The 144,179-nt window shown below is 36.6% G+C and overlaps 1 protein-coding gene and 1 pseudogene across 2 annotated transcripts; one reads left to right on the plus strand and one right to left on the minus strand.

Moving 5' to 3' along the window:
• The first annotated feature begins 22,794 nt into the window (after positions 1-22,794).
• DTWD1 (DTW domain containing 1) lies at positions 22,795-40,352 on the plus strand. The gene is made up of 6 exons (XM_082322365.1): positions 22,795-22,876; positions 25,679-25,960; positions 27,041-27,184; positions 28,465-28,732; positions 34,254-34,498; positions 39,131-40,352. The coding sequence occupies exons 2-5, from the start codon at positions 25,685-25,687 to the stop codon at positions 34,481-34,483; spliced, it is 918 nt and encodes a 305-aa protein (XP_082178491.1). The 5' UTR covers positions 22,795-22,876; positions 25,679-25,684; the 3' UTR covers positions 34,484-34,498; positions 39,131-40,352.
• A 5,923-nt stretch (positions 40,353-46,275) lies between these two features.
• On the minus strand, positions 46,276-96,789 carry LOC309595288 (NAD(P) transhydrogenase, mitochondrial-like; annotated as a pseudogene). The gene is made up of 9 exons: positions 96,782-96,789; positions 74,256-74,445; positions 68,049-68,136; positions 66,901-66,989; positions 64,576-64,761; positions 53,108-53,246; positions 50,464-50,662; positions 49,329-49,563; positions 46,276-46,385 (listed from the first exon to the last, which is right to left on the minus strand). The product of its transcript is annotated as an NAD(P) transhydrogenase, mitochondrial-like (transcript).
• Positions 96,790-144,179: the final 47,390 nt, after the last annotated feature.

Consider the following 144,179-nt stretch of genomic DNA (forward strand, 5'->3'; position numbering starts at 1 on the left):
TTTTAATTCTAAAAGAATAACAAAATGGTCTGGCTGAGATGCATGAATTTTTTTCTGTGACCAGACACAAAGACTAGCACACAACCCTCTTGCCAACATACATTGGATGGCAGACAAAAATGACAGCCTGCAGCAAATCGCACAACGGACATCTCAAAAGAAACAATGCAAAAATGTAAAAAATCTTTGCCACATACTCTTACTAATTGAATTTAATAGCATGCTCAGAGTTACACCAGGTAAAAGAAGGTTACAGTTCCAGCAGGTACTGGAATTAATCCTCAGATGGTAGAACCTATACTTACGATACAGAAGTATGTAAGAGCCTATATGAGTAGTTTGAAACCTCAGCCAAAATCAGTGTGAGCTGATGAAGAAAAGACATCTCAATTTTCAAGCTATTGAAGTGTTCAACTAAGCCCTGCATGACTAATGCATTATATCATTTGATTCTGTTCAGTTTGCCTACAAGTTTTCTCGGTATTGTGATAATTGTGCTTAGATAAAGATCACCAAAAAATCCGCTAAAACAGCTGCCAGACGACTGGGATGGAGTCAAGTTAATTACTAATGGTCTTAAATGCTCTACATTTCATTACAAGTGTCTAGAGTCAACCATGTTTTCCTACATGAGACACTTTCTTTATAACAGCACTCTCAGAAAACGGCAACAATTCTCTTTAACAAATATTTCTTTTTTAAAAAAATACTTGTTTAACAAATACTATAATTTGAAAATAATTTATGATTTTTGACTCGCTCATATCAAACATCAAAGTGTAGATATAAATGGGTCAATGCAGAAAAAATTGTCAATACAGCTATATCAGTAAACTTTCACTGTGCTTTTGCTAGTTTATCTGTTGTTCACTGAATACAATAGACTGTACTACCCAAGAAACTATTTTGCTGATAACTGTCTGCACTACTTTCTGTGAATATATAAACACTGAAACAAAGTTCACGCTCATGATCAACATTAACATACTAGCAAAAGTTTCTAGATCTAAACTAGGTTAGTTGAAGCTTTGAAATAAAAACTAAAAGAAAAAAATCTCATTAAGATTGTTTGTGCTTAAAAGCTTTACTGAAGTTTGAATTAAAATGTGAATATGCACATTAATATATGAATATATATGCCAAAAAAGCTTAAACTTAAATCCAGATACAGACAAGCTCTTCTAAAGATCTTTTGATTACATAATTCAAAAACATAGCAATCCAGTCAAACAATTCCTGAACCCCAAAAGTAATTAGCCCCTACTGCTACATGCTTTATCTAATGGATCACTATATTACCATCATTATCAGGTAAGCCAAGGCTGCTTTATGTTTTACAGCTGTCATATCTGAAATGCATCCTACGAGTGAATGGTTCACAAAAAGCCACCTGAGTGCAAATGACACAATCCTTCAGTAGCACAGTCATATGGCCTTACACGTAATACTTTCCTTATGTTGACTTAGCAGAGGAGGGGCTGTATGGTTTGTTACGCTTTCTCTTTCATTTCTTCTGGCATTTTAATAGTCAAACAGACTTAAAGGTTAGAACATATACTGGGTTGTTCTATTCCAGTACATAATGGAAAAGGTGAACAGAAAAGCAAGGTCAGATCAACCCAGTTGAGCAATTTTCAAAGTATCTTTAACTTAGAAAATCTCTTCCAAAATAAAATGTTTCTTTTCATCTGTCTCAAAAATATCAGCGTAATGCTAAAAACAGAGAATAATAATCAGAAAATTTATAGTGATGATCTACAGTAGCAAATTATTAAAAGAGAAGGATAAAAAAAGAGAATCTATTAGATTTTAACAGGTATTATTCAAATAGATGTCAGAAATCCTCACAAAAGCCTTTTATACCAATTACATCACAATCCCATCTTAACATCAACCATGCAATATACCATGTGGGAGGAAAACAGGTTCGTATGAAAAGAAACAGATAGACCTGTCTGGATATGGCTCATTACTAACCTTTATAATACTAAAGGTTCAAGAAAATCCAAACAAAGTGGGCTATAAAAGCCACTCTCAATTGTAATTTCTTTGTTTTTCCTTCAGATGCATTGGCTTTCATCTAGCTTTTTTCTTTGTTTACCACAGATACTACAAAGTGTAAACAGACTGTGGTTTAGAACAGAAATATAAGCTCCCGTGGTTTAAATAGCCCTTCTATTTAGCCACCTTCAATAACCATTCACATTTCCCAGAAACTGCTCCATTACGCAGGCTCTTTAAATTTAACTAACAAGGTTCTACTTACTTACTTATCTTTTGTATTAGTGCTGATAAATACTCTGTGACACAAAAATGAGATAATCTCATCTGGGGAATCTCAGAGAAGACTCCAGAATCTCCATTCTTGGAGGTTTTCAAGACCTGACTGGAAAAAGCCCTAAGCAAATTAGTCTAAAATCAGTGCGGGCCCTACTTTGAGGAGGAGATTGGGCAAGACACCTGCAGCACCCTTCCAACCCGAATGAGTCTATGATTCCATATGAAAGTTATTGTGTTTAAAACAGCCATTTGGAGTGCAGTTCAATCTCTTTGAACAACTACACAAAACACATTTTCCATGTTAGGGGGATAATTACACGTTTGCCTCACAGTTTATCTATATGATGTATGTCATTAAAGGTATGTAAAATGGTGTAAATACATTCCATAACACAATAAAAAATAACAATTGGACAATTTGCATGACCTTTAAAAGACATGATATGGTACAATATGGTCTCACTTTTAGTTCCATTGCAAGTACTTTAAAACACCACTGTGCTTAGCATTTGTAATAATCAGATTACTAAAGGATTAATCACTTGAGTAATTATTAGAATACACTTGTCTGTGTTTTAAATCACTTTTTGAAGAAAAGATGTATACTCTTTTTTTAATGAGCTGAAGCAAAATGTAAGTTAACGTTAAATCAATAAAGTAATAAGAGAACAACAGTATTTCACTGCACTCAACAACAAGTATCTGAGTTGTCTAAATACTTCATAAGCTTATGCAATTGAACTCCTCAATACTAACTTTTTGAAAAACATAATAACATTTAACATATGTAGAAAATGAAAGTGACAGGCTAGGTGATTTTCCCCAGGTTAGGGAAACAGTCATCATCAGAGCTGAGATCCATACTTAGAACTAATACTTTTTTTAACTAACATTTAATAACAAAAAAAAAAAAAAAGGAATTCAACTGTTTACATCACTGGATGGGTTTTAAAAGGTAATAGTTATTTAAATCACAAGTTTACTTAAAACAGGGGAGAAGGTGAATTTATTAGTAGAAAAAAAAATAACTTCTCTGTGCTGTTAGTAGAATAATTGTGAAGATTAGGGCTGTCTTTAAAGCAGAAACTCAGATGGGAAAATATTCAAGGAGTTGCATGAGGTTGTTAACACGACATTTATATTAACTTTAATGATATTCACACAGCAAAATTTCTAAAAAAGCTTTTTAACACCATACATTTAAATTCAGTCTTACATAAAATACAATTGCAGAATTTAATTATAAAAAAATGAAAAAAAATCATATATTATTAAAACTATGAAGTGTCAAAACTTGAGCTCTGTAAATAACTTCACAATACCTGGCTGAGGAAAGCTAGCTTGTAAATCTCGAGCATTCCAGACGCTGAAATTCTATAACTGGTTACATTCCAGAACTGAAATGGAGTTTTTCTTCAATTCTGTTTGGAAGGCAGATCCTAGCTCACGAAGATTGCTTGTTTCATTAAGAAAACTCTTTTACTTAGAGGCCTCGCACTTGAAAAGATTGACTCTTAACACAGAGGGGAAAAAGAAGAACTCATTTCAGAGGAAATTATTTCCTCATGAGAATAAACTATTTTCCTTCAGTGCTAACCAGAAAAGCAGAGGAATTCAAATGAAGGTGCATAAACTTGTCACATAATGGTTACAGTGTTTTCAGACTGAAGTCCAATATCAAATAAGAATCCTTACTTTTAAGGTCATTTCTAAAACAGTGTTTTAGCAAAGATGGTTAAAGATCTGAACACTGAGCAGTCTTTGGTGAAGTACAGATCTCAAAGGATACCAGGTACCTAAAAGGTGGATATTGTACCTAGTGAGAACTTGAAGGTGTCAGGTTAAATAGGGTGCCAGAGTTCAATGGATCTCAATAGGAAGCAGATATCTAGTGTGCTCAGCTACGTTATGAAAGTAGCTATTTGCCCTGCGTAGTACCCAGATAGCTTTGTGAAACTCATTACAAGTTTACTTTGCACATATCAACAGCTTCCCCATCTTTGAGGAGTTAGGCTGGTCAGTTTTAAGGGCTCAGTCCTCTGCAGACTAAGCTCTTTCTGAAGCTAATAGTCTGTGAAATTAGGAAGCATTTGTGTCACTTGGATGTTCAGAATTTTGTAAGACTAAAACACAAAAAAATCTTTTTCTAGCTTTGCAAAGTAAACACTGAAAACAACTGATTCTACAGACCAGTCTTCATTGGCTTGCACCTCTGTTTTCTGACCATGTGCCAAAAATGGACTGACATATCTATGGTGTGATGTTAACTGAACAACTCGTGCAGATCCTTACGTAATGTCTTATTTATATATTTCTGGGTTTATACAGCAGCAGAGGCACTACTTCTAGCCTATATCCCTCTTCCCGAAAGGAAGAACCCAAACCGAAGGTATTTCTTTGTTCCACCTTTATTTAAAAGAATCTCTGTCTCACTTTATTCACAGAATCACAGAATGGTTGAGGTTGGAAGGGACCTCTGGAGGTCATCTGGTCCAAGTCCCTTGCTCAAGCAGGGCCACCTGGAGCCAGTTGCCCAAGACCATGTCCAGATGTTTTTTTAATATCTCCAAGGAGAGAGACTCCACAACCCCTCTGCGCAACCTGGGGCAGTGCTCAGTCACCCTCACAGTAAAAAAGTGTTTCCTGATGTTCAGATGGAACCTCCTGTCTTTCAGTTTGTGCCCATTGCCTCTGGTCTTGTCACTGGGTGCCATTGAAAAGAGCTTGGCTCAGTCCTCTTTGCACCCTCCCTTCAGGTATTTATATACATTGATAAGATCCCCCCTGAGCCTTCTCTTCTCCAGGCTGAACAGTCCCAGCTCTCTTAGCCTTTCCTCATGGGAGAGATGCACCAGTCCCTTAATCATCTTTGTGGCCCTTCATTGGACTCTGTCCCGTATGTCTATGTCTCTCTTGTACTAAAGAGCCCAGAATTGAACACAGCACTCCAGGTGCGTCATCACCAGTGCTGAGCAGAGGGGAAGAATCACCTCCCCATTCTTCCAACTAATTCAGCAATATCTTTATTATCGCTAGAAATGTTTTTATAATAATAATAATGCTATGTGGTATAATTTTAATCAGAATTCAGGACCGGCTCCCTTTACAGTTACAACTGGCTGTCTAAGCATAAACACAATTTACTATTACCTTGGACAGCACCAGTTGTGATGGACAAGAATCAAGTCATTGGCTAGTGACTGCTGAGTTTTCATGGTTCATCTACTGGCCTTTGAAACCTGGTTCTGCTTCAGATGTCTTTCTTACATAACTTTAAGCAAGCCACTTTCAACGTCCTATTCGATAAGTAAGAAAAAGAAGTTTGAGTCTGGTACATGCTGCTAAAACATTAAACATACACTCACACTAGCTTTAAATTATCAGACTAATCACAACAGGGCACAGGTCAGCAGGGGAGATGTAACTGTTTCTACCCACACTCATAGTGACTTCTGTTGCTACACAGGACACCATACTGTCATAGTTAGATTGTTACCTCTGTTCAAGCTAGCTAACAAGGTTAGCTTGTTTATGTCTACATGAGTCGCTGCGATATTATTGCACAGTACAGGAACACCGAATGACACCTTTAGAGGAAAGGGAACACTCGGAAACCATGGACACTCAATTCTTGTGTGAGACACAGCATGTTAATATGACCGGTAACATGCCTATACACCCTATGCCTATTGATTTCACCAGAAACTAGGCACCAAAGTGGATCAGGACAAGCAAGTGACTTCTCAGTGGTGATAAAAGAGAACAAGTGATTATTGAACAAAACTGTGAGCATCCTCCAAGCCTAAAGCAATAAGGTAGATCACAGAATAGGATATTAACAGGAAGAGCTAAAATAGTAAGGCTTCTCCCTTTTATTTTCTTGTCACAGAAAAAAACAAGTCATTATATCTTGGACAGAAACATCAAGATAACATTAGCTTCAGTGAATTCAGAAATTACTGTCATTAAAGCAGATTCAGTTAGGTTAGAAGTGTTATTATAATCAACAGCTAAGGTGATTTACTGAACCCGCTTCACAAATAATCACTTCCTACTTGGTTTCATATTCTTGTTTTCGTATACTAGTAAAACACTGCAATGACCAAGATCCAAAAGGAAATATGATTTTACCAGAACAAAACCCTTGGAATTTATAAAAATCATGCAAATGTTTCCACTGGTTTTAGGTTTTGTAAAAGCATCTTATTTTTTAAACCCAAATGTTCCTCTCTTCAAAAACATAGACACATTTCTGTTTCTAAAAACTGTACTGCAAACTGAGCAACACACAAAAAAATGGATTCTGTAAACAAGAATTTCCTTTCAAGACTGTAACTTGATAAGAGTAACACTGACTTTCAACTTCAAAGAAACCACATTTCTTTTTTTTTAATTGTACTTGAAAAGGAATACTAAAGTAAGAAAAGGAAAATTATTCAGGAAAGCTAACAGGCAATACATAATGACAGTAAGATAGCTCACTTTATTAAGCCACAGATGTGCAGAGCCAATCCATACAAAGATTCTACAAAGCTGTATTCATTTGTAGAGACCAAATCCTTCAGCTAGGTCTCAAGAGCAACTCTCCTCTTTGCTTAGATAGCCTGTTCCACTGGGAAAAACCCACACAGTTCTCTTATATCTACGTTACAAGAGAAAGCTTTGTGGGAATCATGGCACATGCCAGAACACTTCCCTTCCTCTGACATGTCTGCGGTACTGCACTAATTCGGGATTTCCTGAGTACAGCATGTTCCAAACCTCCTCTCGTTAACATTAACAGATACAAGAGACAACCCTCTATCTTTTCCTAAGCATTTAACATAACCGTAGAGAAAATGTGTCAGAGTGATATCATTGAAAACGGTAGGGGCTGGGAGTGGGAAGAGCGTTATCAACAGAGCGGGGTGAGTAGCCTTGAAAATTTGCACAGACATATCTTTTCCCATTCAGGTAGATTCCATCACTAAAGAATTTCTAAAATCATTCTTCAGCTTATCTTTAAGACTGGCAATGAATATCCCTATTTTATATAGCCAATTATAAACTAGAAAATTGAAAATCAAAGAATCACAGACTTTCCTGCCTTAATTTATACTTATGATGCAAATTTATGAGTTTTCTCCCAGACATTTTCCTCTGAATTATTTTGCAACAAAAATAAGGTTTTCCTACCTTGGTGACTGGGGAATGATCTAAATCCAGAAAAAGCATATGAGCCCATGGAAAAAAGGATGGGGAAAAAAAAAAGGCAAGGATGGGAAAAGTTGTTTGGTTACAGTTGGGGCAGAAGGAAGATAAAAAGGAGAAGACTGGTGGCATAAAATGATGGCTGTAGTTGCTAAAAGGAGAAGAGTAATTTCAGGCAATGGGAAGAGAGAAGAAGCTGGCTAGCTTGAAGAAACAAAACGTTGGATAACATTCAGAAAGGGAGCAAGCTAGAAGCAGCATCAGCACAAAAAGCTTGAGAAAAGAAGTCAAAATAGCGGCAATGACAAAGAACAGCAGGCTAGTATGAAAGACTAACAGTCAAAGATCTGATCCACCAGGACAGGGAAGACAAAGTGGTAGAAGTTAGAGGGTAGAATGCAAGACATACTGAAAATGGGAGCCAGGTGCCAGAGAAAGGAGTAGCTGTCATTAATATTAGAGAAACTGACAAACCGAAACCATCAGATTTTACTAGATGGAGTATCAGCAGCTTCTTTAAATACCTTGTAATATTGTTTGCATCTTAATTAAATGAAAGTATCAGTATATTGGGAGGATATATGTTTAGAGTTGATCAAAATCCACAATTCATTTTTAATTGCTATAACATTCTGATTTTGTGCAAAACAAACCGAAAATATTACTAATATTTTATGTTGACAAATAGATTTTGTAATGTACTGTAAGTTTCATTCCAAAATGCATAAAGTGACATGCATTATGTGTTTAAAAATATTTACAAGACTTACTGGCTGCTGTAGAACTGGCAGATGCACTAGCTTGTATGCCAGCAGTAGCATCTTTACTGTGGCAGCCTTAAAGCTTTCGAGATTCCATTTCTTCCATACACATTTCCCTGGTTTTAGACCTGAAAATCAAAAATTTAATTTAGAAAAATGTTTATGCTAATTTTGAAAATCACCCTATGAATCTTCCCAAATGAAATTAGAATTGCTTTCTTTCCTGTTTCCAATGTGCAAACTTTTATGCCCATGGTCAACTTCAGGCTTGGGATCCAAGCCTGTTAACTGAAATAATTATATTCATATACTTAAAGTCAACCAGGACAGTTTTTGCTATTTCCCGTCTGCTTCTGCTTGGTTTTGCACATGAGTGAATATCCTTACTTTGTGGTTGTTCCAATTCTGGTAATTTAATACATTTGCATATGTTTTCTTGAGGTTGTGAATTATTCTGGCAGCAATACATAATTTACTTTATTCAGTGGTTTTCAACATTCATTCCAGTAGAATTTTGCACAGCTCCCACACCATAAGTTTCACGCAGATACAGAATCTATGCCATAGCAGTGGTCTCCTTGTTTCTTGGGATTTTTTTCTGGTCTGACTAAATTTCAGTTAATTCTATCCATTATCTATTTATAGTGGTTACACATTACGGAGTATACTGTGGGTTTACCCAGCTCTTCCAAGTTAAAGGCCCATTTGGAGTTTGGTGCATATATAACTTTGAAGTATGTAAACCTTCTCTAAATTAAATTTTTCAGGGTGATCTTTTTCTACACACAATTTTCTCTGTCTGTAACTAAAAAGAAAATTCTGTCCAACAAACAGTGACTGACACAGAGAAAGGTTTTAAGAAAATATTTCTGTATTTTATATCTACTTCAAGAACACACTTCTATTGTATTTGTCCATCGGCTGCAACATACAGGATAATGAAACCCACATTGTCATGAAATCTAAATAAATGAGCACTAAAGATAGAAATCTGCTCTAAATCTAAGTTTTGGAATGGATATTAAATGACATATACAATCTAAAAATCATAAACTGTTACTGTTAAAACATGCAGATATTTAATGGTAATATGATACCACTTCCAATAGAAACTTCTAGGACAGGTACAGTCTGAATCTTTTAAGAATATTTCTACAAAGTGACCGTTTTTATAGAGATACCTTCAAGGCCACCTACAAATAGTTACTGGGGAAGATCTCCTAGTCTTCTGTTTCAACAACAACAAAAAAAATTCCTCACTATGTTCAGCAGCTTTTCCAGGAATTAGTACAGTTTTGCTTAGGGCTTGAATTTTTAGGCTTTCTTCCTGGCTGCATTTACGTGCTTACCATAGATTCTTCCAGAATACTTCTCCTATACAGTATCACAAAGAAACCAGTGAAATTAAATCTGCATTCATCAGTTCAATTATAAGTTATGTCTCTGGGTATGATTATATCCTTGCTGGCTAATTCTGCAATAGTTAAGCACTTTTACAGCTAAAAGAGCTACTACAGAACAGAGTCACTGCAATAAGGCGATGATTGGACTGGATTAGAGCCTATACATAATCTTAAAAATACAATACTTTCTTTTCAGTATTATCCTGATACCAACTCCAAAGAGATCATCAGTTCCCATTCACTCAAACTTTGAGGCATATAAGCTTTTAAACACCGAGTGACATCAGAGCTTAATTTAATGGGGAAAAATATATAATTAAATCCAACTGAAAAATGCCAATCTAGCTTCATCCTCAGTCATCTTACAGAGGAACAGTTCCAAAACTGGATCTAACATGTGTCATGATAGAAAGACAGAAACGCAGGCAGGCTGTCAGAAATGTCTCATATTTGCAGTAAGACTTTATCATTACTGAACACTGGGAGGTCCAGTCCAGCTAATCTTGCTACACAAATAAATAATTAGAATGCAGTATGCCTCCACTGTGTCAGCTGTGGGATACTGAACAGGTTTGTCAGGACAGATCTAGACAGCACAGTTTAACAATTAAAACAGGCTACATTGTTTGACATGCTTTTGCCAAAAAACTTCTGAAATGTCAGATCCAGTTTTATTTTTCCTTAAAGAGAAATAATGCCATGGATAGTCAGCTCAGATTCTTTGTCTCCTTTCCAGGCCAGTGTTTTAAACTATCCATATTTATATACCAACAATCAGAATTAAGATGTTGTCATCATCATCATTACTATTATCGAGCAGAGAAAGCCAGCTTTGACAATAGTATTCCTAGTACTGAATTTTCTATGTATGTATATCATTACTAAAGGAAAAAGCAATGGATTCTCATTGAAATGCAGACATGGTGGTGTAGACAAAACAGGCATCAGGGAGAAGGAAAAAACCTATCAGTACCTGATATCCACTGAAAAATTAAGTCTACCAATCCATCCTTAAAATCATCATCAAAACAATTAATAGATTCAGGAAATGCTTCATAGAAAGTGATATAAATGACTTGTGACAAACAATCAGGATATACCTGCCAAAACAAGATTAACACTGTATCTAAAAAGACTACAAAAGAGATTTATTATTACAATTTTTTTTAGTTAATGTAAAAATATTCAAGTGAACTGTAGTAATTGCAAAGCCATTCTGCTAAAAAAAATAGTACAACCTTTTATTATTTGTGTGAAACATTAGGCAACTGTATCAACAACAGGGAAATTAACTTCTCAAAAATTTGCTTAATCACAGTATAAGTCAAAGTTCCCAGTTAAGCCTGAACTGGAAGATATGGATTTCAACAAATTACATACTTTGAACAAGTCACTTAGGGTTAAAATTGGGATGCAGAATAAGGTATTCTTTGTTAATATTTAACTAATCATTATATTTAATGAAAACCAAGACATTTTTAAAAAATCACATCTTTTATATTATCATTAGATTTTACTATTCACACATTATACAAGCCAAAAAAATTCACTTCTGATTGCCCATGATCATTTCTAGCTTTTTCTCACCATTTCTGATTGTTCTCTCTCTGGTACTTAAATGCATGTGTCTGGTACTTAAATGCATGTGCTTCCAGCTCTCTTTTGGAGCCAAATGCTGCCAACCTGGAGACATGTGAATCAGTTTATCTGACATGTTAATACTTTTATGAGCTGAAATACAGCATCTACCCATATATCACTGAAACTGCTAATTGTACTGTTACCTGAAAAAAACCATCATCGTTAGCATCCCTGGGAACAAGAAGAAAATGTGCCACAAAATCTGCAATTTTGTCAAACAAGTGGTCTTGATCTTCTTGGTTAGGCTTCAAAGGGGAAAAAAATCAGGAAAAAGTTACCAATTGGCATAAATTCAGATATAGTTGTGTGCTAATATACTGATGCATGACATTATTAAAACTCATGTTTATCTATCTTATGATGTGAGGCATTGACAACACAAAGGAATACCACCAAAACACATATTCTTAAATGAGTTCCACCTCTTACTCCAATATGTTATTCTTCTAAATGTATTAACACATTTTTTTTTAGTATATTGCAGTAGTTTCTGATTCAGAATAGCACTTAAGAACACACATTATTTGAAGCATATGTTATATCTATCAGCCAATAATTAAGATGGAATCTAAGTGCTGTACTGAACAAAAGCCAGTGTACATAATCAGTCTCCTGCCACATGAATATTTTCCTTCTCTTCTTAATAAAGAACATAGCGATCACCTGAGGTAACAGAATCCATACACTTTTGATTTATGTTCTTAACCTAAATATTCCAAACTCATACCTTTTATAAATCCTAGCACCATTATACAAAGTAACCAAAGTAAATTAAACAGTCAATTTGATCTAAAGGTTTATTTTAAGCTCCATGGTATAAATCATAGAATCATAGAATCATAGAATCGTTAAGGTTGGAAAAGACCCTTAAGATCATTGAGTCCAACCGTTAACCCAGCACTGCCAAGTCCACCACTAAACCATGTCCCTAAGCACCACGTCTGCCCTTTTAAATACCTCCAGGGATGGAGACTCAACCACTTCCCTGGGCAGCCTGTGCCAGTGCCTGACTACCCTTTCGGTGAAGAAGTTTTTCCTAATATCCAACCTAAACTTCCCCTGGTGCAGCTTGAGGCCATTTCCTCTCGTCCTATCACTTGTTACTAGGGGGAAGAGAACCGACCTCCACCTCGCTACAGCCTCCTTTCAGGTACCTGTAGAGAGCAATAAGGTCTCCCCTCAGCCTCCTCTTCTCCAGGCTAAACAACCCCAGCTCCCTCAGCCGCTCCTCACCAGACTTGTGCTCTAGACCCTTCACCAGCTTCGTTGCCCTTCTTTGGACACGCTCCAGCACCTCCATGTCCGTCTTGGAGTGAGGGGCCCAAAACTGAACACAGTACTCGAGGTGCGGCCTCACCAATGCCGAGTACAGGGGCACTATCACCTCCCTGGTCCTGCTGGCCACACTATTCCTGATACAAGCCAGGATGCCATTGGCCCTCTTGGCCACCTGGGCACACTGCTGGCTCATGTTCAGGTGGCTGTCAACCAACACCCCCAGGTCCTTTTCTGCGGGGCAGCTCTCCAGCCACTCCTCCCCCAGCCTGTAGCGTTGCATGGGGTTGTTGTGCCCCAAGTGCAGGACCCGGCACTGAGCCTTGTTGAACCTCATACAGTTGGCCCCGGCCCAACGATCCAGCCTGTCCAGGTCCCTCTGTAGGGCCTTCCTACCCTCCAGCAGATCGACACTTCCACCCAGCTTGGTGTCATCTGCAAACTTACTGAGGGTGCACTCGATCCCCTCATCCAGATCATCAATGAAGATATTGAACAGGACGGCCCCCAACACTGAGCCCTGGGGAACACCACTCGTGACCGGCCGCCAACTGGATTTGACTCCATTCCCCACCACTCTCTGGGCTTGGCCGTCCAGCCAGTTTTTAACCCAGCGCAGAGTGCACTTATCCAAGCCGTGAGCAGCCAGCTTCTCCAGGAGAATGCTGTGGGAGACAGTGTCAAAGGCCTTACTGAAGTCCAAGTAGACAACAGCCACAGCCTTCCCCTCATCCACTAAGCGGGTCACCTTGTCACAGAAGAAGACCAGGTTAGTGAAGCAGGACCTGCCCTTCATAAACCCATGCTGGCTGAGCCTGATCCCCCGGTTGTCCCACATGTGCTGCGTAATGGCACTCAAGATGATCTGCTCCATGACCTTCCCCGGCACCGAGGTCAGGCTGACAGGCCTGTAGTTCCCCGGATCCTCCTTCCGACCCTTCTTGTAGAGGGGCGTCACATTTGCTAACTTCCAGTCATCTGGGACCTCCCTGGTTGACCAGGACTGCTGATAAATGATGGTGATGATGATAAATGACAAACCTGCTAACTAAATTAGTTCTTCATATGTTCAACTACTGCTCTTCAAAGTCATGTGAAAAGTTAGTCTTGGGCCTACACTTGATGCAGTTGAGCTTAATCAAAACACTTGCATTTTTGTACTTGCAGAATGTACAGCTTATTTGTTTGATAATAACAGATCTAAGAATGCTTCAAATTATCTTACACCTTAAACTTTCAGAGAAATCACCACCAAAAAGAATCCTGAAACACTGCAATAGATGATTTTGAGAGAAACAAACTTCTCCAAACTTTGAGAACATTTTTCTGTCAAAACAACAATAAAATATTCATTACACTGAATGCAGACATTTAAAAATTTCTAAAACCACAAAACAAACCAAAACTAGACAAAGGTAAAAAGTACAAGGATTTTCATTTGGAACACAGTCCACAAGCAAATAGGAACTTCTTTCAGTTTGCAGAAATACTGAAGGGAAAAAAACTTGCAGGGGAAATGCTTAGCTTTTACCGAGAAGAACAAAAGCAGCTTCTTTGGGTACCTCAACATCAGGTTGTCAAAATACGAGGACTGATCTGGATTTGCCAGATACCTGCAACTCTCTCAACTTTTCACTGTTTTTTTTTAAATTTTCAGTAAACATAAGACTAAAAGTCTAAACATCTAAAGTTTAAAACACAAAAATGAAGGTATACAAAATTAGTAAGAGAGCAAGTCACACTTGCTGCATTAAATTTATTACATAATTTAAAAGTATGTAAGAACAGAAATATTGTAAATAACTGCAACAACAAAGCAGATGAAGACACTGGGTTACCTTATTTCCTTTTACATTAGGAGGCAAGCATTGACTCTGAACTGTGCCAGAACTGTGTGCAGAAGTGCTAACAGGGTTTCCATACTCCTTGAGTCTTGCTTATCTGGGTACATTTGCATATATTTAAGCACAAACAAACAAAATTTTAAAATCAGTCCTCCAAAGGTTTTTTTTTAAAACACAGATGTGGCATTTCAGAAAGCTACATCAGGTTCTGGCAGCATATTACAAATGCCTCTAACAGGAAGAGCTGTAGATTATAAACTCACCTAAGATTTTTATCCAGTGCAAGCAGTAAGGTCTACAGCCATTCTTTGAGTGCCAAGACATTAGGTTTTATGCCAAAAAATTATGATATTTTATACTTTGTAGGACTAGTGATTACTTCTGTATATTGATATTTCACTGTCAACTTCAACAAGCATGCTTCTGTTTGTATTTAAACACTTTTTCTTAAAAATGTTACATTCATGCACACATATGTTTTGCAGCAAGTACTATCAACAGGACTATTTGACATAGACTTTGTCAAGGCTGCTCAACAATGTGATTAAACCTATCCTTCACCCTGTACAACTTGTTTTTATCAGCTTGACAGTATTTGGACTTGGACAAATGAGAGAATTAACAGTTTCCTTCATTTATAAATCTGAAGCAGTCAAAATTAATTCAGAAAAATGCAGTGTGTAAGTGACATAACATTTAGAATATTCTTCAGTCTGATCAGTTAGTAACTATTTTAACATAGATTGTGAAATTCAGTCCAGGTAATACTACTTAATGTAGGTTAATTTGCAAAAAAGTAATAAAAATAATTTTTATTTTAATAATAACAACTTAATGTCCAAAATGGATCAAAAGTCAGGATTTCAGAGTATCTGATACCAGTAACAAATTAATGATTGTTTTATGTTGGTGATAACTATGATCACAAGACTATTAGGAATCTGTTCCTCTTGTTTATATATATTTCTGTACCAATGCAATCCTACTGATGCTACAGGATAAAGGAAGTAATTTTGGATAGCTACGTATCAAATTTTTAAAATGTTTCTATAGTGAGAATTCAAATTTGTTCATAAAATAAATTATTTTTTCCTTATGGTCTAATTTATACTCTAAGTATGTATGCTTATCTAATCTGTATCTTATTACATTAAGCATTTACATTTTAAAAATAAATACTAATGAAAGCTTACACATTTCCACTTCAAGTGGAAGTTATAAAAAAAACCTAACATACTGTATCTTGGCCTTTCACAGTGCCGTGAATTCTGACCCTGCCCCAAACTGACTTCCTCAAGGAGAAAGCTACCCTGACCTACCAGTCAACTATCTGGCCACAGGAACAGGGATCACTGCCCAAAGCAGATCACAAAGAAAGCAAAGACATAGCTCTAAATCAGCCCTGTTTTTTCAACTGTTACTTAAAATACTCAATTTGCAAGGAAAGATTATGACTTCTCATTTGTCTGCTACTAAAGTAACTAAAGTATTAAGAGCCATACCTTATTCTCACTGAAGAGAGTAAAAAATGAAAACAGAAAGATTAGGGTTGCAATAATACCCTACATTGTCATTTACAATTTTTGTGGCTAATTCAATCAAGGGGCAGGTGCAAAAGCTTTATCTTTACATATAATTAGTACCCCACATCAGTCATGTAAAAGATGGGTGCATGCACACTGGGGGAATTAGCACATCAAATCTTGCCTTAGCTGACAAAAAAAGAGCTGTGAACTAGCATTAACAGTGCGCACTGAAGCCCTTATAGTGACCAGCTGCTTTTTGCTGCTGTTGGTCATATGAAAGAGATAAGGAATGTCTTCACTTTTTACACCTTCAGGTGGGAGGCATGAGTATGTACTTCGGTATGTTGTGAGGCCCTGTCTGACACTGCTGCTACAAGATCAGTTTCACAACCTTGAGGTTCATGCCCACCAGCTGTGGAGTACAAGTGAATGATCACCCAGAGAAGAAATTAATCTGAAATTCATTTGCATAATAGCATTCAAGTGTTTTATATACTTGCTGCAAACTCCTACTTTACTGATCCTACAATTCCTGAAGCAAATCAGATGTTACAATCACCTCCCTGCATAAATCACACCCTGAGCATTGTCAGGTCTGTGTACTCAATGATACATTAAAAAAAAAAAAAAAACATGTAATTTAAGATTATGTGTAACATATATGCCAAAGGGGACTGCAATAAAATTACATATTCTACATTCTAATTCTGGGTTTACCTCACTTTAGAAATTCTTTTCAAGTTTAATACCAGTTTAACATTATTTATTTCAGTACTTTAATTATTGGTCAACTCTGGGACATGACAGGGCAGCAAAAAGAATCCTTCAACAATAATGGCTCCTAATAATAAATGACCACTAGATTTGTCAATTTTGTAGCTTCAAGAAATTCTAATAGTGATACTAAAAGGAGTATGAAAATGGAACACAAAGGTGAATGCGTCCAAATATTTTCAATACTCTATCAGCAGCTTCTGTTCAGGATACTGAAAGAAAGAGTATGTACTTGGAAACGCTGAGTTTTTACAACTAAGTCCCAAAGTTTTAGAGCTTCCAAATGTCTTGGTAATTCTGAAAGTTGTTTTACCTTGAAACCAGGGTAGTTATAGCTCTAAAAAGAAAAGAAAAACATTTAGTAATTAAAGCTAATTATTATGTTCCCTTTGTGTTAAACAGCTGCTCCAATGAGAAAATACTGTTTCAAACATATAACTAATTTTTTTCTAAAGTAAAATTTAAAAAAATATTCTACAATAGAGGTGTTCACTTGCTGGTAACCCCATTTTCTAAAAATACTTCGTTAGCAGTTGCTTTCTTGTATTACCCTTAAGTCTGTCAAACTACCTGAAATGACCACTTCAATCCTTGATGAGGTTTGTTTCTTGTGAGTTTCTTCTTTCTCAAAAATTTCTTTTCTATCAGAAAATTACTAAACCCATGCTGAATTTCTGATATGTCTCAGAAGAATCTAACAAAGGAGCTTCTGTTTTTACATATCTCAGTATCTTCTTCAATAGAAACTTTAATTGAGCTTCAATAAGCCAAATTACAAATATGATATGGCCTTATGTAAAAAATTTTGAATCACTTAACATATTAACTCAATGTGCTATTAATAATTTAGGACCCAGTTCTGTCAGTATTCACATTACTATTTCAAATAAAGAACCTGTTCATGCCTGGTTATGCCTGAAGTCTAAACAACATCCAAGAAATACCAGGATCAAGACATTCCAAACTACCAGAGACACATTTGTTCTCCTTCAAGTCCCTCATCTAGCACACGGTAAAGGCCCAGACACTAGTGTCCAAAGATTTAACCATAATATTCCAAATGAATAAAACTAATCGTCATATTTACACTGTATTTGGAATTTCCATTGTCAAATATATTTAAATTCATGTAGTCTCAGAAAAATTGACAGGCTCTTGAATGGGTGAATATCAAAACTTTTCTTTCTCTTGGTTTGGTATCAGAGGTATTTCTTTGACTTCCAATTCAAAGCATATTCATAAGACAGAATGCGGTGTACTTTTTCACATGTAGCGTAAAAAAGCTCACTCTACATTTCTACCCTTTGACTCCTCAACAGTGTATCTGGCAACCTGAAAAATGTTTAAATACTTAATTCATAATTAATGTTATTTCACACAATAATGTAAACAATATTTTCAGCTAAGACAATTCATACTATGAACTGTGAATATACTTCAGATAAGGAGCAACAGTCTAAAATTGAGACTTTAGGTAACTACAAAATATATTTGGAGATATAAAGAAAAAAAAGTACTTTATCAAGTTGGTTTTTTCCCCCTCCCCCCCAACAAACATAGAGAGATAGGTGTAATCCCACTTCTGGATCCAGGGAAAAAACTTGAAAACTTGGTCTTTCTTGTCTAATCCCTAAAAAGAATTAAAAATATTGAATATACCTTTGCTTTCACCATCTCACTTCTCTGAGTCATAACTTCCTCTGCACAATTTGCTCAGTAGCACTGTCTTAAAAATACTAGCAAGGTTTAGCTAGAAATAGAGCCTGGATTGATGATTTTATTGATTAAAAGCTCTAATCTGGAAAAGACTTTTTATATAACTAGAACTACACCTAAATGTGTATGTGCACAAAACTTGGCACACTGTATGGTCCTACTGCCTCACTGGAATGATTGGAAGGCTTAAAAATCACCATTTTGGTCTTTCTATATGTCTCATCTTTCCTTTATAGCACGAAGATCTGTGGAGAACAACATGTTTTTGCCTGCACTTTGTTTAGGCCTGAAACAAAATGTTCCTAAAACCCAGGCAGAATTGGGACTTAGCTTATTAGATTTTTTTAAATTATAAACTTGACACTTCACACTTGCAAACTGAGGAAAAGCTGTAAACACTTATCTGGGCCAACGTCTGTTGGTTACTCTGTTCGCGGGCAGTAAGATGTTCCTCTAGATATGCTGGTCCACATTGTAATGAAAATATTTTTACAGCATGTGTCTCTAGTTCAGTGATACATGTGCTTATTCTCTTCTCCAAATCTGAAAGTGGACTGATGTTCAGTGGAACACATTCATACGCATATTTACATATAGCATTGAAGGGATAATCTTTTTGTAACTTATCCACCAAAGAATAAGTGCCATCGAGAGAGATACAACTTGGCCACTCTTTCTGCAATCAGTACATAGCAAAAACAGTTATTTTTGAAAATTATACAAATGAAAAGATCAAATTAGGTAATCTGTGAACTTTATTTTGCATAAAGAATTGTAATACCAGTATAAATGCTTTTTACATATACCTTCCAAGAAGCTCTAATTTTGGCAGCATTGTTAACATAGACTGCGATTTTCTCCTCTCCCATGTTCTGCATTCAGAGATGATTACACCATCTCAAAAAGACAGAAAAACAGGAATAGGCCAGGGAGGCCGATTATAGCATACACAGAGTAATTAAAAAGACTATATAATTTTTTAGTTAGAAAGGGAGATAACTCAAGAAAAAAAGGGTTATTATGTTTCTAAAGAGACAAATAAAATCATGTACAATTTAAGTTCTCGGAAAGGACAGTAATGCCTTCCATCTGTTGAGAACAGCCTTGGAAGCATAGAAAGAAACTCCGTTCCTTGATCTAGCAAAGAAATTAAACTAGCAGCTTAAATATTTGAGCAAATTATTGAAAACAACAGCAGTCATTTGAAGTTAATCATCAAATTGGTCACTTTCCTGAAAGAACTTAGTAAGTGTTAATACAGAGTAATCAATGTGTTTTTAAACCCTCTAGTCTAGCTGAAAGACAATGACGTGTCCTATCTTAATAGCGGGACAGCAAGACAAATTATTTCTTAAAAAAAAAAAAAAAATCAAAAGAAATGCAAACTATTAAGACACATAAGTTCATTTTAGGGTAAAAAGCGAAAAGGTGAGTAAAACCAATTAGAAAATCAAAACATATTAATATTTTGCTTTGACATTACCCCAGATTAAAATGTTTCCATTTTTATGTCAGATTGCTCCTCTTAAAAATATACCTTTTAAAGAAAAAACTAAATTTTATAATGAAATGTTCTGCCCATCAAAATACTTTTAAACATTTTTTGTTTCTTTGTTCCTGTGAGAGGAAAAAGTCCTGGTTCAAAGCAAAAGAGCAATTTTTCTCATAGCTCTATAGTTAAAGGCTTTGAGCAAATCAATACTTGCAAATAATGTAGGCAGGTCAAAAGGAATGTTCTATTTCCTCCAAAAAGAGTGTAATTTCAATGAATCATTGGTAACCACATTATATTGAACTCCTTAACAAAATATAAAAGGCATATTCAAAGATTTCCTTAGCAGTCTTATCAGTACAAGAAATGAAACCTCATTAAAAAGCAAAACTAGCTATTCCCCTTTGCATACTCATCAGAACTTTTCACCTCGGCGTTCAGGACCCCTGTTATGTTAGCAATGCTGTGGACTGATCAAATATTTTAAACAAAGCTTGATTCAGTGTCATCACTCGAGCATGCTTCCAACAATAGAAAAGTGCTGTTCAGCAGACAAAAATTTTCCTCCATGGTTTAGCTTTGAGAAAAAGGGAAGTTAACAACCGAGAGGCTGTTCTCTTAAAGGTTTGCCATTTCTACCAACATCTTAGTTTCCACTGCCTGAGGGTCTTGGAAATACAATCTATGCTCAAACTCCATTCTCAATATTTACATTCACATGGCTTTGCTCAGGACCCAACTCCTGCATGTTCACTTCACCATACACATGGGTAGTTAAAATGTAGTCAGGCTCACCAAATCTTGAGACCGTAAGAATTCTTCAAAAGTAAAAGGCTTTTGCATTTTCTGCTGACGTACAGTAAGAATTGTTCTCACCAGAATGCCTTAAAAAACCCTAAGATAACATATATTAGCAAATATTTAAACTTTAGATAACTAAAACTGACAGTCAAAGCTATCGCTATAGCATATATAGAGCATGTTCATTGTAATTTCTTCCAACAAACAGAAGAATACTACATGTTCTTAGATGTCAAAAAACATGCTAAAAATGTGAAAGATATGTAAGAACACTTAATCACAAAGGCAGAACTTCCATTTTCTTCTCAGTATCTCAATACAAAATATTTATACTATTATTATTTATGTACTTCTAAAATACATACTGAAGAATAAGTGAATGTCCAATTACCTGGTAAATCTGCTCTGTTCTTACATATTCAGTTTTTCTTTAGAAGTTGGAAGAAATGTGAGGGTTGCAGATTAGCAGAATACTTACTGAAATCAATCAACTGTTATCTTCTGAGTTCAGTATAATTAAAACCTCATATTTTATGCTGTTACACCTGAGCAGAAACCAAGTGTGAGAAAGACCAGTTTGAAAAAAATTATCTTTTTAGTAAATTGTGAACCCCAAACAAAAATTATATAGCAACCATTCCTAAAAATGGTTTTGTTAATATCACAGCTTTTGTGCAAATAACTGTACAGAATAAAAGTATACAAAGGAGTAATTCAGATTTCAGAGCCTGCTTTTAAGTGATGAGCAGGCTGTTTGTTCCCAAACAACAAGTTCTGGATTAAGCACCCAAAGAAATCATTCAAACAAAGTAAGAGATGGTACACTTAGTAAAACCTGCTATAATTAAGTTTGGCAAGAAAGAATTTTAGAAACTATTGTAAAAGTCTTCTTTGTGTCCAATAAACATTTTGTTATTTCGATGTAATTAACTACTGCACATCAAGACATATTGTCAGAGCATAAGGAGATAAAAAAATATGGATGGCGAGATGTAGCCCTTTTTTCTTACTACTGCAATGTATTACATACTGCTAGCATGAAAAACGGATCAAGTCAGAGCAAAACAAATAACAACAGAATCCTGGTAGAAATCCTCTGCCACTGAATGTAATACCACTGAAATCAGTGAGGTTTTTGGGGTGTAACTGAGATCAAAGTTTGGCATAAAATCTGCCTACAGTGTCAACTTTTTCCCCTAAGGCTATTGCAACTAATATATCACAGACTTTATTTCACCAAATCAAGAGAAATATTCTCTACACCAAAATTACTGTTTTAGTTTAGTCACTTCAACCTAAAAATGCAGTTACTGAGCACTGAATATTGGGTAAATGCTACTGTAGAGCAGCATCCTCAGCCAAGCCAAGGAATTCACAGAAAAGATCCCATGTCCTATTTAAAGAGAGATGCAAAACAAGAAAGGAATACGGCAACACAATTCTTCCAGCTCTTGGTGTCAACAGTAAGTATGCAGTAAGTATACTACTAGGTGGGGGAAAAAAATACAGGTAAAAAACCGAAGTGATCTAGCTTTCCTGGAGTTAGCGAGGGAGTGAAACACAACCTGCAGCCGCCCATCACAACGGCTCGCAGGCGCTGCTGCCGAGCGGACAGGCCCCGCGGGGCCGTACTGCCTCCCACGGGCAAAGGCCTCGGCGAGGGGACGGGAGAGGAGCTCTCACACGGCCGGGGACACCTGGAACGAACCCCAGCTGGGCAGGGCGGGACGTGGTTTCTGTTCAGGCTTTTGTGACACAAAACGTGGAAAAGCCGGTTCGGGGCGGGAGGCCCTCAAATAAACACAAAATCCAATGTTAGAGACGACCCGTTAGGAGCCGTCCTCCTCTACCGGGGGGGGACCCCGAGCCGCAGCCAGCCAGCTGGCCGCGGAGGGGTGCGGAGAGGAGGACACCCCGCCGCGGAGAAGAGCCCTCAGGCCTGTCAGTCAGTCAGTCAGTCAGTCTGTCTGTGGCGTGGGGCTGTCACGCGGCCCTGCCCTAGCAACCGTTCCCCGCCGAAAAGCACTCTCCTGCGCACACTCTTCCGGCCCCCTCCTCCCCGCGGCGGCCGAGCCCGACACTTTCGTTCCGGGGCTTGTGAGGGCCGCAGAGGAGCGGGGCGGCCCTCTGCGCCGAGCGCCGGCCCGCGGAGGGGCTGGAGCCGAGGGAGCGGGTGAGGAGCGGCGCGGTGCGGTGCGATGCGGAGCTCCCCGCCCCACCGCGACGGCGTCGAGGCCACCGGGGGCGGGGGGGGGGGGGGGAAGGAGAGAGGAGGGAGCGCGGCGCGGAGGCAGCGCGTCTCTGGCAGCCCCGCGGCCCGTGAGGGGGTGGCGGGGCCTGGGGGCCGCGCGGGGGGCGGCCTGGCAGCTCTCCGCGGTGGGGACGGCCCCAGACCGCCGCCGTGGCCGCCGGCTAGGCCGGCCCGCGACAGGAGGCGGCTTTCCGCCCTCGGGGTCCCGGTGTCCCTGCGGTGACGGGGGCCATCCAGCCATGCCCAGGCAGGAGCACTGCTCTGTTATTTCCCGTGCGACATCACAGCGGCAAACGTCCGTGCCCTCAGAGCGCCTGCCGCCCGCTTCGCGCCGCCCTGGGCCCCGCTGGCCACAGAACGTCGCGGGGAACGGCCAGGCCGCGCACTCGCTGCGCCGCGGTCGGGGCTCTGCGCTGCGCCCTCGGCAGCCGCCCCGCTGCGAGCCGAGCCCCGGCGCCGCCCCTGCCCCTGCCCCTGCCCCTGCCGCATCGCCCCGCAGCCGCCTCAGCTTCCCGGCACCGCCGCAGCTTCCCGCGACCCCGTCGTCCCGACTGGGGTTTTCAGCTGTCCTAGAATTGCAGTTGGAGCGTGGCGGGTACCCTCCAGCGGCAGTGATTTATCTGGGTTTTGGAGATCGGGTGTAGACAGAGTTGTTATTTACAGTCTTAAAATTTTCTGTCTGAGTCCAGATTTGGATCTTACAAGTTGCGTAAACTTAAAGAGGGAGAGAGACTCTTTATAAGGGCAGATAGAGATAGGACAAAGGGGGAACAGTTTCAAACTGAAAGAGGAGAGATTTAGATTAGGTGTTAGGAAAAAATGCTTTACTGAGAGGGTGGTGAGGCACTGGAACAGGTTGCCCAGAGAGGCTGTGGACACCCCATCCCTGGCAGTGTTCGAGGCCAGGTTGGACGGGGCCCTGAGCAACCTGGTCTAGTGGGTGGCGTCCCTGCCCCTGGCAGGGGGGCTGGAGTTAAGGTCTGTGAGGTCCCTTCCAGCCCAAGCCATTCTATAATTCTATGAAACTCTATTGCTGTCTTTTTTTGAAAAGTATACTGTATGGATACTGCTGTAACTTCATGGACAGTTATTATTTTGAGACCACAAAGGTTTTCCTGTTGCTTTAGAGCAGCATATCTCCTGTCAGTATCAATAATGAAAGTGCTTCGGGGTGTCAGTTGAGCACCACAGTGCCATAAGACATTATACTGAACAGAATCAGTGTGCAGGCTGGGAATGCATGTCAAATCACAGGGCCTCTCGCCCTCTTTGAGGAAACTTGATCATAGCAGGGGTTAGTCTGGGATGTAGGGTATCTTTGCTTTATCTCAGAGATGTTTAAAAGCAAACTGCACTATAAAATTTGTATGCATATTAGATTTTGTGTTTATTTGAATGGACATCTCTGACCTCTCAAAAGTTAGAGCTTGGCGGCGGCGGAGGGAAAGGTATCATAGCATGCGCGGATATTTAAATTTACCAGAAAATAACAACTAATTTTTCTGGGATTGATTTTAAATTTTTATTGGAAAGTTAGCAGAGTGTTTTGGTTTTGTTATTTTTCAATTAAATTACACTTGGTTTTATTTAAACACTTAATTTTGGATCACATCTCAGGAATTATTGTTTGTTTGTTTTTGTTAACCATGACTGTTTTATTACATCATTTCACAAGTGTGATCCCTGACATGAAAAAGTAAACCTAAATTAGCTGAACATAAATAAATAAATGAATGAATCCTTTTAAGTGATGCAGCACAGAGTGCAAAAGGCAGTTTATAACTACTGCAGGCTGTGCAGGCTCCTGACCGTGGGCTGCTTTGAAGAGCAGAGAGGACCCTGAGTGATCTAGTCAGAAGGGTTTCACTAAAACTGTGACTATGGACCTCTGCACCCAGCAATACTAATTCTGTCTGGAGCGGGTATGGGCATACAGTTATGTTTCTACTACATTACTTAGAGTACACAGTGAAAACTTTATGCCAGCTGCAGAGGGTGAGACACCACCTGTCCTTAAGAAAGCCTGAAAAAAATCCATCAATGTTACTAGATAAAAACAAACTTGCAGAATGAGTCTAGACTGGGTCAGCACTTACTATCTGGTATATGGAGCACTAAAGCCACATTTTAGCTATTGAGACTAATTTTTCAGCCTCAAGCCTTGCTCGTGGAAGATTTCTTTTATCTCACAAAGTTCTGTCAACAGGGATTTCATTCAGGTAGTTTCGTTTGCCCATACACAATAAATTTCAGGATAGAGATCTCAATTTCTACAATTAACTTTTCTCTTATGGATTTCTGTCCTGTAGACATTTAATTCATTGTCGGTAGTTATGCTGAAGACTAATGGGACTAAATAGTGTCTACCAGTGTTTTTCACAAGCTTTTAGACTGTGATCCTACCAATAGAAAAAACAACAATTCTGCATGAGTTCAGTGGGATAACTTATCTTAGTAAAATTACGAATGTGCATATATGTGCATTAAGGATACAGATATCAGGCTCTTTCTAGCTATTTGTCTCATGCTTTCCTGAAATCTGTTTGGAATTCTTGGTGCTATAACAACTGAATCAGATGATTTTATTATTCTTTCTGTTATAGGAAATACCTTCTTTGATGTGTATTTTTTTTCTAAATAGGGTCATACGGAGTCATTTCAAATAAATGAGTTCATAGTATATTGGATTTTTATTTAACAGCTACAACATATTGTCTGTTTCAGCTAACCATGTCTTTAAATTCATCTACACTTTTCAATGAAGAAAACCCTCCAGGACCAAAAAGAAATACTGAATGTTTGGGAAGTCTAGAATTGCAGACTCCATCATCGTTTCAAGATAACCCACTTCAACAATTGCAGTTAGCATCTCAGGAAGTACTTGAAAAAGCAAAAAAGAGTGGGAGATCAAAATGCCCCCAATGCAGTAGTTCAAGGATGTTTTATTGTTATACATGCTTTGTTCCTGTTGAAACTGTCCCTACCAAAGAAATTCCAACTGTGAAGGTTAATATTTCTTATGCTTTTTTTTATAATATTCTTGTGCCGTTTGGTTACTGGGGACAGAGAACAGACTGTCTGTGACTGTTTCTTTTCCGATTCATTCTTTGTGGACATTCACCTTTAACACAGCTATAAGTATGAATAAACTACAGTTAGATAAAATTATTGTTCTTATTTGAGGAATTACATGTACAAACACTGACAATGTTCCAGTCTTCACATAAACATTTATGCATCTACTAGATGAGAAGATAAGCTGAAGTCACTTAGCTTCTCATGCAAATGACGATGTTTTAAGTTAGTTCTTAAAAGTTTCTTTACAGTGCTCTTACCTTCATTCTTCAGTTTCTAAGAACTCTGGCCAGAACAGAATATGGCCAGAATAAAAAATATGATTTGTCCATAATTGAGAGTGAATTTTACATAAAATGTGAGCTAAAAGGCATTCCTAAATGTCATGGTTGTATAATTCAGGTAACCACTCTTAAAATATAAATAAAGAATAATAAGTGTAACACCCTTTAGCTAAAATACTCGGAAAAACCATCAAAGAGGACTGAGACACATTTTTGCAAAATCACCTAGGAACCAAAATGCATTTTGAAGACACTCCGTACTTTGAAAGCATCATGAAAATACTTTAGAAGTACTTTGGAAATTTGACCTAGTGGATTTGAGTGTATTTTCATCAAAATGGCCACTCTTGCAATAAGGTAGATATATAATACAGATAACTATTCATATTTAGGACCGTTATATTGCTCGAATTCCGACCACGTCTTATTTACCTTATTGATACTGTTTATAGAGGTTTTACCACTCTACTACTACAGCATTCCAAATTGCATTCATTGCATACTTAGGTATTTGCATGAACTGAGAGAATGTAACAGGTGCTTCTTGTCACTTGTCTCTAGTTTAGTTCTAAACCAATTAAAACAAAAACATTGTCAAAAATTGTCAAATATGTCTTAATTAGATGCCTGTAGGGATTTCTCCTGGATTTTGCATGAATTTTTTTACCTCTGTATATGATCATAAATATTGCTTATTTCTTTTTTTTTTTTTTCTTTCTTACTGTAGTTACCTTTGAAGATTGACATTATTAAACACCCAAACGAAACAGATGGCAAAAGCACTGCTGTGCATGCTAAGCTCCTGGCACCCGATGATGTTACAATTTATAAATACCCTTGCATTCCAGAATACGCAGAAAAAAGACATGAAGTAAGAAATTCTATGTAGATAGCAGGGCTTTATGCTGGGGAGGTGCAGAGGTATTTTCTGTACTTCCTCCTGCGGTGGTACTGCACTCTGCTGGGAGGGAGCGGGAGGACAGTGCTATTCTATCAATCCAGTCCACTCCATGTTGAGCTCTCTCAAAGCTTGGGCCTACAAATGTACAGTGGTTGTGGACTGTCCACCAAAGCTTGGAAAAACTGTAGCGCTATCTAGCTACTTTGAATTTCCTATGTTCACCACCTTACGTAATGGATAATTTGATTCATTGTGTACCGTAAGTATTTTGCTGAAACACATGCAAGTATTCAACTTACAGCAAGTTAAACAGGAGTTAGGTGTTGTGCTCATCATATTCAGCAACTGCAGTGTTTAAACGTCTTTAAAATTTTTGACATTGACTATTACAGAGAAAACCTACTGAAATGGAACTATTGTCTGTCACAGTCATCACAGAACCTGAAAAAAGTGAGCTATGAACTTGGATTTATATGCTCATTTAAATGGTGTGATTAATCTGAAATTGAATATTTACACATTTGACGTCACAATTAACACTTTCATTATTGTTTGACTACGTGAAGAAGATGATAATATATATATCAGAGATGTTATTTTTTTTCAAGGAATGAGCCATCAAGGAAAGCATAGGTGGCAAAGAGGGAGGAAGCTGAAAAAAAGCAGAAAGAGGAATGGGGAAGGCAGGCAAAAGTGGGAAGAGATTGCAGTGACTTTGTATTGTCCAGGCTTTCCAAGTCACAGATTCTGAATACTGCAATAAGCTACTGAAAAAATACTAAGTCGGGCCATCACTGGTCTTCTTCCATGTAAGATATTTGTGAGACCTGCAATAGACACAAGGGCAGAAGAGATATTGTTTCTTCTGATCTAAAATTTGTGAATGAAATTAGAAACTATTATTTATGGGCTTCATGCCCCATATACTGCAATGACAAGTGAAATTTGAACTTCCTCAGGGCTGGCACCATTGTCTTGGCTGAAAAAACCCCTTTTTTTTTACACAAGTATTGGAGTTGGTAGTAGAGGCATGGAGGTGACATTTAATTAAAGATCTCTATTAAGTATCTTTATTCATTATTTTAACATAATCTTTCATCCTTTCAGACAATACTTTTTAAGAGATACTCTTTCATCTTCCCCTGACTTAAACGTTTGTGAGTGGGTATAGAAAATTTCTGTTCTTTAATGAAACAATTCCTGGTGGTTTATTAGATTTTGTTGACACTTGATTTCTTTTCTTCATTCAGATAGCACTTATATTTCCTGGTCCCAATTCAGTTTCACTAAAAGATATTGCTTTCCACCTCCAAAAATACACTAAGAAAGGTGTTTATGACGATGACTGTTGTGGAGAGCCATTTCTTAAGCAAGCAAAAATAGAACCTAAAGAAGAAAAAAACCTAAATGAATGCATCTCAAGCAACAGGAGTGAAGGCACTGGACTGAAGAAAATAATATTTATTGACAGTACCTGGAATCAAACTAACAAAATAATAACTGATGAACGACTTCAAGGTAAAAAGAAAAGTTGATATTGAGATGTTATTGCTATAGAAATGACTAAGGGAACTATATGTCTATATAACAGACCTGAGCATGATGTAAGTATATACCTAATCCTATATCTGAGTATACGTGGAAGATTCAACAGCCTCCTTCAGTGCTGTAGAAGACTTCCTGAGCCAAAGACTCCATTACTTTTCACATCATATAGTTTGTTTTGCAAAATTTTAAGGCTAGTATTAAGAAAGCATTTGCATTTATTTCTCCCACTTCTCTATTAGAACAAATTTTCTCAGTCTCACAGAATGAAAGCTGTCATCTTAGACAACAGAAAACCAGTAGTTTGAATGACCTCTGAAGGAAGCCAGAAAGATTTCCTTTGCAGGTGGCTATCTGCTCTTTCGGGAGACCCAGGGGAGAATTTTTCTACACACTAGTGGCAAACAGGCCCCTAGAAGGTGAAAGAGGGATCTAGGATATAGCGCAAGTATGTCATGGCTTGGTTTCTTTTTCTAGTAAAGTTCTTTTTGTTTCATGGTCATTTCAATGACCTCACTGCTTTCCAGACAAAAAGGGAGTGCCTGCTTGCCCTCCACACCCTCCCGTCTCTGAAAGCAAAAACTTGTAATTCTGCAAAGGTTTTTCGTCTTAGGTTCGTTACAAGAAGTTTATAGTTAAGCATTTTAAATAGAACCACAAAAGAGAAGACAATTTAGAAATAGCATTCCATTTCCTTTGAGATAAATAGGAGTTTGAAAATACTTTCATTGGTGAAAAAGGTGCACTTAGCTGGGAGGCAGGCTATCAAGTTTATACATGATATATATAACTGCTTACCAGTGCGTCCTTTGCAGTGGACCCTACAAGGAATTTCACAGACTTCTTACAAGATTAATGCAAAATTAATGTTGCCTTGCTGTCTAGTCAGTTTATTAAAGAATCCCACATGTTAGTATAATGTATTGGCTAATTAAAATCCTGTTACTAAGTATTTAGTTTAACACAAAACATACTCTATCAAATAAATTGAAGCATTACTGTAAAGATTAGAGTAATTGCACGTTGCAAGTTACTGTAAAGCATTTGGAACTTATTTTAAAAGCATGAGTTTAAGAAAAGTAACAGGCAGCCAGGGGAAGTGAAGATTTCCATGGAAGCTTATGCATTCTATCAATCAGTGAAAAATTCATGACTGTTGTTACTTTGGAGCTCTTAAAGAATGGTTTCCAGTTACCTCATGTGAATGCTGATCTGGTGGACTCTTCCCTGCTTTCTAGAACTTCATCTCTCTTCCAGCTGTATTCCAGTCCTCTTTCTCTGAGCACCTTTCAGGATTGCTGTAAGGTGTGACTAGTATCATGCAAGTCAATCTCTCTTATCCACATCCAGGGGAGAATTTTACCCTCCATACAGCAGGTACAACAGTGTGCGCAACATGTGCATTCATTGCTTTCCTTAGTGCCTGTCATAAAGGACACAAGTTGCATTAATACTCCTTTTAGAGATTGCAGTTTTGCCTTCCAAGATGAATAGGGCAGAGTTTCTTTAGGCATAAACTCATGAAGTTTATGTTGTACACTGCCCTGTTTTCGGCTGGAATAGAGTTAAATTTTCTTCCTAGTAGCTGGTATAGTGCTGCATTTTGGATTTAGGATGAGAATAATGCTGATAACACACTGATGTTTTAGTTGTGGCTGAGCAGTGCTTACACTAAGGCAAGGACTTTCCAGCTTCTCATGCTGACCTGCCAGCAAGGAGGCTGGAGGTGCACAGGAAGCCAGGAGGGGGCACTGCCAGGACAGCTGACCCAAACTGGCCAGACGCCTATTCCATACCATATGACATCATGCTGAACAAAAAAACTGGGGAGGTTGGCTGAGGCTGCTGCTTGGGACCTGACTGGGCATCAGTCAGTGGGTGGTGAACAATTGTGCATCACTTGTTTTGTATATTCTTTTATCATTATTGTTATTATTATTTTCCCTTCCTTTTCTGTCCTATTAAATTGTCTTTATCTCGACCCACAAGTTTTACCTTTTTTCTGATTCTCTCCCACATCCCACGGGAGGGAGCGAGCGAACGGTTGTGTGGTGTATAGCTGCTTGCCAGGTTAAACCACAACATACCCACATGAAAAAGAGAACTATTGTTGTCATTTTTCAGTTCAACTACAAATGAAGTCATCCAACAAAATATTCCTCATATATTAAAGTTCAAAAAGGAGTGTTCATAATTCCAAATAAAAAGTAATTGCCATACTTATTCAGAAAGATGAAGTTACAAGAAATACTGGGTGGAAACTTTAACAAAGCCAAGAAAATGTAAAGAAAACCCTTATGTTTTGTAAGGCTGCATTTATGTCGAGAGTAAATCTATCTAATTGTACTGCAAGCGAAAGCAAATGAGTACATCAATCTTAAAACAAACAGCCTACAAAACTTGGACAAAAAATACTTCTGTATCTTGGAAAAGTGGTGTAATAGATCTTTAGAAAGCAAAACTAAACCAGTTGTGCTAACAGCAGGAAATATTTGAAAGTTGGTAATGGCTAAGATTGATTACTTCATTAAAAGTGATCACCAGATCAGAAAGGAAAGAGTTGCATCTAATGTTAACGATTACTTTCTCATATGAGTGAAACAGCTTATTGGCAACATCAACATGGTTGTTAAAGAAACAGATTACTTTGGTATTTTTTCCTGTAAGTTTGATCCACTTTGTATTAGTCAAATGTCTTATTTTATTAGCTTATACATGCTCTTGTACAAGGCTGAATCATACATCTGCTTCAGCAGTTTGGGGTTTTTTTTTTGTTTGGTTGGGGTTTTTTTAAGTTTCTGTGCTTGCTTTCATTTCCGCAAGAAAATGGTAGCCTTTACATATGCACAGCTAGGATATTTGAGAGCAGTAAGTTGATGTTCTGTGATGCAAACTCTCCTCATCCTCTTTTTCTGACAAACCTCTTGTCCTCTTCTCACATTTTCACCTTTCTCCTTCCCTCAAAATCACACACAGGGGTGTGATGCAAAGAAAAAGTGGGAGTTCTGTCATGAGTTTCCACATTCTTTCTAAAATACGATATGCTGACATGATGCAGGGGGCCATAGCAGAGGCAAGGTGAATCCAAGGTATGTACACCCCTTCTTCCTCAGCCTAGATCCTTAAGTTACTCATAAACCTTGGGAATCTAAAAGATAAGGAAAGGAACAGAATTCCTGCCTGAAATAGCATTTTCAAGCTGTTACCTCTTTAGGAAATCAACAGTATAATTAAAATAACAATAGACACATTAATAAGAGCTTAAACTCTTACTAGCTACCATAGGCACAAACCATAATTATTCATTACTTAAAGTTTTCAGCACTAGTATTTCTTGAACTAGTGAATCTCCCAGTTTGTGTAGTACTGTAGGGATGAAGAGGTGATGGAGGGCTCAGAGTAAGCAACAGGCTTGTGTGTAAACTTTACAACTTATATCTTGTTGATAAGAACTTAGAATCTCTCTTAGATGTAACATCAGTGATCAAACATGATTAATATAGGATCCTACAGATTTGAGCATTCAATTGTTATAGTGGAGGGAGCACAGGAACTATGCTGTGATAATAGGATATAGCATATCAGGAAAAAATGGAGGCTTAAGGAAAGGTGGGAGATTTCTCTGGAAGGTGTTGTCTACTGTAAGACACATATACAGGAGAATAACTTTTGTAAGGGATATTTGGTTACATGACCTAAGTAGATTTAAAGGTAGCTGTATTTCCATTTCTCTTGATCTCAGATTCATAGAAACATTTATTTCTAATGAGCTCAAAGTATGTGGATGCTAAAAAAGCAAACCCACCATGTTGATTTCCTTAGTATTGTAAGCTTTCATATGAACAATCAGTATTTGTAATAAAACATTGCCTTTGGCTGCACAGATACAAATACAGTACAGATGATAGAAACATGCTCAGTAAACTGTAACCCTTAACCCCCTCTCATTTTTTTTATTACAAAACTCCTAAAATTCTACATTTGAAATTAACTGATCTTGCATTTGTGGTAAGCTCAGTAGTGTCAGTGGTCTTGCCTTCAATGAACTTTTGTTTGTATTCAAACCACAAATAGCTGGGAGTTTACATTGGAGGAATCACCCCCTAAATTTAGTTCACTGCTGTTAAGGTGGAAACATCGATGAATCTGATGAAAGTTTTCACTTTGGTTAGGGCTGAGAATTCAAGTATTGAAACCTTGAGGGAAAGTAGCTTAATGCAGTTTCCTATTACTATTTTGAATACACATGTATAGGATTATTAGAGGTAATAATTAGACTACATTATTTTGAATTAGTTCCAAAATGCCAACAACAAGATTTAAATTCAGTGATGGAATCTCCTGTTGTTCATTTTTTTTTAAAAATGCCGTAGGGGAGATTTCTTTTACTATGCGAGATATCATACGTTACTAACTGGCAAAGCAAACAACTAAATCCATCTTGCAATTACACTAGAAAGAATTGAACGTAGTTTGAAGGTAAAAAGTATAGAACTACAACGGCTGGGCTATAGGCCAGTTGGCGCTCCTCAATTTGGACCTTACAGAAACTCCTCTGTCCATAATTTCCAAGCAGTTCTTAAACCATATTGCTGTTTATACTATTACTTGTACTAAACTATTCCATGACACACAGTTAGTATCTGATTTTAACATTTAGAAGAAGGTAATTTTACAACCTGATCCTGGTATTGACAAGTATACACTATTCTTTATAATCCAACTGTCCATCCTATTTACAAAGTGCTTACACATTAAGGTGTTTTTGAGTAGTTTGTGCATCTTAAGGAACATAAAAATCAAGGTACACGTTTAAAATTCACCTGAATAATAAAACAATTACAGAGACTATAGTAGATAAAAGATTTTCATGCGCCATACAGAGACCAAATTTCTTTCTTTCATCACAAGTGGGACCGCTTTTACTTTCTAATAAAATTAATGACCAGATGCTGTCATACTTACTTCTGAGTAATCCCGGTGAGATTTCAGTTACTTAATAAGCATAAATGAAAAGTGTCTGGCTCTTAGCAAATACTCCTCAGTTCAGTACAAGTAACAGTCTGAGGGATTCTGTTTTACACTTGAAGGTATTAGCTTTGCAAAAGATGAAGTTTGATTAATCATTTTATGAACACTGATGAGTCTTTGTAGGTGTGGGTTTCACTCTTCCCATCTGAAGAGACCCTGCAGTTTACCGAGGGCTGCGAGGCTGTATGAATGAAGGGATAACCTGTTAGTTTTAATTGCAAATATGAGGATTGTAACCTAGAACTTACAGCACTTTTTCATCAAATTTCAGAGTGGTCCACAAAGGAGTATAAAATTATTGCCTCCATTTTACAGATGAAGAATGGAGTTACAGGAAGAGAAGTTATTTGTGTGCAGGCATCTAGCAGGCTAGCAGCAAAGTCAGAAAACAACACTAATGATGTGTTTGGCATCCCATCCACCAATCCACATTGTCTAATCTATCAACTTTTTTTCTTGACAGGGTTGCTGCAAATTGAGTTGAAGACAAGGAAAACTTGCTTTTGGCGTCATCAGAAGGGAAAGCCAGATACATACCTTTCCACAATAGAAGCAATTTATTATTTCCTTGTGGACTATCATCAGGAGATTTTGAAAGAGAACTACAAAGGACAATATGATAATCTGCTTTTTTTCTTTTCATTTATGTACACATTGATTAAAAATGCTAAGTGTTGTGCAGGAAAAGAGTAAGATGTCTGTCTATAGGTAAGTAACACTACATTTTATTTTGTTTCTTTCGTAACAATAAACCACACAAATATAACTATTTTTGTCTAACTGAAATCTGGAAATAGACTGTATTCTTAATGGCTACAATGTTTGTCCAAAAGTAAGCTGCAGACCTCATATCCTGCACATTTGAGGTTGTAGAACTACTCAGATGAGCAGTCCAGTTAGAATTACTTACTTGAAAAGTTATGTTTTGCTAAATATTGCTGTGTTTGAACCTATAGACCTGATATGCTCATCACAGTGAGATGATTTCCTAAGGTGGGGATAGGACAACTTGGCCCCTCTTGCCATAAGGAATGCTCTCTCTAACTGTAAAAAGGAATTAGCATGATAGCTTTTTATTATTAATACTTTGTTTCAGGTGTTTTCTTTGTGTTTTACCCAGTAATACTGATTTCACTTTCATGACATCAAAAACTTACTGAAATTACTAGGATGGTATTTAATTTGGGGGGGTGGAGGTGCCAATACAAAATGAAGGACCACATTAAGTGAATAGAATATAAATTACGTACTTTAAAGATTAATTCTGGAAAATTGTCCTAGTAACAGAAAAGAACGGTCTTTAAACATCTTTATACAGTGCATGATTTCTATAGTACCATTCACATACTGTTATATTAAGATTATTCTCAACTTCTTGGATAATGCTAGACTTCTTCAAATAAATTAATTTAGTTGAGTGTTTATTATTATTATACAATATCATTATTATTTTGGGGAACACTAACATTACAAATGTCACTATGGCATATCATAGTAAAATTTTGTAGATGCCACGTGCTTATATTCTAAGCAGCAGAAGGGGCTCATTGCACTGTAGGAGTTGTCTGAAAATGTCGATCTTTTTGCAGGACCTAAGACAAAGTAATTTGCAGAGACAAGAAGTAGGGAAGATGGTGGTTCCGACCACAACATTTCTGACAAGACTTCCTTAAATTAGGCAGACAATGAATCTGTTGTGTTTTTTCTTTTTCAGTAACAGTGCAAATTTGAACAGCATAAATAAGACTTTGTCTATGCTGATGAAATTTTTGCTGGTATGTGTAGCACTGCTGGCAGAGTCATCACATGTGAATGTAATTATACAAGTGTCTTTGCCAAGCTATACCATACAGCTAATGCTGGCAGAGATAATAGACCTAGGCTATATCTTTACAAGCAGAGCTGTACAAATATATTTTTATCATACTAGGATGTTCTGCCAGAAAAATTCATGTTGGTAAAAATTATAGTCTTAAGGTGGAAAAAATGGTTCATTAGAGGTATGATATAAGATGAATAAATATTTCTCAATACTCTCAGAAGTGTGTTACTTAAGAAAAAACTAAAGCTTGTTGAAGTGATACAGATTGAAAAATACAATAGATTCTTTTTTAAACAAAAATTCTGAAGTTTTTGTTGTATATTTTCCTCAACAAATCTCAAATTATCACCTGTAGCATACTCTCCAGGAGGGCACCCTCACACCCTGTGAACACAGAAACAGTGCCTTGAAAAATACTTCAAGAAAATCTTTTTATGCTTACACAGCAGTCTATACAAGCTCAAACAACTGATTTGTACTATGTCTTTTAATGCTTCAAGCTATCAAAATCAAAGTTAATATTGTTTAAAACACAAGGTACAAATATACTCTCTCTGCAAGTCATACTTATCTTCAGATTTGTGTGCTTATCTGCACAAGTGAACGCATATAAAAATGCATTTCAGTGGACAATCAAAACATATGTCCATTTGCAAAAAGAAATGCTAGTTAAGTTACATGAGTGCATATGAAGTGTGCATGAACTATAACAGCACCATGAGAAACACAGGCTTAAAGTCACAATGAGAAAGATTGTTTTTAAATATACATATATAACGGCACAGCTGTTAAGTATATTGTGAGCTCAAGTGCCAGGCAACGAGAAAAATCAGCAGTCATGTCTCAGTGCTATTGAAACAACACATTTCTTATTCATTTGGTTCTTATTGCTATTGAGAGGTTATTTTGGCTTTTTACAATGATTAATGCTATTTCCTTTGGTATGAATTTTGATAGTCTTCTGACATTTCCATCTGTTCTTGTATTTCTTAAACAAAGATTGCTGTAATATTTTAAAAAAAAAAAAATCACACAAGTGTAATAGCTTGAGAAGGAAACTTTCACCCACTTTAAACAAACAAAAATAAAATGAACCCACTGACCTAATGTTTTACAAGAACCAGAGAGAAAAGTCAGGGGGGAGGGGGGAAGGGGAGTTACTTCCAAGACACATTTCCCTGAAAACATGTTTTTTTATTTAAGAAGCAGAGGTCAGATAAAAGCTTATATAAGCTGTTCTTTGTTACTTTTGGAAAATAGTTTCATAAGGTTAAAAATGGTTTCCAAATTTAAGTTTTGTGTACCTCACTTTATTTGAACAATGGGAATTAAGAATCTATTCCAAAAGTAAATTAATTTTAATTCTCAGGTGAAATCAATGTACAGAAAAGATTTTAAATCTGGAACACTGTGTCCAGGAATTGGGTTCAGATTCTTTTTCTTCCAGTGCAACCTCAGTGTAATGCAAGAGTCATTCTTATACCAAGTGACAGAGGCACATCTAATATCCATAATTAATCGTGGTCTGTTGGTATTCCTGTGATAACCTTTTATGAGGGCAGGAGGGAGGTTATTGTCACTTCTGCTGCAAATCTGTTTTATCTGAACAGCAGATGTAGTTCCCGCTTCTCTCCCATCTCCTGCTGTCCCCTCTGTAAAAAGATTTAAATCCTCTATTTAATTTCAGTACTGGTATAAGAAGCCAAACCAAGTCATCCACCTCACACTGAAAATGTCTCAATACCGCTGATACACTTTTCCAGCCTTGACACTAAAGAATAGTTTTGTTCCACCAAATGAAAGCGATCAAGTGGTTAATCCTTTCAAGTGCAATTAGCAGCACTGACCTCCCTGTTCTTTAAAATGAGGGTCATGGGGAGGTAAAGACCAGTTCTGGGCCTTTTCTTTCATATCAGAATACCCCTTCACTGACTATCTCTTCTGTTTCCAAAAACATCAGAGAGCACAGGGGAAAACAGGCTTCTACTTCCATTAGCAGTAACTTAAACAGCCATAAGTTAAAGGGGGAGGAAAAGGAAGACCATCTCTATCTATCTCCTTTCACAACAGAAGACATCTGGCCTCCTGTGGGGAGGCCCCAGATAACAAAGAACCTGTCACTACAAACCTCCGAGATGTGTTCAGAGAACCATTTTACCTGCAGTCTGGCTCATTCATTTCCTGCCACTGAAGCCATCTGCTTTTGCTTATTGTGGGTATTTTTGTTCTTTGTTTGGCCAGGAGCGTGAAGTGGCTTCACTTTAACATGCCTGAATGCTTGGTCAGAGGGAGGATTTAATCCTTTTCTCAAAATTAATAAGAGAGGGAGCTGCAAAAAAACAGTTCCTTTCCTGGAAGGTAGTGCAAAAGTCATCCAAGCCTAGGTTGAATAGAGGGTCACGTCAGTGCATGGGGTAAAGACACACTGAAATTGAAAAGAGATTGCAACTTGGAATCTACAGCAGAACCTTCCAAAGCACTTGTAATCTCACCTGATTTAAATCCTTTGCTACCGCTTCTTGCAATTTTTTTTTTCCAGTTTGAGTCCATCTGGTTTTCCACATAAGCTTCTTCAGCCCCAATTGCAGAGTAATGTAGTGATCTGTTCTTGCTTTTCTCTTGCACTGAGTTTCAGTATTTTGACTGAATGCTTTAAAAATCAGTGTGTCTTCATAAATGATGGTCTCAGCGTACTTATATAAAATGTAATGTGAAGTGAAAATCCATTCCACCTACCCCTGTCTTTGAAAATACCAAAATAAAGAGGGGGGGAAAACTTCCTATTAGTTTCGCATCACTTACTATAATGCAGTTACAACACTCCCAGGTACCACCAACTTGTGTCTCAAACTTCCAAAAAGCTGCGCATCAGCTGAATTCATCAAACTTGTTTTGCGACACAAAACTTAACAGTAACTGCAGCAATTTTAGAACAGGAAAATTTTCCCACTAAGATGAAAAGATCGTGTGGCAGTAAGATGCTGATCTATTGATACCAGAATATGAGGTCACCCATTGAGGTACTGAACAACTCAACATAATTCCTGAACTGTTATCACTGGTCTTGAGAGATGTTGTTTTAGTAAAATTCCAATGCTGTCATTAGTAAGAATGTTAATTTTGTTTCTGGTGACACTTAGTAATACCAACATTCGAAGTAAGTGTTTATATGAAAAATGTACAACATTCTTCCTGTTTGCTTGTTGGGAAAGATAACACATTGCTGCCATTTTATGGATTCTGAAGAGAAATCAGATGCTGTAGAATTTTGAAAGTAGTGTATCGCATTAAACTTTAAAAACACTTGTAGTGATGTGGTTTCTTTACCACTACCTGCCAGAAAAAAAAAATTTCAAATAGTTCTTGAGTCCCACTGCAAGGGGTGGGAACTACTTCTCTAATGCAAAACATACTTTGTATTTTCACCTCACTGAAAATGGAAATTTTTGTCTAACTTTAGCAATACTGGTGCTGTTATCACATTCAAATCAACTATGATTTTCCTGCTGGCTTTTCAGACCACTGGTGTTGCAATAGGATGTTTGGAAACATGCCACAGAAGAGTAAACAGAAGAGAATGCTCCATATCAGTATACCCAAGATTGAGTCCTACTCAACATATGATCCTGTGCACTTCGCTTCCCTTACCTGTAAAGTTAATTTCTGCCTCGGAGTAACAAGTCTCTACATACGAAGCTGCACCCATAGGCCAGTTGAACTCAGCATGAAATCTAAAGGCTGAGTATTATTACTTCAAAGGTTCTGATTGTAAAATTTCTGCTTGTCCAAAAACAGGGATAGAAGAGCTATACAGAATTATGTGTACATGTGCAAATATGAATAAATATATACCTCCCTCCTAGCGATAAATGCATTAGGACACAAGCCAAAGATTTTCTCCTATGCTGTTTCTGTCTTACGGAACATAAAGACAAAGAAAAATCAAAGTGTGGTATCAGAGTTTATAAAAATAAACTATTATATGTACAGAGCAAGTGTATACTTTAGATACAGACGTATAGCTGAGCCTGTTAATGTACACAGATGAGTAGTTTGACTAGGAATTAATTTGTTAAGTTTGGATGCACTATCCAGCGCAAGTGGCATATTATGCCTCCAAAAAATACACTGGAAAAACAAATAATATTTCATACCTTTTCACTGTTCTGAGTGTAGTGTAGTTCCCTACTCGTCTCTTAAAGTATCATGTTTTCTTTGCAGCTCCAAGCAGCGCTGAAATATTAGATGTGTAAAAAAAAAAAGTTAAGCACATCCATCCAGGCTTAACAGGGCATGCCAAAGGGGGCCAAAGGGGTAAATGGGTTATTCCAAAACAATTAAAAGAGTAAAACTGCAAAGAAAAATTTAGAGAGCGTTGAACTACACAGAAATTCTGACTCACCTGCACAGAGGAAATGCCGTGGATCACGCTCCGCCATTTGCGTAGCAAAGAGGAGAAAGGAGGAAGAGCGCACCCACCCTGGTACTGAGGAAAATGTGTGTGCCTCAAGTAATTGCGTGCATGAACACCTACAGTGAACATGCACATATATGACCCTTGAGGGAAAATTCATGTAATGCAACGTGATGCTTGCTTTACTGTCTTTTGATTACTTACTGGAGAATAAAATAATCAAACCACATTTAGTATTTCTCTGATGTTTTGGGGTTTTATTAATAATACGCAATTAGTTTATAAAGTCCTCGGTCTATGCTAGTATTTACTCTATTCCAATGTAATTTTATTACAAACAACAGCATGTAAACCTATTAATGTAATTGCAAATTTTTATATTATAAAAATTCTGTCCTACCAAACTGAGATAAGACCTGGCCTTTACTCTGTGGGAATACATTTTTGTGCATATGATCTGGAATAACATGTAACTTTAATAAAACAAGTTTTCTCTGAGGTAAATAACATGGACTTCATTTTTTGCAACATTTTGTGTCTCAGTATCATCTTCAACAGACATGCTATCAACAGTGATTGGATATAATCTCTAGTCATATTAGTGTCTGTATCTATTAATGTCTACACGTCCTGGTTTTAAACATACTTTAGGACTCTTGAGGTTTCATCATAATGAGATAGGCTGGTTTCCATATGGAAAACCTAACTTCTACTCAGTTAAAATTAAATTATAAAAAAACATTCCTAGGATGCGCTCCATTTTGAAGTGTCTTGTATAATCAGTGAGTTTTTTTTAAACCATACTTGAATGCCACCTTCATGGCCTAAAGGTCTGCTTTAGTACAATTTCTGAAACTATTTGCTTTGGAGACAGATGCTAATGAATTGAACAGACTCTTTTTAAGTCTAAAAAAACCCCCTATCCTTAGCATCTTTTCTACAGAAAAACAATACTTTGGGGTCCAGCAAAAAAGTTTGCTCAAGCTGAAACTATAGACTTACCTTCAAATGTTGCTGCTAACGCTAAATAAAAATTCTGCATTTCAAGAACATCATAAGTGCTTTATTTCTTTTACAAATTATTTTTGGGGCTTCAGTTCCATGACTAAATTGTGTGCCAAATGCAGCATGAATTCCAGCTGACCTGAACCTGCATTTTCTAGTGATCAGTCTGTGCAACTGAAACATTCTGTCTAGCTTGCTTTCTCTGTTCACAGGCTTCCTTTGGGCCAAATCAATGCTGCAGCATCAATTTTTTTCATATTTACAGCAGACAAGGAAGCAACTTGATACAGCTTCAATTTTCAGAAACGTAAAGCACCTCAGTCTACTTGAAGTACTTGGTTCACGCTACTTCCTCTTTCAACCTCACACATGTCTAAGTGTGGTTAGAATATTGGTGTCAATCTACACACCTATGTCAGTTAAGAGTACAAAAATGATTGTAATATTTTCTATCATGACTGTGTTGGCAAAAAATACAACATAGAAACTTCTACATTGCCAAAAGCTTCCTCTTTTCCCTGATAAGGCTTTATCTGGGGAACTGGTTTTAAAATCAATGCCTGAAGCAGCTGACAGGGAATTTGCCAACCAAACTGTACTGCCAAACTCTTAAATGCAGAATAATCTCTAACATAGGCATATCCTAACTGATTTTGCTCATTTTATAAGGAGAATCCATTGAAAAATATAATGGGGTAAGAAACAAGACATCTTGAATCTTTTGAAGTCCATGAAAACTAACACAGTAGATTCAAGCAAGGTAGCATACAATACTGTAGCTGTTCCAACATATGGATGGTCCTATGGAAATGGTCCTATGGAACTGTCATTGGTTTTTATTACCTTTTTTTTTTGCTTTCCAGAGTTCCAGTACTGGAATGCCAGTGATCATAGAATTGGGATCTTCCTGTGCTGCTGAGTTTGCTCTGTCATTTGTGCCAATGACCAGAGCCAAGTCTATCTGAGACAAAAAGGAAATATTACAAAATGTGTTATTATGAAAGGAAAAGCCACTGCTTCAAGTTATCAAGACAACACCAAAGCACATTAATCAAGCATACAATAAATGATGACAGTTTGTTGTTTCATCTGAATGAAAAAATTAGGTCCATCTGTTGGTGTTCAAACCTAGAATTGAATCTTGGCAGTTACATGTGCTAATGAAAACTATTTTTAAAAGTTTTGTGCATTCTCTGTGTAAGATATCATGAAAATAAATACTAAGATTTAAGAGGCAGTCTTACACAAGGCCCTTGTGAGGTTGCTAAATAGGGCGCATATGTGGAATCTGAGGATGACGTCCATTATGTTATACTGCGTAGTTTATTTCAACACTACTCACTTATGGTCCAAATCTACAGTCTCTTTTCTGTTCAGTTCTTCAGTTCCATGGCTCTGCATGCAAGAAGCACTCCATTTACACACAATCCATTGTAGGTCCAGAAATTAATATTTTAGTAGTCCAAGAGACTCCACAGCTTGGGTTAAGACGATAGAACACAGCTCTAAAAATTGCTAATAATTCCTAAAACCTCTAGCCACAGTGTTCATGAATGGTGTATTTCTAGAGTAACTCTACTGATAAGAAAATGGGGCTTAGTTTAGAGCTGTAACACCAGCAGTATCAACTAGATCACCCTTATCCTCATACTCATTGAATCCTTCAAGGAACTCTTAATGGGTTTGTGAAATGTGACATCTGCAAAAGCAGTGATTCCTCCACCAAACATACTTACCAGGTGCCCACCAATTCTTTTTTTTTTTTTTTTAAAGTTGTTCACAGTTTGCCCAGTAAAGTCAAGCTTAATGGTCTGTACATCTGTTCAGTCTCCTAGAGTCCTTATTAAAATCAGCATCACATTCCAGCTTCCATTCCTCTTAACCTTTTTAGCCATAGGGCTGGCTATGCCTCCCAGAAGCCTGGCAACCAGAGACAGCAAGGATGTTCTGGATGTACCATTTTTATATCTTCTGCAACAGCCCTCCAAGTGACTGAGATGCACGAGCCAAAGGAATTTAGCGTACTGTTACATGGAGAACAGCCTCCAGGTGTAAGACAACCATAGGTCTACTTTGAGCAAAGATGGGAATAAAAGCAGTCTAATACAGAAATGTCTGTTTTCCCTGCTCTAAGTTCCTAAAATGCATGCAAATATATGTCAACAAACTTAACAACATCAGATACAAGAATGGAAGTAGATTAGCCTCATTTACAGCAATAAAGCTACACCTATTTCAGACGTTTGTGAAAAGTAGATACATCATCTTGCCTTTCCGGACTGAGTTTATAGGATGGACAGAGTCAGAAACATTTTAAGATTGTCAGCTGAAAAGATTTGATGTGGACTCTTCTCAGAGGCAGTAAATTCAAGATTCTATGGTACTAAATTTAGCTCGTAAACCTTCCTTTATAAGCTATCACCTGCATATTTGCTTGGAACAAAATCATATAGTTTGACTCCCATCCATTAAGCTGGATCCAGTGATGCAAAGCAGCTCTAAAACAGATAAAGCAGTGAAGAATTCTTATGTGAAGGAAATATGGCCAGTGCAAGGTGACACAAAGGTCTGAAAAGGTGCTGCTGAAATTACCAGATCTCCACCTGTCATCAGTGGCCTATGTAGTCTCTAGTTTAATAGTTGGCAGCCTCAGAAGGAGGGGGAAGGCCTAGAGGCAGTATAGAGCCATTTTTGCATTTCTTCCTGATGCTACAGATCATATGCATCTCCAGAGAAATGATTGCAGCTGTTATGGCCTTCCTTACTTATGCAGTGTGGAGTACATTAGGAAAGATTTGCCATCCTCACAAACTCAGGACTTATACAGAAAAAAAATCCAAAAGAGACAATTAAGTGAGTGAAAATTAAACCCACAAATCATTAACACCCTGAACACTGATTTTTTGTGTGTGTGTGTGTTTTTAACACTGCAGCATTCTATTTGGAATTCACTATTTTATTGCAAATAAAGCCTCTGACCCTTTTAAAAATAATTTCTTTAATCTTCAGCGGAAGAGTATATAAAGATCTTGGCTATTAACAAATTTCTAGGGCTTTGAGTGTTTTCTGTTGGGTTTTTTAATGTGACTATACAAAAACAACAGCACTTAACATTACTCTCTACAGCAGCCTGCTTTGCTGGGGGAGGCACTTTGGCAGTTCTCTTCCTTTTTTTCCATATCCCTCTCCTTTCAGAGGCCCCTCATCATGATGACCCATCCATTTGGCTAAGGGCTACATGCAGCTGCATCCGAAAGAAGCCAACTTTATTCTTGGGTCAGCTGGAGAAGCTGGCGTGATTACAACTATAGGTATGTACAGTGCTTCTAATGCCTGTAACTTAGGGGAAAGAAGACCTAGGCCTCACCTCAGGTTTCAGCGGAGGTGCAAAACATATCAGACAGCTACACAGCAAGTGCTCAATAGCTTCAGGCAATCCGGTGCCTAAAATATTTTATTTAAGCATTTTCTCCTACATATTTGGAACTATAGTCTTTTGTTCACATGCATTCATAAAATACTGTAACTTTTTGCAATTTGTTATAATTAAAGAAGAATGATTAACTGGCACATTTCAACTCAGTGGCTACGCTGTCCTGTAGATGAGACGTAGGAAAACTGAATGTTTCCCGATCTCTGTTAATATTTTCCATGTGTAGTTATCCTACAGAAATGAAACTATCCTTGAATATCATGACACAAACTTTTTTGTTATTGTTGCAAATTGAAAATGAATGTTGGCCAAAGCTTGCCATTCTTTGAGAAGTCTCAGACTGAATAGCTGATTACCCTGCATAAATCTTGGCAGTGATTTTTTTATTTTATGAGAATTAACACAAAGAGGGAGGCCCAATGAAGTAACTTCAGTAACTTAATCTCATATTTCTTTGCTATAAACCAGTACCATTCAAAGGTTAAAAAAAAATATCCATTTAAAGTTTGTCCCCAAATTCTTTGTATTTCCACTATGTCCAGCTCTATGCTAGAGGCCTTCATTATTTTGTAAGATGAGAAAAACTCCCAGAGTTCACAGATGTAAAGTGAGGCATTGCTCATTAAGGTCTAATCATAAAGAACAGGTCTGACTTCCATCGTAGCTGGAACATACATCAACAGTAAAACCTCAGAAGTCCAGGATATGACAAATGGCATAAACCTAATGAAATTAAGATTAGCGTAGTCTTAGATCTAGGGCCTCGATGAACCCTTTTACCCTATGCTGTATCATTACAAAAGGATGAGGACTATAGTACTACCAAGATGTATGTGTATTATCAAGTGTGATACTTCTAGTTAACCAACATTTTTCATTAGAACTATAACATTTAATTCACTACATCAGGAAGCATTCAGCTTTCACTAATGTCACCTACATCCAGGACACTGTATTAAATGGGTTTACTGGTGACAAGCAGGCACCAAGTCCCAAAAATGTTATACTTTTTGAATACATCTGAACAAAATGTTTCACTGCAAACATAGGAAAGAAGAAATACAGCCTTGTAGTTTGTGACCAAACATTTGTTATAACTCCCTTCTTAGCTTTTATTGTATTTTTAATATCTACAATGCAAATTTTCAAGTCTCTTGCATATTTGTACATCACTAAAATAACAGTTAATACTTAGCACTAGTCTGTAACAGACAAGAAAGCAAAACCTGTGCCCTGAAACACTTAAAAATCAAGGATAAAAGTTAGCAAAGACAGAAGAGTAGACTTGTCAAGGTGAAGCTAGGCAACGCTTTAATGGTGTGCACTCAGGGAGTCTGCAAGTAAATGAGTCAGCAGGCTTAGGCTTTCAAAACAGATTTCAAGATAAAGAAAAATGGTACTCTGTTGGAAAGCTTGGGACACTCCAGCTTCTGAGGAAGCTTAGCATATACATAGGAACAGAGATGATTAGGGATGAAGTTGACTAATGATTGTAGAGGTCTGTATTTACATGCAAAGCCCAGGGAAGATTGACTGCTAAAATCAGATGAGACACAGGTGGCATATAAGGAGAGAAGAGGTATTTAACAATTTTAATATTTGGATAACAAGCATGAATTGGATAGATTTAAAGGAAGTGGAAACAAGAGTTTGACATGATTAAAGTGACAGTGAACAGTGAAATATGCAGAATGTAATGCAAGACCCCAGGTAGCTTGAAAAGCCTATTATTGAGTAATTGAACAAACATCTGAACTCTCACCTGGGGTAACAGCAGAATTAGACTCCTTTATCATTTCAAATAGCTTGGTCTAATCCAGCTTCAGTGCAAGTTCCAACAATTTCCATAGGTTTCCTTCCTGCTGTAGATGCTGTGCCATATCCACCCAAAACCGACATTTGGCAAAGATCTGATCACGGCCTAAACGTGAACACATGAAATGAGTATACTGGTCAAAACAACAGTTCCAAGTCCATTAAAAGAATCCCAAAATAAATAGTTCATTTGCTGTAAATTCCCATGTAGTTTGTTTGGGAAGGCAGACTGCATTATTCTTCAGCTCATTAAAGCTAACTTTAACAAGCTGTGAAGCTGATACAGCAATGGTTCAACAGTTCAGTATTGCATTGTTGGTTTGTTGGTTTTTTTTTTTTTTGAAAGCTTCAGCATCCCACTTGGCATAAAAATCACACATTTCAAACAGATTTTCAGATACGCGTTTGAGAAAAACTTGTTTTTCAGCCATTTTTAAACATTTTTCTTCTCCCTAAACTACCTTAACATTTTTCCCTAGCAAAACAAAGATGTTCTTTGTTTAAATAACATCTCCCCTCTTGCTTGTTATGAAACAGCACATTTCCCATTTCCTCAAAGTCAGTTGCTGGGTGAGATCCCTCAGTAAAGGCCATTCAGCATTTTATAAAATATTAACTTACATTGTTGGTTTTACGAGTAAATCACATTGCTGTTATTACTTTTCCTAGTTGTTTTTAAAGTTCAGTTGCCAGATTTAGCACACTAGGAACTGTTTCCATTCTGAATGGCTAGAACTCAGGCAAAGCTATGCAAGTTCTCTTACGGTATAAGACCACCACTCTGACCTGAAGGAATCAACTCTCTCAAGGCCAGTAGTTTAATCCCCCTGCCGACGTGTGAGTGCCAGTCGATGCCCAGTCCATCATGCCTGTAACCAACAGGAAATAAATTTTTACTATGTTTACACTGTTCAGTGAAGTGCCACATGGAAGTGCTTGAACTATGGGTAAAGGAGCTACTAAAAAGCGAGGTAAAAATGAGGAAGGGCTCTCCTAGCATATATACACTGCTTGCAATCCTTGAGTTGGCTGGATATCTCTATACAGCTCTGCATCATGCAACCCAGACATATTCCGATTTCTTTGCTGTCCTTGGCATTTAAGGAGTTCATTTGCCAAATCCTAATTCTAGGAAACCCACCAGACATCTATCCAATTGCTGTAACTTTTCATTATTTACTACCATTATAAGCAAAATTCTGTCAGGGAGCCAGTGCAATCATCCAATCTCCTGCAACATCTTATTTCTAAAAGTTACCAAAGTAGATGGCCTAGTCTTATTTCACACAGAAAAGGGGACAAACTAGTGGTATTTCCTTACCACACACACAACGCATGACAGGATAGCTCCATCCAGAGCAAACAATCAAGGCACCCGCAATTGTCAAGACTGTTGTCAAGAAGAAATCCTTCTGCACACAAGGCTCAGCCAGAGTAACTGTTTGGTATTTTAGTAACAGGCATATCTGCTCCACCTACAGCTGTCAGGGTCAGTCCCTGCAATTTAGTAAATACCACATAAGGGAAAGAAAAACTAAATTTATAGTTCAAGAAATTATATAATTCCTAAAATATTAAATAAGTGAAACAAAAGCAAACAAAAGTTCATTCAAGCACCCAGTTAGCAGAAGATTGTTACCTACGATCATTATTGGGTTTGGTCGTGTAAGCAGATATGCCTTTAGAATTTTTGCTGAAAGATTATACAGGCATAATAGGAGCTGAAATCATTTGTTATTTGCCGAACAAGACCCTTACTCTCTTATTTCTTTCCAAAACCGGTCCATAGTTACAGCAATGGCTAGGATTACATATACATCTGACTAGATAAACATCCACAGCTTATTCTACAGCACTGCTCCTGGCTAAAAAGTTTTGGATCTCTGCAGTGTGGTTTGTGGGATCCTGCAGGGTCTTGCAGACTTGTTATGCAATTTCTATAGGGCTAGATAAACATTCTGCAGAGCACTTTGTTGATTCCTCATAATTTATGCCAAATTTTTCAGCTAACATACAAGACTGGATTGTGGCTAGCAATCAGCAAGTGCTGGATGTGCGTGCAAAAACCTTACACTTATTTGCAATGAAGAGGTTCAAGAATTGCTCTCTTGATACTATTACCATAATTGAAGAGAGTCCTGTAACACCAAGAATGCACATTAATCTAGGGGTGTAGCTAGGGTCCAATATAAAAGTTATCATACTAGCCATGGATGCTGTCAGCAAGCCAGCATTCAACTAGTGGTACCCAAGTAGAAATGGTCCAGCAAACCTGGAAGCAAGCATGCTGCTCTAACACTGTATTGACTTCTGCGCTAAAATATTCTTAATGCTAAAGCACTAGAAATTAAGACAGGCTACAGATACAGAATAAAAATACCAAGGCACTGGTCTCCCTGGAAATTAGTTTAGCTGGAAGAAAGGTCCACTTATTGCAGATACAAGACAAAAACGTCAGAATTTTTTTGGAAGGAATTCTCAGAAATGGAAGTGCTCCAGCTCCTGTCGTACTCCATGACTCCTATTTCAGCCTTGTTAATTATGGGAAAACAAAAGCAGTTTGATATATGATTGCTTTGTAGTAGCAAATAGGACACTAATTATTCAGAACACAAAGTTTCAATAGCTGTATATCATTGCAGTAGGAAATAATTGATACATAGGGACCTAAAAGATCTCTTACTACAATTCCTTTAGCCACTAGTTGTGCACGTCAGAATCTTAGGAGTAATGCTCTATGGAATCTAAGTCAGACTCCTAATTAAACACTCTCTAGCAAATCCAGCAAAAGAAATCCTTGAGACCAACATCAACATCTCTCCTAATGAACAGACAAGCCAAAGCCACTAATCTCCTCCTCATGTTCCAGTCCTATTGAATTTGTTAAGCTAAGTTGTATAAGGGTACTTCCCTCCCCTCACAAAAGAGCTAAGAGAAGTAGCCCCCAGCTCCTCCTAGGATTCAACTGTATTTTGAGGAAAAAAAAAGGGGGGGGGCCTCTAGTGAAATTCATCCTAAATTTCATATGACAGACTAAAGTAAAGAATACCCAGCATTTTTCCATAAGCCACTAAAGAAGCACTGAAAGCTACACCCCAATATAGTGCCCAGATATGCCACAATTTTGAGAACCTTGGCAGAAGGGTGAACATCAAGGTGTGGATATTCCATCACGTACTCGACAATACATGTAAGAGCTGCTGCTACCAAACCAACCAGACTGTGAAATGCAGCTACAAGCTGAGGAAAGTCAGAGATTTCAATTCCTTCTGCAATGGTAAGACCTGCAAAATTAAATTATTTAGATCCAAAATAAAATATTACACTGTGTTTCATACTCAAAGCATAAACAGACCGTTGAGCAAGAAAGGACTGTTTACTTTTTAATGTTTTCCTTTTCGTACAATGAAATAGAAATATAATAGTTATAGGAAATTTTAACCTAATTTAAGTTTTTCCCAAAAATACATTGCTAGAACATTTTGGGATAACAGCTTGTAAGAAACAGAGCCAGAACAGCTCTTTTGAAGCCACTGTTTCTTATGTATGGGAGAGAGTTATGTGAATGCACCCGCCAGACTTTCCAAACACATTTTGCCTACAGAGAATCAAGGCAGGCCAAATGCCTCTGGATGCATTAGAAGACTGCCACAATCTAAGTGACAAACTGGCAAAGAAGTAGTACCTTCCCCTCTTCTCTCTTACCAAGTTTCAACCTCAACCTTTGAGAATTTCTATTGGCCTCCATAGTATCAAATATAAAATCCTCCTTAGAGAATCAGCATTAAAACTAAATTTTTCAAATATTTCTTTTCCCACAAATTAATAAATTCTAATTCCAATCAACTGAGGCAGTTGCTAGATTCATAACAAGAAAATTGTTTCAGTTCAGAAAATAAATGGAAAGTTCCAAAAACCATCTAATGATTTCAGTGCTTTTTGAAACATCAATTGTTTTCATTTCAGAACAACATTCGACTTTGACAAAACTTAAGCTTTATATTAGCAATTAAGATCTTTCATCCCAAATTATACTCCCCCCCTTAGTTAAGAGTGCCACCTTTAGGAATGCATATACTTTCATAATATATTTTCCTATCCTCTCAAAGAATAGTAAATTAATTAATAACACTTAACAAGGATGCTCCGAATTGAGCACATATACTGTGTAGAAGTGTATATACCCATTGTGCCACCCAGATCCATGGCTACAGACATCTGCGCAAGCACTTCTTGTGAAGATTTCTGTCCTCCTACTGCTGCTTGCTCCTAAATCTCTGACACCTCAATCATACCAAGGGCATTCCCAAATCCAGAAGTGTTCTGACTAGACAACCCTGCCAGCACTCCTGCACAGCACACAACTGAGCCGAAATACATCATCTGAAATACAAAGAAAAAAATGAACATGTAGCATTGCTGTACTTCAAGCTTTACTCTTTGTAAAGGAATATAAAGGCATTGGAAGGCTTTTAAAATCTCCAGGAGGACTGAGAACCAATAGTTTATCTTTAAAAATGAGAAAGATCTCTTCTGTTTATTAATACAAGTGAATATCCATTTCTGATTATAAGACTTCTGCAGATTCCTCCCTTCACATTTCCTGGTTTCTGTATTTCTTTATGACACCAACCCACCAAGCATCCATGAAACTCATTAGCATCCCAGCAACTCAATTCCAAGATCCATTGACATATATTTGAGTACATGTTTTCAATTATCATCAACACTGACGTATTGTTTTCTAATATTAGTCTACAATGCCTCAATTACTGCCTTATTCTTTATTGTTTTCAGGCTTATTTCTTAATACTCTGTCCCAAAAGAAAAATACTTATCGCATTAGTTCAAGCTGAAAGACATTACACCTTTGTTAGATTTGCCCTGCACTAGACAAATTTAGAACTGTTTTAGCCATTATAGTCTTTATAGGTAAAAGTAGTGTACTTTATCAAGCTAAATATAAAGGTCTGATTCTCTCATATTTTTATTTTAGATGTTTTGATATAAAAAAAAATGCTCTGAAATTCCTAATGACCTGATTTACTAAACATCTAGTCTGCCTTCTGATATTTAAAGAGGACATGGTGACTTCATTTTAAATAATAAATTGTCTTTTAACCTGCATCACTGAATTAGTTGAAAGTATGATCCAAAATAATACAGTCAGTAAAATCCATGATACTCAAATCATAACTAACAAACAAATATAGCCATTCGACAACATTCTTGGAACATTTGGAAAGGCCAAGGACCATGTGTTGGCTGGTATCTTCAAGAAATATTTATTGGCTTTTCAGAAGTCTATGTCCAAAGCGTTAAGTCTAACAGAAGGGAAACTGTCATATAAGGGTATTAACAATGCTGAGATGGAGCGAATTTATAGATACTGTATCCTGAGGAGATTTGGTGTTAAACAAAATAGCTGTATGACTGCATTGACATGGCTTGTACTATGATCTGTGGAAAAGATGCAACATAACAAGCTTCCCAGAACACATCTCAAATATTCAAGTACTCATTTGTAAGACAACTGGAAAAAAATATTGGCTTCAGTGATTTTACACCTATCTTTAAGAAGCAACAATGCAGCATATAATTTTTATCCAGTATTTATCTAATTATTAACCTCATCCTCACAATGAAACAGGTCAAAATCTAAGTTTAAGAATTACAGTCTCCTTTATTTGTATGCAGAATGTAAACTGAAAATATCTGCTACTGCTTCTAGTTCAGTCTGATCTCTCTCAGTCTTTCAGGTGTTTATTACATGTAAGATTTTATTGATCCATTCCTTCCATGTATTGTAGCACAGAGGGAAATGTTTTACTTTATTCTTTTAATACATATATGAGCTATTCTAGTCTGGTAACACAACATCATTTCAAAGAATGGGGTTCCAATGTAAAACTAACTGTGAAACAACCGTTTGGAAAATAAGCTTTGTTACTATGTATATTGACTGCCATGCAACCTTCTGATAAGTTCCAGGACATCCATCAGATTTCTCTCCAGTGATGGTATTGGTTTTTTTAAAAAACAAACAAACAAACAAAACAAAAACGAAAACAAACCAACAAAACACCTTTAAAGAATTAATGAAATCTGACACCTCATTTCTTCCAGATTTAGTGCTGAACACTTTTCTAGGGTGTAGGAAGCCTTAAGGGCAGGTAAGAGAACAAGTTCAGGTCTGATTACTATTAGATTATTCTCTTCCCAAAATGCTTCCTTTCCCTGTCTTTAGTAAAGATAACTGCCAGTTAGATTCTACCTCTAATAAGAAAGAGCTTAGTTTTAATAAGTTTTGAACAACGCATGCATCTGGAGGTGGATTAAAAAATAGCAAATAAAAATAAATATGGTATCTCTCCTGATGTACTTACACTCTAAACTAGATACAGATTGGTACTTCTGCAAATGAATTAAGTTCTTTGATGAATGTGTTGCTGCTTTGTAACGGAATATTATGGAACTGGAAATGCAAAGCTGTTTTCTCTTGAATGAAACATAGAACAGTCAAAGGAATATGCTCAAATAAGGACAGTAGAAAACAAAAAGGCTATAAAATTGTTTCCCTGGCCCTAGGGATAACAGATTCCATGATCTAATGAAGAGGGATGGCAAATATTTGCCCATATAAGTGAATAGTTTTCCTGGAGGGCCTGATTCTGCACATACCCCTCATTCCTCGCTGCTTGTAGCATTGATATTTCAGGCAGAATCAGACTCTTTGCTTGCTCCTATGACTAGCTTTGCTAGCCAAGACCACCCTCCTAGTTTTGAATTACTTAACTTTGAACAGAAGAAAATTTAACATTGAGTAACCTGTTCAATGTTATGCCCAATGGCATAGAGAGGCACCATATCCTCCTATAAACACTGCTTTAGGGAGAAGACACAGATAATCATATTCTGGAGTAGGTCATTTGAACATATCCAGCATTCTGTGTAATTAAGCAACCACCTGTTCAGAAATATAAATTTTACCTGTAATAATTAGCAGGTAAAAACTCCCATGAGTACACTTTCTTTCTCTGCGCATCCCTTCATGTTAAAACTGGTGTAACTGTCATTTTGTATCCTGCAGCTTATTCCAGTTGCAAATTCAGTTCCCATATGGTGTTGGACTTTACTGTGTTTTCCTTTTAGTAGGAGCATTTTCAATTTTATTAACTATTTGTGCTCTTTTTAAATGAATTCCTTTTTCTCTCTCTCGCAGTCAGGCCTTCCTTATCCATCTTATTTCCTAAACTTCTAGCATGGCTATAGTACTATATATGGTATGTTTGCTTAGTTTTTTCATTTTCTACTTAGAAGGGACTTTGTGTTGACTATTTATGCTATTTTTTGAAATTAATTTTATCAAATTCTACCTTTGTTTTTCCTTGAGAGTTACAGAACTTCATTCTACATTATGTTATCTAATTTATCTGCTTTTCCCTGTCTTGAGTTTTAAAAACTACCCTATAATCTTTTTAGTAAGCGCCAATACCCTTTCATCTTCCATTAGATAGAACCCATCCTTCTGTTGTAAGCTCTACCTATTCCATAGGTTTCCCAGTTCCTAAAAAAAAAAAAAAATCTGAACACATCTTTCTTTCCTATTAATGCAGACTTTGTCTCTATATGTGGTTTCGGTGAGCATTTTCGAAAAATGCTAGCATGAAGGTTCTTGTCTTTAATCACTGAAGAAATTGAATTGTGTTTCTAGTGTCTCTTTTCCACCTTTATCACACCACTGGTTGACCACAGATTACTACTCAGAACTCAGAAACTGGCTAGATAGCTTATGAGATCTGCTACATCTGCACCCACAGGCAAATTACTATGAGGTTCTAATTAGCATGACAATCCCACTGATTGAAACATCTGATAAACAAATGCCCCAGCACAAGGTCCTGCACCTGGGTCGGGGCAATCCCTGGTATCAATACAGGCTGGGGGATGAAGGGATTGACAGCAGCCCTGCAGAGAAGGGCTTGGAGGTACTGGTGGATGAAAAATGGGACATGAGCCAGCAATGTGAGCTCGCAGCCCAGAAAGCCAACCGTATCCTGGGCTGCATCAAGAGACACGTGGCTAGCAGGTCAAGGGAGGTGATTCTGCCCCTGTGCTCTGCTTTGGTGAGACCCCACCTGGAGCCCTGCATCCAGCTCTGGGGCCCTCAGCGCAGGAAGGACATGGAGCTGTTGGAGCGGGTCCAGAGGAGGCCACAAAAATGATCAGGGGGCTGGAACACCTCTGCTATGAGGAAAGGCTGAGAGAGTTGGGGTTGTTCAGCCTGGAGAAGGCTGCAGGGAGACCTTATTGCATCCTTTCAGTACTTAAAGGGGGCTTATACAAAAGATGGGGACAGACTTTTTAGTAGGGCCTGTAGTGATAGGACAAGGGGTAATGGTTTTAAACTAAAAGAGGATAGATTCAGACTAGATATAAGGAAGAAATTTTTTTATGATGAGGGTGGTAAAACACTGGAACAGGTTGCCCAGAGAGGTGGTAGATGCCCCATCCCTGGAAGCACTCAAGATCAGGCTGGACTGGGCTCTTAGCAACCTGATCTAGTTGAAGATATCCCTGCTTATTGCAGGGGGGGGTCGGACTAGATGACCTTTAAAGGTCCCTTCCAACCCAAATCATTCTGTGATTCTAAGAGAAGTTTCCAGCAGGAAATCCTGTGTGTGGAGAGGTAGTCTCAGTGCAAGTGTGATCAAACTAAAATATGAAAGTATGTTTTGATTGTGGCTATTTACAATGAGCCCTTTGAATCAATTAGCTTTATCCCTCTCCATTGTGCATGTCTGTGCAAACATTTTTGTTACAGGTTTCCTTCTGGACATTGAGTTGCTGACACAGATATTTTGTAATCTGGTTTTGCACACCTGAGTACTCAATCACATGGACCAAAAGTCCATAACTTTTTCACCTCTTTCACAAAACTGGTGAGCATTGAGAGATTTCAGGGGCTTTCCTAGGAGTTTAATACTTAAAAAAAAAAAAAAAAAAAAAAAAAAAAAACACAAACAAAAAAAAAAAACAAAAAACAAACAAAAAAAAAAAAAAAAACCCAGGTTATTGATTTTGATATCCTATTAGTAACACAGAATCCTAACATCAGACATAATGAACATCAGAGATAGGTATGCTATATGGAAAAAAATTAGTCAATTATCCTGGAAAATGCTTTTTCAGAGCAAAGGTCTTGAATAGTGACAACTGACTTCTACTACCAAAACAATTAGACTACTCACACAAAACTGTACCTAAACAGTTGTATTAAAAGAGTAGGTTCCTCTGTCTAAAGTTCTATAAAAAATTAAATTGGAATTAAAATGCTTCTGAAGCCAAACTGAGGTCCACTTGCATTCAGCTTTGCTTAGAACAGAATCCAATTTTTAAATACTTTTTCCATCATAAAGGGAAATTTAAAGCTGAAAACATCAGGAAAAGTCTACTCTGCAAAATGCTCTACTCCAAGAAATTGACAGTTGACTCAGTAAGGATGCTGCTCAGATTGAAAATTCTCACATGCAGCTTTGTACTTCTACATCATGGCAAATGCATGTAGCATCTCAATTAGGCAAAGTAACCTAGCTACCAGTGTGTCAATGATTTTTGAAAATTTAACCTAACAATTTCATCAACTGGAGAAACATTCTGCTTTTTGGACAAGACCGTGCAGAAAGAAGTTGGTCCTACGCAGATGAAAAAGCAAAGGATATAGACACACATACCTGAGGCATGTCTATACCTTCTCCTATTCCCATTAATTCTGTTAAACATTTTCTTCTCTGGTCATCTTATCACAGAAATATGTATACTTACTATAGAGACAATGGGTATAAACATAAAGCCAATGCTTATACTGGCATGCCTATATTTACAAGCAATGATCATTATACAATCCTTTCATTGCCAGTAAAATTTCTGTGCATGAATATGCATCATGGATCTAAGTAAAGATGAAAACGGTATTGTTTAGTGCCTGGAGTAAAAGTTTTGAGGCAGGAACTCATAAATTCTAATCTCATTTGTAATTCACTTTGGGTAAGTCATTAACCTTGTTTTGACTTCCTGTAGGCCCCTCCTAGTGAAATTGAACTCAAATCTGTCATAATGAAGCATACAAGAGAATAAAGCAGCAGACAGTACACTTAGCAATAATAAATACAATTTCTGGTATGAGAGGCAAATGGAGGCCAGGTGACTCCCTGGGTAGTGTCATAACCACTATTCCAAGCAAGAACAAATCTGGCCACCATTTGAGTAAAAGAAGATTAGGAGAAACAAGCGTCAGTTCCAAAATACCTGCCAAATCTATAAAGAAAAAACTATGCACTCAGAAGAATAATAAAGCACTTTTCTTTATGAATCATAAAATAAAAACAGGCATAGAACCCAAACCCTACTCTACTGCAGTTTTGTCACTGACACCCATGGCAGCAGACGGCATTTCCTGCATGTTTTTACATGCATGAATTGTATACATTGGTTTTGCCAGAAAGCTAATTTTGGAATAATAGAATCTTTGTCAACCTGAGGATGAAGTGGGGACCGCAGGATCCAGCAGATGCATGTGGGACTGCCAAACTAAATTTCTTAAATAACAAATATTCCATTTGGGCAAATATGGAGAAATAGTTTATAAAAAAAACCCAAAATTAAATGTCATAAATTCCCCAGTGACTTCTCACAACCTTTACTGCTTTAGTAGGAATACAGACCACAGTGTAGCATCTGAACATTGTTAAAAGATGCAGACCACACAAAGAGTTCAACAATACTTCCATGGGAGAAAATATTATTGCTCCCAGTACTAGTCTCTTTGACCATATGTGTTGGTGGTTTAAGGAAGTGTTTTTCCCTCTTTAGGAAAAGACTACATCATTTCATTAATCCAAGATAATAAGATTTTTTTTTTTTACTTGGAGACATATTTTGTCATCACTTGCACAATGTTTTGTTAAATATACCTAAGTAAGCTCTGAGCAAGTCAATGTACAGTATGAATTTCTCCAATCCAGACAAAGCCCAATGTAGAAAGATATCACAGTCTCACTATCGGACATCACAGGAGTTTATTTTTCAGTTGGATTATCATTTTAGGAAGTTTTTATTAAAAACTTTAAAAGTTGTATACAAATTGCCCAACATTAATGAAAGAAAAGAGATCTTCAAACAACGATGATACTTTGGACAAAACATTTTAAGTCAGTGACCCTGGGAGGAGGCAGTAAGGAAGGTCTTTCAGATGCTGTACAAAGCTTGGTTATAGAATGGTTCACTAAGTGAAAGAGACTTCCTTCTCTTTTTTGTTCCTTTAAAATCACCTTTCTGTACCACCAAAAATTGCTTTCCTTGAACTAATAGATATTTCTACTGTTACTCATTTACCTTGAACAGGAGCTTTGAAGGTAGTGAACCATCGAAACGGTGCGCTATATGTATCCTTTTCTGTTATCATTTACATTATTCTTTTTTCATTCTATTATTATTTTTAAAGGCAGTTAATGCAAAGAGCATAACAACCTTGTTTATGAGGAAAATATTATTCAACATAATCAAAACCTTGCTATATGATTCATTTTCCATTTCATACATATATTTCAACACAGATAATGACATCTGGAGTTATGCAGTATATACAGGCCCTGATCCAAAAGCTTTTGAGAACAGTCTATGTTAATTTTAATTGGCCCTGGATTGGGTTCCTAACCTATACTGTATTGGCTCTATTTCATACATAATTAATATCAGAAGAAGTTTCTTGGTAACAGAAGGTATACAGTGATTCACCAAGGATCCTGAAAAGTTAAATTTTTAGCCTTTCATTCAATTGGAAAGCAACATGGTATGTTAGCAACCCTGACTTACCACTGCCTGCTGCTTTTCAATATTAATCCACACTACCTTTCAAGAGCTCATTTTATTTTTACATAATTATTCCTAGCATGGCTCATCATTTAAATGCAAAATGGCAACAAGAAATATAGATAAATTAATTCCCTTGTACCTTTTATATAAATTCCAGCTGTGGTCATCATTTTCCTAGATTATAAGAGTATGACTCTTCCTGTTTTGTGCTTTTTTTTTAAATACAAAGGGGTGCTGTTCTTGGGAAAGGTTACTGAAATAACACTTTACACCTTCCTGTTGCAGAACAAAACAATCATTATGATGGATTCCTACTGTATCTTGCCTTTCATTATATCATGGAGTGACCCTTCAGGCAAAGTCCTGTCATGGTTACTTATTTGTCCTGAAATTAGTGGGATTACTCACTTGAGTAAATAGAATAGGATTTGGCTTTTACCTTATACTGATTACGATAACCCTTGGTCTGTAAAATAGCACCAACCATTGAATTCAGTCAGTTGCAAAAACTGTCTTTGTGTTCTTACTGCACCAAATTTGGCCTGATGTATTTCAGGTGTAATACACATGACACTGGAAGGGAAAAAAAACAAGCAAAAAACTCAGAAAAACACACACAATAAAGCCCAGAAAACAGACATTAAACAAGAAAACCTACCTAAATCCTAGACTACATTCCTTAAAAGCTGAACATGAATATGCTTCTCTTTACAAACACTTTCTTAGCCAAACAGTAATTCCAGTCTGCCAATATTTAAATGTTTAGCATGACTGTACTTTGGTTTAATGCTACCTGCAGGCAAATATGGATTCCTGTCAATCTTCAACTCACTGTGACTACAGAAATTAAGCCTTCCTCTTTACTATATCCAAAATAAACTTAACTGAAAAAAAAAAAAAATCAGTCTATCTCAAGAAATATCTTGCATACAGAAAATTGCAGCCAATATAGAAGTAATACCAGTTTTCACAGATCTAAAGGCTGCCTCCTGGTTTAACTGTATATCTAGTTCCTTTTCTCCTCCCAGAGTAAGAGGCCAAAGGATGTAGGAAGGTATGACGGCTACTGTTATTACAACAGAGACTACGCAGGACATCATAGCCTAATGATGTCATATCAGGGTTGAAATACATGTCATATTCCGAGGCTAAACCCCTGCTTAGTTCAATAGAAAACCACTATATCTTTATAAGCAACAATGCTCTACCTCTCCTGACCTTGGCACAAAGATGTAGTAAGTGTTATCAAACCATTTGGCCTTTGAAGTACTTGCACTACTTGAAGTCCTTTTCAGTATCACGCACAGCTCACCTATTCCTACTTGTCAGCACCTTTGTTCAATGCATGCTGATTTGAGTCCATAAACTATCTCGCACTTGAAGTCATATTGCTTAAGGCACAGTTCAGTAGCTCAGGAGATGAGCCAATTCTCAGTAACAAATTCTTTAAAAACATGTTTTTTAAAGTACAACAGTAATTTTACAGTATCAAAATTTATAAATCTTTTTGCGCTGTATTTTAGGTCTTGAAACACGCAAGAAATTCCCTTCACCACGTTATCATGTAGACATTGAATGATAATGTTTCCTTGGAATGACTAAACTCACTAACAAAATCACTGCTTTCATACAACATATTTTATATATTTTTATCAAAAATGTTTAAGTGGTGTTGAAACTCACCTTTCATTACCAAAATTCCTCTAATGACATGATCAATAGCCCCATAATCTAAATCGTCCTTTTGTTCAAAGTGAAAATATTCTTTCTCAGGAGAAACAGCTTTAATAATTTCAAGATGTTATTGGAATAAAGGCTACTGGCTTGAGTAGCCATTCTGCTTGGCAAGTCCTTGTAACCAGTGTTCACCACACCCTGATGAGAAAGAAAAATAAATAGTTGTCAAAGCTTTCTTGTATTGGAAACTTTTCACATGTTCTCCGCAGATCTGATGCCCGTTTTATACATGCTAGTAAATCAAATTTGCATATTACTGCAGACATGAGTTACTAAAGCTTTCTTTTACAAGTTAAGGATTCTGTTTAAAACTAATAGCTTACTCTGATGCATGACCAAAGAAAGTCAGCTATTTTGTCAGGAAGCCAGAGACTAAATGAGCCGGGAGGCCAGTCAGGGAACTGGTTACAAAACCATATGGTGCTTATTTTTGAGAGTAAGAAATCAACTACTTCTTCAAATTCGAAAACACCTCATGATTGTCTGATAAGAATCACATTGCACAATGTGTTTCACAGATTAATTGCACTCCAGTCAGTCCCAAGGAAGAAGATAGAGATGCCTTCAAAACTTAAATTCTTTGCAAGTACATCTGGATTAAGATCATGTTTCTTTAACATCCCTTCATATTGTTATGAATGCAGAACATTCAAAAAACCACAAAAGAATTCTAATGCCATGCTCTGAAAACAACTTATATTGAATTCTGATCTTGAACACTGTACCCTAAATTATTGTTTCTTTCTTTCATTGCCTCATTCCAGGATAGCCATCTGGACATTGCAGTTGCCAGTTCATCCCATATGCAGCCACATGTTTGTTTGCTTCAATACGCATCCTGGAGTAAGTCATGACATGATAGTCAACTATGGCAGCCACAGAAGTAGTCAATACAAGGTAAAATTGAAATACTTTTAGCTGGACCATTCACCTAACTTTCCAGAACAGGCCAATGCATGTATCTACTACCTGGAGGACAGTGAAGGCTGCAAATATTCTGCTATTGCTTTATAGTCCACTTCCCAAGTTGGTTCCTGATGAGAGACTTTTCCTCCTCAGGTAAATTCCCACGTACTGAAATTATAGCATTTTTAATTGCTTCAAATAATGGGTCTTCACAAAGGAAAACAAATGATACATAAAGAGGGGAAAAATTCATAGAATCATAGAGTCGTTAAGGTTGGAAAGACCCTTAAGATCATCGAGTCCAACCATTAACCTAACGCTGCCAAGTCCACCACTAAACCATGTCCCTAAGCACCACGTCTACCCGTTTTTTAAATACCTCCAGGGATGGGGACTCAACCACTTCCCTGGGCAGCCTGTTCCAATGCCTGACTACCCTTTCGGTGAAGAACTTTTTCCTAATATCCAACCTAAACTTCCCCTGGCGCAGCTTGAGGCCGTTTCCTCTTGTCCTATCGCTTGTTACTAGGGAGAAGAGACCGACCCCCACCTCGCTACAGCCTCCTTTCAGGTAGTTGCAGAGAGCAATAAGGTCTTCCCTGAGCCTCCTCCTCTCCAAACAGCTCCCTCAGCTGCTCCTCGTAAGACTTGTGCTCTAATTAGCATTATAGTTATTACTGAAGAGAGTAAGGCAGAGAACAGCAGGTGCATAGATGATTTTTCTGATGCACAAGAGTATTTGAAGTGTTTTCATGTAACAGGACTCTCACAACTTGGATAAGTTTTTCAATATGTAAGCTGGGCTTTTAAATTAATCGATTGAACAAACCTTTGAGCCCCACGGCATGCATGCAAGCCTCCTATGTGCCTAAAGCCCACCACTACACCAACACAAACATAGCACAACATGGGACATGCAGTCTAGGTAGCACACGTGTGGAGAAGAGGCAACCAATATCCAAACTGTGTGACATTAGATCAGCTCAGGCACATACAACTGGACCCATAACAAAATACTTGGAAATGGTTCAATAATAGGAGTATTTAAATTTGCAAGATCTACATAAAATCTAAATATTTAAATTCAAATTTTCAACAGAAAATTAGAAGAAATATTTCTTCCTCCTCAGAGAAAAGGACAGAACTGGACTTTTCCCATTAAGAGAAGATGATAGCAAATTTCTTCTCAGCTCTGCTAAATGTAGAGTTGGGAATTATGCAAACTTGGCTATCTTTAATCAGGCCTCAATATTACAAATTTAAAATAGTTTTGACAACCAATTTAGCACAAAGCTGGAAATGAAAAAAAAAACCAAAACACACAAGAGATAAAGCTAGGCCCTCCTAGAACATCAGCACAGGCCAGCAAGTCTATGAACACTTGATATCATCAGTTTTATGATCTTTGTCATTCTTCAAGTTTTAACTGCTAGAACCAGATCATTACAGAAAAATTATCTTCCATCCAAAAAGAAAAATATCCTTGTAACTAAAGAAATAATTTGGAAATGGGCCCCCTGATGAAATAATGAAAGAAAAAGTTTAAGATTGATTACATCTTCACACATTTTGAAGACCGTCTCCCATCTTCTTAGGTATATCACCACTTCGGACTGCACTGTTCTGGAAAAAAAAAAAAAATGGTAAAACTTGAACTGTTTAGACAATACTCTAACATATGGTCACACTCAAAGAGTTGTGGTCAACAGTGTGATGTCCAAGTGGAGACCTGTGACAAGTGGCGTTCCTCATGGGTTGGTATTGGGACCAGCGCTGTTTAACATCTTTGTCAGCGACATGGACAGTGGGATTGAGTGCACTCTCAGCAAGTTTGCCAATGACACCAAGCTGTGTGGCGAGGTCGACACGCTGGAGGGAAGGGATGCCATCCAGAAGGACGTTGACAGGCTGGAGAGGTGGGCCCATGCAAACCTCATGAAGTTCAACAAAGCTAAGTGTCCTACACATGAGTCGGGGCAATCCCAAGCACAAATACAGGCTGGGTGGAGAATGGATTGAGAGCAGCCCTGAGAAGGACTTCAGGGTGTTGGTTGATGAGAAACTCAACATGACCCGGCAATGTGCGCTTGCAGCCCAGAAAGCCAACTGTATCCTGGGCTGCATCAAAAGAAGCATGACCAGCAGGTCGAGGGAGGTGATTCTCCCCCTCTACTCTGCTCTTGTGACGCCCCACCTGGAGTACTGTGTTCAGCTCTGGGGCCCCCAACATAAGACAGACATGGACGTGTTGGAGCAAGTCTAGAGGAGGGCCACAAAGATGATCAGTGGGCTGGAGCACCTCTCCTGTGAGGACAGGCTGAGAGAGTTGGGGTTGTTCAGCCTTGGAGAAGAGTAGGCTCCAGGGAGACCTTATAGCAGCCTTCCAGTACCTGAAGGGGGCCTACAAGAAAGCTGGAGATGGACTTTTTACAAGGGAGCATAGTGATAGTACAAGGGGTAATGGCTTTAAACTGAAAGAGGGAAGATTTAGATTAGATACGAGGAAGAAGTTCTTTACCATGAGGGTGGTGAGGCACTGGAACAGGTTGCCCAGAGAAGTTGTGGATGGCCCCTCCCTGGAAGTTTTCAAGGCCAGGTTGGATGGCGCTTTGAGCAGCCTGGTCTAGTGGAAGGTGTCTCCGCCCATGGCAGAGGGGTTGGAACCAGATGATCTTTAAGGTCCCTTTCCAACCCAAACCATTCTACGATTCTGTGTGTTCTGGCAGCAGACAAATAATTGCACCTTTATATCATTTTACCATTATATACTACATGACTTTTCTTTTCCAGATCACACCTGAACTTAGTCTTCATCTAAAAATAGTAATCCTCTGAATGGCAATCTGTTAAAATCTACCATTCATATTGTAAAATAGTGACACAGAATACTTTTTTAATATTGAAATTAAACAAATATCTAAATTGATTTTTTCTCTCTTTCTATATTTGGAACTGGACACTCAAAATACTTGTTAATAAAGCTCTAGGGATGATTTTAAGGGCATTTATGGATATCATTGTTAAACATTATGTTACCACACTTATAAAAGTCACTACGCATAAAACATTCAAAGATGGAATGGTGTCTGGATAGTATTCCAATTTGCGGTTTCATTACTTATGAAAGAGACTGCTTTATTACCCCACAACACATTGGTAAGAATTCCATGACAGACTTGCAGTGGCTTCAAGGAAAGACAGTCTTTATTACTATAACATCTATTACTTTTTCATTTGTTAGAGCAACACTGACATTATTTGTATTTTCTCCGCACATCAATTATTTCTAAATGCTGATGTATAGTCTACACACCTTACAAATGTAAAGTTCTGCAGGATGAGTGATTTCTACTTTACCTCCAGCCGCAGCTCCATAATTACTGATCATTCTTTCATTGACTCCATCATACTCTTAATGATTAGAATTGTAGATTTCTTCCCCGATTTCATGTTTAAGAAAGCAAACCAACAAGTTTAATAATTCTTACTAGAAATAAAGAGGGTAAATGGGGAGGTATGTAATACACATGAGTGCTTTCAGAAGTAAATATAAAATATTAATTCACATTGAGTCTGAATTGAAAATTACTAGGAAATCGTTAGCAAAGAGAAGGAAATACTGTAAACCACTGAATAAAAATGAAATAAAACCTAATCCTGAAGCCTTTACTCATTAATAGTTTTTACTACATATCTAGATACAAGCATATTTCACTAAGCATGCTATACTAATAAGGACATATGTTTAGGCTCTGCAATAGTTATGAGTAGTATCTTACCTGGAATAAGAGCTGTACTAATATCAATATCCACTTCACACTGTTTGGCAAATAATATCAGGTTTGTTTCAATATATTCTTAGGACATTTCTTTTGCATAGCCTCTAACACCCTTTCCTGTTTCAGCAGTTATCTCCTTCTAGAGATTCTGCTCCAAGGAATTTAAGCTGTTCCAGTGCTGGAGGCCCAAGCAAAAATAATGGAGATGGCAGATACAGGATTATATTTTTTTCTATTTTTATAAAAACAATCATTGCTTTGTTAACAGAGGCAAGACAACAGTAGTCAACAGACTCTCTCACCATAACTAGATGTTAAAAGAAAAGGGACAAGAGTCAGCTTTTAATAAGCACTGGGCAAATCAGGCTGTGCCAACTTATTTATCAGCTTTACCTCAGCAGCTTCTGAACTTTATTTCAAACAAAAATTAAAAAAAAAAATCCTGATCACTAAAATTAGTTTCATACATGCGAAAATACTTACCTGGGTGTTTATTTTACTAAAGAAAAACTGAAGTTACTTTGTCCAATCTAAAAAAAGGCTGGTTTTGCTAAGTAGTCACTGCTCAAAGAGTCTGTCCCTAACACATGTTTAAGCATACGATTTAATAACTTCATTAGAAAAAACCTACCTGCCTTCTTAAGTAATGAGAGTTGCTGTTCCCTTGGATAAACCACTTACAGTAAGTTCCGCAGCAGTTAAATAGCACATTTTCTCTGTTGTGGGTTAAAGTATATTTAATCTATATGGGTTACTAAGTGGCTTTGTAGTGCTTTCATTTTTTGCTGTAGATATTGAGGCAGTTAGTCCATAATAATTCTATTACATTCATTAACTACCTATGTTTAGAATTGCAGTACTACTCATCACTGCTGCAATACCAAGGTGCCAACTCAGTCTCATACATGCAGAGGAACAGCTGTTCTTGTGCAGGTTCCCATTTCATTTTGCTGGTGGCCAGGTGAACAGTCCCAGACTTCAATATAGAATCAGAGCCCAATCACATCCACAGAACTGTCTGAATAAAATGGAAAAAAGGCATTTCCTGACTACAAGTAAATAGATTCCCAAAGGATGTGAGAGGAACCACAGAAGTTCAGTTGCTTGGGACACAAACTTGACTATTCAAATAAAAAGGGACTATAATTAATGGATTACACTGGCAGAGGAATGGACTGAATGACATAACAGGGTTTTCTATCCAAAATCATTATTATTGGTTTTTCAGTTTTTGAAAATTTGAATATGAAGCAATTTGACTGGCAGGAATACAGGATCTATAGCAGAATATCAGCTAAAAACCTGGGGAGGAATAACACCATGTACCAATACAGGCTTGGGACTAATGACTGGAAAGCAGCTTTGTAGAAAAAGACCTGGAGTCTTTGTGCACACCATGTTGACCATGAACCAGCAATGTGCCCTTGTCGCAAAGAAAGCCACCAGCATCCTGGACATAAATTGCAGTGTTAACGCATGAGCACACAATTAATTTATCCTTGAACACCAAATTATTACATGCACAAGTGCCTAATCAGTTCATGTGTGACCGCTGCAGTGGGCATAAATTGCAATGTTTGGTGGCAGGGGCTGTGGAGGTGACCTGAGCGGGAGGCAGCCATGAACTGTCCTGTGCCATCCAGTTCCAGCTGGCTCTGAAACCCATGTAAACACCCTCTCACACACCAAAAGCTGCCAGAGCAGCACATGGCACCCCTGCTTACACATGTGAGTAGTATCTGCTAGGGTAGGAGATGTGAAGATATATGTAAAGACACATGGAGTGCTAAGGAGACAGACACCTGGTGAGACACTCTTGGAAGCAGGCATTCCATACCAAAGGTAATTCCAAACCTGAGGGGTCACGTCCCAGGAATGACCCATGCTGGGGCAGGGGCAGCCGTGAGGGGTGGGTCAGAAACAGTTGCACACAACCCCACACAAAGGAATTGGGGTGGACTGAGTGTAACAAGCAGGGAAAATGAGGAAAATTGAGACTAGGAAGAGGGAAGGAAGATGATGATGCTTGGCTCAAGTTGGGCCTAGGAAGCAGGGAAGAAGCATTTGTTGTGTTGTTTTGTTTTTTTTTTTAATTATGTTCTCTTTTTCTGAATACTCAAAGCAGTAATTTGAAGTTTGTGTTAATTAGCAATAAATTAAGTAAAAATTCTGCAAGTTAAGACTCTTTTGCCTGTGACACAGAGAAACCTGGCAGATTGTTTTTGAAGAACATCCTTCAGCACAAAGGAAAGTGTAACTTTAACCAGAATATTTTATAAAGTGTTAAGCAGTGTTCTAGATTCTAAGCCATATTTTCTTATCTACCTGGTATCAAATCCCCTGACAGTAACTCCCATTGCTTTGGCTGCTCCTGCTGCAGCCAGCCCAGCAACACCACCACCAATTATCAACATCTAGAGAGATCAAAAAGATAGTAAAGTGCATTCTATGTTCACTTATTCCATCACATGCTGTGTCTGCAGTATGCCTTATCTTCAAAAGCAGTTGAACTTTAAAGAGCATCAGAGGCTAAAACCTACAAGTACTTCAGGGAAGAAAAAAAAAAAAAAAAAAATCTTTTCTTGACAATACAACATAGTTAAACAGCTGGTTTAGGCTATAAGAGCAGGTGGTCATCTGTACAGACGGTGCCGTATGTAGAAAATAAGATAGAAATAAGTTCAAAAAACATTAAGTTAAACAAAACATGACTAGGGCCACTTTTTCCGTTCTGCAGGACATATACCTTAACTCAAACTTTGATAACAAAGGATGCTAACCCTATTTGTCCAGCTATGCAAATGTTTTCCTTTACTATAGCTCTTCTCAGATATGAATTCTGACAGGTATGCTGAAATGGGTATCGGAAGGCAGAGCTGAGTCTCAGAATGAGAAAATAAGCTGTTCTAAGATCGTTAGAAAAAAAAACAGCGAGTGTCCTTCTGAGGTATGACATGATTTAAGGTACTTTTACACTTAAAGTAATTGCAGTTGATTGAGCATTTGCCAAAAATAAATGAAAAACCCAAGGCAGAACTAAAACATATGTAATACATTCACCTACAAACTTCAATTGCCCTTGGCTGCACTGCATTAAGGCAGGCGAGAACAGACAGGAGGAGTCCTTGATGTTAGTGTCCTGCCAAGCAGAAGCAGACCTAGTACAACATCCTTTCTAGGACCATCCTGTGAACAATCCTATCCTGACTCCCTGGAGAAGTCTTAAAAGGTTCTGATCAAGAAAATTCTGCATTCAGAAATGTTCAAATGCAGTTAAATCAACTTTTACAGGGTGGCTTAAATGTCTTAAGCCAGTACCATCCAGCAAACCCAAACAAAATCACAAGAAATCAAACACTATCAGTTATCTCTTAGAAGGGTCATGTGGGAGAGCTGAACTGCCTTGTTACACCAGTAGTCTAGCTTTCCAGTGCAAAATTTTACTCTGTAAATATCAGTTGTAGCAACTGTACCTTCACAGGGGAACCTGGTCCTGCTGCTGTTATCTGACCAGTAAAATCCCTGCCAAAAGGATTAGATGCCAGCACTACCGATTCGTACCTGTAACATGTAAACAGATAACATTGTACATAGATAGTGACACCCTCAGATGAGAAAACATTCAAGTATTCACACCAAAACTGCGCCATGAAATATCACAATCCCTAGAGTCCAGATGTCAGTATATAAATTACGGAAGCAGAGCCAAAACCTCTTGAGACATATTAATTAGATAATTAATAGAAGCCTTATAACAACAATAGCATAACAGACATCCTAAAGCAATAAATTTTGAAATAATATATTGAAATGTCATTCCAGTTTATACCAGTGGCTTGAAAATTAAATGTTTGATGGAGGACAAATGCTGGGAAAAGAATGCATACCAGACATGGTGACTCACAGCATAAAGTGCTTCTTGCAACTGCAATATTTGAATTATTTATTTTTAATTCTGTGGATCAGCTGACATGCCTATACTTGACTGTCATCCCACTTGCACAGAATGTGGACAGTGCACAGGGCTGTTCATTGCTATTCTAGGAATTAACAGCACAGATTCCCTTGCTAAAGTAACAAGTTGATTATATAAACTTTGAACTGGAAAATAGGGCAAGCCTTTCAGTTACCTTCAAAAGGAAGTATGTTTAAAACATAAGCTGCATTCATAGCTATGTGCTGCTTAAGCATTCCTGTACAATTTAATCTCTCCCAATAAGCTATTGCTCAAAAGTCTTTTCAGTTTATTGGTCTTTGTTCAGAGAACAGGAGGTGGCACAGAAAATATTCACTAAAATGCTGTCTTGTGTCAACATTTTGTAGCTATAGGGACCACACTAGAATAAAGAATATATCTTTGTTACAGCGGGCTTTTTTGTTAGCAACATTAATACTTATACTTGTGGAGTTTTTGGTGGATGGGTGATTTGTTTTTTGTTTGTTTGTTTGCTTGGTTTTTTACTTATTGGGAAATTAAGGAAAGAATCACCGATTTCTTCAAAAGTGCTGCAGGTAGGTCATAATTTGAAAGGGGGTTGCCGTTGTTTTGGGCTTGTTTTGTTAAAGAAAGATTTTCAGGCCAGTTAACTATGGGTTTCTTAGTGCTTTATAGTATTTGGCCAAAAGGCCAAGCAACTTCAAGATTTTGCTTAGAAAAAATGAACACTTGGAAAACTGTTTTTCCATGATTATCGTTTTCTCACTTACAACCTTTTGCTCCGTCTTTCAAAGTTTAAAATAAAACTAAGCTGGGCATGGAGTAAAATCCTCCTCATCCTAAAAGGGTAACAGATATAAAACCAGTTTAACATCAGTGATCTAAGTGTTGAAGCAGGGTGCATCCAGTGCAACTCTCCTGATTCCTTGGATACAGATAGCAGAGAAGTTGCTCCGTTGTCAGTACTGCAGGTTAAGATAGGCAGTTACTCTGGGAAGTCCTATACAACTCCACAATATTAGTATTTTGTAGCTAATGGTGAGTGATAATTTTTCCTACTGAAGTTAATGGCAAAATTTCTATTGGCTTCACTGAAGTGAAATTTCACCCAGTGGAAGGAAATGAGAGACTGGCAAAAATGAGAATTGCTAATACCTAAGTTGAGCCAGGGCAAGATAGTCATTGTATACACATACTTTCTGTATTACTCAAAAAACTGCTTTTTTTTTTTCTGTGGGTATGATCTGCTTCATTATCATAGCCACACAATCCTGAGGTTATAATTTATTTTGGTCTACAGGCAAATAAAAGGATAAAGGTTAAAAACAAATATTTTAAGAGACATTGGTATAAAAAAAAATAATCAACATTTAGGGCCCTGTGTTAGAACATTGGAGGGAAATCAGAGTTTGACACGAGGTTAATTAGATTTAAATCGCTTCAGAGAGAGAGAGAATGTGCAACAGGAAAATACCATTCATCTTTGTAGCCAGATTGCTTAAGTTTACCAGCACTGTCATCAAGACCTTTTAGAGTCTAGTTTCATGATTTTGTTTATGGTTCTGTAAAGAGAAGCAATATTGACTTCTGACATTATCATGGCTTGTAATTTTTCCCCCCCTTAACTTCACTGTGGCTGACTACATGAAAAGTGATTTGTTTAGCTTCATCTCCTTCTGCAACAAAAGAGAAAAATACCCCTTTTATTAAGATAAGATGCAACTGAAGGGGCCAATCTAAGCCATGAGGTCCAGTCTCCTTCAATTGCAAACACCACACATAATCCCCATCATAAACATAATTTGGCTTTGGAAATAGGTAAGTAGGAAATGTTTCCTATTAAAGATAATTTGAAGCATGAGGTCATAGTCATAATTTCCTTACAGAGATACAAATGAAGGAGCAAATCTACTGAACCAAACTGTTATGCTGTGGATGAAGGCCTTTCTTCATATCTGATCCAATTCAAACCTTACTGAAGTCATATAAAAAAACTGCACCAAGTTGGAAAGAAAAGCAGACCATTTATTTTTTTTTCCACAGATACAAGACAAGGTCTTGTTTTGTGTCCCTAGAGATGTGGGAAGGCTATATATATATATATATATTCATCACAAGAAATCCTGTCATTTAGGTTATTGTTTGCATAGAAATGCATCAGACATCTATTAGATCTCTAGAAGTTTTATTTTGTTCTTCAGCCCAGATGTGATACAGTTAAAGGATTTTTCTAGCTCTCCAATACTGTTACTCCTGATGGCACTGAACTAACATCACTTTCCTCTGGGGAAAAAAGAATTGCTAATCCCCACTTGCTGTCAGCTAACTCCCAGCTTGTCTTCATCAACACACCTTACTGCTCACCAACTTATCTCACCTTGCTTTTTTCATTCTCAAATACAAACAGAAAATGAGAAGATAATTTCTGGCTTGTATGCTATGCTTCAGTTTAGTCTGACTACAAAAGTCTGGTTTGAAAACACCAGGGAATGAAAATGCCACGTCAAAGCTCTCCAGATACCAAGATATATGAGGTTTTAGTTCTCTTTTCCTTCTATTCTGTGGATTCTTTGCTATTGAGAGAGTAACAGGGCCATAAGCTTACCCCTTTCCTGTGCTATGATGTTTGCTAATGGATAGTTTATTCATCTCCAACTATCTCGGTTTAGATAGCCAGACACTAATTCAGATCATACTGAAATTAACTGCTTACTTCTGAACAGTTTTGTTCATTAGGCACTTCTTTGTGTTTCCTCTCAAAGACATAAAAGACCTTGATAATTTATATCTTGCAAGAATAACAAAAAAGTTTTAGTCCAAGGGGTCTGGAAGGACTAAAGCAGTAGCAGAATCTGTCTTTTTTTTAATCATAAGCAGGAGTTTCTCATTCATTTAATTTTCACTTGCTCCCACCATACTGATCAGTTAATCCATCCTAGACCCACTCACTACTCTTGCCAGAAGGGAAGACGAAGAAATTTGAACACTGGTATTTTATAAGATATTTAATAGTGTATTAAAAGGTCCATAGACTACATGGATTCAGAAGGTATGGAAATAAGAAATACTGTGAAATTGATCTCTCTACTGGGTCAATCTTATTCCAAGAGGGAAAAATTACTAGTAGATGATTTCCTATGATTTCCTGAAAGCATCGAGGGCCAAACCAGGAGGGACACATAATAAAGCAACCTCTTTCCATCCACCTGCAAGTAGACAGGGGTCACAGAAAACAACTGCTTTGCATCATTGTGCTGACCCTGCCAACCAGAGTCAGGGTTGGTACTTGCACAAAGGTGTCACCATCTGTCTAGAGCTAGTTCCATCAGAACCAGAGTGAGGTTTCTCACTGGGGTGATGTGAGAAACCTTGACATCAGAAACTTAAAACACAAGATATTAACCCGGTCTTTCCTTAGCTGCCACATTCTTAAAACAGCACCCCAATATAGTTCCAGCTCCCTCAGTGTAGGATGTGAGGCTGAGGATCGAGAGAAATGCTGGAAACTGAAGTTCACTGGAAACCAGTGGTGACAGCGCTGTGACAGTAAAGTGGGAAATAGGAGAATACGGTGAAGAAGACTGAATTTCTCTTAGCTCCTTTCTCCTTGGCAAATCTAAGCCTGCACGTACATAGCACAGAGCATAAACACGCACATGATGACACAGAGTTATAATGGAATTGAGGCAGGGTTTGGGTGAAAGCTGATGTGACCTCAAACGCTTACAGGGCACTCCAAGGAGTAACAGCATGAGAATACAGGTATCCAAGAGTGAACCAGTTCTCTCCCTTCAATAGCAGTTTAGTGTTCATTTCTAGTAGGGAAAAGAAGGGACAACAAATTGCTGCTCTGCAAACTGCACTAAGCGCCAAGTCTTTTTGCTAAACAGGTCTCCTACAAAGCAACATGAATTTTGGTTTGAACTGTTCTTCAGGTGTAAAGAAAGCAAACTACTTACAGTTTGATTCAGCTTAACTCCCTACATGTCCCATTGCTCTTTTGTTAGACATACTATGATAAAGGCATTAGCCTCTGAGTACATCAGGCCAGCTGTACCTTATTCTTAAAGTTACTCAAGATTTAAACAAAAAGTCTTGCATAAAAATATAGGGTTTTTTACAATTTAACACTAAAAGTTAACCTTATTGTTTACTGATTCTCAAGACACTTAGATATCTGAGTCCTGGACAGGTTTTGGGGAAATAAAAATCCCAGGAAAGAGTTGTTTCTTTTGCATATAGGATGTTAACAGCTAAGCAGGAGTGGCCCAGGGATGGGCCCAAACATCCTTCTTGCTGTGAAAGAGCACTTAACTTTTTTGGATATACAGAGAGCAGAAAAGAAACATAAAATTACTTTGCTACAGCATGTTAAGCATGATATGGAAAACAGAGGGCTACATTCACTCTGTACCTCCACGGTGGAATGCAATGATATAAGCAGTGATATGAAAAACTGTTTTCAGATGATTTCTGAATAAAACACCAGTGGCAAGGCAGCAAGTGGCAGGGAAAATGCCTTGTTCAATGAAGCACTTATTGTGATATTTTTACCAAATTCATTCTGCTTGAGATGAACTATTTCAAATTTTAAACCATTTCAATATGCAGCCTATGTACATAAATAATTGGTTCAGTATTTAAAATAGTTGTTTGTGGTTTTGTTTTTTTTTTAAACGAGTTCCTTATAGAAATCTAAATGGTTTTGAAATCAGCTCCAAATCTGAATTGTTTCAAAATGTGTCTTATACTGAATGACAACTGATCTTAACTGTTTTGCCAGTAATGCAATGTGATGTTACGTGGGGAACCAGAGCTCAAAACTAGCAGGGAGAATTTAGCACCTTTAGTTGTCAGAGGCTGCAAGTTTAGGAAGGGTAACGGATTCTTTTAACCAGCTCATACTGTCCCAGGACCAGGCCTCAAAAACACCACAGCAACTTCAAAGACAGTATTATAGGTTCCACTCCAACCTGAAGACAATCCTCTTTGCATGTTGTGATTAGTTCACACTTTCCTTTGCAAACAATCTTATATTACAGTCCTACTTATGTGAGAGATTATCATGGAAAAATAATAAAAAGTGGTATGTTAAAGCTATGCCAAATAAGACACGTTTATCATGCTGTCGATGGAATTTCTTACCATATGTCTCAATGGATTTACTAAAATCAGTTTTGTTTTATACCTATAATAGCTATCATTCTTAGAAAGGGCATTTATTGCATTTTACAAAAAGAAAGAGTGATGCTTAAGCAGCAGAAAAAAAAAAAAACATGATGCATGAGCCCTAAAAAAAATTGAACCTTTTGGTAAAGCGGTCAAAAGCATTTCTTTTGGACTGCTTGTGTAAAGCAGAAGCCAGAAAACATGGAGTATTCTGGAGTATTCCTAAAGCCTAGATTGCTCTAGTTTCTAAACTGACGATCACATTTAGGTGAGACAGATTAGGTTAATTCAGGTTTTTTCACTCCCTCCTTTGGGTTGTGCTGGGTGCCCCAACTGGTGAGGAAAACCATCCTTTGCTAGCTCTGGTTTTGCTTCATGCACACAGTATTTCAGCTGGCTCCTCCTCTCCCAGTGCCCATCTGGAAAGCAAGTTCTGGAAACTGCCAGCATTACTCTAGTCTCCTTTCTGAGATAGTTCTACCTGTGTGGTAAAGCCCACAGCAGGACAAAAAATCCAGTATGATCTGGCATGCAGGAATAACAGTAGTGCACTAATGCTATTGTCTGGTAGTACTCTGCAGATGTTGGACATCATGCTAAGGGCATCATATCCTTGAGCAACTTGGTCCATTGCTAGAACTGTAGCTTTGCATTCAGTAAGTTTGTCCGGAGGATTGGGTTCTGAGATGGATAGATAAGGCTGACAAGTGTTGCATTTTCCTTGAGCAAAAGTTGCTTCGTGCACTCCTAGATCCTCATTTAACCTCAGACACAAAACACATCATGCTTGTCTAATTTAACATAATAAAAATAATAATTTAAGCTAGTATTGTCTAATTTAAGATTCAGCTTTAAATAATCATATAGAATCTTTTCCCTTGTGCTGCCCTCTACTATGTTCTCAATATGTTCACTATAATAAGTATAGATGTAACAGAGCCTGGTACAGGATTGAGGCTCTAGGACCAGCAATAGTAAACAAAAGTAGACTAAATTCATTTGCATTAAGTGACCAGAGTTCCACCAGTCGGGCAGGTGACTTATCTAGCTAAAGGTTACACAAGCTAAGAGATCACTAACAGAATGGTCTGGGACATACATAAAACAAGATCTCTAATGCAAAAGAAATTTAATAGAAGTCTACAGCGCTGGCATACAAAATATCCATTCATTTACTGCAAATATATGAAGCCACATCTGCTTGCTGAATGATTTCATACTATAGATAATTCAACTAATGTGGTACAAATATGAAAAGAAACTTCAGGTCTTCAGAATAAATATGGTTACATTATTCACATCAAATGACAAACTTACCATTGAAACAATATCTGAACCAAATATAGTTTTCACTACATTAATTACTGCTCTGGCTTCTTTGTGTTGCTCAGCAGAGAATTTTTCTTCTTTGTCAGCTTTATGTTCCACTTACACTTTTAGTCCTTGTTTTACCAAGAACTGGACACCAGTAGGAGACCCTGCAATTCACTTCTCACCTTCTACATTTCTTGTTTTGTTAACTCCCACAACCAGGTCCTTATAGTGAACACCTATAAAATAAAAGATACAACGAAATGCAAAAAACTTTTCCCCCTTAGTTCATATCAACTTAGTTTTTATTTAATTCCGAAGTTACAGATTGCATCTCAACATCCAATGGATGTCTGCAGACACAGTTTCTCTAATTCCCTCATGAAGTTTGAAAATTCTGTCCATATATCAAATCCAGTAAATTTTTATGTGCGTAAGTCATCCTTAAATAAGTATAATCACTGGCTGACCTTAGCGGGATGGTTAGCGTGAGAGAAGGTGGCAGGATTGGGCCCCAAGTTTTCATAAATAACACAGAACATCTCCAGATGAACATTCCACTGTTAGTTTTTATAGTGTCTTCCACAGCCAGCCCACATGGTCTCACACACACATTCATAGATGCCAAAACAATAACAAATTAAAGTTTGGTTTATAAAAGTGCCTTGGCTCAGATGCTGCTTATACAAGTCTGCATGCTGTTTACCCTGAAAAAGGTGTGGAACTGACCACAATGAGGTGACAACCTCAATTCCACTCACACATGAGGTGGGAAAACCAATAACAAAACTGCAGGATTAGGAAAGGACACTTTTTTCCTGGCTTGTGTGCGAGTAAACCATGTTTTGTTAATAAAGAAATGAAGTCATTTTGTGAAGCAGACTAAGGAACATCTCTCTTCCCCCTTAGTACATATATGCGTATAAACATTTTTATAAAAGAAATAAATCAATATATATGCCTGATTGTACACATATATCCATGCTAAATATGATGATCCACAGAAGGATGAAGTCCTAGATTATTATTCTCCTTGCTCACTATACCTTGCAGACAGTGGAAGATTTTCACTGACTTCAGGGAAGCTGGATTTTTAAGCATTACGCTCCCCCTGTGCTAAGCACTGGTTCGAGGGCTACGTATCACCCAAATCCTGCCTCTGCTTTCAAAACAGAATTTAAGCAATAGAAAGACTACATACTGCTTCCCTGAACTATTTAGATTTACCTTTATGGCTTGATCCTCCAGAACACTGTCAAAACCCAATGCTGTCTGTTAAAGTAGTATGCACAGAGAACCAGGGAGGTGCCTTGAAAGATGAATCAGTTTCATCCAAGTACTGTTCCTGTCCAATTCAACAGGAACCCTGATATTTAGCCCCAAAATAGACCAGTTAAAAGAGGGAACCAAATGTCTCACCACACCTATACCCACACCATTTCACAGAAGGTTTTTTTTCTGCAAATAATGTTTTTCTTTAATATTACACGCAATCAAATGCCTGATTGCATACACCTCATTAAAACTTGGTTGTCCCCACAATTAACTGGGGTACCCTAAGCTATACATTAATTACTAGCACAGATACAAAAACTAAAGCATGCTTGCTTAAACATACGCTGTCAGTTCAATGCCAGAAAACATTCTACAAGAGATTACACAGACCAAGCAGATACATGTGGCAGGGACATTTCTATTAGAAACACTTTAAACAAAGCCATTTAGTACAGAGCACATTTTCCTTAAAAGATATACACATGGCATTAGAGCAAAGCTGGGAACAACTATAAGAACTTGAATTGACACTAAGGAAATAACCACCGGTATTTATAATTCTACAAAGAAAAGTGTCATAACAAGTTAACTGGAAAAATCTCAGTTCCATCCTGCACATGTGTGCATGATATTTTCAGGCCATTAAGATAAAACTAAAACAAAATACTTTTTTTTTTTTTTTTTAGAAAGGAAAACCTTTACACGTAAAGCGCTACAGAAAATAGAAGCTTTTTGTTACAATCCTGGGAAGATACGCAACCAACTGTTAAAGAAAGAAAATATGGTCCAGATACACTCCTCAAATTAATAGCTCTTCCTTGTCCTTTGGGAGGAAGACAGTAATTCGTCACTATCAGCAATTACTATACACAATGCACTTGCAGTATCTCAGTTGCTTGGTTAATGAGTAGCAGGTAAAGTAAAGCAAAATCTCCCTCTAATCCCTGTCCATTCACTCTAGGAAGAAAGGAAATAAGCACAGCATTAATTTTTTTTTATCCATAAGAAAATTCCAATACTTTGCAAACTCGTTGCACAATATAGGAGAAATTGGTTTTCAGCACTAGCCTTCAACCTGTAGTCAATTCTATAGGTCATCTATATCAACTTCCATTCTTTGATGTTGTGACAGCACTACAGACCAGCATCTGGTCTTTGAGATTTAGATTTGAGTTTTATATTGGAAATGGTATTTTCAGTTATATACAAAATTTGAAGAGGCTGAATCCTCAAATCTCTTGCATGACCTATCACTGCTTCAGTGTCATGCAAGCAACTATGACTATTACCTTAAAGTGAAATACTGTTCTAAAAGTTTGTGCAGTACAGACTGCATTGATAAAAAGCGTTCTAAACCTGCTCTTTCTGTTAATACAATTCTTCCCACAGCCACTTTTGGGGGAAAGAAAAAGTCATCTTTTTGTTATCTCTATATATGCAAAAGCAGTAAAAGCTCTGGCAGCCCTAGAATCAACACGATCCAGATCTCTAAGATTTTTCTGAAAATTGGGAGAGTTTAGCTTGAGAGCGAGCCTGTGAAGCAGATATGTTCAGGCTCATACTTCTCCCCTCTGGTAGTCATTGGAACACCTGTATTCTCAGCCTAAACTTTTATACATTTCAAAGCTCACTACTGTAACTGTCCCCCAAAGGGAGAAAAAAAAAAAAAAAAAAAAAAGTTCTTCAGCACCATGAACCAACACAAAAACAACCAGACCACATAGTTCTAATACTAAGGACAGGCTGTAATCAAGCTAGAATGGGACCTGGAGCTGAGTGTTACTCCATTCCCTTATACACCTCTCTATTTCTTTTGCCAAGCTGGTGATACATTTCCAATTTGTGCTAATGAAACACAGCACCGTCATAAATCTGGAGCCGCATGAGCTCACATGAATAATGTCTTCACTTGCAAATCATACCTATTTCAGGCCTGACCCTCCTCGGAGCACATTTTACCAAATGGCCCAAGGTACATTCTGTATTACTACAGACAGGAAATCAATGAATGAACTTATAGAAAATAACACATACTAATGTAGAATGCTTGCCTAAGAATAATTAACGTTAGCATAGGGTAAACTTTAAGTCCTCCACTTGTACAGCAGAAAGAATAATTACGGGAAACTTTACCACTGCATTTGAAGAATTCAGATAATTTCCTTTATTTTATCATTTTAACTAGGATGCATATGAAGTTGGTTAATGAATTATTTTTTTTTAGGTGCCATAAGCAAAACCACGGGAATACTTCTGAATTTTATGCTCCTGGGACCTTCTAGTAATGTAAATAGTTTTGAATAATCATGAATCATGCCCTAAAGCAAATTTACAGCCTCATTAAGACTGTGAGCCAGTGTACATGTACAAGATTAGTTACAATCATGCTCCTTTCTGCAGGTCAGTACATTCATCAGTCATGTATCTTTGCTGTACACCCAAGTGTTACATCCTTCCATTGGAAAGAAAAGACAGATAATTCTAAATTACTGAAAATCATTTGTACAATTCTTTTGTTTTAAAATCTCCTTTAGCTGTCTCATATGTAGTAGGCCTCCCATATAATTCAACACACTGTTGAACTTGGACTTTTTTTTTTTTTTGGTAGATTTTGCTTTCTATATTTGCATTCATTCTCCTAGTAATAAGTTGTCATTATTTGTATGGTGAGAGATTAAAGGCCTCACTTAGGAACAGAAATTAATGCAATAGACATTATGAAAAATGTTTAGAAGTTTAATTTCAGCTGCTCACACAATTAGCTTTAAAGCAGCTAGCTCCCAATCAGCCAGTAGTGGGTAGCTATCTGTGGCAGTGAGCCTTATTGCAGCCATCTTGTTTGTGTATTTATTCTGCCTTTCAAAAGTCTACCACTGGTTACAGTAAAAAAGATGCTGCTGTTACATTGTTTGCAGTACATTTGCTATGTTAATCTAGTTTAACTACACCTACAATAGACTGAATAAAAAAGTTGCACACATGTGTACACAGAAGCACACACCCTTAACACCACAATTTTGTAAGGTCTAGCTCATTTGATTTGAAGAACAGGAACTGCACTTGAGCAATATTCCTCACATGATTTGTTACACTTTCACCTTTAAGGCTTCCTGCCATAGGAAATCTTTTAGGTTTTATATTTTATTTAATTCTTTAACATTCTCTAAGCATTTTGAATGAAATATACTGTTCAAATACTCCTTTATGGCAACATGATTTCCATATTCTATTGGTTTCTCTTCATATTTTCCTCAACTTTTATTGGAATGTTTGAAGAATGTCCCTAAGGAAACAATAGCATAGTAATTATTATTTGGTTTATCCTTACAAGAACAGTAGTTTAGATTATTTTATTATGTTCCAGACAATTGCCTAACCAGATAATGTAAGCAAAGTAAACTGGAAACGAATTAATTACAAAAAAACATTGCTTGGAACTTTGTAGTGATGCATTTGTAGTTGAGAAATACCCAGTCATGCAGTTCACAGTGCAGGGAAGATTATCGCAATATCACAGTGATAACTACGTAATGCAGAAAAAAGCTTTAGCCAAAAAGTAAACAATGCAATTGAAGAAAGGATGTAAAAAGGTAGTGTAATATCGCTGTGGAGGATTCTTGATCTTGGTCTTATTATGCAGTAGATTGTTTCCCAGATACAACTATTACAGTGGCCAAATGGCTGTTTTAGCTTATACCCAGATCCTTATACCTCAGGAGGTAGTGTGACATTTGGGAAACAGACAGACATACATGCTCTTATCCTCTCGTTATTGGCATCACAGCATCAGAATCATTATTTCAGCCCAACATACCTTAAGACGATCTTCTGGAACCACATGCACAAGTCTTAAAGGCAGCCTGCATCACTATTAATGTACAAAGTAGGGTCTAGTCACTTTAGAATTCAGACCCCTATGTTCATAGAATTAGATACAGGTAAATCAGTCTCAGACCACTGGAAAAGTGCAGCCCAGGAGCTATAAGTTGTTCAGCACCACATAAAGTAAACCCTTGCTATGACAGGTAGATTTCAGGGAAAGATTGCAGGGTTCTGTTTCCTTAAAAAAATTCAAGAACAGTATATCTATTGGCATTCCTATTTATAGACATTGAAAGGCTCCACATGAAACCAGAAGGCAGGCAAGAAGATGGGACTGATGAAGACAGGCTGAGAAGGAATATCCTCTAAAATTTTTGTTCTGTATAAAACTGCATGAATGACCATGCATGTCAATTCATTCAGCTGACAATTTCACTACACAAACAAGTCTATCAGACCTGATGAGATGCAACCCAGGGTCCTGAGGGAATTGGCTGATGTAGTTGCCAAGCCATTCTCCATCATATTTGAAAAGTCATGGCAGTCAGGCAAAGTCCCCAGTGACTGCAAAATGGGAATATCATGCCCATTTTTAAAAAAGGATAATGAGAGCCCCGGGAACTACTGAGTAGTCAGCCTCACCTCAGTGCCCAGTAAGATCGTGGAACAGATACTCCTGGAAGTTATGTCGAAGTATATGGAACACAGGGAGGTGATTAGAGACAGCCAACGTGGCTTCACCAAGGGCAAATCATGCCTGACTAATCTAGTGACCTTCTACGATGGAGTGACTGCATCAGTGGCCAAGGGAAGAGCAACTGATGTCATCTCCCTGGACTTCTTTGAGAGTCCCCCACAACATTATTGTCTTTAAGTTGGAGATACGGACTTGATGGATGGACTGTTAGATAAGGAGTTGGCTCAATGGCCACATATGAAGAGTTACATGCAACAGATCAATGTCCACATGGAAACCAGTAATGAGTGGTGACCCTCAAGGGTCCATACTGGGACCCATACTATTTAATATCTTCATCAATCACAGACAGTGGGATTGAGTGCACCCTCAGCAGGTTTGCATATGACACCAAGTTCAATGGTGTTATTGATACCTTGAGAGAAGGGATGCCATCCAGAGCAACCTTGGCAGGCTTGAGGAGTGGGCCCATGTGAACCTCATTAAATTCAACAAGACCAAGCACAGGGTCCTGCACCACATTGGTGCAAACCCCAATATCAATACAGGCTAGGGAATGAATTGATTGAGAGCACCTCTGTGGAAAAGGACTTGGGGATACTGGTGGATGAAAAATTAGATCTGAGCTGGCAATGTATGCTTGCAGCCTGGAAAGCCAATTTAATATTTTGGGCTGCATAAAAAGTAGTGTAACCAGCAGCCCAAGGGAGGTAATTCTGCCCCCTCTGCTGTGCTCTTCTGAGACTCCACCTGGAGTACTGTATCCAGCTCTGGGGTCCCCAGCACAAGACAGACACAGACCTGTTAGAGCAGGTCCAGAGGAGGGTCACAAAAGTGATCAGGGCTGGAACACCTCTCCTATGAAGGCAGACCGAGAGTTAGGGTTTAGCCTGGGGAAGAGAAGGCTCTGGGGAGACCTTTCAATGTTTAAAGGGGCTTCTAAGCAAGATGGAGAGAGACTTTTACCAGGGCCTGTAATGACAGGACAAGGGGCAACAGTTTTAAACTGAAAGGGAGTAGATTTACATTGTATATAAGCAAGAAATTTTTTTACAATGAGGGTGGTGAGTCACTGGAACAGGTTGCCCAGAGAAGCTGTGGATGGCCCTAGCATTGGAAGTGTTCAAGGCCAAGTTGGGTAGGGCTTTGAGTAAACTGATCTAGTGAAAGATGTCCCTGCCCATGGCAGGGGGTTGGACTAGGTGATCTCTAAAGATCCCTTCCAATCCAAACCATTCTATGATTCATTAGCCAAGAAAAAAGGCTCTGTAGATCAGCAGTGTTCCTCAAAGCATATGTATATACCCATGTTTATCAGGGAGATTCATGACCTCATCTTGTCCTTATTAGGAGCTGAAATACAATAAGCACCCAATCCAACTGGGCTTTAAGTAAACAAATAAGCTCTTATAAATGCTTACAGAATAGCACACAATGTAGTCATCTTATGTTTGTCACAAAACAGCAGCTCCACTGTGGCACCAAGTTCTTACAGTTCTGCCTGCTGTCTACATTTGCCTGGAGCTTTAACGGAATTTATTTACTCTGAAATGTCATCTTTCTGTTTCTTCAGGTAGTTTCTTAACTACTACCGGTATATTAACTGATAGTGGAAAAAAATGATCACAAATTTCCTATACTCTTATTAATTTTTCCTTTGATGTCAGTTTTGCTATTTATTATGTTTTCCATCGCATACCATGCCATCTGAACAAGCTTCAGGGCTGACAACCTACAGAAATCGTAAGAGTGGTCTCTTAATTATTTTTATGCTATTACTGTAAGTTACATGAAAGTTATAGACAAAGTTAAGCAAAGAAAATAAACCTTTCTGCATTGCTGGTACTATTTCCTTTCTAACATCAGTGCTATCCTTGCCCTTTCATGCACGCTTTAAGTGTCTTATTTCTGGGTAGGTGTGTCCTGTCAAATTGTCTTACCATCATGTTACTACTACTGCTGCTGTGGCTCTTTGGCCTGTTTAAGTCTGCATCATTAGTAAGGAGGCAAATTATCTCCCCATTTTATTACTATTAAATCATTTATTTACATTAAAGACTGAAAAGAATTACCTTCTCACAGTGCACAAGTTTCTCATTTTCTAGGTGCCCAGCCTGAGGCACTCAAGACTAGCATTTATTTTAAGTAATTCTGGACATCTAACTTTTAGATATGTAGCCTGAACTAGTTCAAGCACTTCCTTCAGAGTCAGAAAGAAACATTTTCACAAGGTGTTTCAGTTGCCCTGTCTCAGACTTTTTTTTTAGTAAGAGGTCAATTATCATCTGGAGGGACACAGTGAGAATAAATGTCTGCAAAAAAGGGAACTGCACACTGACCAATAACAGGAGAGAACACAGTATTCTATGAGCATTGTTCATTTGAAAGAACAAATATGCAAATACAATACCGTTATAATACAAACGTCCAGACATTAAAGATGTAATATCGTAACTTTTTGAAATGTTAACATGGCATCCTTAGTGCACCCTCGCTTCCCACCCCCCCCCCAAAAAAAAATATGAGCATATCAACAGTATTGTGAAAGCAATTGCTTTATAGAACAATATCTTTTCATAAGGACTATAAAAACCACATGAACGGAATGATTCTGAGGGGAAATTCTTAAGCATTCATCCTTACAGAACATTACTCAGACACTTAATGAAATCTACTGAAATTCTGCTTCGCAGCAAAAAAATGGAAATCTTGACCTATGAAGTAGAAGACAGGGTTGTGTTTTGGGTTTGGGTTTCTTTAAAAAATTATTACATTGAGTAAGACTTGTTCTCAGACTTTCCCAAGACAAATGAATAATACCTTATTACAACACCACCACATCCTGTATATTATTGTACAATCTAACTTTTGAGTTGTCATTCATGTATTTCATGAAAATTAACTTTAGAAATTTAGTTTTGTTCATTCCATGAATAATTTAGCCTTTCAAAATACTCTAAGTACACAGATTATGTATACAATTTAAGTATACAGATTTCATAGCAAATCATAAAGTTAGTGTCACGTTTCCTGTCAGTAGTGGGATGAAACAGCTATGCTAAACCCAGAAATATTAACTTGCTTTCTTACCCATTACAAATTCAATGGAGAATTTTAATATAAATCAAAATGACAAAGTAGTGCATAAGATTAATTATCTTCCAATGCATTATTTGATCCAGTGTGCAAATGACACAGATTACAATTATTTTTTAAAGTACCCTGATCTGTAACATCTTTAGCAAAAAGCTGTTTATCTCGACACCCAGAAGCAGTTTAAGATATAGCAAGATTACAGGATTATGAATGGTAATACATCAAGAAGCTCTACTTCTCCATATTTCTGTAAGTAACATCATTTTTTCCCTCATTCTCAATTTATTTGCAGTATTTCCAGCTTTTGATGTAAATATTTTATTTTCTGGAAGTAGTGAATAACATGACAGTTCATCTTTATTTCATTTTAGCAGACACCCCACATCTTATCCAGGCATATACTGCGACATCATACAGCTATGTGTGTATACCACTCCGATTTAAATGTACTTTCACTGACCTGGTGAGCTAAGTTGCTTTAAGTCATCATTGCTACAGGTGATTCTTGCCCCGAGATATGGAAGAATTAAACACTGCCACATGAAACAGCTTTTCCAACAAAAATCACACTCAAGATTGAAACTAAATGTTAACCAATAAAATCAATAACTAACTGAAACTGATTTCATGGAATCTTAGGACTTGAAAGGACTCAAGACATCTAAATCACCTTCTGCCCCCAAATAGTATGAAGCCTACCTAAGAAATTGCTGGAAATATCAAGCATTATGGATATTCCACCACCTCAGGAAATGTATTCTGTTCCCTACTATCTTGATTTACCAAGTATCTAGTTTAATTTAGCTACATTTATACATCTTATTTATGAGAGACATAAATCAATTTTGGTTTTGCAACAGCTTTTTACATATCTAGGGACCAATATAAAAGCTCACCTTTCTAAGCAAAGAAAGCCCAATTCCACTTCTCTTTCCTTGTAAGTCGTGTTTCCTAAACACTTCATCATTCTTATTCTTCACCTTGGTGCTCTCTTCAACTGGTCTGCATCTTCCCTTAAATGTGACAACCAAAATCTGTCATGCTAAAGGTGAGGCCATACCAATCCTAAATAGACCAGACTGATTATTTCACATGCCATGGGGGCTGTCAATCTCATTATGCACCCTGTAAGATAGCTCTCTTTCTTATAGCTTTGTAGCACTGTCAACTCACATTGAATCTCTGCATACTATAACATTAAGATCTTTTTTACAACACTGTTACTTATCCAGTTGTTGCCATCACGGTATTTAGGCAACAAAACTCTCCTAAATTCTAACTACTTTTTTTTTTTTCCTCCTCGGAGTAGCTCCCGGCTTGCAAAGATAATTTTCAATTTAAATCCTGTCCTAGAATAAAACCTCAGTGCCCTCCAGCTTCATCTTAAATGCAAATTCAATGAGTAAGTCTTCTATTCCACCATCCAGATCATTAATGAAAATATTAAGTACCATCTGACCCAAGACTGATTCCTGCCAAACCCTACTCAACATTTAACTTTCCATTTTGTGAGAAAAGCATTGATACCTAACTCCAAATACTTCCACAAAACAGACCAGTACCCACTTTACAGTAGATGCATCAAGACTAAATTTTATTTTCTGCTTATAAGAATGCAACAAGAACCTCAAGGTCAAGATACATGTCAAACTGCTTCTCCTCTAGCCACAAGGCCTGCTAATGCTCTGGCAGACAAAAATTAATCTAGTTTGGTATAATTTCCCCATGATAAATTTGTTCTGTTAATCATCTCATTGTTCAGGTTTTTACAAATACTTTGGTCATTTGTGATAACATTTCTTTTTATGGGAACCAAACCAAAGTTGACTTGTCTATAATATTGTACCTGCTTTCTCTCCCTTCTCAAAGACAGGCACTGATTTTTCCTTCCTGCATTCTTTCAATGCTTTAACTAGCCTTCTAAAAAAAATTCCAATGGATAATGTGGAAGTCCTGAATAAGTCATTAAACAGGCAGTAATACAAAACTTCAGTACGGATACATTGGGTGTGTTATTTTGCTGTCAAATGGATTGTTTGCATGTCTCTTGCATATAGCAGCCTAGAGTAAGAAAATTAAATTGACTGTCAGTGAGCCAGATTGTGTCAGAAAAAGGTGCTCAGCATATAATGCAGATAATGATCAATTCTGCTATTGCAATCAACTGCAAGTAGTTCTTATTCATTATAATGACACATTAACATTAACTGAGAGAGTTCTATTTAAAAAAAAAAAGCCACTGGTAAAGCACTATAGTATTCAAGTCATTGATTTTCTTTTTCACCTAGCCTTTTGATCACTTAGAAAAGATTTGTTGTAAAATGAAGAGCTCACTGACATTTGAGGTTGAGCTTTACTCATCTATCCTTTTCCTGGAGCCTGAAACATTGATGTGACATTAATCCTGAGCAGCTGCTTTATACAACAAAAGGAATTTGTTATGGAGAGCCATTTTAAAAGTGCAAGTAGCCAATTAATAAGCAAATGTGTAATCTAACAAAAACTTTACGAAATGCTTGAATTCTTTTCCAACAGTCACATTAATTTTGATGAAAAATTTAAACTGCAGAAAGTGCCGAATTATTTCCAACTTCATTTCTCTTAGAACATGGACAACTGAAGCTGTACAGCATTAAGTCCAACAAGGCTTCTAATAGTGCAGAAGGAACCTAAATTGTGAGCTATACAGGATAAGGTTATTAATACATAATTATGACAGCTACAGAAGATAACTGTATCCCCCATATAACCCTATTCAGGAATTATTAACTATTGTTTGACATTGAAAAGTCCAATTGCAATTCTGATTTTATTAGACAGCATGCTCAGAAAATATGCTAAATAAGGGAGTAGGACATCCAACTTAGAACTTTAGAGAAAGAATACAGCCACTAAAAGGCAGTTGCTAGATGAAGCAATGTATCTTGTTCAGCACAGATTGATTACATTGGATGTATTAATCCTTATCATGAAAGAATATGCAATATTATGTTTTACAAATGTAAATTTGTAAAATAAATTACTATGTCCTGAAAATGAGCTGCAAAGCTTAAAGTTGTGGATTTAGAAACTTCCAAACAGCATCTCAGCAGAAAAGGTTATGCATGAGATGTTATTTATCTAAGTCTCACATTGCAAAGGTCAATAGTATTGCAAAGTAATCATTCAAAAAAAAAATATTAATAGATCCAAAACAGATTAATAAATCACTTAATTGAATCAAATAATGTACCAGACACATTACTGTGTCTCTTCTTAAAGGCCACTATTTAAGGCAGTGCGTTAGAAAACAAACTTGTGTGAATGAAGCAAATATAAAACAGTCTTTGAGGGCTATGAGAAAGCAAACTGCAAAGGCACAATGGCACACATCTATGGAACAGAACAGGAAAAGTGTCTCAGAGGCACAACTGAACATTATCAAGGGCACCTCTTGGTCTCCCTTAAATGAAAATATCTCTGTTAATAATCAAGAAACAGGAATTTATTAGACCAAAAGAATAAATGTCAAAAAAGGATATTGATGAACGTTCTTCGGTGGAAAAAACTGACACTCAGATGTTTGGTTCAGAAGCACCCCAAGATAAAACTGCTGCATGCTCTGCAAAACTATTGGTACATACTCACATGTGCAGCTTAGATTGCTTCTTTCTCTCCAATATACCTCAGCTTTGAAAAAATATTTTGAAAGTCTAAGTGAGAACTAATGTATAAAAGCTCAACTTCATAGTATATTATGTTGTTAATTTAATATAGACAAGCACTTTAGATGAGCCATTGATAACAGATTACTGAATTACATGCAGAGATTATCTGATATATTTTGGGGAGAAAAAATTTTCAGAATGCAAACTCAAATCCTGAGAAAGGGTTTGTGTACCCTAAAATTCACTTTGCAGCTACACTAATTTGATTTAACAAAATACATCACCAGTACCTATAAATTTTGTCCTTAAAAAGGAAGTACCTTTTGAAAACAGTTGACTTACATTTTTAAACATGTTGAAGACTTTTTAATCCATATATGCATTTTTAATAATGCAAAATAATAATTAAATTTCAATTTTTCCTAACAATGCATTTGAATGCAAATGAATAATGTCTCTACTGAATGTAATTATATACAGAATTAAATAAAGATCTCAGGTTAGATATCTAATACAAATATATAAATACTGCTTTCATCTTTTAATATGGAAAATTATCCATTCAATGCTTTACCTCTTTAACGACCAATGTATGTTATTTTACTAAGGTAAATTACTTTCACAGAAATAAAATAAAAAAGAAGTAGCCTCTGGAATAACCATGTTCACAGTACTACTGAACATGCCCCAAAAATGTAGATGGTTAGTCACCTGATCCCAGTCTTTTGCAAACTAATGCTGAGCTCAGTGCTGTCAAAATAGCAAACAGTGTGAAGATACAGCAATAACTTCAGTAAATAGTTGAAACTTAGAAAAAAAAAAAAGTTTTTCCTGTTAAACCCAAAGTTTCGGATTTCTGTCACTATTAAAACTTCTGTCTCTGTTGTTCCCTTAAGTAAATTATCAATCGACTGGTGTTATTATGCATGGTCCTCAATAACCCTGATGACAAATGTGAGTTACTGATGCACATATTCCTTCCAGATATGTTTCCCATAGCCCTCTTGATAAGAAAAAACATAAGCAGATCTTATTGAGCTTGATATTATTAGTCTATGTCTTTAAATACGAACAAAGAGAAAAATATCCTTGACTACTATGTCTTCTTTATACTTAATTGTGTTTAGCACTAGCAGGTGAGATGGTCTTTCACCCTCTACATCTCAAACACATTGTTCTGCCAAAAAGATCTCCAGTAATTTCTGTACTATATCCACTCATCACACCCTCAGGATAGCAGGAATCAGGGCAAGAAAGTTATAGTGTCAGCAAAAAACATTACCCATAGATCCCCAGCTCCTAGATAATTCATTGCTTAAGCTACAGATAGTACAGTGAAAGCAATCAAAAAAATAGGAATCCTTAAGAAGCCTCTTTAAAGGCTTGTCACCTGATGCTGGGACCACTTTAGCACCTGTCACAATGTTGTTATTGTCAAATTACTACTTGTATTTTAAACATCAAATAGAGGTGCACCTGGTCAAATAACCCCATATCTAGTACAGGCAGCAAAATATAGACAATATGGAAGAGGGTGATAAACTGTGGACACAAACAGTCTAAAGGGATAACAGCTTATGCAAAAAAATAGTATCAACAAAAACATTTTAAAGACTTCCATTGATAGTTTCTTGGAATAAGAGAAGACAATATCCTCTAACAGAATATATGAACTTCCATAACAGACACAGGAAAAGATATCTAATGATTTAGTGATTTATCATTGTATAGAACTGGTAACAAAATGGAATAATTAGTACAAGTAAAATATTCAATAAGCATTTCTCTATACAAGAAAAAGGCTTTAAGTATATATGCAAAGTGACAGTGACAAAAGATTATTTACTAAGAGTGTTACTATCCCAGAGAGTTGTGTTGCTTGTTAGGGTTCAGGTATGTGATATAGCCACCCTCCATTCAAGTCATTCTCTTACAACCATTGGGCAAACTGCCTACATCTTAAACAATGAAGCAAGAAGGATACCTGCATCTACTAGAGAAACACTGGCCACAACTAAATTAAGTATAAAAGTAAGATCCTCAACAAGCAGCAGTTTTACCTTTTGCCCAGACCTTCAGAGCAATTTGAAGCTACAATCATTTCCTAGCAATACAACACACAAAATTCTCAGTGTATTCAGTGACCCCATTTAAGTAGTCATTCACAGAGGCCTCTCTATCACTCCATGGGATATTGAGGGAGCCTTGTCTAGGACAATTATTATAAGTCTCCAAAATAAGCCCTAGCCTAGTCTAGCTGTGTGATGTGAAACAGTCTGAATCAAAGATGTAAAACTAATCCCACAAGTCCCCAAAGCTGATGTAGCAACATATCTGCTGGCCTCAAATACTCACAATATATAAACATAAGTTGCAGGTTGCCATGGATTCAAAGACCAGAAATGTTTTAATATGCAACAGTTTCTCAAAGTTTCAGTTTGCATTTTGTAGGAATTCTGGAAACTTATCCTAGTTTCTGTTCAGGTAATGCATAAAAGCTGATACAGATCTGCTCACAAATCAAGATGCAAAGTTGTGTGAATAATGCCTTATTTTACAGCATGCTTGCTTCTTTATAGAGCTTGCAGTCAGGCTTGTTTTTGAAAACAGGCAGATCAGAGCAGAGGAAAGAATATTGCACTGCACTGTTCTTGTATGCAAGTCATTCAAGGAGATTTTACACTTACCATACCAATTATTCTTACTATACTTAGTATTAAAGGAGATTTATTCCATATTTATTATATGGAAGGATTTATACTATATACTCCTAAAACAGGAACTAAAATAATCACATCTGAAATTAGATCAGGCAAAAAAGCATAAGGAACATTCTACCAGTGACTGCCAGATAAATGACAGTACTGCACTATTAGCCCCACCATCAGTATTTAGTATCACACAACCACACAAGAGAACACCTTTCAGATGCTCATATCACCAGAAGATTACATTCCAGGAAATTTTCAGAAAATGTAACCTGGTTTATACAGCCCGCCTACCAAGGAATTTTAGTTGGGACAGAATGAAGCACATAATCAGATACCACCAGTAAAGACCAACAACGTGAAGTAGCACAAAATAGCAGTTACCTGAGCATGACACATACATGCCAGTCTCCTGAATACAAAAGCTTAAGTGCTAGATTTTTTTGTAAAAAGACTGGAGGATTTTTAGGATGCTGGCAGTTGATTATATGCTAAACATTTTCTTTAATTTTTTTACAGACTTCCATTTTCTGAATGAGTATGTAGGAAAATACCCATAGCACTTCTTCGAAAGTCTACATCTAAACCTATATCTTTGGCCTACAATCAAAGCCCTTTCATTTACAACCAATGCTGTCTTCTTTATATCACACTAAGTACAGCTCATTGATGAAAGATTAATAAAAAAGGTAGGTAGTCAAAACAAGTCTGAAAGTCTCTTCAAATTTGAATCAAACCAAAACTCTGGAAAAAGGCCCTAACAAATCATATAGATATAAAATCTAGTGTGGTGATTGGTTTTTTTTAACCCTTCTGAGAAAAAAAAAACAATAAAAACTTGCATACTACATTTACTAAGATAAGCCAAAACAGCAAAAATACTCATGTGAAGCATACTGGTTGTTCTAGTGTTCACTAAAAGCTTGGCAATACTGTGTAATTCTAGAAATTGTAATCAAATGTTCAATTGCTGCAATTATTGAAAAACTTCCCCTTCTACAGACATAGAAAGGTTATTTCCCAAGGCTCAGAACACTAACATATTTTCACAATTATTCATGCTTTCACACAATCCTTGATTCTCTCTTTTCTGGAACCACGCCAGTAGCATTAGAAGTGGTTTCCTCTTCTAAAGTTACCTCTGTATAACTTTTGGAACATGCATTGCAGCTGCAGTTCAGAATTTGTCCCCCAGTTCCTCTATCTGGTTTCAGGAGTTACATATGGACAGAAAAAAAAAACTATGCTTCAAGGTATTCAAGGAAGATTTCTTTCTTTTTTCATTCTTTCTCCCTGCTAGATAAACCCACCTTAATAACCAAAGCTACCTACTAATTTCCTAATTATTTTTCAGTATCTTACAAGAGGATATTCCAATCACCATTTGATTTATCAGATGCTAAATAAGTAGAATAGGACTTCTCAGCTGGAAAAGAGGTGAGCAAGTATAGAGGAAATAAGTCTATAAAATCATGATGAATTGAGTAGGCAGGACTAAGGGGCATTAAATGAAAATGGTAGACAGCAGGTGCAACAGGGGAAGGAATCTTAAGTTTTACAACATTCAGCAGTAAGTTCTACATGTTTAAAGACAAAACCTTTGACACTTACTAAACAAACCACCACCTTTGGTTCAGAAAGTCCCTCAGCTGCACATTGTTGGAAGCTAGGAAAGTAATATGAGAAAGTATCATTACATGTTTGCCCCAGTTTTATACTCTTCTATAGTTGTTTGCTGTTGAACACTTGAAAAGAAGTTTCTGACAAGACAAAAAGGTCATTGGTCTGACTAGTGTGGCCATTTTTAAGGTCTAGTAAAAGCTCTTAAACAGAGGTGGAAAATTCTGAACAGCAAAGAATTTACAAGAAAGATCAAAACCTCTGTTTCCTTGGAGTCTATGGAATCTAGCATACAAAATTTAAAAAATAGTTTTTTCTTAATCTTTTAAATATTGGTTTAAAAAGATGATGATTTTTTTTCTTTTTAGATATATAATGTCACTAAGTGAAGAAATTTGGAAACAGGGAAGTTAAGTCTTCATTCTCATAAAACATATTAGAAATGCTCAGGAGAGAAAACTTAGGACTCTGATTAAACATCTCCAAATATAGTCTCCCATAAAATTCTCTCAGTCCAACATATCAATAGTTTTTAGAACATGTTTAGCTTGCAAGGACTCCACTGTTGGTCCCCTTCAGTATTTCTTAAATCACCAACCTAATGTTTCCTGAACAAAAATGCTCACAGAGCAAGCATTAGAAGAGGTAAGAAATCCAGGTTGTGTCTAAAAAAGCATGAAAATCCAAGACAGCTCATTACCTTGTATAATTGCTTACTGGACATCTTTTGTAGTGAATATAGTTTAGTTAGGTAAAGCCATGACAAAATGTCTGATCTACACACTCCTTACAACCACACGGACAAGCCCTGGGATTTACCATTAAAGCAGAACATATGGTTCACTTTTCCTTCTAAATATAAGTGTATAACATATGAAAATGATATGTCTTAAACTTGGAGAATGAAGGGGATCATTAAGTGTAATAACTGCAGTCAAATACATTTGTGTTTTCAAAACAGAAAAAGAAATAAAGATTATTTTATTTAACTTCCAAAACAATTTTACTCAAACATTTAGATTGCCTAACTCATTCTTCTGACTTCTAGTACTTGTACTTTTAGGCATATAAGTGTACAAATAACTGCTTTGTTCATTTATAAACTTAGAAAACAAACCTGAGCAGAGAAGCCACAGAACACAAACCAGAAATGCAGCAGCATGAAAGCAAAGTTTTTGTAGAAGAAGTAACAGAAGAACTTGCACATTCTCAAACAAGAATGCCTGCCATGAATCTGCAAGAGGCTCTGAAAGTGTTTGAACTGGGCAGTCACTGGCCAGACTGCTTCCATTCATTCCTGGCCACTGATGCCAACTCCTACGTGTGCACCTGCAAAGAGAGAAGAAATGTAATTCTACTAAATAGCTGAAAAACAGATGTCAGCTTATTAAGCTACCACTAGACAGTTTCAGGCAATAGATATAATTACTGTCAATGAAAAACATTGTCCTAGACTAAAAGAAATTTGAAATAAGGGCCAAAAGTGTTTATCAAAGAAGGAATACTCTCACATCAACACTTACTCTCATGACTCACTTATACAGTCCCTCCCATCCCAGGAGCTTCAGAAGCTCCCTGTGCAAACTGATTTTTTGTTATGATTATTTTTTATCTAATCCATTTTCTCTTCTTTCTCCTTCCACATCCTTGTTAATTCTTCCCCTTTCGATTGTTGCCTCTGGAAGACCATTTCCCAGTTCTTCACAGCAAAACAGATGAACAAACGCAACTTAAATTTATACTAACCTTTTCCAGGTTTATATGGCAACAGCAAAACTTAACACTCTTACAGGACAATCGATTTTGTGAATATGTTGTGGAGTTCTATTCTGCTATTTTTCCTGCTTCAACATGCCACTGGAATTTTAGATTCTGGCAAATTTATAGGGCAAGGCTAGGAGAAGCAAGATGAAACAATGTAAGCAAGCAACTCAAGCCATTATTCATCATGAACTCATATCATTTTATGACTGCTGTCAATTAGAAAGTTATATATTTACTGTATAGTCTCACATAGCTCTTGTACTGTAAAAAGGAACTTCCAAGTATCTGATAGTAAAATAAACAGAGCAGTTACTAATATTAACTTAAGTATAAAGCACTTTCTATGCTTAATAGTGTCTGAATGTCTGATCCTGCTACACTGCATTCTGGAGCAGGAACACCAGTCAGGTGGGAAGTTTCACAGGATATCAAAATATAACGTTTAATACAATAGTAGTCTACTTTCGTGAAACATTAATTCTGACTGAGATGCTCGCATGCAATTAAATGAGACCCAAATAAGGATATCCTCTACTGCATCCTGAGGCTCATGGTGCCTCGGAACAGTAACACAGTAGGAGTTCTATCAAGTCCAGCATTTGGTAGTTCAGCTCAGAGTGGGTAAAATAACTACATTTCTGTGCAACCAACTTGGATTATTTTTATTCCAAAGACCCAGCTATGAGCAAAATAAAGTAATGAAAGAAATATTTTAGCTAACAGCAGGAGATACACCATTTGTTGCTCAAAAATTCTCCTTAAAGCAGGAGAAAAGGTAAGCTTTCAGAATGGCAGTTAAGAGGATTCAATGTGGTATTTAGTAAATGCCTTGAATGAAAAGGAAGTCCATGATGTCAGGCAGAGGATAAGAATTCTACTCATGCTCTCAGTTGCTACATGGGCTGTATTCCACACCTAACAGGTGGGTCATGAAAAAATTGCACAATAGTAACAGCTATCAGCCTCCCCGGTTGAGAAACACGGCTAACTTTTTCAAGTCCTTCAGTCATATTCCATTACCTATGTTTAATGCAAACATTTGTAACCAACAGTAACCTCACATTTTAGGAAAATAACAACCATTTGGAGGGTATTGTGGAAGCTATAATTTCCCACATATTTAAAAGGTGACCAAAGTTATAGGATAAAAAAACATCAAGGACTAGTAAACAAAGAAAACACACATTCTGAGATACAAAGAATGGAAGAAGTCACACCAGCAACTTTGAATGGTTGCCCTGTTCTTTTGCTTCTTCATAGGCATCTGCTCTTGGTCACTGCTAAAGATAGGACCCTGGATTAGACAGATACTTGGTCTGACTCAGTTTAAGTTCACCCCATGCAAACTAATTTATTTCTTTATCATAGTTCCTTTCAAGTGCCAAATGATGGTATAAAGGTTGATCTGAGTTGTTTTTATTTTTTCCTATAAAAGGAAAAGCAATTCTTCAAATAAAAAAGCTCTAAGTAATGGGCCTGCTATAAATACAAATTGATTAATAAACCACCATTTTTATTGACATTTTAAATTCTAAATTTCTCCTTACTTTTGATCATGCTGATGTCATTAGCTCCATCTCCTACTGCCAATGTGACTGCCTTCCTGTGTTTCCTAATCAGCTCTGAAACTCTTGCTTTTTGTAAAGGAGTGACTCAACAGCAAGTCAGTTTTACACATACAGTCAAGTTCCAAGAACTTTCTCCAAATCAGCCTCAATAGCAAGAGCCTGAAAACTTCTGGTAAGTCAGCTGGTTTCGTAACTATTGCAAGACAAAATGATGTTGGTCATTCCTTGCATTTAATGAATAGGGTATCTTCTTTTATAGCAAAGTCAAAGGAATTTTAAGCAACTGAAGCATTTAGCAGAAAACCTCATTCCTATTCAGCACCATAAATCATCCTCTTATGTGTATATAAACACATATATAGCATATATAATCTCAACACACACAAGATTATAAAACACATTTTCTTGCAAAAATATTTGATTTCACTTTTACCTACTAAATGCTAAAAAGAAAACAACTCCCTAAAATTGGCTACTTGAGAAAAACATTCAGCTTTCCAGCTGACACTGGGAGGATTAAAAAGTAAACAAAAAGACTTACTAAATTGAACTATCAACTCAATAGGCATTTAGTACAGGAATGTGTGTTTCTCCAATTTACTACTTGGAAGAACGTCCCATTATTAACTTTTGCAATTATTATTACATAATGTTCAGCCATACCCTCAGACAGTTTTCTTTTGGATTTATATTTTACTACAGCTAATCACATAGGGAATGTGGCCAGGAACACAAATTCTGTAGCATCTGCGTATATATGATAGGATTTCATTTCTTGTGAAAATTGTTACATTAAAATACAATGTAAAGAGAAAATCTTTCTGAAATGAAGAAGTAGGAATCTCAGAAGTTTTGGAGTGCTGTAAGTCACAGGATACGGCAGTGAAATATGTGGAAAAATGCACAGAAATGAGGAAAGCATGCATTGCAGACTCAAGAAAAGCCAGAAGAACAGGTGGACACTAGAACTGCTAACTTGTGTCTTCTAATGCAGCTACGTTCTCTCATGAATGAAGCCTGAAGCTCTATTAAATTAGTATATAAAACACCTTCGACTTTTGTTCAAGAGTTCAAACCCCAAGTATGTGAAAGGAACACAAGCTTGTTATGACAGAAACCAGATTTTCTAATCAATGCAAATTGGTTTGGCATTCCCATAAAATGCTGATATTTAGAAAATCCACTGGAGGTAACTTAATGACATTAATTTGATGTAGTAATGATTTTAAGGTCAAGTTGTGCTCTTAAACAAAATGAGGAAAAAATAGTTGTACTACATCTGCCTACTTGCATTTCAGTTAATTGGCATTAGTCCTGAGCTGCTACTCCCACAAAAGCACTTAATAGCAGCAACGGTTTATTTTAATTAAGAATGGACAAGATTGTGAGAAACATTTTTGACTACAAGGCCCTCTTTAGTAAAATTTATTTTTAAAAGCTGTACAGCATACTAATTTTGTTTCTTTTCCAAACTATTTAAAAACATTTTTTTAAGATTGGAGCAGTTCTGGAGAAAAAAAATTGCTTTCCTGGAACAGAACACATACAATTGGAGTGGGAATGAAAGGACAAAACACAATAAACCTACTTACCAGGCCATAACCACTAACTACTAAGGTGTTAATTAACTACTTATGACAGACTTGTCCCAAAATGAGCCCTGGTTTCACTTCTGCACTTTTTCCACAGAGTAGCTGAGAACCATAAAGTTCTTCATTTTGTCCAAATAAGTATTCATTTGCTTCCTTTAAAGAAAAAAAAAAGAGCGTAAGAAAGCAACATGGCCACCTGACAATGACTTAGAGGTGTCACCAGAGAGCCTATCTACAGATCTGGCTCACCTTTAACTGTAGAGTTATTTTTTATTTTAGCATTAGAATTATTTTTTGGCCTGGCTCTTCATTGCTTTGTTTTCTAAATGTTTTGTGTCAGTTTAAATTTGTGGCTGAGATAATGCTGTTCATTGGAAATTTATTAAAACTGGATGTTAATCTCATCACCAGGATGTTTGTTGTATGAATATACCGTAATGCTCTATAAGTAGAAAAGGAGTATGAAAGGAGAAAAGTATAAGATGAAATAAGGACAATAGAACAAGCACTGGGTTACATGAGCTTACTTGACATCCTTCTGAGCTTACTGGATTGCTTTTTCCTTTAGGAAGTTTTCTTTCTCTCAACTACAAGGAAACACTTATTGGTAAGTTCTACAAAATCATGCTGTTACAGCTGCAAATTAAAGTGTTATTTAGAAGCTCTCCTTGGATGGGACACTATTACAGTGGAATACGCATAAGGAGTTTAAGTGTTTTCTAAATGTCTTATTCCTATGGCATAACACTTAAAGAATGTGTTGTCACAATACATGCTAGCTGACCTACTATATAGACAATTAGTTGGTAGAATATTATAGCAGCAGGGCACATCTAAGAGCACTCATATTGAAGAGAGATCTTTAATTTAAATTGATATCTTATTTTCCCTTTTTTTGCCCTTTAAGTAACTGTTAGTATTGGAATAATGTTATTACAGATACCTACTATTTAATTTTAGTTATTTTATTTCAGGAAATACTCAGCTTACTTTCTTAAATTTTAATTATATAGACTTAAAGGAAACTATCCAAGTTCTAAAAATGGCCACAACACAACATAGATCCAATCTTCACAGATCACGTCTTGATGCTTTATTCCAAAAGTTTATGTATGTTTCTCAAAAGGCTGCTCAGTTACCAATTCAAAAGAATAAGCTTGTATCAAAGTAGGCAGTATTAACACTAATAGCAGCAGTCAACAGCAACAGCAGTAATGATAGCAACAATAGTCAAGAAACCCTAAAATAAACATTGATGAGCAGAGGTAAGTTCTTTCTTTTCCCACCATATCCAGTTTTTGCGGGAAACTTTTAAACTTTTCCTGGAAAAGCAGTATTTAGTGTGTATTTGCAAGGGACGGTGATGCCAGATGGTAAACTGGACGGCAATCTGACCGTTATGCACTGGAGCCCAGGAAGTGGCCGGCCGCAGCGAGGTGGCTGCTGCCCAGGGAAAGGCCGACTTCTGTTCTTTGAAGGCCACCTGGTGGTTGAATTTGTGGTTAAAGATAGCAAGTGCACATCAGTTCAAAGTCACCTCAAGCGTAGAGACAGTGTGCTAAAAGAGAAGCAAAAACTGACCTCTGTGTATGAAGGTGAACAGTTAGGCATGCCTCGATACACAAAAGTAGAACGAAAGTTATTAGCTAATAAGAAGGAAACTACTTTGACAAATTTTCACATATTTCCAGTCTTGAATAAGAGAGGATATTGTAGTAAAGGTTACTTAAGAAATTAAGTAATTTCCCATCTAAAGAAGACGTACATTCACTAATAACAAGTTTGAGATGGATCTTTCAGTGCATGAAAACAGCCTTTATGGCAACTCTAACACACTGGAAATTACTGCAGGATTACAAAGACATTATTAAAAGCTTCACAGTGAATGAGGTAGGGAAGGGAATTGATAAGACCGAAGTCAGAAGTCATTTGTCTGCTCCTTCACCAGAAAGTCTCTCTCTCCTCAATGATTTTAAACATTTAAGTTTCAGAAAAAAAAAATTGCCTAAATTATTCCTTAGAAATAACGAGAATGAATTTTGGGTTTCCCAGTTAATTCAGCTCTTAAATTTCATGCAGAGGAATCTTTTTTTTCCTTTTTAATTTTTCTTTGTAAGTTGTTCATTCCAAAGAGGAGTGAAGTGCAAATCAGGCTCACTTTATATTTACAGATTACTTCAGAGAAATAGTAGAATTCAAGTAATTTAAAATACCTGATGGTAGCACTTTCCTATGTATAATTTGTTAAACTGCATCATGTTGCTTAGTAAAATAATATATATCACTAGCATTCAGGTCTCTATATTACATAGAGAAAAAGACTGATAATGCATATTGTACCCCCATGAATTTATCTTACACTAGCATGTTTCCAAGGGAAAAAGAATCATTAGACTTATTTTATACTGTTCCTATCTCATTCTGACAGTATGTTCTCTCAAGTCCTAATCCTCCATGATTAGTATTCACTCCCCCTGTATTTTTCATCTGCTTGTCCAGTGGTTTCAAATAAATTATGAAACAATCAAAAATAAAATTGATTTAGCAAAACTGATTTTCAGTCTAAACTATGCATTTTGATATAACATGTCGATACCACGTGTACATTACAAGCAGAAATGAAAGTAACTCTTGCAAGTATATTTTCCATTTTTAGATTTATAGTATATTAACTATAAAACTAAGACCAAAATGCCTATAATACTTAGTTCACTTAAAAACCTTCAAAAACCACATGCTGATAGGAGATTGGTTATGCTCTGAGGGTTATACAATCTGAAGAGTCCATTCTGAGTATACCTGAACCTTATAGCTCCAGCAACAGGCTATTCAAAGGCACTTGAGTACTCTTCAGGAATCTATTATCAATGTAACACCTTTAGAAGTACAGAGGTTCTTCGTGCATGCATGGGTGGGCTGTTAAGAGGCAGCTGGACATGGCAAAGCTGAATATTACACTGCCTAGGGATCTTTGCTATTTGTGGCACTTTTCACTTTTCAGATGTCATCATAGAATCACAGAATACCAGGTTGGAAGGGACCTCAAGGATCATCTGGTCCAACCTTTCTAGGCAAGAGCACAGTCTAGAAAGATGGCCCAGCACCCTGTCCAGCTCAGTCTTACACGTGTCCAGTGTAGCAGAGTCAACCACTTCCCTGGGGAGATTATTCCAATGATTGACTGTTCTCATTATGAAAAATTTTCCTCTCATGTCCAGTCGGAATCTCTCTAATCTCCAAATCATCCTCTGCACTGATAAGAATGCTCACACACCATCTCCAAAGAACAAATGAGCATGCTATCATTTTAAAACATTTTAAAGCAGTTAGTTAGGAAACAGCCTCGGCAGCCAACTGCAAGCGCACACTATGTTGGACATGCAGACAGCATCTACTGCTCACATACTGCATGACCAAATGAAGTCTGCCTCCCTGGGCACACAATTAGACTGACTAGCGGTACCCAGGGTCCACAGCACAACCAGACAGCAGCTATGGCAACCACACAGGGTGACTTCGCGAGCTCTAGTCATGGAAGAACTACACTTTTCCTGAAATATTCTTTTCCTCAAAGCTAAGGCAGACCCAAACAGACTGAAAAGGGACATTCTTAATTACGCTGCCTGTCAGCAACCCATGCCCTTTCCGATGGTCAGGACAAAGACAGCTGACTGAAATGCAAAAATAAGAACCCCACCTAAATCACTGTGGGATGGCAAATGGCAATAGGTGCAGACGCTGAAGCAGTTAATATGCAAGTACAATCACTGATCCAATTATTCTGAAAACAGTATGTTATTTTCTTTTTTAGATCTTTTGATCATTTATTACTACAGTATCTCAGCACCATTGATATTAAGGAATTTATATTCACACTAACCCCCAGAAAAGCCTTAATCACCCCTTATGTTTCTTTCTTCTTTTGTAGTAAGTGAGGTGCACCCCTGCAGATAAAAGCTTAATATATTGAAAAGCCACAATTCACTTGTGGAACTGTCTTATCCTTCAAAATTAATAATTCAAACATCTTATGAACAGAAGTTTAGACATGTAATTACAGATTGTATTCAGAAAGAGGTAGAACTTGAACATTTTGTTTAGGAAATAGCAAAGGCTGACAATTCTTGAAGCTGTCTTTGCATCATTAATATCATCCTTTTAACACGGTTTTTGTGTGTACTTCTAAGACAACTGGCAAATAACCAAACCCCGGTACCATATTGGCTTCAAGACACTTCAATACATATGCAATTTTTTTTCATATATTTAAAACAGTGAAAGAGGAAATTTTCTCCACAAAGTAAAATAAGACAAAACAAGTCTGCATAGTTCTAGTTAAACTGACAAAACTAACAGAGAGACTCTTACTGAAAGGGATTTCCCCCCCCCCCTAAAACAAGAGAATTCATCTGGGATATTTGGTCTGGAAGGACAGAAAAATGTTGCTCTCACATTTACTTACCGGAGTTCTTTATGCACTTCATCACTGTGTGACCAGTCATTACAGAAGTCTCCATCACACCTGTCAGCATACAATGGGAGTAACTGATACTCATGGCAGTTTGGGAGACATTAATGCCATTTTAATGTGATGGCAATTAAATCGACTATTTCACAGGTAACTTACCCTGACAATGTTTCATTGTCATAACACTATAAGTTGTCCAATACAGTTACATCGGTTTTTGTTCTTATTTTAGGACTAAAGATGCCCTTTCACCTGAAATGTGTAATTATTATTTGTAGTACAGCACTTAAAGTACACCATTGAAATTAGGCTCCTATTATGATACCAACTGTACAAATATATTTGCAAAAGCTTAATGAATTTTCAATCTAAATACACAAATCCACAAAGTACAGAAACAGCAAGAAAGACATTGAGGGGAAAAATGAAAATCAAAGGAATAACTGAGATTAAAACCCAGGTATCCTTATTGTTCTATTTGGGGACATCATAAGCTCCATTCTTTCTCACAGAACACACAGTTTTGTCAGTGTTATTGAGAATCACAAAGTAAAATTCTGTGGAATCAGTCTTCCAGTAAATTGCATAATTCTCTAAGTTTAGAGATTTAGAGCTTGTTATTAAGGATCAATATTCAATTTAGAATATGAATTCCAAGAACTTTCATCATAAACCAGTGTCAACATAATATCCAGGGAATATAAAATACAATTTGTAGCAATATTCAAAATGACTAAATAAATGTACTGTCCCATTAAATCTCACCTTATAATATCATATATATTCTCTAAAGGTATACTACAATCATATGCAAAGAACTCAACCTCCCAAAGTGCAGATGAGTAGCCTCTGCAGGTATTACACATGCCCATCAGTAAAATCATTTACAGTTACCTTTTGCTAAAGATACCAACATAAAACTCAATATAGCCAGTGTTCTGTATCAGATCCTTCACAGTTATGCTTTAATCAAACTATGCTACAATAATAGCAGTTACAATAATGATGAGAATATTCAGGGAAATATAACTTCTATTCACTTGATGTACATCATAACTGTTAAATAGGAGGAATATTAACTTTGAAAAATCAGGAAATTGGTACTAGAATATAAGCGGAAAAGGAGGAACTTTAATCTAAATATCAAACTATCACAAAAGTCTGACGCCCAAATTCATAGAACTGCAAGAAATTATATGAAGTATTTGGAAAAGAACAATCTGCAATTAACACACTTCCACATTACAGTTTCATGGCCAAGTGAATTATATTTTCCTTGTAGTAAGCCCCAAGATCATTCTGAGCTTTAGTTAACACCCAAGATAATAAGCATATAATTAAGTAAATATTGGTCAGTACGCATAGGTACATATACTTTACTGCCAAATTGCAAGACTTCCAAACATATTAAGAAACAATGTGATGATGACTTTCATCCTTCTATTTATATTCCAAAGACCCATGGCCATTACAACGGCACTGGTGAAAGTCCTAAGACTGACCACTGGACTCAGAAATCCACAGATAACTTATGTCTTGAATATCAATATTATTATGCATGTGATAGATTCAAAACTTATACTTTTACTGTACTCTTCTGCACAAGGCATTTTTATTAAGCAAAATATACTACATTATTTAAAATTTCACTGAGTAAATGTCTCTGAAGTGCAAAGATCATGAGCAGTTTCATTGTTAAAAGGTAAGAGTATGTCAGGAAATGTTTTTCACCTTAAACATGTGCTGACAAAACAAACTGTTGTATGCTTCACCACTAACAACAACGTAGCTTGATCATTCCCATATTCCTATCTGGAATAAGATATTACAATGAAAAAACATTAAACATAAAAAATTGATGGACTACAAAGTAACAAAGTTTTGTAATTGAATGAATGACATATTAAGGGAAAGCCATACTTGTTTGGGAAAAAAAAATTTGCAAGAGTGTCAGGGAGAGAACGTGGAAGGAAAGGAAGGGAAGAAACAGAAAAGGAAAGGAGAGAGACTGATTATAAAGACACAGGTGCAAGCTCACAGAAAGAGGTTAAAGGAACAAGTCTTGCCAGCCATCATCTAATTCAGTGTGTGCATGCTGTACAATACACTGTGGTTTCAGCCATACCACTGCTTCCTTATCCAGACAGCAGCTGTACCCTGGCCACACACACAAACATACAGCCCCCTCTCAACCTTACAGAATAAGTATGGAAACTCAAGGTTTTAGCATCTAAGGAACTGTAAAAAAGATCAGATGCTTATGATTCCAGCTTTGCTTTCATATAAAACATGTTGGCCTTCTGGAAAAAATTAAAAGAAAGCTCTATTATAGAGAGGAAAACAATAGTTATGTTTGTAACCCATATTAGAGTATATGTTATGATAGTTTAGTAATGTCACAGACATTTTAAAAAATCATGGACTGGTTTGTATTAAGCATGGACACTTTCAGAGAACATGAATTCTTAAAGAAATGAGATTTTTTTAATCCAGTTTTCCTTTAAGTTCACATTAGGGGAGATCCCTGAAAACAAGCAAACAGAGCATACCTTTTAAAATAACATTAAACTGAATAATTTGTATTCACATTCATAGGCTTGCACTGGTTTCAAGCTAGGAATTCTGAGATATTGATTACTTGCACAATGTAAATATTCCAAGTGTTTTAAATATTAGCATAAAACCCCAGAACCCATATTATTTACGTAGATTTAGTTCTTTAGTCAGCTCTGGGAATACAAAATACTTAGAACATTTGGCTACTTTTCCAGCAAGAAAACATTTTAGTTCTGATTCAGGAAGTCCTCCTGCATTTAAGTATGTTTATACCAAGAAGAATATTCAGACCATGTAATTTTAAGTTTCCAATTTAAATTGAATATGTTGACTATTTAAGGGGGGTTCTGAATTAATCTCAAGTAGAAGCACTTACACCAAGACAGCTCGATGCTAAAAGCATTAGTACTCCACTGGATGGATGAAGCTGTTAAAATACAATGGTATCTGCCCCTTTACAATGAAGCTTTATCTGATCATCTGGATTTCTAACTGAAAAAAGAGACAAGAATTTAAAACAAAAAGTATTATCATTTTTGTTGGGGTTTTTGCGTGGGTTTTTTTAAAGGGTTATTTGATCTCCCAGGTCTAATTGCAATTTTATTGTACATACCAATAAAAATAGCCATTACACAGTAATAGTCCAAAAGTATTTTTAAAAGGAACAGAAGATATTGTTATGAAGAACACAATTTCAGTATGAGAAAGTATGTGTAACATGGAGTGAAACTTCCAGTCCGGTTTCACTTACAGATCCAGTTCTCAGTCCATCCTATTTGTTTCCAAGTTTCATAAAAAGTATACAGTCTCACAAAGTTATTAATATTTTGGATTATAATTTCACAAGTTGCAAATCATAGCTAACCTTTGCATGACCCTGGGCCTTTTTAAATCTCAAGTCCAAGAACCTAGCTTTAGCTTAAGCATACTTCACTTAAAAATCAAATAAGGAGACTCAGACTATCTTAGTCTCTCTACAAACCTTGCTTTCAAAAGTTTTGTTTATATCCTTTCTTGGGTATTTCCTCACTGCTTTTCCTCGATTCCTCTTTCTGTTATCTTCTTTCTTGTTGACAGATATTAGACAGTTTTTCTCGAATCACAGTCATTTCTTTCTTTTTGAAGCTCAAAATCAGAGGGAGGAGACGAGAGCAAAATCTCTAGAAAGACAAACTGAAGTAGCAAGCGACTAAAAATCTTTATACATTAATGAATATGTATTAAACAGATATTGTTCTTACACTTATTTCTCCATAATAGATTAATACAATGGAAAGGATTTTTAAAAAAACACATGCTTCTCTATATGAATTTTCAATAAAAAGTTGGAACCTTACCTATAACAACTTTTTTCAAAATACCTTCTGAAATCAATGGTAATTAAAGTTCAAAAGGGAACCACTTAATTATTGGTGTAGTCTTTACTTCATTCTAATTAAGAGGTATAGCAGCAGCAGAATAAAACTGCTCCTTCCGCAAACGTTGTTACTATACAGATTTTTTTTTTATTTTTAATTAAAACAAGCTGGATGAATAAAGGAACTAAAATAGCCCACCTGAATTTTGTCAGTATATATAACAGCTTATAAAAGACTACCTCCAGTTGACTTAGATGATGCAAAACCAAGACAGAATTTCTGATCTTTTTGGAGTAGAAACACAAAGCAATCTGAGCACTTCAAAGATAAGCATCACCATAGTATATGGCACTTATCTGTAGGTTTTGTCTTGATAATCGTGCTTTCCACATTTCTTTAATAATGGAGTAAAACAATGAGTACGTAATTTATCTGAAATAGTAATGTTCATACTGTGTGCTGTGAGATTAGCATGCAACTTCACTGGCAAGAGCAAAAAAAGAGTAGAGCCACAAGAGATGTAAAGATTTATATCTGATTAGAATTCACTTAAATAGCTCACCCAGAAAACATGTTCACAGAAAAAACAATACTTTATTTACTATTCTAGAGTATTTACTTAGTTTTATTATGTTATCTTGAAAGCTCAGAAAAACTAGTTATAAAATTCCCTATTAGTCAATTTTTAATATTAAATGCTTCTATTATAAGGACTGTCCTTTAATACAATTTTGTCATTTTAAAATATCATTCTATACCTCATTAATTAAGATATTGATAGCCAAGGCTGTCATATTTCAGCTACAAAAGTTATCAAAAATATAAAATAGAACTTAATTTTATAAGACATGTTTCTTTGGGTAATTTTTCAGACTCAAGTAGACAAATATGGAACAAATACTGCCACAAGATTAAAAGAACACAACATAAGTAAAATTCAACATCACAATTATAAACACAATCCTATTTGTGGAACAGCTGGTAAATCAGCAACACTGATTAACTTTCCATGTATTTTCACAATAATGGAGCACTCATTGTGGCACCACATTTTGAGTTAGAGTTCTTGTTTTGTCTGAGAAAATATATCTGTGTGCCCCAATTCTTCATTGAGTGTCATAGCTAGAACTTCAGCAGGTATGCTTCTTCTGTAGTAATATATTTGACATTCTCAGTTTATGAAGCAGCTGTGACCAAGACAAATGATTTCCACACTAAGACACAAAAACATTCTTCAAAAACATTTTGAGAAATAATCAGGCTTATAATAGCAACTGTATTTGTGCTTAGAGTTTAGAATAAAAGGTGCAAACCTAATAAAACCATCAATTGTAATCCATAGGAATAGCATTCCTTCATTCTAAGTACAATAAACTTTTTTCAATCTCTTTGAAGCAAATTGAGATGATATAATCAAATATCAAAAAAAGGCAGATTCTGAAATGCCAGTTGTTTCAGTACTGTGTTAGGAGGGGTAACACAACCTTCTGGAGTTTATTATCTCTCTGAATATTCATAGGATTCTACCCTCTGATTTAACTCTGTATATAGAAGCCTGATTTATCAGAAGGTCTGCCTTCAAAAATTCATGCATATGCACTAAGCTACATACCTGCACTGCTAATAGCAGTTATCCTCTGCTCAGAGGCACAGAACTGGTGACGCACAGCTGTTATACACTCATACAAAATGTGCATATGTAAGGAGTTGAAAGATTGATAAGAAATCAAAGTGTGTTGGGGGGGAGTTCCCTTCAACATGTAAAAACAACTATCCCAAAACACCAGTGTTTCTCAACACACAACGTTGAAGTAGCATATTTTCATTATTCAGACAGTACTTACTAACTTCCCAACGGAGAAGTCCTATGAATTTCTCTAACTTGGTTTTAGGAGTTTCACTAGCAACTTCCCCTGAAAAATAAAAACAAGTAGAGCAAATTCTTGGGACTAACATCCAATAAGGACAAGGTGTAATATTTTTTTTGGATTGGGTTTGAGTTTTTTTGGTTTTTTGTTTCGTTGGTTAGTTGTTTTGTTGCGGTTTTTTGTTTGTTTGTGGGTTGGTTTTGTTTTTTCTTTTTTTTTTTTTACACTGCATATCACTCTGAAGTAACATTCCTTACTCTAAGCAGAAGACAAGCAAACCTTTTCATGCATAAGAATCAAGGTCAACTAAAACTTATGAAGTGATATTCTGTAGATACAAATATAATTATTAAATTTATTTTCATAGTGGTGGTGCTGACAGCCAGGCATTTTATAAAGACACTGTGAAAAATTCAGCAGTCCAAATACACAAGGGAGAGACAGAGCAGGTAAACAAAGGTAAGAGGTAGAAGAAGTTGCTGATGTCACACAAGTTCTGCCAAGATGAGCTACATCAGAATTTTAGGTTGCCTATCATGAATGAAGGAAGCAATATTGACATTAATGTTAAAATATGAAGTAGTTAGCTTACTGTCCTGTGACAGGACTGATGTGGCAGTCACCTCATCATATCAGCTGTTGGGGGCTTGTAAACATTTGAGTGTCTACAAATGAGAGGAGAGAAAAAGAAATATTCATAACTTTAGGCACCAGAATTTGTCAGGCAGGTTCTCAAAGCAATCATAGCCATTAAAGAGAAGTCAGCAGAGATGCAAGACTTCTCTGAATCACTTGTTAAAGGATCTTAAAATTTATCTCCACTGACTTCAGGAGGAAACTGAGGAGACTTCCTAGTTTAGTTTTAGCTGACTACATCAGGTACCAAATTTGACTCGTGAATACCTCCTAGGCTCCTTGCATTGGTTGGCTCAGAGAAGTAAGACAGGCTTATACACTGCAAATAAAGAACTCTAATTAACTCTAATTAAATCCACAGATAATAAAAAGAGCCTGATAAACAGAAAACTGGCCAATAAGATCCATATCTTTGCTTTTAAACAAAAACTACACATAGCAAAGAACACATCTCGTTACTCTTTAGAGCCCAGGTTCCAGATTCACCTCATAATTGTTTTCCCCCTATAGAGAAACACCACTGTTAACCTACCACAATAAAACAAACCTATCCTTGGGATCAAATGGACAGCATTAAGAGTGAACTTATGTTACCTGTCCTTTGAAACATCTACCTATCAAGCATTTCCCTGAAACTTTTTTTACAGTGGAATATTCAGATTTTCAAGAAAATAGAAGTGAAAAATTCACATTTCTAGTATTCTGCTTGTGATTCTACTCAATTTCAACAATGTTCTGTTGTGCTACAAAGCTAGGCTGCATTTTCAGTGGCACTATGATAGAACACTTTTTATTTCTCTAAATGTTTTGGCAAAAATAGAAATGATCCCCTGGCTAAATGCTGTATAACACAGACAAAACTGAGGCTCAAGACAAGTACAGAGCATGTTTAACCATGGAACATAGCTTTGTTTATTTAAGAGTGTATTGGAATGCCAGTGATTCTTTTCAGCTGTTCCATTACTCCCCCCCCCCCAACTTTTGTTTAATTTTTTTTCCATGGTCTAATTAGGCAATGCTCAAATTTGGAAAAACCAGCAAGCATACAATACTGTGCAGCAGATGGCAAGATATTCTAAAGAGATTCCATTAACAGCATCTTGGACATCATGTGATATAAGACAAAAGCAAACACTTGCAGCAGCCAACTGGAATCAATTCTACAGCGACAACAGTGATGGCAACCTACAGCTTGCAGGAACAGAAAGCTAAGAGTGAAATCACAGGCCACCCACATATATAGAGGTGATATAAAGTACCCCAAGTTTGGTCACTGGTTCCAAATTAACAAAGCATTTGTGCTTAATTCACATACCCTGAAAGTTAAGAGTGAAGTGCAATATAAAATGTCAAAACTGAACTACACTGGTTAACATAAGATTGCCAAACTGCGTAGCTCAATGCAATGTGCAATAATTGCCTGTTATGCAATCTAAAGCACATTTGGCTTCGCCCCCCCCCCCAAAAGTATGTATTTTGTTTTGATAGAAATAAGTTCTTTCATATTAAAATTGTTACAAGAGACATCATCTAAGACCTCTCATCAGACTGCAATATATCACACAAATATTTCTTTTCCTGGCAGATCATTTTCCCTTAGACAAAAATCCTCTATCATGAGCTATATGTTTTATGTTATATGTATGCCACTGGTTACTTATTTTCTTCATTACTATTTTCAATGTTTTAAAGTTGACCACAAAAATTTTCCTCTAGGCTGATACTTAGATTAATACATACACAATTCACATTAAATAACCGTTTAATAAGTAAATATTTCAGAAAAATGAATCAAGAACTTTTAGAAGGATGATCTGATTGATTTTTTTTTACGTTTAATTCATTATTTAATCTATTTGATTGATACAGTCAATGTATCCCACATTTATCACAGTCAAATCTGAATATAAAGCACAAGCTTTAGAGCTTTAGTTTTAGGCTCTATGCCACACCATTCAGTTTTAGACATGTGCATTGGCTGGCTAAATTGGCCTGTAACATCCCTATCTTTAAAATCTCCATCTCCTCACAATCAAAGGAATTCCTCTGGAGAACTACATTCAGAGATGGTGCTAAACCTGTGTGCACTGAATAGCCCTTTGGAAGAATCTCTTTCAATGTTTTGACCACGAAAGTAATCTATATGGAGACAGACTGGAGTGGAGTAAAATGAACACACTGCTTTGACAATCATTTACCTGTTTGCCTGGGCTAGTCAAACTGTTAACATATCACTATTTCGCTCACAAATTTCAATTTACACTGGCTAATTACAATAAAAAGAAAACGAAGAGTTTTTAAAGATTTCATGGAGCTGTTGTTGAATAAGACTGAGCGGCTGACTCCTCAGCAACACTAATTTTGGTAGTCTATTTTGTCACAGTAAAAAAGAAAGAACCTTAAGAGTAAGTAACTGCCATTTGGTACACAGAAATAAGTCTCAGTTATTCAGTGGTTCTTTTTACACTAGTGTTATGTGAAAACAAATAATTTTAAACAACACTAGAAGATTTATGCCATAGCAGAATAAGTGTAATGGGGTCTGTTCACAGCTACCTCAGGCTGACTGCAAGCTAGAATTCCTGAATTTAACCTCTGTTCCTCTTAAGTGCTATATGACTGACTACACTTTTTTTTACTCTAGATTATTCATTTGTAAAATGCTTTTACTGATTAATGCCCAAAAGACATTACACATAAGAAGCTAAGTCTTTTACCATGGGAAAGCAAAGAATTAACAATGAACTCTTGCAGGTTAAGGAATGCGACATTAGCATAAAGTATAGTTTGTCCAGACTCACCCATGGCATTTAGAAGAGAACAAACCAGCACAGTGACTGATGATAACAGGGCAGGGACAATGCTAGGGTAGTGGGATTTACGACTAATTCCTTGCTAAATCCACACTTGAGTTTGGCTACCTTATGTTGTTTTTTTGTGGTTTTTTTTGTTGGTTTTTTTTTTTTTTTTAAATAAGGATTTGTGTCTGAAGTCTTTGATTTCAGTTCTTCATTTTCAGAACTGTTTTAAATTAAGATAACCATAAATACACTTCCAGTCCTGTATGCTATCAGGAGAATAAGTACTAAAACATGCATATTTTGCTAACCATAGATATTTTATTTTTCTCCTTTTCCATTTCATGATAAGTTGTCAAAATGACCACATGGTATTGGATGTTTCCTTGTAAAGGACTCCTAAACCTTTTGCTAGTATAGAATTTAGTATTAACAGTCATGAAAATATGTAAACTTGCCATAAGTTACATAAAACAGATCACAACAGCAGTCAAAAATCAGACTGCTAGGCAAGACTGTATTAAATGCAAAATGGCATATACTGTACTTTCATCCAGAAATAAGACCAACTATGTGCAGCTTCTGATATTTTTAGATTGCCCTTACTTGGAAAAATTTTAATGCCTATAAAATTCTAATAAGAAACTAAAGAAATGAACCCCAGTTCAGTATAAATATTTGTTCCAGTATTAAAAGTATTTGCATTATTTTAACAATTGTATAAATTATTTAGGCAAAACTACCCTTTTTATTTTGTAGACCAAAGAATGAGATTTATTCAAGATATCAAGCTCATATTTTCACTGTTATTAAAAGCTTGTAAATATACCATTACAAAAAGACCGTTCATATTGTCCAGCATAGCCTCTGTCCTCAGGAAACCCTGAAAACAAAGCTTAGTTTTGGGGACTAATAATTCAATATTCTTCCCATAAAACTTTTGTTTGTGAAGTCATGCATGAGTTTAGAAATAAGTGCCATGTAATGTATAAACACAGCCTTAGAAACCCTCTTCTATATTCCAAGAAAGGGCATAATATTCCCTGAAATTCATCCTAGTTAACAAACAACGTTGACTAAAAAACAGAGGAAAACAGTGTTTCATTCAAGCTAGAAGCATCCCCAACACAATGAAACAATAGCAATTAGAAAGTCCACATTTGCTACCATGTATTCATGATAATGTAAAAGAATTTTTTTAAACTCACATAGATGAGTCAAATCAAGTCCTCATATTTATAATAAACATGTAATAAATTACCATAATCCTTCAAATGAGGTTTAAAAAAATCACCTACGCCACACTGTTCTCCTGGTACATCCTCCTTGACTGTTTATTAAACAACTGTAACAATCTCCCTGTTTATCAAAATACACGAGTCAATTAAAATAAACAGAGATTAAGCAGCATGCCACAATTTCATTACATTTAAATGTAACTAGCTTCTAAAAACATATGCCATAACTCCAAGCAGACTGTTTTAAGCCTAAACAGATTCAGTTCATTCATTTGAATGGAATTTATAGAAATCTTAGTTCTCTTCTAAAAGGAACAAGGGTACCAAACACATTTGCAAATAATTCCAATATCTTCTCCCATTGATACAATTTCTGTTAGAGAAAGCCTTAACTCAGCTTCAGTTTTAGAAATATCACATACCATTTTTACCTGCATTGGGCATTAAGTTGCTTACACTATCAGCAAAACAGTTCTGTTCATATGAAATAGGAAAGAAAAACAAACAAAATGCAAGTCCCAATTTAGTCTGCGGAGGAAAATCTCCTGACCCTTCCTCCCAAAACAGGTGATTACTTAGTGTCTTAAAAGACCAAAATCTATACCCAACAAGCAACAGGGAGGAGGGAGAGTCTTATTAAAAGGAGTCGGACTTCTAAAGAGTTCAGCAAGAACTTTACAGTACATAAAAACAACAACATGCTAACAAGTTCCTATTTCCAAGCACTCTGTAGAAATCGCCTGCAAGGAAATCAGTCCTCTATTGTACTCCCTAATGGGTACCTTGACTTTCTCCACTCCTTCAGAGCAGGAACCTTGGTATTCTAGCCAAGACCTCCATGTCAGGAAGTCAGTTTCTGATACTCAGACCCTTACACATCAATTACCTTAATCTGTCCATCCAGAATATATGTTCCTAGTCATCTTTCTACCATTAGTGGGACCAATTGAGAGTCAATCCACAAGTCAGACTCCGATTCCACTGGCATCCATACCCATCCAGCCAAACAGCACACTTGCCACTTCCTGCCCTTTTCCTCAGCAACTTCCAGAACAACTTTTCATTTGCCAGCAACTAATAAGAAGCAGTATTTAAAAGGGATTCAGACCTTCAAAAAATGAGGTTTATGAGTGGATCTTATAATAAACTGTTGTAATGTGATCCCAATGAGGATCAGTCAAAAATCAGGTCAGAAAAGCAATAGAATTATTTTTATGTTATGATATTCAAGAAATAACTAGGGTTTTAGTTATCATGAATCAGTTTCTTTCATTTTCTTATATCTTTAAAATCTATTCCATAGAAGTTAAAGAATTAGCCCAAGTGTAAATAAACAAACAGGCAACTTAACAGGAATACTAGAAAGGGACTCAAAGGAAACTACCAGCCAATAAAAACCATCATTTACGTCTACCATTTGCATTTCACAGTTAAAAGTAGACATGTTTTGGAAAGTGATTGGAGGAGGGCCTAGCAAATACATTCCATGGTCAGAGTAGCGGTGCAAAAGCTATAAATGGAACTAGGAACATTTTAAAGTTAGAATTGAAGAATAGGAGTTATATCATGTCCTTTTCTGGCCTCAGAGAATGAAATTTCAAGGTATTCAAGAAATTTAGACAACATCAATATCCCACACAGCAATGCATTGCAGAACTTTGTAAAAGAGTCCAAATATTAAAACAGCCATTCTCTACTCAAGTAATACAATCTTGCTTTTCATTACAACTAAGTAGATGAGGTCAAGTGCTGTACCAACACAGATAGACTGGTTTTAATGTTAAGGGTTAACTGAGGTATATGCCCATGGTGCATATAGCTTATACATATGTATAAACGTATAAACGCATGGCATCATGACTGTGTAATAGACCAGCACAAGAACCCGATGGTCCTTTCAATCAAAATATAATCTCCTGACCAAGAATTATGATCCCACCTGAAAACATGCATACTTTTTTTACAGATAAGATATATAGAATATTTATTGTGGAAGACAGGTGATATACTTCTGCAGTTATACTACAGAGGGCTGTAGTATAACTGTACTCCAGTATCACGTATTACACACAGGAAATTCATTTTCAAGTTACTACTGTATTGTCTGGAAAATACTAGAAGTGTCACATCTGTGGAAAAAGTGACAAAGAATCAGTTGGCTCAGTCATAAAACTGATGGCTACTACTCTGACCTAAGCAATTGTCTCTCTTTAGAGTTAAAAACATTCCCAATTTGAGTAATAAATATTACTTATGTTAAATACTGTTATAATGAAAGGTCACCAAACATTCCAGAAAGCAGTTTCACGACAATGTACAACATATAACAAATCTAAGACTATAACGTGGACTTTTGAGACATTCCAAAACTTTAAACTTAATAGAAATTAAAGATTTCTTGTTTGTACCATTTCTCTACAAAAAACTAGAAGATAATATAACTGAGGGAAGAGGACAAAGGATTAACAAAAATATTGTTTAAATGTTTGAAGTTAAAGAATAACAAAATCCTGTGTGTTGAGAGCAATAGGGCAAATTTTGAAATGCACTTACAATGTTAAGGGACTCTTCAGTACAGTGAAAGCTGAAGGGTTTGTTTCGTTAGTTTCCTATTTCTTCTCAGGGCTGTGCAGCTATAGCTCAAGAGTGTTTTAAGGAGCCACACCTGAGTCAAGGGAAGGTAGCTTCAGATTATTAACAGAAAACTAATGGGGTGATTAAGGCTGAAGACATTGGGAAGGAATAGAAAGTAAATTGAGGAATTTTCGCACAATCTTCCAGTGTTGGTGTGGAAAAAATCCCTTCCTCAGGTCAGCCTAGTTGACTTAACTGGCCTATAGGCTACAGCATTGTCATTTCCAAAAGCTTACTAGGTTTTTAAAACAGTTTGATACTTCAACATAATGAGACTACTACAAAAATAATAAAAGCAAATACAATACAGATCATCTATGAAGTTGACAGCGTGCTCATTTATTAACAAGCCTTCTTTAAAAGAAGGTATGAATTTTTATTGGTGACATAAGTATTCAGCTTTTTCCACAAGATTCCTCAGTGATTCATATAGACCAAAACAGTCTTTGACAAACCACTGCATGCACGAGTACAAAGCAAAAATAGTGGTTGACAGAGAAAGGAAATTAAAACAGGCAAAGCAATGTGAAAGATGTAGATAAATGAAATGAAAGCAGAAATGAGACAATAGGCTCTTTTTCACTTCCTTGAAAAATATTTCCTGTTGCCAGCATTTGCAATGATCTTCTATATTGGCATTCATTATAATGGAGGGAAAAGCCCTGTTCATTGATAAATATTACTTTAACTTGAAGAACTGAAATAAAGTGGAAGCCTATTGACATTTTTATCGAAAGACACAGTGGGTGTGACAATGCAGCTTTGAGGGGTTCTTTAATGTCAAAGAGAAGCATGTCACAGATCTTGACTCCCGAAATCTTTAAGAGTTAGAGTGCTTCTCTAACAGTAATGTAACAGTACTGAGCTACTGGAGTCAATTTCAGAGCAAAAATACATAAGGCAAACACGTTTGCTTTGTTTTTAGCTTAAGTTCTAATTTACTTGTTTTATGGACTGAAAAAACAGTTTAGGTATTTGTGTAACTGTGAAATATGCTCTGCACTATCAATGTACTAGGTCATTTGGCTTAGACATGCACAATACTTCCCTTTAATACTGATCCAAGTACATGTTGTTCTGGAAAGAGTTCAATAGCAGGATTTTCATCTAGAGCCAGAATGCACTAGTTTTCCATTTCTATTGTCTTCTGTACTTTATCTTAAGTGGAGAAATGTATATTAGTTGCAGCATATTTAACTTAATTTTATTTAGTTTTACAGGTGCGCTAATGCATTTGGATAATCTTTAAAGAAAACAGTTGCAGGAAACAATTATCTTCAGTATTATTTCTCCAGATAATTTGTAGAACAAAGCTTAAGTCAAGATAGAAGTTGATCAAGATGGAAGTTTTTATCTTTACTAGCAATCTAAATGGAATCTTAGATCCACAGTCTTCAGTTTTATATCCCAAATGAATGCTATATATTGTAGTTCACTCATATCTAAATGACACTGCCTAGACAATCTACTGTTCATCTGCTAAGTATGAAATCAACAATTAAAGAGTACTAATCCCAACAAGAGCTTGGCTACCAAGTTGTGCTCAATACAAAAATTAAGCAACCCTGTTCCAGTTAATCAGTATGAAGATGTACTGAATTGTGGACTGCCTTCCTTGGAAGTATTGTCACCAAGAAACCTGACAGGCAACATTCAAAAGGAACCAATAAGCACCATTAAAAATCCCAGCTACTCACTAGCAACAGGTATCTATGACATCCTGTGAAACAGAGTCAGATAAGTCAGAGTTGTGGTTCCATATTTGGTGCTGAAATTATTTTTTATGGATGGAAGAGGAGAGACAGCTCTTAAGCAAAGAAACAGTGTCTGCAAATCATATTCACGTGAAGCCAAACAGTAACACATAGTCATGATTTACAAAGCCTTGCTTTTGATTTCTAAAGAATCTAGCTTGAGGAAGATTTTTTAAAAAATTAAGGTACTAGTAAACCAGTCTGACACTTGCATAAACACACACAATGCTAAAACTTTTTACCATGACTTTCCATCTATGAAAAAGAGCTTTCTCTTTCAAGGCCTTTTAAACGAACAACAGTAGAAGGAATCAACATAAAACCTTTACATGCACAAATTTGGTGTTACAACTATAAGAGGAAAACCTGTAAGAGGCAAACAATGATCATGCTTACTCAAGAAGCAAGTAAATTCCTCTCATGATGTGGAAATGATGCACATTGAATCCACAAATTTAAAAGTGTAAAACTCACTTCCAAAAAACAAACATGCTTTTATATGTGCAAGTATTTTGTGTGGCAATGCCACATACCTTAAGTTCACATTAAAAAGTATGCGCTCCTGTACATGCGTTTGGGTGCTCATACATTTATCTTAGGCATATAAAATTAACAAACATTAACTACAGTGGCTTTATAAGGGAAGTATTCATTTAATTTGTACATCAATTTAAAAATAAATTTACATATCAAAACATATCTAAACTCAACATGAAGTTGTAACAGTATGCTTTTACACAGTATTCTGTAGGACTTCCCATATTTCAGGCTCTCTGACAAAGCTGAGTGTCCAGCATTATTGGAAGTCATCTTTTTTTGAAGCTGTAAAAATTCATTTGGAAATGAGCAAGCCTGCACTTGGGCACATTCAGTATAAACAGTTGCCTGCAGCACTACTTTTGTGTTCTTTCCCATCTACACACACTTTTGCCATAAGTTACCTAACTAATATTTTCAGCAAGTTTGGCAGGGGTGGGGAGAGAATTGCAAGGTAGGCACCAAGCAGGTATTCGTACATTAAAATTCTGTTAGTAAGGAAATTTCTAAATATACGGCTTCAACATAAAGTCCAAGTCTGAAGTTTATTATGAAATGCATTTCATAACATCTTATTTTCCCTTTATAACGTAAAATTCCACAGAAGAGTCTGCTTGGAAAGCACTGCATCACTAAAGCATCCACACTGACTGAGAAGAGAGTCAGACACAGCAGCTTGAGTAAACAGAAAATCAGTATTCATACACGTGAAATACCAAATACTTTGAGTTTCTCCACACAGGATATTATTGAATAAGACATTCATAGCTCAAACCAAGTCATCCATTACTTTTGGTAAGGGACAGCACAATACAGTGCCAAGTAGAGATATCTTAACTGCTAATGGGCTGACCCGTAGTTAGAAGCAGTAAAGTTAAATGAGTGGAATGACCTGCACAGCCTGGTTAGCCTATCCACACTGTGCTGTTGGGTACAGATACCCCTCATCACAGCATCTGAAGTTTCATTTCCCTCATCTGGTATGACTTTCAAAGCTTCAAAAGCTTCTTTACACCTCCTGCCACTGAAAATTCTTTCTAAGCAAGTTGGTTTTCAGCAACCATTGTTTTAAACCATGTTCCTTTAAATCATTGAGGGAAAAAAAAAAAAAATATATACGCGCTGGACATCCACAGACAGAGGAATTCTAAACAATCCTTTAGAAATCTGCCAAACACTGGGACCTCTGATTATTAGACTTCTGTTCATAATAAAACTAATAATATTTCCTTGATTAGTTTGGCAAATTTATTGATAACCTTTGGCACCACGTAATACTTTGACTTGCTTTGTAGTTATAATCCTGGCGTAATAACTGTATCCAAGAGATTCTTAATTGTCATTCTGTTCCATTCCTAAATGGAATAGAAACACAACTGGCTATAAGCACTTCCCTGTCCACAGGACTTATAGAATATGTTCAAATAAATTAAATTTGGAATTTTATAACGAACACCTGATGCATTCCAATAGTTTTATAGCTTTTAACTAGCTGTGTATATGTTAAACATATTCAGCAGACCAATTCTTAAATCTTTCATCTGTTTATAGCCCAAGTGACACTACTATTTATCCCAGCTAAGATTCTACTAAAAAGTAGCAATAAGCAAAATGTAACTTCATGATGGCTTATAAAATTATGATGTTCCAGTGTCTAAACAGTCAGAAAATTAAAAGAATGCAGAATGATCTTTTATTCCTTTTCTGGTAAAAAAATAAAAAGTCTTCATGCACTTTATATGGGTCTATTTTCATTCACATTACAAACACAATTCCTCCTATTGCTTTGAACAAACCTACTGTAATACAGCAAGAGAGCAGGATCCAAATTTACAAGAGAAAGCGTCACTTTCATAAGACAAAACAGTTTTCTCCTAAGTTTCCAAGACAGGCTGTATTTTCTGTGTTTTATTATTAATTCCCCAAAGATATCTGGGGCCCATCAAGCTCCTACAAACCATTAAAATAGGTCTTCCATTCCAAAAGAAACAGGAAAAGCAGTAGGAGACAGTACCAGTGATATTCTGTCCATGATAAAGCTGGTCTTTTCATTCCTCCTATAGCATGACCAGACAGTCTAAAGCTGTCAGGGAGTTGGAGTGAAAACATAACAGTTGATGTGAAAACGAAAAATAAGTGTTGAAGTCTCATGAGCTAAGAATTTGGATCAAAGAGAACCCAAAAGTATCAGCAAAGTTGTCTGTATATCATCAAGATTCCTAGGAGCAGATCCCCAGCTGGAGATCTGCCCTCTACACTTCATCCTCTGTACCAAGCAGATTTGTACAATGATTCTGTTTTTCCCCAAACCACTATCTTCCCTACAGTCATACAGAAAAAAAATATGGCAATAAACTCTAACCTATGCAAAAAAACTTATGCCAAATCAAATACCTTACTATATAAATGCCAGTCAAAACAGGACTGGTGTTACCAGGCATTCAGGTCCTAGTAATACAAGAGCAAGGAACTTAATGTTTTTTGCAGAACAGGAATACTTAAAGGCAGCTGAACAACTTGGACCTTTTAATTTGAAATGGGACAAGTCAGAAAAGTATTGGCATCTGGTATTAGTACAATAGAACCTGTTCCGTATGCACTAAGTGCCAAAGAGTGCAACACTCAAAAGGTCTGCAAATGGTGATTTGAGACATGAAAAAAAATCTAGCTGAATTACAAAATAGCAGTGGAATAAAATACTTCAAAACACAGTTTAAGTTTTGCCAGTTCAGTAATCAGTTCCAGACTGAATCCTCTCACCTTTCCTCATTTGTCTTGAATGCCAGATGCCCTTTAACAGGCATTCTGCAAGGTTTCTGGCTTTGAGATCATCAACAGGACATTACTTCAGCTTTCCTTTTTTGAGTATACTTTTATAGTCAGAAAAGTGTGAGCTACATATTTTCAATATATGTGTTTTAAGACAAAATAACTCTAAAATAAAATTACTCATAGCATATCAGAAGAGCAATGGGAGATGATTACAGAAATATACCCAAAACTGTCAATAATACTTACCTTTTGGAGAAAAGCTTTTAACCCAAACACAAAGATATAAAGGGTGACAATTTTCAGTTATGCTGTGGCTGTAAAAAAAAAATCTAATTTTAACAAGAACAAAAAATAAGTTTAAATGCTAGCAAATATATTCACAAATTGCAACATAATCACACCATTTTATATGTTAGGTTCTTAAACAATTGAAAGCCATGACAAAAAAGTCTTAAAGGTATTTAAATGATTTTTTTTAAAAATACCTGTAGTTTAATTCAAAGTTTTTCTAAAAACCAGAAACATTCAGGGAAACCAATATGAATAACCCTTCATTCAACTTATGCCCTCAGTACAAAGATTGTTAGGCAAACTCAAAGGCAGCTACTGTGAACACTGAAAAGAACTCAAGAAACTCATAACCCTGTAAAATGAATTTGTTTATTGGATATATTGTGAGGCTGGGGAAAGATATTCGCAAGGAAAAGAACCACAGGTATTAAGCTACTGTATATTTCACTGCGAGCAGAATACTAGGGAAAATAACACAACCCAAAGTTAGCTGCGCACTACAGAGATCATTCTCTTATCGCAGAAGTATGACAATGATGCCAGACATTGCCAATATGCACCACAAGTGACATCCAATATTGCAAAATTGCTCAGTTAAAATAAGCTTGCTACTATATTTGTCTATCTAGACTATATTAACCCTCCATGGGTAGCCTACAGTACAAAATTTTGAATGCAAAAGCGGTAACAAATTTTTCCATTGCCTTTGCTGGATATACTTTTGGCATGATACCTTTTTTGTAGGATCTAGCTCTGCCCTTTATATATAGTATTTATTGTGAAAAATTATGCAAAATATACTGTTGTTCTGACAACTGTGTTAATATACTTCTCTTGCTTAGTTTTCTAGTCTATTATGAAGTCCACCAAAAAACATGTAAACATTACTTCCATGCTAAATTATGTGCTTCATTTATAAATGTTTCCCAGAGGTTTTACATGCATATTAAAAAGAAACAAACAAAAACACAAACCAAGAATACCAAAAAACTTACAACTTATTCTATCAACAGAGTAAAAACTCTGGTCATGAAAAGAGAGGTTCTCGGAGACATGTTATGTCCAGTTACTCAGGCGAATTCCTTCCCCATGTTGAGCATATTAGGGTGAAGTGAACCAGGCACCACCTGAGACCTCTCTCCAAAGCAAAATTTGGAAAGAAAAAAGATCTGAGGAAGATTCTGAAAGACTCTGAAGGACAATGAAAGCAGAGCATACATATGTACAACACCTTGAAGGATTCCGGTAACTAGTTAAGTTTCATTTTTATCTTTAAGCAGTTGTACACATGGACTGCAACTGACATCCAAGAAATAACCCCCACATTGTCAAAATTATTTTAGGTAGTATCGAGTCCTCCATGTGAACAGAAACTGCTGAGCCACTTTTCCAAATACAAAACAATTTCTATGCATCTCTGCCATTACAATGCCTTATGAAACTGTGCATGAGCTCCAGCAGGCTCTTCTTCAGATGTAAAGAACACACACGCTTTCTTTGGTATTGTCAGTGATGTAGCTTTATTTACTCAATTGCATTCTGATCACAGAGGATCTCATGGTCTTATGACAGATTTCGATCCAATCATTGAATCGAACAGAAAGACTGAGACCATCAGTGTTTAGGGTGCCTGGTTGTCTGAACACAGTCCCGCAGCAGAAGGACTACCTCATACTAATTTTAGATGTTTCATGTGAAATCTAATGTCCAAAGGAACTGAACTCAGTAATCTCAAAGTATCTTAGTTCTCCAAAGAAAGTACTTTGTTCTGGTAATGTTTCTAGGCCATTGTAAAATTAAAATTTCTCTAAGATACCTTGATTTAAAACCAAAGATTACCTAGAAACAGGAATCCTGAAAAATCAGGAGTTATAAATCCATTCCCTTTCTGTGAAGCCAAAAGACAGTCATTTTGAGCTTTAATTGTGCAAATTGAGGCACTATTTCCATAAGTCCATGATTGGTCACTTTCTTGACATTACATAAAATGTCTGCTGAGAGACTGGAGAACTGGCAATGTAAAACACATGCAATTCTACTTTGGTTCCACTTTTCTGAATCAAATAGCAACACCTTCACCAGTAAGGCACTAAAAACACATTGCCAAGTATAAACCAGTCGAAACCCTGTGAAAGTATACAGAGGGACAGGACAACATAGAAAGAGCTTCTGTAAGAATCTCTGGTTATTGTAACAGCCAAGCATCAGTTTGGCTTTCAAAGATACAGATATGGTAACCCACCTCATCCCTCACAAGAGAAAGACAGACCAGAAAGGGAGCCTCAATCTAAGATTATCACATATCTATCAACCCTGGGATAGATACTGAACTGATTATGAGAATCAAAATTAATCCATGTGCAATAAGTTTATATCCATATCAAATAGATGCCTGTTGCCAATAACATTGTATATGGTTAGAATAAAATTTGCTCACACTGGAAGTGGAAGAGATGTACACCTCCACTTAGCACCCTTCCATCAGCAATGACTGGGTACCATTCAGAAGGAGAAATCCAAAGAACCTGAGGATGTTCTCTCACTGAGAACATCCTTACCATAGAGGAAGACCCTCACATGAATGAATACAGTCATCTCAAAAACTACTGAGCATCAAATCCACAATGCTCACTATTAAAGGAGGTTTTCATGTCCTGATGGGTAAAATAAGAGTCAGAAGCCAATGTAAACAGAACCTTTTTTCCATAAAATAAAATGTAATGTCTTGAACAGCTGAAGTGAACTACTGCAGGTAACTGATAAGGTCAGGGTAGAAGTTAAGGTCTTACCTTCTCAATAGTAACAGCTAGCTGGTCTGTGCAATGACTCTGCTGCTTATTTCCAGAAAGTTTCAGCTCCCTACATTATATCACCTTTGCTGGGTATGAAGCCCACTAGTAGCATACCTCTGTTACATGGTCATTTTCCATTATAAAACACACCTCTCCCACAGTTTTCCAACAGTTAAATTTTGTAGAACAATAACAAAAATGATAATACTTCTTACAAGACACGAAATAAATCAAATTACAAAGTTCTGGAATTGTCTACATAGCAACTGTGTTAAATATTAGATTTAAGACAAAACCTAACAAAAAGACATTTTGTCTTCACAAGTGAAAAGGTACCTCATTCCAGAGATCACCCGAGTATCTTACAAATTATAGACTGACTTGAGACCAATCAGCTCCTTAACACCATACTTCTAAGTTTGGAAGGAAAAAATAATCAGGAAAGTCCCAGCCAAGGAGAATCACTGGCACCAGACGTATATCCTCTGTCACAACAAGAATGGGAAAAGAGAACTCCATCAAATGCATGAGATCACGCAGACTCATATAATTTTACTGAGTTTGCATGCCTAAAATAAGAAAGGAAAAGCAGCTATATTTTTTAAAAACTTTGAACAATATAATTATGGGTCTGTACTGGATAGTAGAAATAAAACAAGATAGTACCACTATCTTCATGCATTGACTGAGAAGGAAGAGAGTTATAAAGGAAAGAAAATCTGTCTTGAATGTCTGGGCAGATGCACTTATAGCATAGATGTATATGGACAGATATTCAAAGATATTCAAATATAGAACTGCTTTTGAAGACTGAGAACTACCCACATCATTTACTATATAAGGACAGTGGATCTAAGCTTTCTATTATTCAATTTTCAAAATATTTAATAATAGAATCTGTTGCTAACGAAAAAGTGAATGTGCTGCCAGTTTTGTCAAATTTATTAGAAGACATGTTTGAGGAACACTCAAAAGAGAAAGAAAAGTACAAGAATAGAGATTGTCTACAATATTCTTCCCAGTAAGGATCCTATTTATTCAAATTTCACTTGTATGATGCAAAGGATATAATTATGTGCAATTATGACAGCATACAAAATTCAAAAGTGACTGGACTGCTTTTCATTACTGATCTGGGTATGAATTACATATGTCACTAATAACAGCAGCATGATTTAAATAGTATGTGCTGTGCAAAGACATTTTAAGAGAAGATCTGAATTAGAACTGCTAGCATCTGTTTATAAGCAAAAATTTTGCAAATAGAGTAGAGCTGAAGATACCAGAAATCAGGAATTTTGATCTCACTTATCTGGTTATGACTAACTGCACTGATGGGTGCTTTGTCTGGTGCATGTGGTGTACAAGTGGTGAAAGATTAAGGGCAAGACATCAGAGAGGACAGGATAAAAAATGCTGAGCATCAAGCAGTCCATCTGCTTTGGCCACACAACAGATACTATTAAGTAACTAAGAGGCCAGATTTTAGTCTGCTTCAGCAACTGGGTCATCTAAAAAGCAGTTTCAAGTTCTAGTCACTAATACACATTTAAGACTTCTGAATTCTCTGTGGATACATGGTTTCACTTAAAACACAGCAAGACAAAAGCAGGAGTTTCAGTTTATGTTTAAGCCCAGGCTTCTTACATATCACTGAAGATGGGCTGTGTTGTTTTGTTTTTATATCTGACTCAAAGAATAAAAATAAATACTTAGTTGACTTTATGAATTTAATATTGCATAATTAGGGCTGTAATCCTGTGAGTTTTAGCCTCCTCTATTTAAAAATTTATATAGTAAACACATAAATATGACAGTAATATCAATGTTTTTATTTACTAGATCTTTCAGAGAATACTAACACTCATTATTACACACCTAAGTCACTAAGAATCAAGGACAGCTGAAAAAGGACTGGTGATATGATGTATTTCAAGAAGTTTGCTGCATGGCTTCTAAGAGTTCCCCTTTTAGAGCACACAAACACCCACATTTAAACACCTCTACTGCATGGCTTTCTACATATAAGATATGAAATGTAATAATCAAGAAGATTAGTGATGGCCCACAAATAAAAAAAGCAGCTCCCCCATTATTTTTAAAGAGGAACAAACTTTTATCCTGTAAAAGTTACACATTTCTAGAAGAATTTCCTTGCATTTCTTGCAAACAGGAAATTAACCACGATTGAATTTTAAGAAAACAGTTCATTCTATATGGATTCCAGAAATCTCAGACTATTAGTTTGGATTCAGTTTAAGGATTTTGAATATAGTAATTGGAAACAAAGTAAATTAATTAGCTGCAATTCACAATTCGGGTATTTTTGTGTAAAACTCCATGTAGTCTTTCATTCAGAACAATCTGTCTTATTTTGATATGATATCAATCAATAGCCACTTATCACCTTGCTCAGACACTGTAAAAAATCTGTAGCAGGAAACTCAGCCAGGCCTTACACCTTCCAGGTTACAGTACTAATCATCGGACAGTTTGCCACCCTTCCTATAAAACTCCCACACAGACACACATTTAAAATGCTTTGTTAGATGAGGACCACCACATAAGCAGCAAGATAAGAATTCACACCTCCCCAAATGCAATCTTATTTCTTTGTTTTTACCACTACATTACACACTTTCTAAGGTGGGCGTTGTATCACACACATCCGTGTTTGTGATTCTCATTTTTGTAGGAATTCATTAATTGCCTAATAAAGTTACATTAAAGGAGGATTAAACTTGGAAAGCCAAGCACTAACAGCTACATTGATGTATATACTGAATAAAATCAGGATTGTTTTAGCTTTTAGATGAGAATAAGGTAGGGCAATACAAACAGCACAGAAAAATATAGTAGCTCCACAGGACCACATCAGTACACAAAGATACTGAGTGTTGCCTTAATCACCCTGTTCAAGAGTGGTACTGTCATATGGAAGCAACTGACTAAACTAAAAGATCTGGAATTGTAATCATATCAAGCCTGTTGTCAGCACAATTTTTTTCTCAATTTGTTCAAAAGTAAAACTGAGAAAATATCACTTGGCATTTCAAATGTATAACTCAACAGTATAAATAAAATGCAAATAAACAGTTATTAGACTTCAGTAGGATAATCTCATAATTAAAAATTAAGTCATCAACTGCAATATTGTTTTCTTACTTGTCACCAATGAACACTTCACTGTCAATTGTTCACCTGGTTACCACTTTTATGGCAAAAATGCAACATTAAACATGAAGATAATTGAGCACCAGCAACAGCAAAGCATTTAAGGAATATATAGCACTTTCATTAAAAAAACGTCTTGCCACAAAAGCCCATTCTTTGAGATGAAGAGAGTTAATTCTGAATATAAACCTAATGGCATTAAGTGTTCTATAAAATTATTTAGCATTTTTCAGATCATTAAAAATCATATCTGGTATGAATTAACATACAAGCAACTCCAAGCTATTGTTCAAAGCATGGAAATCTGCCACCAGTCTCAGAAGTGCCGCTGCAGCTTCCACCAATTCAATATTCATCCAGTTAGGGTTAATAAATTGTTTGCAGTCCTCCATCTAGTTTCCAACTAAAAAACATTAATTACCTGTATAAGTCAATTGTCTATGCTTTCCTCAATGTTTACAATATTCTGAATCATGACCCCAATTTACAAAGTATTTGGAACATACCTTAAGTTTTCTATGAAAAAAATATACCTATTCTACGTATCTTCCAAGCTAGTTTACCATTATTACTTAAAAGCCTCTTCACATTTCTCAGACATGGTTTTCTACTGATAAGCAGCCCAGTTACAGGTTAAAGGGCTAAATCCTGTAATTATTCAGGCTATAAGCCTATTTTCTGAATAAATTACTGCTCCATGTAGGTTTGAAGAACCTTGTCCAGCATTCTTGGGTTTGAAGTCTTTGGCTACACTAAGCTCTTTCCATTTCTAACATACATATGGTCAATACTTATTTTATTAAAAAAAAAATTCTCAGCCCAACATCCAATAACCATTACATTTTTATGACTTTCTTTGAAGCTAGTACATGTAAAATAACTTATTTTTGAGAAACTATTTGCTAAAACAAGTTTTCCCCCCCTCCCATCCAAAGCGATCTGTTATTGTCAATCTTTCTACATTACTGTTACACATTAACAAAAGGGAAAAGTAACCCAGCCTTTGAAATTAGATGTCTGTCTTTCAATAAACCCTACAAAGAAAATGGCTTCCTTTAATTTATTGCTTTTCATTTAAATGTCTCCCTTCAAAATCAATGGCTCAAATTCCCCACAAATACTTTGTATGTGATGGGTCAGAAAACTTGGCTTTGACATAACTAAAAATAATGTTTCTTTACAGTTATTAAAATGATAACACTTTACTGGTGACTTTAAGCAAAGCCTTGAACTGGAAACTTGACAACAGCAATGATGAAATCAGCAACATGATTGCACTATTTCTTTCAGAACCTAGCCTTGTGGCTGTCAGCTCAGAAGAATGCTCTTTCTGTGATGTTTGTCATTTGTCATTGTTTAGCAACACTTGAACAGTATCTCCATAGATACTAGAGACATAACCAACTGTAGTAATTCAACATGTATATTTTTCCTGCCTCCTGCATGAAAAACAATGCTACTTCCACTTACCCATGCACCCCACCACGTACACTGAAAGGTCCTAAGGGGAGTCTACATTACAGATTTACTTCAGTATTTAGGTTTTGCATGGAAATAATCATGTTAGATACATTAAGCTCTATGAGGGTGAGCTACATAATGTGAGATAAATACATTAATAACTACATAGCACTCTGATACCACAGCAATTGCAGTTGTAAGAGGAAGCTAAATAAGCTTCCTGTCAAGTAAGTTGCATTAATGTGTTCTCTGAGCCAACACAGTGCTTATGTAGTAGGCACCGATAGAATAGAGCTCTATTTAGGTAGCTATGGTAGTTGAATTTCTATAATGAACAATAAACTTTTGAAAATAAGTTGTGGCTTTGGAGATAAGACTTTGGTTTTCATGAAATTCACACGCATCTACACTGCTTTTAAGGATACTAGCACAGCAGAGAACTGTTTCGGGTTTAATTTCATACACTCTACAGAGCTCTATGCTGCCACAGCCAACCTGCTACTTTTATATATTTTGCCTAAGATTAAAACTATGCCTATTTATCCTGAACACAGAAATATTTCTCTGTATTTGTTTAAAGCTGCTGCATTAACTGACATATAGCTATAAAACACAGATCAAATTTTGTTCAGAAAGAAAAATACCATCAAAATACATTTTAGAAAAAAAAAATGAGTTATATATCACCTGTAAGATTGGAAGAAAAAAGAAATAAGCATTTCTCTGGAATGTACATCAATATGGCTCTTAATATATTAAGTCACAAGTTCAGCATTATGGGTATTTTGCAATTATTCCCTAATATGTCAACAATATGTACAGCTCTGGCTGAGAAAGAAACCACTGCAATTCTAACTGATTTGAGTTTCATTTAAAAAATTAGTATTGGAATGCTCTGTATTACCTACATCTTATCACCACCAGATTTGAGCATAGGGAAATATACACAGGCTTGGAAAAAGGATACTTACACTCTTTATTTGCGATTAACTCTCATTCCAAACTGCTGCAATTACAATAAAGGCTTCCTGCTTTTCCCAGCAGATGTCACTGCAAGACAGGTGCAGAGAAGGCGCACACGTTGAAAGAATTGTCAAGGGCAGCACAAGCCACACAGGTTCACTTGCCCACACATAAAGGGACTTTGTGGATCACTTAAATTCAGTATAACTTTTTACAAGATAACTTCAGCTTAACTGCTACAACAGCTATAAACTCTAATTTGAAAGAAAAGGATGAGGTACCTGAAAATAAAACTGCTTTCCATTTCCTTTTAGAATGTACATGTGATTTATCTTATTCTACTACACATTATCCTCACTACTGTAATTTTATTACACTTTTTCAAAAAAAGTCTTTTCAAGTCTAAGCTACAAAAATTTTAAAAATCTCAGTATTAATCATAAATCTTTTTACAGCATATATTAGAGACAAAAAACAATAAAGAAGTTGATCTCAAATTTGTTCTTTTCTATTTCTTGCAAAAGTGCATCTATTACAGCATATAAAAGCATCACCCAAGCTCTCACTATGAAAAGGAAACGAGACACAGCAGCTGTGAACAAATTGTTACACTCTCCTGGTGAGGCACCAGCACACATCTCCAAGGGTAACACTCGGGATCCTATGTATTCTTCATTCAGAAGACTTGAACATGTCTCCTTCTGAGCTGCTAAATCATGATATTTTGTCAAGCATTTTCTCATGGATGACTTTCCTTTGTCAGGCTCCATAGGCCTTAATTTTTCTGTTCCACATCTGTTGCATAAAGGATGCATAAAGATTGTTGAGATAGATTTACATGCATAAAGTTTTATTTGCACAGTCCCTGAACTGACACCATACATTGGCCATAAAGTTAGAGGACAGGAAGGGGGACTGGGGGGGGGTGACATTATGACAAAACAAAGCAGTTTGGCAAGAGAAGTGATAGGAGTTCTGAAACAAGCATCCTCCCTCTAGCACATTCTCCAGTGCAGCAGGAGATAGTCATTATCACAATGAGTTTTCACCACACCTTTCCCTAGTACTATAGGCTCTTCACCAGGACCCACTTGATCGCCCAACTGGATGCTCTTGTTTATGACACTATTAGCACAGACGGAAGCATACCTCACTGAAGTGGAAGGTGTGCATGTTGCCGAGTTGCTAAACTTCATCCATGTATATTATTAAATAATACTTACTGGAAATTTAAATTACTTATCTGCAACATTATTTCAGCTGACAATTAAGGCTAAAAGAAACAGTAAAGGTGCACAAACATTTTGATCAAACATGCAGAGGTACTGGCCCCACAAAAAAACCTAGAGAAAGTATATATGAGAGGATCCTTACTTCCTTACAGGCTTCCTTATGGGGCTAAAGAAAATAAATTATCTGATGGGAGAGCACCTTATCCAAAGAGCTGCTGAAAGTCAGAATATGGGTGAAATATACTGACTTCTAAAACTTCAGTGTACTCCTGTTTTGGAGACATTTATATCTAGAAGTCAACTATAGTTGGCATTTTTTAATACTGCTTTTTCTCTATTGTATGTTCATTTTTTATAGAAAATGACGCTAGCAAAGATCTGTTTTAAATTAGCCTCATATAATGCAATGCATAATACAAAGCAGCAGCAAAAAAGTGTCTAAATTACTCTGAAATATGTTTCATTCTATTTAGCAGAGGTGTATTTTTCAATCATTAAGAGATACAGGGGGATCTGAAGCTGGGAGACTATGTATCCACTCACCCTGTACCAAACCTGGGATGTAGTAAAAACATAGGCATATACTCTGGGTAGGCACTCTTGTAATAGATTTGTACCAGCTAGCTATTACTCCCTCTCTCCTCTATTCAGTGTCATTCTAATAGATAGATATCACATGATTAATGGAGCAGGTCCTCAGCTCCTCTTTAAAAACAAGTATATGGAAATATTTTAATCACTTCAATCTCCCTGTTTTCACTTTTTTCAAGATTTTTTCCTTTTGTAAATATAAAGGCAATATTTCAGATGAAAAAATTAAACCAACAAATGGAGGACAACACATTTAGAGGAATTCAAAAGTAAAATCATGACTACTAGTGACTTCACAAGCTGGAAGTATTCTAGCTAGACCTTTCAAATCTCAAAGTACAGAACAGAGCCTTTAGCAGGGCAAATAGTTAAAAATGCATTCTTAAAGTGAAAAATAATTTGATCAGCAGACATTAGTTTGAGAAATAAATGCACTAGTAATTTTCCACAGGCACTTCCACAGTAGGACTCCACAAGCTTCATGCAAATGTGCTTTGAATGGTTACATTCTGTTCTGTGCAAAGTAGGCGTTTTTCCTAGATTGGCTGCCAGGGCTCTGTCCAGCTCACACTAAAGTTGGTAGGATTTTTCAGATTAATTCTCTGGTAGATAACTGATCCCCTACTGAGCAGCTGCTTCAACTGTAAAAAAAGTTGTCTATAAGCAACTGAGAGCAAATAGAATTCTACAAATTTGGACCTTAACTCTCAACCTCTTGCTGGGTGTGGTAAAGGTAATATAGCCAATGGCTGGTTTGGATCAACATGCAAGCTATTACTCAACCTCTTATTTTAATTAAGCCTGTAGGAAGTAACTATGGCATTCAATGAAGTGAATTGGAGGACGTATGGCAGAGTGTGATCCTACTTTTCTGAAGTGAAAATGAAGATCATACCAAGAATAGCACAACTTCTAACAGCTTTGGAAGAGGCTGACAAAACAAAGCCAAAAAAGTGAAGAAACAAAGCATTAAGTGGGTAAAACACATACACTGCATGTCTTAAGGAAAAGTGTTTCTACTGAGATCTTTCATTTCATAAAAGATTAGAAAAATAAGAACAGAATCTTTAGTCTGATGAAAGCATTTGTTCAAGAACCAGATCAACTTAGAACATTCAGACTAAAAGAATTAAACTTCATATCTATTCAATCAACAGTCTTTTCGATCTATGGGAGAGAACCATCACTTATGTCTCATGAGTAACTCCCTAGTCATGATTTACATGAACTAACATGCTTTAAGGATTATTTCTGGACATTTTTAGTGAAAATTACTTACTAACAGTGTACTCAGCCATGTGTGATTATACCACCTTGCTTCACCAGATTACCACTCTAGACTCTAAACTGTGATTCATGTGAAAGCTAAGTTTAATTTGTAAGCTACTTATCTGCATTCTAATTTTGCAGAATTCCCTGAGGGGAAAAAGTTAAAGTTTCCTTTGAGATTAATTTAGATGTTGTATAGTTTCTTTCATTCTTTGAAAGGCAGAGACTGCCAAGAATTTCCAAACTAAAGAACCTGTCTTATTCAAGAGACTAGATAGCAAGGATAAGAAGTTTTTATTAATGCATCAACAGTTTTAATAGTTCTACTTTTAATGCTACACCTTTATGAAATTAAGAACTACAAGTTTTAACCAATTGCCTTCTAGAAAGGAATATATTCATACTCTGCTAGCCATCAAATACAACAAGGACATTTGAAGTCATAATTGGATCTGCTGTGACTGCATGCAGTTCCACCAACCTCACTAGGTTAATTAGTTCACTGATGTTGCTTCAGAGACCATAGTTCAGCACAATAACAAACAGCTGTTTACCGTTAGCAAGATTCTATTTGACAAGTCACTTTATTACTTTTTAATTATGCACTTTAATCTTTCACAAACTGTAATCACCATTTTCAATTACAACTGAAACTGTATTTGAAAGTAGCCTCCTTTGGGAGAGATTCTGGAAATACAACATTTACTTCAGGCTACTGACGTTCATGATGCTTTTCAAGCTGCAACAGCTATTTGGGTGATGTAATAAACTACCCCTAAGCTGATGTTGTTAACCTGATACATTGAAACACAAAAAGCAGTCCCCCTTCTCCATTTTTATTTTCTTTGGGGTGGTAACCAAAGCACAGGAAGTACATGTTATTTTCATGGCCAATGACTGCTATAGCATGCATCCATGTAATAAGAATTTGGAAAAGTATTCTTATGCTTCTGACCTTCCACTTTGATGGGATTATTCATTGCACAAGAAGTTAGAGAGAGGTCTAAATGTTTGAAGAAAAACATATTTCTATTGCAAATACTTCTAGCCTTTCCCTTTTTTAGTTCTAACTCTATTCCTACTTGAATACCTAGTTAGGTTGAAACTTCAAAATAACAACAAGTAGGTATCTGAATCAAATCATCCTCTGTACAGGTTTGGTCAGCTAACTCCCTAAAGCACCTTTAAAGCACAAGGCAAGATCTCAAAACAGACACTATCAGTAGAATGTTGCTTAGTTACTTCAATGAAAAAGCTATTTAACTTCAGATCAAAGTCTAATTATGACATCTGCATCATACCACTAAGTTGATCTCATTATAGACAGGATGAATTTGTAATTCTTCCATCAGGAAAAGTTATCAAAGAAAAAGAACACTCCTTTATTAGGAAAATAAGACACAGCTACAGTACTTAAAAAAGAACAGGGGTGGCCTTGGCTGATGTAAATTGACCTGAAAGTTGATATAAATTCAAGGTAATTGCATTCTTGATCCCTTACAGTCATCAACATCTCTAAATTAGTAATGCAGGCAGTAGCTCCTTTATTCTTAGAAATGTCTCTAAGTTCCAACTTGCTCTCTCAAAGGCCAGAGAAACACATACACAGATTTCAGGTTATTCCCAATGCCTTAAATACCTTTTTATACCCAGTGATGATGTTGATTTACAAACCTAAACACCTGTTTCCAATTATTTGGTAAATATGAAATTCAATTCAGCTTCCACAACACTAGCTGAAGGAACAGGGAACTAATTTTAAGCAACATACCCAAGTATTGAGGGCCTGGCAGACTTGATACTCTTCTAAAGGGTATCAGCCATTGCTAAATTATGCGCTTAAGTATTGGGTTACATCTACTACTAATGCAATAGCTAGAAATTCAATAATAACTAAGAACATTACATCAGATGATATAATAGTTTTGTTTTATGTAATGCAACTATTTTAAGTTTGAAAAGTCTATTTTATGCTATAGATATTGTTTCAAAGGAACAGTTTGAATGGTCACCTTAAAGCAACATAATGTGAATAAACAAGATGTTTTCTTTTAATGTGCTGTACACTGTACTATATACCTGCAGCTAACAGAACTAGAGCACTATGGATGCAGAGAAGAGAATGCCATTTTAAAAGAAAAAGATGTCATTTTATTCACAATACCATGGTGACATTAAGTCACTATGAAAGGTAATGAAAGGTTATGCTGAACCTAGATTAGACTGGACTAGGTTTGGCTGAGGCCCATCCACTGCTACCTTTCAGTCAAGGTTACAATAGAAGACACTTAAGTACCTATCCCTACCCTAAAAGAAGGCAAGAGTAGGCTGCTCATGAAATCAAATGATTTCTATTAGACAGGGTTTGCCAGGTTTCTTGAGGGATATCACTAAGTAGTAAGAATTCTTTGTGTGGCCTCAAGAAAATCCAAAAGCTCTGTCCCTTATATACTAATTGCAGGTGCTATGAACACCATCTCTAAATGTTAGACCCCTCCTGCATTCAGCAAAATAACCATGTGGGTTTTGTAAGTAAACAAAAGTGTATTTAAGCAACACCCAATTCTAACCAGAAGTAACATACAAGTCTAGCTAATAGTTTTATTTTGAAAAACAGACCGGTGCATGTGGACTTTTTCCATAACAGGGTTTAAGCTGTCCTGTCATCAACAAGCATCTGCCTAGCCCTCTCAGTTTTCACAGGGAAATTTTAACAAAGAAAATTGCTTTAGATCTTAAAATTCTATTTCTCCTGGTACTGCCAGTTCGCCCTTTAAGTACAGTTCTACCCTTTTTCCAAACCAATACTGATACCAGGCCGCTTCTAAGCGGCAAAGCTTGTATATACTAGTTGACTGTTGCTAGATGTAGCAATGTTTGAAAAATTCTGTTGTCACATCCCCAAAGATTATAAAGGAGGAAACAGATTACAGCAAGCAACAGATGCTTTCATCAAAACAGAAGAACATTCAAGACAAATGTAGTACACAGCCTGAGGAACCAAACACAACTGATTTTCATTAACAAACTGACAATTTAAACCAATTTTTAGAAGTGCAGTATATAGACATTACTTATCTTACCTGGTTCATCATTTTTCTGCAGTGCCCTGTTCAAACAGCACATAGAACAATAACATAACATTTCATAAAACAATGTTTTCTGAAATACCAGCCAAATAGATTATATAACTGTTTGAACATGCTGCATCATGTCCCCAGAGTGGTACATTAAACAGTAGGAAAGTTGTGAATCATGATTTTCAATTTTCAGTTTAACTTGTTTTGTAGATAATATTCCAGCCAGACATTCAGTCCCTTGGAGCCCATACAAAGGATTTTTAAAACAAGAAAAACCACGCAAAGTTTATAACTATTGAGAATGTTGGTTTCTTTTTCAATAGGAGGAATTCTATTAGACAAGACAATGATGTTATGACTTCATAAGAGTATTCAAATCCTAGCTTTGGACATCCCAAGATCTGATGCTGAATTTCTCAAGTAATCTTTTTTGGGGTCAAATCAGAACTACAGAGAGAATATCCTGAGGTTTGGGTTATTATTTAGTTCGGTATCTTAGACTTGAAACTATTTCTGGTATTTGGACAGTAATGGATCTGTGCATCTCGGTGAATACCTGGGAATCATCACTATAATTAACCACTTCGTATAACTCACAATAGTTGAATTAAGTCAGGTTGATTATTTCAGCATCTGCCAATATTCATGCTTTAAAGCTTTTACAGCAAGTATACTTCGTGATAGAACAGCAATAATGCCCCTGTGAAACACTAAGGAAACATAGCCAGCACAGGCTACACCAACTTCAGTAAGAAAAGCAAACAGCAAAGATCCAAATTGTTGCTACTTGGTATCTGACTTTAAAGTGAAAAAGCAAATACTTATCAAGGAAAATTTCAGCATATATCCATCCACCTGTATAGCTGGATGCAAGTGCTAAAAGCACAAATGGAAACAAAGACATTAAAGATGGAGCAGCATGCGCAATATAATTTAATGACTTTGCATTCAGGCTCCATCTACTGAACTTCACATCAGACCCAGAAATCTGGAAATATGACTTAGTCATTATTTCTGTATGAACCTTCAACCTCATCTTGTTCAAAAAATGAGGTCTCCCAACATACATAGTCAGGCCTAGCAGAAGCTAAGGAAGTCAGCCACTGAAAATTCTTGCTGCGGTCTTCTTTCATTACTGTTCATTACAGCACTTGGATGACATTACTTAACTGTCAGCATTTGAAAGTCAGTATGCTTTAAAAGAGCATCTCATGCTCTGAAATATTTTGCATTGTAATATTTTCTGAGGTATGGAACAATTCTGACACTGTTGAAATCATTCCCACTTCCTCCATAACTCATAACAGACTCACATCAATAAGCTCAGTAATCAAAGGCTGGGGTGGGAAATAGAGAAGGTGACTTATTCCAGAAGCATTACAAATTTTAAAACAGCAATAAGTGAAAATAACACAGCTTGAAAACAGAAAGGCAAAAACACAGACAGAAGTGAAAATTCATACAAGCCTAGAATAATTAATCTAATTTTAAGTGATGATGACAAGGGAAAAATGTTGATATTTGGGCATGACTATGTTCCAAGATCTTTGTTTAGGAAAGAGGAATGCTAAAGGCATAAGACTCCTCCCAAAGACAGAGGGTAAAACTATTACACTACTCAAAGACAATTGCTCCTACCAGCAGTTGGATTGACTGTCTCTCCAAAGAGTTTCAAAAATTTCTCTTCAGCTAAAGCACAAGAGATGCACATTAGTGTGGATAAAACATACACAGTTATTCTGACCTATAACAACCAAATAATACCTGTAGAATTATTCACACTCCCATAAATACATGCATCACTGTAAGGACAGAAAAATTGCAGATTTTTGTTCAAACAACTCCTACTTTTCCCTTCATACTGTCTTTCCTACTTTATACTACCCTTGTGGAACTTATTCCAAGATTCCTGACCTTTCTTTGCTGTCTTGGTCCCTTTCTACTTTGACGGTCATTTGTTCCTCTTAAGGAACACAGATGACTTCTATTAATACTGTAGAGTATTTGATGCCTGAAAAACAATTGGTATAGCAGAAAAATTAAATACATTGTACTTAGTTCAGAACACAATAGTTTAACTAACAGAATTCAAGATTTACCACTGCATGTGGTATATCTGTATCAAATTACTGCTACTGAGTTGGAGTCAGATTTTCCAACATAATCAGCGTTCCTTAGGTAATGCCGAGACCTCAGTTGTCCCAGGAAGCTGAAGGTGCTTGTATACCTCCCACAATTAGGCTGCCCGGGTTTTTTTGTTCTGTATTTTTTTCTAAACAGCATGCTTGATTCTCTTCCTGCAGTGAGGAACTGTGGCCTCATTTCCATGAGAAGTATACATAGCAGCAATGCCAGCTTAATAAATTCTCATTTTCAACTCTTTCGATAATAGGCTACTGCAAGTTGTGAATTAATGTAACTACCTTTAATCAACTATGCTTGTGATCAAGTACACTTAATACAAAAATAAACATTTATAAAATTAAATCATAGTATTACGTTTCAGAAATCTTGTCCTCCTTTCACAAGAAAAAAGTGGAAAGCATATGAAGAAAGTTAACCTATTCAGTTTAGAACTTTTCTAACAGATGTTTTAATATGTTCCTGTATGAACCACCAAAACAAGACTGAGGGAAGTAATTTATAACTGAATTTCCAGGCAATGACAGGATAAATATTTTTTCCAGCAGTACATTTCTATGAAACCAAACAGAATCTACCTTAGCATTTTCAGCCACCATAATGTTTTATAAAAGAAACCAGCTTATCCATTTTTAATACAAATATATATCAGCAATAAGATAACAGTTTACCATCCAGTAATTGAAACTGGAAACATAGTACTTGTTCACCCTATACAGAAAACACTCATGGGAAAGAACTTACCTAAAAATTTCTTCTCTACAAGGCATTATTGCATCAAGTTAGTTTTCACAGAAGCAGACCCTGACAACCTGCATAAGTGATAACAAAGCCCTTAATAAATCTTCAAAGTACTGGAATATAGCACTATTCTTCTGTTTCAGAATTTCAGGCAATGAAATATATTCTTAAGAGCACTTCAGACATTAGGAACTATAAATTAAACTGACCTATGGTGTTTGGACATGTAATCATCATTTTAATACTATTAAACTGATGTTTTACCCTTGCTAAAATTTATTAGAAATTAATTATTTGGCAACAGATAACTTTAAAGAGGAGTGGAAACAATTTTGTAGAACTTCACATGCAGTCAAATTCAAAAAGTAAAGAACAGTTGCACACGTGAGCACAGAACTTGCTCAAGTTCCAGAACTTGCAGAAGCCAAAAGTATAATAAAGCAGTTCAAAAAGAGAATTGGCTAATTTGTAAATAATAGTTCCATCCAGGGTTTAATCAAAGCTATGATCTAGATGCAACGTCTGATTATGCCCCTTAAGTCCATATAATAACACTCCCTTCCAAGAGAAGGATTATATTAATGCTTTGTTTCTTGTACTTTTCCTAAACATTTGCATAAAAGCATAAATAAAACACTAAAGGATTGCTATAGCAATATTAACATGCTTTGTAATGACACTGCACATTAGAGAAATCACACAAGTTTCAGTGCATCTCCAAAAATAGTAGTAATAACCTTTAATCACAAGTAGTGTTTAGAGTGTTTGTTTCCTTATTTTAAGAATGGAATAAAATATTCTGCATTCCATTCAATGAGATAATGAAACCAATTACTTTTAAGCAGAAACTACCACCCCCTTGATGTCCAAAGCTGTTTCTCTGACAAGCACTACAAAAATAATATATAAATAGCATTGGAGAGGCTACCTTTCCCAAGTATGCAATGAAAATGTGGTAACAAGACTCACTATTAATATTACAGTTTAAATAAATACATTCACCAACTAGACAAGTGTCCAAAATAAAACCCCAGATCAAAAAGCTTCTTCTACATAAACCGTCTATAGACCTGGTCAGACATTGCTACAAAAATACATTTATTGAATGGAAAGTATTCCACGGAAAGTACTGATTTTCACAAAACTGTTCCTGGGACAGTGTTAGAACAAGAGAAAAGGGAAAGAGACACACAGACAGAATATTGGGCAAAAAAACACTGGAATAGAGGAGCCTAAGATTTGTGCTTATCTTTTCTGAGCTGCAATTTTGAATTTAATATTCTCCTCTAAGAAAGTTGATTTTTTTTTTTTCATGTGTTCCTTTTAAACATCACAAGTTACCACAAGGAGCTGTTATTCACCTACTCGGCATGCTTCAGTCAGTTCTGCTTAGTTTCCCTCACTCAAAATATTGAGCTATTAGAAGGGAAAAGGGAAGGAACGAAAAACATGGGGAAGAAGAGATACTCATTCAGACTCTCAGGTACTGTCCAGGAACTAGCTAAAGCCAGTCCAGCAGCTCACTGCTACCAAAAGGAGCAGTTATGCTTTTCTCACCTCCCAGCTTTCCCCCACGCACTGACCTTGTTCTTTAGTGAGCCAATTCATCACCAGCACCACACATACACAAAAAAAAAAGTTAAGGAAAAACTCTGTCAGTTTAGTATTTTGAATCAAGTGACAAAAGAGTTAGACAAGTATTAAGGCTGACCAAAGGAAGCAGTGGGAGAACCCAGATGGGAACAGGACTGCCTCTCCTTCAGCAATGAAAAGCTGTTAAGCTCAAAACAGCTCATCTCATGAAACTGTTGCTTACTAATTAAGTACTTCTTCAGAGAGTTGAAAGAAAATAACAGAAAGATAACTTATGGTTCACATCCCTGCTTCTTATGGGAGTGAAAAATGAGAAGATTCACAGCCTATTTGTGTAAAGCCAAAGAAAAAAAGGGAAAGATTATAAAGAATAATTATAGACACCAACCTTTAGCAATCCAAATGAAGTTTAACTGATGTTCATAATTGTATTAGATTATTTTTCTCATATTGTTTCTATATTGTGTCAACCATCTCCCTCTTTACAATTCTATTTTTCTTTGCTGAACAGTTTTTAATATTATATATATTTTAATAACAATTTGTACATTGCAGATCTTTGTATAAGTATTTTTTTGACAAAAGATAAAATGACGATGATTTGTAGTAGCTTTTAGATTTTCTTTAAACTTTGTTTAGTCTCATTATTAATTGTCAATACTGCTACACATAATGTGTAATTTCCTTCAGGTTTTCAGCCAGTTTTAAGGGAATGCTGTTCATGGTTATTATTCAAGAGGATCATCCTCAGATAAAGAACTTCTATTTACATTTCTACTCCTGACACTATCAACATCTGATAAAAAAATACAAGACAGGCTTAAAGAATCAACTTAAAATTTGGAAAAACCTTTTTTTATATTAAATTAATAAGTTAAGAGACAGAACAGCTGTCCCAAGGTCAGCAATGATGAGCAGCGAACATGAAACTAGTAAGTAAGAAGTCAGTGTTGCAATGTACAATTATTATTAAACACCTACAGTACAAAGCATCCAGAAGGTTCAAGTATACTGTTTCCACAGTCCTAGTCTAGAAGTACAACACGGAATTCTTGGTCTCAAATTGTTTAAGTAAGACTTAGCAAGCACCATAGATACAATTTTACACCAAGCAAGTCAGAGTTTACAAAAAAAAAAAAAAAAAATGGAGACCAGCATATACCTTTGTGCATTACCATAACTTACATAATTTAGCCACCTAAAGACAGTGGAAAAATAACTTATGATCTGGCTTTCATGGTATGTCTGAATACAAGAGATTCTCAAAAGCTTGAATAGAGATATACAAACAGGACACTGCAAAAACAAGTAACAAGAGATGATAGCATGGGGTATCTACTCAGGAACTCTAACATAGTTGCAGACACTCATACCAAGTGACAGGGGTTCATTGAGAACCTGGATAACAAGCAAGTAAAATATAAAAATCTTAGAGTTCCCAAGCAAGAAAGGCCATATTCATGAGGAAGAATTCCAATTATTAATGCGTACCAAGGTACACATTGCTACACACCATTGATACGTCAGCAATGCTGCAAAAAAAGTCTTGCCAGAAAATAGCAAGGACCAGCAGCTCCTTAAGGGACAGGAAACCAGTAGCCAAACTTAATAACTAGGCTGGCAAGGCACAGCCTCACCAGCCTAAGCCCGTAGCACCCAAGCAATGTAGGCCCAGGAACAACAGCCAGGATTCCGGGCCATCATATAAACCTGTGGCAACAAGACAGGTCTACAGGCAAGCCAGGAAGCCAGCCCCAGACAACAAGGTTCATAGCTGTATACAGCTAGCTCTGAGGACAGGCACACCTACAACATAGCTCAAGCCATCACAGAGTCAGGCCTGGTCAGGCCTGGGCTTAAATAGAGTTCCTGGGCTCATAGGCAGAGGTGTGTGTGGAGGCCCCAGGTGAGACTGGTCAGGGTGATTAAGGCCTGTCAGAGCACTCTGAGCCCTGACAGCTTTTAGGAACAAAAACAAAGGAGACAAAAGCAAACAAAAACAAACCCTCCAAAGTCTTTCTAATGTAATTAACCACTGGGCTTCCCTTCCTAAAAGCAGATTGTTTCCCATGCTAACACAACTGGATTCATTGCTAATGCATTTACCTAATTCTACCATCTCCAAAGAAAATGGATTTCAAATTTCATAAAAATACTTCAAATAAGAACAAAAGATTGTTTTCCTTACATCATTGAACCCAAATGTAAAAACCTATTATCAGGAGCCAAAGGTATACTGACTGGTGGAGCAAGCAAAGCAAGTACATGAAAAAAATGACAGCCTGAGCGCAGGTGATGCTAGCTAGGGTAATAGAGGTGTTTCACATACAACTCATTCTTAATTACTTTAATTTCCTTCTGATTCAGTACTTAGTCTTTGTGCTATCAGTATATTACAAATATTTGTAGATCGATGTCTTTTTCTGATCTCCTATCAATAAAAATTGTAAATTACATGATCTTACCTGAAATTTTCAATCATATATACAGTCCTGCTCTAAAAATTGGTCTAAATCAGTCTGACATGAATACTCTGTGAATGCGTGAAGAAGTGATATAGTTCTGAAAAAAGCAATATGACCTATCATAAAACCTGAAAAAAGGAAAAAAAGAAAATCTATCTATCTGAAGCAGAGGAAAGAAGAGAGAGAAAAAAGTACAGTACATAGCTGTTGCATGAACGAAGGGAATTCTAAAAAAAGCGTTAAACATTTTTCAAGCTAAGTTCTGGGTTGGAAAACAGATCTACTGAACAGCTAGCTTCATACCCAAGTACTTTAAGTTCTGCTGCTGCTCAACCAGCTCTTCAAAGCAGGCATGGCAAGGACTCCTAGATGGCTTGGGGAGAATCCTTAGATGGTTCTGGGTAGATTTCTGGAATCTAGGAATGTTCCTACAAAGCACAGAGAGAACTCCCAGAAATTCTTCTTCTAGAAAGAGTTTCCAGAAAGCACAGAAGGTATTCCTGGTTGCACCTGGAAAATTCCTGGAAAGCATGGGTAACATGCCAAATCACCAGGAAAATTTCTAGGATACACTCAGAAAATCCCTAGAAAGCAGAAGAGAAAATAGAACATTCCTAGAAAGCATTGGCAGAAATCCCTACAAAGCAAGGAAGGAAAACTTTCAGAAAGCACCAGGAAAATTCCTATCAAGCCTAAGGAGAATTCTTGAAAATTCTTTAAAAGCACAAGGGAAATTCCTAGAAATCACAGTGGGAATTCCTTGAAAGCATTTGGGAAAATCCCTAGAAAGCACTGGGAAAATCCCTAGAAAGCTGCAAGGCAATTCTATATAAACTATACACTAATCTGTATAACTGCTATGTGAGATTTTCTAAGAGGGAAAATGTGAATACGAAACATGTACCTAATATTTTGTATGCCTGAAACCAACTATTTTTATAGAATTCTTTGGATAATTTGAGAAACAAGCATGTGACACTTTAAGAATGTGCCTTTAAAAAGAAAAAACTGAGAACAGTGGTCAGCAATAGACAGTCAGAATAAGCATGCATGACACTTCCTCTCTCATACGCTCCCAGTTTGCAATGATTTCAGCTTGCGGAAGTTCCTGACACCACCAGGAGTGTGGCTCTTCAGCAGTCCTCTATGAGCTCTCTTCTCACACAGACGTCCTCAATGCTGAGAAGTCTCATGAACAGCATCCTTTTCTAAGTACTGGTCCAGCCTCCCCTTGCATCTACATACCATTGTGCATCCACAGCATCCTTCAGTGAAGTTCCACAGATCTACTACCTGCAGTGTGGTGGATTACCTCTTTTTCCTTGTTTTGAACACAGGTCTGAGTAGCATCAGTTGTTCTGGCATTGCAAGAGACCCTTAAAACAGGCATTTCCTATCCAAATTACAATTTTTCAAATCTCTTCCATAGCCACCTCAAAGTTTTCTTTCTGTGTTGAGGAGACACAGCCTACTTTTAGTCATTCCTTGCACAGAAGCCATTCCATTCCTTTGATCATTCTTGTTGCCTTCTCTGAACCTTTCCCGGTTCTAATACAGATTTTTGGGGAGAGGAGATCAGAAGTACACACAATATCCAATGTGAGCCACAAACTTAAACAGTGGGACTGAGATGGTTTTTGTTCTGTTCTCTGTTCCTTTTTTAGTTAGTGCTAACATTTGATTTGCTTTTTGTACATCAAGCACAGAGCTGACATTTGCATGGAATCATCTATGCTGATGCTGTAAAAGTGACCCTTCCCTTTGATCGCTCTTCCCTTTCTGCATCACTTCACATTTATGCATACTGAATTTCATCTGCCATTTTACTGCTAAATCCCTCAGTCTTGTATTGTCATTCTGTAATTCTCCACAGTCTGCTCTAATTCCTATCTTGAATACCACACAAGGATCTCGCTACTCCATATCCAAAATAAGATCTAGTGAACCACAGGATTACAGGTTATGCTGAAACAGATAACCAAGCATCTCTAAGCAGTAATCAAAAGGTGCTAAAGACAAATATTGACAAATTGATAAATGTGTCTTGTTAAATTATCTGCTGCTGTCCATTTCCCCCTCTTGGAAAGGCTACCACCCCAAAGAAGTGTCAAGAGAATGCAATGTGCAGTTGGGCCTCAATTCACTCCCAAGAAAATGTAGCATCTTAGCATAAAATCATTTCCTTGGCAATTTAAGCTGAGACAACTGAGTTTCCATTGGAAGACTTCAGGTGCAGGAACAGGTTTTTTTCTGATACAGCTGCAGTGACAGCAATAACCTCCAGCAGAGATGCAGCATGAATGTTATCTAAGATGCAGTAACTTCACCATAGCTTTCTGGCAGCAGGCAGGGATTTTCCACACTCTTTTTTGAGAAATGCAGGGCCTAACCTCACATGCCTTGCACATCCAAAATTCCTACTAACTGCAGTGGGAATTTTTTCTGTATAAAGATACAAGATTGGATGTTCACTAGAAAATTAAGTAAACACATTGAGGGTGGCCCTCCCATAAAGACATGCAGACACACAAAAGCTCTTTCCACTCCTTTTCTAAGCACATCTTTACAATTTATCTATGAAGTTTTGTTATAACAGAGCTTGGTGTTTGAAATGTGCAATATCTAGCATAAATATAATACAGCTTTTATACTTAGTCACAGAACCTCCACAAATACTAAAACCCTACCCTAAAGTACATACATGCCGTCTACTCTCTTTGAGCTATCTTTATTTGATTAACAATCACAGCACATTTTCAAATCCATTTACCATTAAAAAATATTATGTTAAAGACACTGTTAATTTGACAGTTTTGAACAAAAATTTCAGTTCTGATACTAGATATAGTAACACTTACCAAAAATATAATCAGCTTAATATCTTCTTTACTTTGTATGCAGGGAATTATTGTAACAAGACACAGTTATTTTTGTGAGTTATAATAATTGGGAATCTTGAACACTATTTTATTCTACCAAAAAACA

This window comes from Platalea leucorodia (assembly GCF_965183815.1).
Source record: "Platalea leucorodia genome assembly, chromosome: 9".
Lineage (NCBI taxonomy): Eukaryota > Metazoa > Chordata > Aves > Pelecaniformes > Threskiornithidae > Platalea > Platalea leucorodia.

Coding starts and splice junctions, on each gene's coding strand:
- DTWD1 (XM_082322365.1), top strand. CDS start 25,685: ATGTCTTTAAATTCATCTACACTTTTCAATGAAGAAAACCCTCCAGGA. Junction 25,961..27,040: donor AAGAAATTCCAACTGTGAAG/GTTAATATTTCT, acceptor TTCTTACTGTAG/TTACCTTTGAAGATTGACAT. Junction 27,185..28,464: donor ACGCAGAAAAAAGACATGAA/GTAAGAAATTCT, acceptor TTCTTCATTCAG/ATAGCACTTATATTTCCTGG.